The sequence below is a fragment of the Acinonyx jubatus genome, chromosome B1 (assembly GCF_027475565.1).
Source record: "Acinonyx jubatus isolate Ajub_Pintada_27869175 chromosome B1, VMU_Ajub_asm_v1.0, whole genome shotgun sequence".
NCBI lineage: Eukaryota > Metazoa > Chordata > Mammalia > Carnivora > Felidae > Acinonyx > Acinonyx jubatus.
Window position 1 is genome coordinate 128,547,600 of NC_069382.1, and position 144,179 is coordinate 128,691,778.

Here is a 144,179-nt window from a genome sequence, read left to right on the forward strand (position 1 = left end):
CTTAAAAACAAACAAAAACAGCCCTATTAAAAAATGAGCAGAATACTTGAAGAGACATTTTTCCCAAAAAGACATACAGATGGTTGACAGAAACATAAAAACATGTTTACCATCATTAATCTTTACAGAAATGCAAATCAAAACCATAAAGAGACATCACTTCATACCTGTCAGATTAGCTATGCTCTGAACTACATGAACCTCAGGAATCCACCTCATCTCACCAAACCTCAATAATCAATGGGAGCAACTATATTGCCTTGCAGGTAGAACTGAATCAAATAAACTATGTAAGCACTTAGCGCAGTTTCTAATTCAGAACTAGCACTCAATAAAGAGCAGCAAATCTTCCCTTGCTTTCTTGAATATCTTTGACAAAAAAAGGTTTTGTAATTCTGGAGCTCACAGCTTTCAAAAATATCCAATGGAGAAGTGGGACCATATTATTATGTATCTTTCATTATGGACTTAGAGCTGAAGTACCCTCTTGCCCTTTCTCGGTGGCCTTCTATTTTTTGCACCTAGCACACATCTTTCCCCTATAAGATAGGGCCTCTTTGGGTCAGTTTGTCACCATCCAATATGATGTCAACTCATCTTAGTTGCAGGTGGCTTTCTGTATAGCCAATCTTAGTGACTTAAATAGACAAACACAGTAAGTCCCAGTTTGAAGACTATATATTAGTTCTGTGGTTTACCCTGGTGTGATAACAAAAACATTGCCTTTGGGCTTAAGATTTCACATCTATAAAAATGGATTATATCCATCTCAAAGAATTTTGGAGAGAACTAAATGATATAAAATGCTATGCTCATAAAATAGTTGTTCAATGAATGACATCGGTTGCTTAGTTGTTAATGTCAATATTATCATGATTGCCATTATTTTTATAGCCACAGAACTTAAAAAGGTCCAGAACAATGTTTGCATGTGACTGAATGAATGTATGCAGTCTTACTGCTGCTCAAGTAGTGTCATCTGGATCTCTGAGGGCAAGCAATATTTTCTACTAAAAACATGAATTTCTATATTGGTAGCATTCATAGAACATATGGATGGTTTCAAATGGCATCTACTTGTAGCTTCTGATGACAATGCAACTCAGCCATGTAGCTGAGTGTAGTGGTGAGCACTTAAAAATGCAGCTGGTTTGGCCTCTTTAAATAAAAAAAGGCAAGAAAAAAGTGGAAAACAGATTTATTTATAAACCTTCCTACACAGACACAAGGTGCAGTTTTGTTTTTGTGACACACCAGCAACTCTTTAAATATTTATTGTCAACCTGGGAATTCATGTGTAGACTGAAGGCATATTTAGGCCTTTAATATGCCATCTCAGCAGAGCCCGCTTAAGGCTGCCCATCTGGAAGATGAAAGTTTAGAACCAATTTTAAAATATTTTTTTATGGACATACAAAACTGTTTCTAGCTGATTTTTACCATGACATATGAAAGCAAACCTGGGGCTTTTTTATTTGAGAGTTAACATTTAAACCAGAAAGACAATTTATTTCCAGAACACCTGTAGCAAACTCCTGTATAGTGAAGCCTAATTTAAATTCAGTTCTATAAAGCCAACTGGAGAACAATGTATGAATCAAAGTGGAGAGATATATTTTCTTATTTTGACACCAAAAGCAGTAAAAAAGTATAGTTAAAATTTTATTCTCATTTCTTCTCTTTAGCCTTAATGGATTGGTTTAATGTGTTGCATCTCTGCCAATTGAGAAAAATTGCTCAGAATTTTACCAAATACATTTCCAAATGAATGAGACAATATTACATTTCTCTTTGAATTACTGTTTTACCAATTTTTAAAAATTCTTTAAAAAAAAGTTAAATGCTTATTATAGAATCTCAAATGCCATAGGACTCATCAGAACTTGTATATTCCTTTTAGTCTTTCACAAACACATCTCCTGTAATTTGAAGGGTTAGTCTTCCTTCTCTCCCCTATCCCTTCCTTCTCTAACTCCAATCATCTCCTTCCTCACCCCCTTCCTTCTTTCCTACTTCCTTTCCTCTTCTTTCTTGGATTTTTATTAGCTAGTAATATTGATGTGAAAGTGTGAACAATGTCTAAATATTTAACCCCCTTTCCTCCCTCAAGAGTTCAAATTATATTCTTCCAGGGACGCCTGGGTGGCTCAGTCGGTTAAGCGTCCAACTTCAGCTCAGGTCACGATCTCGCGGTCCGTGAGTTCGAGCCCCGCGTCTGGCTCTGGGCTGATGGCTCAGAGCCTGGAGCCTGCTTCCCATTCTGTGTCTCCCTCTCTCTCTGTCCCTCCCCCATTCATATTCTGTCTCTCTCTGTCTCAAAAATAAATAAACGTTAAAAAAATTAAAAAAAAATTATATACTTCCAGAAGCTATGTTTAGATGATTTCTCTATAAAATTTTCCAAAAATGTTGTACAATATTTAATATGAGGTTAAGAGACATCTATGGAAGGTGGGGGAAGAGGAGAGGAAAAAAGAATGAGAGTAGAAGCAAGAACAAGAACTAGACTGAGACAGAAAGATAGAGACAGGGAAGGAGAAATAGAGAGACAGAGACTGAGAGAGAGATCATAAAAGTTCCAATAGGGACATTTAGGTCACTGACAAAATCCCAACCACATCTCAGAGCACAATCACAATGTTTAAGTGGCCACCACCACCTTTATACTAATGAACAAAATTAGTCCCACTAAAATGATTTTCAATAATCTGAATTTTTAAAAAGCAGTTTGACTTGCTTCAAAATCATCTTTTCAAGAATTGAGAAGAAACATGTGACATAGCTCTCTCTCAGTCCTTGGGATGTTACTTTCTTAAAGTTAATACTGGAATCAAGCCACCAATATTATTTAATAAAATCCACAGTGGTAATAATAGACGGCTGGAATGTTGCTCTTAATGTTATCTCTTTTTTTAAATGAGGTCTGATGTTACTAGAACAAAGAACAGGAGCTGATTTTCCTGTTTTCAATATCTAGTTGCAGATGTGTACAGCCTCCCTATGTACTTGGCAGTTAGAGTGATTACTCAGGAGAAGTGAGTAAAAATGGGTCTCTGTCCAACAATTACCCCAGCTTTCACATAGTTTAAAAACATTGGCCATCATTAGCAGAACTCCTCATAGTCCTCTGTGCCACATAGTCCTATGTGCATTTCATAGTCCTGAAATGCATTTGCAATTGGAGAACCATATAGATAGGCAATTATTACCCTTACTGGGGAAGAAATTACCGGGAAAACTATTTTCCTAGAGGTTACATGGCTAGATTCCTCCTTCACTGCATTTCTTGAAAGAAAATGTGTTTGCAGTATGTCTCAAGTCTTTTATTCCCATCATTGTTCTTATTCTTTTTTTTTCATTTTAAAATATAAAATGGTGTACTGTAGTTCAATGTTTTCTAATGATTCTTCAGGCATTACTACAAAGCTGTATAAATTAGTGTCTCTCTATCTTAAAGTTGTGAGCTGACTATTATAAACTTTGTAGACCACTTCTCATTGGACTGAGTCTCCTAGTACATAGGACAAGTCCACCCATTTACTGCAGGACAGTTTCTAGAGATTTGTGAGTTTTCCTAAGTAGATCCAATTTACATGTATAAGAAATACACTTCTATAATGTTTAAGCTACTATTTTATTGGGTTTTCTGCTTTATTCAGCTGATTCTAACTCTGGTTCATCTGGTTATCAGGAATAAACAAAAATAGTTTCTACCTTGATTCTAACACTTGGTTTGTGTCTTGAACTAGATTTTTAGCCAAGTAGAATTTGTATTAGGGGTAGGCAGGTTGTTGTAACTATGGAGATATAGAGACGCATTTTAGGCAAAATAAACGCTGTTCAAATGTACTGTAAGTACACTCAGACTCAAATCACTGAGGCTTGCCAAGAAAGCATCCTATAAGGGATTGCAGTGGTATGTCTACTCTCCCCAATTCTCCATCTTGCACTGTGTCACAGAAGGCTGACCTCCACGACCTGGATCAACAAGTTCCTTTGCCTTCAGGCTTCTGGTTGGGTTTAGTCAATGGAAGCACCAGTAGAACATCAGAGTAAAGAAAGAGAGTGAGGTCAACATATTTATTTACTCGTTTTTGTTTTTGTTTTTGTTTTCCTTTATGCAGGTTGGCTACATCTAGGAGGCCCTCTCTCTTTGGGGTCTATTGACTGCTCTGTTTCTTTTGTCCCTTTAAACCTAGGGGTGGTAACAGCATCCTGTTACTAGCCCAAAGGAAATCTTGTGATTTCCCTCCATATCGCCAATACTCCTATAAATGGTCTCTTTATTCAATGTTCCTCAAACAACTTCAATTTCAATATGTATTTTGTTTCATTTCCTGATCGGACTCTGACCAACAGAGTTCTACTTGCTTTGTTTTCCTAATGTAGAGTACTTATTAGAAACAATAGGAACAAGCTACTGGGTAAAAGTACTTATATTTCAAAATACCTGGGGAGATTTTTGTAAACACAGCAAGAATTTTTTGAAAATGACTGAAATCGCCACAAGAAAATTGTGAGAATTCTTACCCTTTGGGTTCTTTCTCTGTTGGTGTGTGCCCAGTGCCAAATGCACGCTATAAGGGAGTGTCACTTTATCGTGTTGGAGGTCTTATTGTTGAGTCTCTGCTAATCTCATTGTTTAGTTTTTTTCAAGAAATAAATCTTTTTTCCCCCCAAGAAATAAATCTTAACCAAATAATTTCTACAGAGACTTCCTTGTTCCCATCTTTTACTCTCTCTTCTAATCAACCTGTTCTGTAAATTGTTTGCTGTCTAAAACTTTCCTTGTTAACCCTGAAATGACTTTCTTCTTTTTGTTCAAAACAGTAGCCATATTTCTCTTTGTTTCCTCCACCATGTTTACCATGTTGCTGGAGAGAAGGGAAGGATTTTCTTCTTTCTCTTTTTTTTAATTTTAAGTAGGCTCCACACCCAACGTGAGGCTCACTCATGACCCTGAGATCAAGAGTCTGATGCTCTACTAACTGAGCCAGCTATGCACCCCAGCATTTTCTTCTTTTATTTTAGGAAGGATCATTAGATTCTTGCAATCAGAGTTGAAAAGAGACTTTCTATTGCACCGCACTCCACAGTTCTCATGATCACCATTTAGAGGCTCCAAAAGCTCTGACAGTAGCTCTGACGGAGGTAAGTTAGGGTTATATTATATACATATACAATGGTGCTGATGCATGAGAGCGTACATGAAATACACTGGTTACATGTAGTGTCAAAGAAATACACAGGTTACATGTAGCTAAAGATGAAAATAAGCATGAGGAGTCATAGAACATGAAGATAAAGAGATAGGAAGGTGCTTTTAGGAGTATACCTGACTTATGAGTAATTTTTTTACTAAAGTTAAGCAGTAGACATCCAAGTCAGGAAACTTGTTGATGGAAGAGGAGCTTCACACATTTACAGGAATTCATATACAGCAACATATTAAACAAAAAGGATGGACAATAATCCAAATAGTTATTGAAATATTGAGAACCTACTATGTGCCAGAAATGATGAGGAAATTTCCCAACTTGACTTGTTCTGCCATTGTACAGTTTCTTTTAATCTTTAAAACCCTTGAAAATTCCTTTTCTATATCTATTAACAGATGTTGGCTTTATTTCTCCATACTTTTATTTCAAATTATTTTGATGAAGTGTTGCAATTTCTTTTGAAAAAACAAATCAGCACTGAAAGCCTTATTTCCTTTCTTCTCTTCTCATTTTGTCAGGTAGTTCTTATTGTTGTCTCAGGATGGGTATGCCAGTACCAAACTACTGTGCATAAACAGCAATGTCCAGAGGTGGGACAAAGGAGAAAGGGGATCAAATCTTTGTGTGCCTTTTGAAGATCTAAAAAAATCTTTTTTCAGAATTGCCAGCTATCTTCTCCTCATGTCCCATTGACCTGCATTAGGTTACATGGTACTCCTTAATCAATCATTGTCAATAGGCAATGGGATTACCAAAACTGGCTTAATCAATACATAATTATCCAATAAACATAATTGTGTTATCAAGATTTCGGCATGGGCAGGGGCCAGTCTTCCCTGAAACAAGCCTTCACATGCAGGAATAGTGACAACTGGGAGCCCCGGGGTGGGGGGGGGCGTGGGGGGGGAAGAGTTCCATCAGTAAGAAGACGGAAAAATAGCTATTAAGTAGACAATCACCAATGTCTGTGTGAGTGACTGAAAATCTAAAAGACCATGAAAATGTAAAGGACTATGCTTGAGAAAATAAAACACTAGCAGAAGTAGCAAGATTTCAAGTAATAATTGGGTAGGGGGAAAAAATGTTTTTCCTGGATAGTTCCCTAGAGCTCTCTATTTAAGTAGCATGTTATCTTTTTTGGTAGAAAGAAAGAAGATGGTGGCTAGGGAATATTTATGTCCCACATCAAAGAAGAATTGAATTTATTTTTTATTTAATTATTTGTCAGGAAAGATATTCTGCAACTCATCCAAATAAGGGTCAAAGTATAATCCAATTTTCCCACTGAGCTCATTGACAAATTCTTATCTTAACAAGATTAAGACTTTAAAGCAGAAACTCCTCTGATGTTTCAAAAGGCAATAGCATTTTACTGATTTTTTTGCACATTTGACCATTTCTTGTCTTGTTAAGTTGCCATTTGTTCTTTAAAAACCTTTATCATTTGTACATTCTCCGTCTTTTTCCTTTCAGAGGCAATGGAGCTTTCTATTCGCCCTTTAGCTGAAAGGCCAGAGTGGCTGACTCCTTGGATATGTGAAACTATATTATGAAAAATCTCTAAGATACTATAAATATTATAAGGAAAATGTGTAGTGTAGGGCTTCCTAACAGCACAACCATGAATCCTAAGTCTAAATTCAGGAGTATAGTATAGTATAGTATACTGTAAGTACAAGATATAGAGGAAGATCATACATATAAGTTGAAAAGTTCATAAATAATAGAAGTGAAACAAATGAATCACCAAAGTAGTAATTAGTAAGTTATTATACATAACTTGCAGGGAAACTAAAGGGATTCCATGAAAAAACTTTTTTCTTCCTTTTCCTACTTCTTTTCTTGCTTGGAACACAACCCTGCCCTGTACACATGGCTTATAGTTAGTAAGGAGGTATGTTCCCCTTATAAAGGTCAAGGAGTTAATGATTTCTTTGGAGTCCTCCAGCACAATAGAATACACCTAAGGAGTGATCAGGCAAGTCCTTCATGTATGTTTTCCAAGACCACTGACTCCAGACACCTTGACACTAAGACCCATGGCTCCAGGGTAGCTTTTGGAGGACACCTGAGCAGTCAGTCTTGTTTCAACCAGTTGCTGGATGCCTGAGAGGACATGTACACCAGACTCCAATGAAAGATGAGACCCATTCTCCTTTCCTTTCTGAGTCTTCCAGATACTCTGTTGGTATCTCCCCTCTCTAGATCTTCAATTAACTGTTTTCACTTCCTTCCAGCTAATGTTTGATTTCCATCCTCCTCGAAGCTAATGACCCTCATGGCTGATCCTGCAGGATGCCCCTCTGCAGCTAGCCTGCATCACATACACCAAAAGACTATTTGCAAGTTGGGACCACTTAAGCCATAACATGGAATAAAGTTCAGTGGTTTATTATTATTAAGCAGTTGATACAGTGAGAAAGCAGTGACAGTTTATTCTTCACAGGGATTGGTTATAATATCAGAATTTTCTTAAATGATAGGGAATTGTTTAGTGGTTACCGCCTATCAGTTTTAGATAACCAGTTCAAGTTTTGTTTATAATGTCCAGAGGCATAAGTAAGAAATAATCCAGGTTAAGTTAGTTGTGCAAAGTAAACTAAGTTGAGTTTTATTTGTACACCTAAACTGGTTTTGTCTACTTGAGTAATTCTCAAGACTGGTCTTTGCTTTTTATTTTAACAGAGAATAGTATACTGTAAGTAGAGAAAGATCCTATATATATATAAGCATGAACTTATACTTTCATCCAAGAAAGTAAGTATCTTGTCTTCCTTCATTATCTTTTGGTGAGTGGCATGTGAGAAGATCAACCGTCTCAAAGATTTCCCAAAAGCCTTTGTGGTGTGTGTGAGTATCAGTCATTTTATAGATCCATCTCCAAATAAGGAAGCCTGGGTTCTCTGGAGACCTGGCCCAGTTCTAAAAGGAAAGCTTAAAGTAGCCTGTCTGCTTAGGATTAGAGGTTATCTAATATTAGCTTCTGTCTGATGAAAAACAAATTGCCCTATCCATTAATCACGACATAACAGACTGACCTCAGAATGCAGAAAGGATTTTAAATTAGTGATAGTTGTATTTGAGGGAAATACACAATTGCATTTCATCCATATTAATCAAGTTTTCAAATCTGATTAAATTATCCTTTTCAATTTTTCCAGAAGAATCTGGTTTTTAAATCTTTTGATTTTATTGGAAGTTTGAGAAAATGTGAATGATTGCGTGGACTGTAGTTACAGATGGTCCCCCACTTACTATGGTTTGACTTATGATTTTTCAACTTGACGATGGTGCATGAGACATATGCATGCAGTAGAAACCATACTTTGAATTTTTATCTTTCCCTGGGCTGGTGATATATGGTGGATACTCTATCATGATGCTGGGCAACAGCAGGGAACCAACCGCAGCTCCCGTTCAGCCACACAGTCATGAGAGTAAACATTGATACAGTCAGAACCATTCTGTATACACACAACCAATCTGTTTCACTTTCACTTTCACTTTTCAATTTCACTACAGTTTTAAATAAATCACATGAGATATTCAACACTTCATTATGAAATTGGCTTTGTATTGAATGCCATTGCCCAAATGTAGACTAGTATAAGTGTTCTAAGTGGTTTAAGGTAGGCTAGGCTAAGCTGTAATGTTCTGTAAGTTAGGTATATTGAATGCATTTTGACTTATGATATTTTCAACTTATGATAGGCCTAAACAGGAAGCAACCTCATCATAAGTAGAGGAAGATCTGTATTGTAATATCAGTAGGTAGCAAAAATATGAGTGCTACCCACAATATAAGGAAATGTCTCTGTTCCTAATCAGAAATAACCCTTTTGCCCCAGAGAAAGTATATTTGGGGGAAAAAATAGGGCCTGAAAAGATGTTTTGGTCTGTTAGCTGGGACCTGAAGATTGGTGAAAGATAGTAGTAATGTGGTTAAGTGTGTGCATCTAAGTAAGACTGTCTGGGTTAAAATACCAGCTCTATAATTTTTTGACTGTACGATTTTGAAAGATTTTTAAAAGTCTGTATACTTTAGTTTCTGTCTGAAAAGTTATAATGACAGAATTGGGTGACTGTGATCATTAAATTAGAAGTATAGATAAAGTACTTTGGGACCACATGACTTAGCTAGCGTTAAGTATTATATCACGTCCACCTTCAAGTCTAAGAATTTCCTTCCAACTTAGTTTTTATAATTTCTAATAGAGATATTTTGACTCAGAAAGTGCTTTACATTTCCTGCTTGGTACAGCCATGTGTTTATTGTTTTACATGAAATAGAAAGCAGTGGATTAGCCCCATTCAATCAGTAAGGTCCTGGTAAGGGACAGACCCTGTATTTGACAGTAAGTAGAAAGGAGAGAAAACACAAAAGAAACCAAATAAGCACTCTATGTGCATAGAGTTTACATTGCAGTTTGATCAATACAATCAATACACATGAAAACAATAGACAATGAACTAGAATTATAATTTATGAATACTTTATAGCTCTACTATTTCACCTCCTCATTGAAACAATGCCCCATAGAGTTAATGAGGTTGAAACTAGTAGAAAGTTTAAAGCTTGTTCCCAGAGAACTGTTTCCTTCAAATCTAATTGTGTATTTTCAAATCCATTAGCTGTCTCTACAGAAGCTTGAACTCAAAGTCAACTGATATGGTTTCAACCTATGAAGAAGCAAGGCCCTGCATTTTAAGACCTCATTGAGTTTGTACTGGCTCAGCTCTCAGAGCATGCCTATAGCTCCTTCTTCTTGTCCTCAGATAAGATCCTCCTGTCGGGGGCTGAACATCTTTTTGATGTTAAGTCTTCACTCCAAAGTGAACATGGGATGTATGTTACATATATGTTTGCTTAATATGCATGCTCCATCTGCCCTCATGAATAGTCATAAGTACCCCTGTGCTTTTCAACAATATGCATGTAATCTCAACCCCTATTATTATAAAAAACTTATTCTCTCTCCCTTGGGAGGAGGCAGATTTTAGGCTTGCCTCCCATCTCTTCATTTGGCTGCCCCTCGAATAAACTTCTCTGCTACAAACTTGATATCTTAGATTGGCTTTGCTGTGTATCAGGCAGATAGACTTGGGTTCAGTTACACTATGATCTAAAAATTATCTGTTAGCGTCTGTCTGCCCCTGAGATTAAAATTTTATTGAGGGCTGGTATGAGGTCCTGCTTCTCAGAGGTCTAGGTATAGAACCTTGTGCTCTGTAAGCAGTGAGTGTTTGAAAATAAAGGAACTTTGTAGCCAGAGAGACATTCACAGACACAGTGGAAAGAATGCTGGAGTAAAAAGGAAAGGAACTGAGATTCCTGAGTTTGTCTTTCTCACTAAGTATCTATAAAGCCGACTCTCAGTTTCTCCACCTATAAAATGAAAGAATCAGCCTAGGTTAGTGACATATTAATGTGTGTGTGTTTTCTTTTTTTTTTTTTTTAAGTAGGGTAAAAACATTCTGCATATGAAATCTTATGAGTAAACAGGTAAGAGCAGAAAACCACAGCCTTCGTGTTGCAAAACCACAAACTTCCATAGTGTTTCAAAGAAGACCACCTGCATAAATCATTGTTTTATCTGAGTCCTGAAGGACAAATGGAAGTTAACCAGGAGAAGAGTTTGAAAATGAGAGAAGATTGTTCCAAAAGCTAGATAGAGCATAGAATTGAAATCCATTAACGCTGGTTGAATTCAAGAGTGTAAAGAAGGAGTGGAAAGAAAAGGCGCCTAAGAAAGTAAGCAATGCCAGAATATCAAGATCCATAAAAATCATGTTAAGAATATTGGATTTTATCCTTAAGGCAGTGGGTATCCATTAAAGGGATTTAAATAAGACAGTGATCTCAAATTTGCTCGTCAGAAAACTTACTCTGGTTATAGTGCAGAGAAGGAATTTGAGAGAAGCAGGATTAAGGCAAGGATGTCATTTAGGAGATTATTTCGATAAGTAAGAGAAGATGGTCATTTAAACCAAATGCTCCCTTGGTTCTCTTGCCTGTTTGCTACTCATCTATAGCATTAATACTACAATACCGGCTAAATCTAATTCTTTGTCAACTCCATACCTGTACCTAAGACATTAAATGTGACTGGGGATAAATATACATCTAAGCTAACTGCTCTCCTTTTAAATTCATGAAAAAAGCTGCCAATAGGCTATTAAAATGCTGCCTAGAAATCACATTCTTTATCTTTCAGGTCCCTTCACCCTCTCATTGTCCTAAGGAAAAAACAATTGTTTTTCTTCTTTCTTCCCTTTCTTCAAACCCTCAACACCTCCTTCCCATTCTCATTCTCAGCTTATGATCTTTCTTCTTACTTCACCAAGAAACTGAAACAGAGGGAATCTTTCATAGATTTCTGCCACTACATCTACCCACCTACCTGCTAGTGTCCTTTTCTCTGTCTAGTAACTACAGTTGTTTTCCATGGTCCTATCCAAAGCCAATCCCTCTGGTAGACTCTGTCTCTTCTCATTTCCTTTAGAACATAACTTTAGCAATTCTCCCCTGTCTCATTCCTCATTAACTTTTCATTTTTACTAAATCATTTTTATCATCATTCAAATATAGTGTTATTTCTTCCATATTAGAGAAATCTTTTCATGACTCCACTTTCTTTGCCAGTTACCATTCTGATTTCTCGGCTCTTGTTTGCAGAAAATTCCTTGAAATACTTGTCTATTATTTCTATTCCCAATTTTTCATACCTGCTTTTCTTATAAACTCATTCTAATCAGGCTTTTACTCTCACCATGTCACTAAAATCACCATTATCAACGTCATTAATGACTTCTTCATTGTTTCTCAGTTATTGGTGTTGTTCTCACCTAATTTATCAGTAAAACTTGAGTCAGTTAATCATTATCTCCTTTCAGAAAAAATAAAGATTATTAACTTGGCTTTTAGAATAACACATTCTCTTGATTGGTCCATACTGGTATCCTTTTTTGATTCTTCCTTCTCACTCACTTAATATTAAAACACTTCAGTGCTCAAATTCTGGGCCTCCTCTCTCCTCTATCTATACTCCCTTGTGGTTGTACCCAATCCAATGAGTTTAAATCCTCCATAGGTAGACAACTCCAAAATGTATATCTTCAGCTCAGTTATTTCTTAAGAATTTAACGGCTGAAACAAACACAGTATCTCATCAACTGGCTACAGTAATTGATTTAGGGGTAAGGATGCAAAATAAACTATCAATAAATGAACTGTAGGACCTGTTCTGGGTATTCTGGTGCATGAATTCACATATTTTCCACTGGGTATATGAATTATGGGGCTTAAAACTAAATCAACATTTGCCAGAAGCCTACTCCATGCCTATGTTTGGAACCAAAATAAAAAGAAACCAGATCCTAAAGATGGATCTTGATGATCTTGTTTGAAATCTGGATGAAGTCGTAACTCAAGCCAGATTTGCTCTTGGAATATTCAGTTCCATGAGTATAAATTCCCTTTTGAGTTGGGATTTCTGTTGCTTGAAAACACATGCATTCTATTTGATACACATACATTTTCTGTGAGTTATATATTATTATCTCTATATAAGAGGAAAAACCATGCTAAGATGCCTACATGATTTTCCCAAAGTCATTCATAAAGTAAGTGTTGCCACCAAGACCTGATCCAGATAGTCAAACTTAGGACTTCAAGTGTATAACTCCCTGTGAATAGGAGTTTGAAGATATTGGAATTTCACATTCTATGTGATGTACCCTTTTAAAGTGTGTGTGTGTGTGTGTGTGTGTGTGTGTGTGTGTGTGTGGTGGTGGGGGGGGGGTGTGTGTATACTCTCACTGTAACCACAGCATTAGAACATTAAACAGATGGTCATATTTCTTAAGAAAATACCAAAGAGTTGATTCCCATTCATTATTTAGCTTAATTTGCATTGAAATATCCTAGTAACAAAATCAACTTTAGTCTTTGATCTATGTCCTCAATTTTAATTTTGTTCTTCACAGAAGAATGGACACTAATCACCAATATGGGTTTTGTGTTCTTATATTTTCAGATATGCAGGTAATGACCAAGAATCTGGTTTCATAATGTCCAAGTTTTTATGGATAGATTTATCTTCTTACCCTTCAACTGATGTGAGCATTAGTGAATAGGTCATTAGTGAATAGGTCATTAGTGAATAGGTCATTAGTGAATAGGTCACCTATTAGTGAATAGGTGAGCACAGAGCAAGGAATCCAGGAAACCTGGGATTATGCACTGATTCTTTATTTCTAGTGTGTGACATCATGCAAGTTCTTTAGTGCACTGGAGCCCTTTCTCCTCAGTAAAGTGTGTATCACAGACATCTATCTTACAGGAGTGTGGTGATGATTAAGTGAGATAACAAACACTTGACATATCATGCACCCTAAACAAATCAGAGTATTTTTACTATTTGCTTTTCAAAATTCTATAGGAATATGAATCTCTATATTAGCAAAGAAGATTCCCAAGCACCATTTTGTAGCACATTTATTTCAATAAATGTTTATTTTAACAAATGATATGGTTCATCACAAGAATTATCCTACCCCCAATACTTTTTAATTAAACATTAGTCCTGTTGACAGAAAATTAATTAGAGTGTGTTTTGGATGTTGAGCCATGAAGAATGGCTCAGAAAAGTCCTAGACAGAAAGAGAAGTCCGTCTGGCGTTCAAAAGTGTCCAGATATAAAACAAGAATGGATTTGCAAAATTGCCTCCATTGGCATTATGTGGATGCGCCTTGACCATTCTGTAGCTGAAAAAATCCACTCCAAACCTTGCACTACAGAGAATTCAATTTGACATTGTTTAATATCCTATGGGGTGAATGGGAAACTTATTGCATCTGCTATCTTATCTCAGAATGGGAGTGTTTTTCTTTAAGAATTCTCAGAAGGGAGTCATTCTTTGATAATTGAACTCCCTGTGGTGTTGGTCAAGTGGAAATAGTACTCAGAGGCTTCAAAGAAATGAAAGCTTGGAAAACAGAACAGAAGCTTTTCTGGCAGTGATGAGAAGAGGCATCTCTTTGACCTTTTAAATAATGAAAACCAATAGTTTAAAGAAAGCTCAGGCAGAAAACCCAGAACAGAGGATAAAGGAACAAAATTTCCCACCCCAAATTGTTTCTCTTTAGCATGTGGATTATTTTAGGTTGGTTTTTATGTTTTGTTTTTGTTTTGTTTTTGTTGTTTTTTTGTTTTGTTTTGTATTTTTTTTTTGAGAGAGAGGGAGAGCACATGCAGAGAAGAAGGGCAGAGAGTGAGACAGAAAGAATCTTAGCAGGCTCTATACACAGCACAGAGCTCTACATGGGGCTCGATCCCACAGCCCCGGGATCATGACCTGAGCCAAAATCAATAGTCAGATGTTCAACAAAATGAGCCACCCAGGCCATGCCTAGGTTGATTATTTTTAAGAAACGGAAGGCACAAGGACTTTTGACCTTCCCTCTGTCTGAAAATATTTAGCTCCAGGATGGGAGCTATTATTATAGAAAACTACATTAGAACTTAGCAAGTTCTGTTTATTAAAATTCATTTCTATGTCCCATTGTTTCTGTATGGTCCAGCAAATATTTTTTTTTATCTTCCTTTGAATTGTGAATTGATTCCCGTGAATTGATTTCCTTCCCTTTGAAGTCTCTCACCCTTACCCCCTTCTCCTTAGTTCAGGATGACATAGATATCTCATTTTGTCAGACTGTCTTTGGAATCTCTCATGTTTGTGTGAATTCCTTATATGTACATAATTACAAGTGTTTTCCTCTAGCCAGACTTTTCAAAAAGAGAGAGGGAGTATGTGTGTTCCCAAATAAATAATATCAGAAATGTAAGAGAAGTTACAACTGATACAACAGAAATATAAAGGATTCTAAGAGACTAGTATGAAAAATTATCCACCAAAAAATTGAACAACCTAAAAAAAAGGATACATTCCAGGAAACACACACTTCCAAGACTGAATCATAAAGAAGTAGATCTAAGTAGACCAATCACAAATAATGAAATTGAATCAGTAATTTAAAAACTCCTTAAAAACAAAAGCCCAGCACCAGATGGCTTCATAGCTGAATTCTACCAAACATTTAAAGGATAGTGAATACTCATTCTTCTCCAATTATTCAAAAAAAGGGAGAAGGAAAGATTCCAGATTCATTTTTACAAGACCAGCATTACTCTGATACCAAAACCAGAAAAGGATACCACAAAAAAAAAAGGAAAAAAAGAAAAAAAGAAAAAAAAGAAAGAAAAATTGCAGGCCTATATCCCTGATAAATATACATCCAATAATTCTCAACAAAATACTAGCAAACCAAATTCAACAGTATATTAAAAGTGTCATGCATCACAATCAAGTGAGAGGGATGCAAAATGGTTCAACATCTGCAAATCCACCAATGTGATACACCATGTTAACAAAACAAAGGATAAAAATCTTGTGATCATTCAATAGATGCAGGAAAAACATTTGACATAGTTCAACATCTATTTATGCAAAAACTTTCAACAAAGTGGATATAGAAGAAATGTGCATCAACATGATAAAGGCCATATATGAGAAACTTACACTTGGTCTCATAACAGTAAAAAGCTGAAACATTTTCCACTAAGATCAGGAACAAGGCAAGGATGCCTACTCTCACTACTTTTATTCAACATAGTATTGGAAGTCCTAGCCAGAGAATTTAGGCAAGAAAAGGAAATAAAGTCACCTAAATCAGAAAGGATGAAGTAAAACTGTCACTATTTGCAGATGGCATGCTAATAAATATAGAAAATCCTAAAGACCCCACCAGAAAACCATTAGAATAAATGAATTCAGTAAAGTTGCAGGATACAACATCCACAGAAATCAGTTTCACTTGTATACACTAATAATGAGCTATCAGAGAAATTAAGAAAATAATTTCATTTACAATTGCATCAAAAAGAATAAAATACCTAGAAATAAACTTAAATAGATGAAAGACTGTACTATGAAAACTATAAGTCATGGAGGAATGAAATAGAAGATGACACAAATAAATATAAATATATCCATGTTTATGAATTAAAAAAAATCAATATTGTTAAACTGTCTACAATTACCCAAAGCAGTCTATGGATTCAACATAATCCCCATCAAAACACCAATTAATTTTCAAAGAACTAGAACAAAGAATCCTAAAATTTATAGGAAACCACAAAAGACCCTGAATAGCCAAAGCAATCTTGAGAAATAAGAACAGAGCTGGAGGTTCTGTTCTTTGATTTCAAACTATATTACAAAGCTGTAGTGATAAAAACAGTATGGTACTGGCACAAAAACAGATCAGTGGAATGGAATATAGAGTCTAGAAATAAGTCCATACATATATGGTCAATTAATCTATGACAAAAGAGGCAACAATATACAATGGAGAAAAGACAGTCTCCTCAACCAATAGTGTTGCAAAAACTGAATAGCTACATACAAAAGAATTAAACTGGACCACTATCTTACAGCATATAAGCATATAGCATATAAAAATAAATTCAAAATGGATTAAAGACTTCAATGTAAGACTTGAAGCCATAAAACCCCAGAAGAAAACATCGACAGTAAACTCTTGACATTGGACCTAGCAATATCTTTTTTGGACCACACTTCTCAGACAAGAGCAACAAAAGTTAAATAAGTAGAACTATATCAAACAAAAAGCTTCTGAACAGCAAAGGAAACTATCAACAAAACAAAAAGGCAATCGACTGAATGGGAGAAGACTTTTGCAAATCATACATCCAATAAAAGGCTAATAGAAAGATAAAATATAAAAGAACTTAACACAACTTAATATCAAAAAAACAAATATTGGATTTAAAAATGGGTAGAGGACTTAAATAGACTTTTCCAAAGAAGACATACAGATGGCCAATGGGCATATGGAAAGATGCTCAACATCACTGATCATCAGGGAAATGCAATCAAAATCAATATCACTACATACCTGTCATATTAAGTACTATCAAAAAGACAAAAATAACAAGTGTTGGTGAGGATGTAGAGAAATAGGAACTCCCATGCACGGTTGGTAGAAATGTCAATTGGTGCAACCATTGTGGAAAACAGTATGGAAGTTCCTCAAAACATTAAAAATAGAACTATGTTTGCCTGATTTTTCTTACAACCAAAATTGACTTGCACAGTTCTTCAAACGAAAAATAATGTCATTTTAGTCCTTTGTACTCCTAAGAAGGATACCAGATACCTGCATTTTACTTCCTAATTTTAACATGATGGTGGAGAAAAGAGAGTTTAAGAATAAAATGCAACCCACTTCTTGGGTTCTCAGCCCCAGGTGCTAATTTAAAGAAAAGTAAGCATAAATTTTGAAGAAAAAAAATCAGGATAGCATGGCAATTATAAATAATAGTCTCTACCTAGTGCTAGAATGGAATCAGAGTCACCCAGAAGAGTTACAAATTTTTCTTCTGCTGAATAAGTGTGAGAAAATTGCATAAATCTCAATGGTTTTGTTTACCTGGGATTAAAAATATATTTCATTAGGTTGCTACTACAATTAGGTTTTTCACAACTAAACCAGTTACCCATGATGTCAAAACATTAATCTTATGTGTTTTATTATATGTGGAGACATCCTGAATCTTATTAGGAATATTCTAACAGAAACAAAGTTTTACTTTTATGGGTTTACTTCTATTTTCTCCTCTGTTTATACTCTTCTTGTTTAAGGCAGAAATAAGAGAAGCGTTCCCATTCCTGCCATATAATAACATGTTACATTTTAATATCCCTTTGGAATGCTGTGGTCCCATCAGGAGCAGTGGTTTGGCATTCGTGAAGGCCTGTAAGAGCCTGCACTATTTGAAGAACAGTAAATTGTGTTTTCGTCCAATTATCTGAAAGTAGATGAAATATTTAGCAACTGATCTGATGAAAGCTGCTGTTCCTAATAACCACAACTCCCAAGAGAAAGACCGTGCTCTGGTCTCTATTGCTAAGGAATTTCATCAGTGTCAGAGCAATATCAATCAACCAACTTCAAAATAGCTATTGAATGATAAGGCATCATCGTAAGCAACAGTCGTAATATATGTGTGTATATATATATATATATATATATATGTATATATGTGTATATATATGTATATGTGTGTGTGTGTATATATATATATTTATATATATTTAATATATATATTTATATATATTTAACTTGGCTCACTATGAACAGCATCTCCTGTTAGGCAACAGGGCTACAAAATGGCTCAATCTCATATTTAGTTATAATAACCTCATTTATACTTGTAATGGTAAAGCCCCTGCCAGAAAACTATGAAACTTTCTGAAAGGTTTTCTCTTTTCTTTATATGTTTCTAAGTTGATTTTTCAAGACAGCCACTATCAACTTTATAGGAAAATTAAATAGCAAGAAAGATATTCTTATAAGTACCTTTCCAGGAATACTATACACTGGTTCCATAAAGGGAAGCAACAAAGCTGGGACTTTAGCCATTTTGCCACCATGAGATAGAGAATAGAATGAATATCCAGCAACAAAATAATAGTTCATGGTATTTGCACTTATTGTATTTATGTCATCAAATTACATACATTTACCTGAAGATAGTTAATCACCGTTTACATATTAAGATAAATGTATGACTCACATTAGCTTGAACAGGGCGAAAAATAGCCATTAAAAATTGCACTGGGACTAAAACCAGAGATATTTAACCACCCATTTAACACATGCCAGGAATAAGAGGCAGGGTGAACAGTCATATTCTTCTTTATAATGCAAAATCCAATACAAAAGCTAATTTTACTTTTCGTCACCCAGAAAACAGTACTATATTCCCTTCACATTGGTAAGCACACACCAAGCGTTCAAATCAGCAATTGGCCCCATCTGATTGTGGAGAGCACAATTTGCTGCAGCTAATAAGAAAAACCTGCAGCCAAACCCCCAGCTACCCAAAAGGAACACATGCTTTTTTAGGTGGCATCAATCTAGTAATTATTTAACCTTTGTTAGTTAAGGTATCTCTTGAACTTGGAAAATTAGAATGAATTCTGTTCTATTCATAAATATTCCCAAGTGTTTTAAGATGATAGATAAATAGGAATAATAATAGCTAACACTCCTTGAGCATTTACCATGAGGGAAGTACTTTACATACATTATCTCATTTCATCCTCACCACAAACCTATGAGGTAGGTAACCTCATTAAGCATATTAAGCTTAGCTAACTTCATTAGGTCTTATAGCTAATAAGTGATAGAGATGTAAACTCAGTGCCCAACTTTTCAAAGCCTGCCTCTTCTGCCTCAGAAATCTGCTTCTATGAGTAGGAAATCAAGTATGTTCCAAGTAGGAAAAGTGATTTTGTTCCAGGAATTCTGCTCTAGCATTTAGATTAAGTCCACTATTTTTAGAGAATAAGTCGTTAAAACTCAAACAAGGTACCTGGAATGGATAATAGTTTAATCCATCTTAACCAATGAACCTATGCTCTGAGAAGAGGCAAATGTCTTAAGTAGGAAAGAGCGGAGACAGGAAGTGTCCTAAGAATGTCAACTCCTGAACAGGACATTCAGAAGAGGATTGGCCTGGATAGACAGAAGTCATGGACTTGAAGTAAAAGTAGAAGATAAAAAAAGATATAGGAGATGAGAATAGGAGGCAGCAGATGAAACATGGCAGGAAGGTGGAAGGTTAAAATCAACCTTAGGGTTTTCTTTGGAATACATACTTTTCATGGAACAGTTAAAGATATAACCTCACCACTTGGTATCCCATTCTTGGACAAAAAAAAAAAAAAAAAAGAAGGACTTGTAGAATTCCAATCCATTGTTTTGTTTTGGAATACAGAATTCATACTTGAAATGAATTCTGCCTTGAATATTAAAATCTTGAAGGGAGAAAGAGAAAGCATGACATTTGGTAATTACTTATTAAGTTGTTTAATTAAAAAATCATTAAAATTATTCCAAATTATGAAAAATAATATCTCATAAGTTTTCCTAAACAAAATATGAAAAAGTTCAATGAAAGCAATTTTTAAAAAATGTTTATTTATTTAAGAGAGAGAGTGCACCACACATGTGCTTGCACACATGGGGGAGGGGCAGAGAAAGAGAGGGAGAGAGAGAATCCCAAGCAGGCTCTGCACTGTCAATACAGAGCCTGATTTGGGGCTTGATCCCAGGAACTGTGAGATCATGACCTAAGCCAAAGTCAAGAGTCAGCCACTTAACTGACTGAGCCACCCAAGTACCCTGGAAGCAATCTTTTCCATTTTCAACTCCTTTTACCCACATGAAGACAATGTATTCTTTTCCTACGGGAGCAGTCCATGACCATTTTATTATACAATGAAATGAATTGACTTATATCTCATTAGCACTCTTTCATAAATTGGCTTTCTGACCAACTCAACTGTCTTTTACATTAATGTTGATATTCAGACTGTGTGAAGCAGAGTGACAAAAGCTGGATCACATCTCCACTGCAGTATTATCTTTTTTTAAATTTATTTTTGTAAAATGGCTTTTAAAGTAGTTTATATTGAAACATATTGTTAATCCAACTTCCTCACTAGTTTAATTTTCAACATGAGAAAGTCCTCTGAATTATCCAAACAGCTTCCATCATAGTGTTGTCCTATAATGAATTAAAGATTATATACAATAAAACATCTTGAATATATGGGTACAAGCTTCCTATTCTGGATAAGAAAAATTAAGCAGATAGAATTGTATTCATTCTTCAAATTAAAACTATAACTTCATTTCTGTTGAGAAATGTAAAATATGACCACATGGTATAATGGGAAGAGCTTAGACTTTGATTTTATACAAATGCAGTTTCAAAATAAGCCTGTGTCAGCTAACAGATGTATTGAGAAGTGAACTCAAGAGTATGTACTCATAAGCAACTATCCATTCTCCCACCTATGCTTCAAATCCTCTTATTGGGCTAGTTCTTTCCCTGTCTTTGGATTTTAGTCTCTTTTAGTTATATTTCACAAAAGCAGTGTCATTTTAATATGAACACGCAATCCTTGAAATAATGAAAACACTTCTGTAGTGAAGAATTAATCTTATCCAGAGAGAAGTATGGCCTTTTCTGCTGGCTCGTGGGAGGTAAATTCTAAACCTTTGGAATTTCTCAGAGGGTAGGAGTGTCTTTAACATTCATGGTGGGTCCTTGGACCACACCTTATAATTTATGTTAATGCAATGACTGTGTGGGTTGGGCAATATCAATAGTCTTAAGATGAGGTCTGGCCACACCAGAAAAACAACCATGTGATGAAAAGGTTGGAACTTTTAGCCAGATGACTTCCAAGAGGGATGAGGCTAGAGATCCAGTTCAACCATGCAGGCCATGATTCAATCAATCCTGCCTAAACAATGAACCTTCAATAAGGTCTCTGGACACCAAAGTCAAGTGAGCCTCCTGGATTTCAATACTCTATATGCTTATTACTACACATCACTAATGCCAAGGGAATAACATGCCCCGTAGACGTGACCATTTCAAGTTTGTAACTTTCAGTTCCATGTCTTCCCTTTGCATTTCTTCTTTGGCTGGTTCTAATTTGTATTCTTTTGTTATAATAAAACTATAATCTTATGTATGGTACTTTCCTGAGTTTTGTGAATTGTTCTAATAAATTATTAAACCTTGGGGAGTCCATGAGGACCTCCCCATTTGTAGCCAGCTGGTTGGAAGTGAGGGTGGCCCTGGGGACCCTTGAAATTGCAGCTGGTGTTAGAAGTGAAAACAGTCTTGTGAGGAGTTCCCTCTGATTTTGCAGGTAAATTAACTCCTTACGGTTGTTGCCAGAGTCTAGAGTAGACTTGCCCATCTAAAGAACTGTTCCTTAATCACCTTAACCTCCACTTTGGCTTCACCGCTGGTAACACCAAATTCTTATTCCATTTAGTTATCTGTTTCCTCAGCTTATTATTCCTTCAGGCTTATAAGCTGGAAGTGTAAGACTGGGGATTTCCCATAGGAAGAACTTCTCTCTTTACCCTGCCAGCTTCAGCCCCATTTATTAGCCACCATTTCCACTCAGTTGTCCTAGAAGAAGAGTGAATTCAAGTTTGTTTTGCATATTGTTATCTGGCGTTGGGATTCTCAGCAATTTTTTTGGTCTGCTTACAGATATTGATTTAGCCTCTGGAGTGCTATATTACTTTGCCCCTCTGGATGACCTTTCTGGGTAGAGTCTTCACTTGGCTTAAGGTAAAGACAAATGTCTTCCTCACTCTCCTTATTTATTATTGTTGAAAAAGCTTCTCTCTCAACAGATCCATTTCTACTCTTGTATAAGCTGATGCTGAGAGAACTCATTGTACATAATGAAATCTCGTGGCATGTCTGGCATATTGTGTTTTTATTTTTAAGCTTGTTTTCCTAGGGGGTATCCTTGTATCAGTGTAACTTAGTGGTAAACCAATGATCAATCAGAAAATTTTCTTAAATGCCTTGCTGCTATATTTCCTACCCTTTGTGAAGGGGATCTGTATGTAAAGACATGCTTTGGAACTTCAATCAAAACCTGTAATGTAAGGATTTTTTTTGTATATATATAATCCATTCAACCTATTTTTAGTGTTGCTTTATTTTTATCTCCCTACTTAAAATTCTGTTATACTGAACATAAAATCAATACCTTTAGACACATTTGAATTATTGAAGTTCGAGGAATCCTGCGTGCTCTCATCAATGGTGTCAAAGATGTTTTATCACTGTTGTGGAAGACAGATGGCCAAACTGATTTTGAAAAATTCACCTTTAGATTGCCTCGAAATATATGGATATATTAATCTATAAGAGTTTAAAGCAGATATGTAAACTTATAAAGGGTTCAGAATAAAAAATAATCCAGCCTAGCATTTGGCCTAAAACAAGTCCTAGTTATTTTACAAATGATCATGGGCAAAGTAATAGAAAAAACTACTGGCCTTGCAGCTGAGAAGTCAGATGGTTACCCAGGTCTCATGCTGTCAAGAGACATACCGAGAGATGTTGGCTGAAGTGGAATTAGAGATAACTAGGAGCAAGACCTTCAAACACGGCCTCTCACCCAGATATGCACTCTCTACATCAGAACACGTACATTCTTGCCTTAGCTTCCGTGTTATGGCTTTTCATGCCAACCAGGTCTCTAGAATGTTCAATGCATCTCTCCCTTTTTCACTTTCCCCCTCAGGATTTAGACATTTTTTTATTGATATGCTGAGTCCAACCACATTTACCTACCACCCATGTAATTGCTTCCTTTTATCTTTAAATCCTCTAGCCCAACCACTTATTAATTTAAAAATTATGTATATCCCATAGAACAGATACTATCTGAGCTTCAGCTTTCTACCAGTGAATGAATTCTCTTAAGGCTGCTCACCCATTCTCCTGGGATGTTGGTGGACTCTCTAATTGCATCAGGATTTAGTGATACCATAGAGGTTCATGGAATGCTTGCTATTACAAGGAGTATACTTAACAGTTTTATCTTCTTTCACCTCTTGTATTTATTCCTGATGATGTAAAAAATGTATTAAAATTTTATTTACACTCTAATCTCAGGCATATAATTAAAAAATGACCAAACCTGTGAACAAGCAGTTACTAGTAGTTGAGAAAATGCAGATTACAATAATAACAGCAATCACAGCTCACCCATCAGACTGCTAGAAATGAAATAAATGTAATCATCTCACTACTGGCAGGGATGTAGGGAAAAAGGTGGAAATGTGAATAGTTGTGGGCTTTTTGGAAAGCCATCTGGCAGTGTCAATTAAAAATTTACAAGGTACATGTCTGTAAACCCAGCAATCCCACTCCTGGGAAATTACCCCATAGAAATAAGAGCATCAGTGAATAAGATTATATACACAAGGATGATTATTTCACATTTATCATGGCAAAAAGCTGAGACAAAGAGAAGCCATTTATGAGCAACATAGATCATGACACATTTCTATCATAGGGTATTCTACTGCCATATTTGGGGGAGCACTAGAGAGCCACCAAATAAAGTATAAATACTTCAAGAAAAACATCAAGTTGAAGAAACAACTTATCTAATATGATCCCACTTTCGTAAAACAAACTGTGACTAAAGGAAACCCTGTATGCATGTATTATTTTGAGCATGAAGATGCCCATGGAAAGTTACACATGAAGTTTATAACATGGATCACCTAGAGGTGGCACAAAAGGCTAGAAAAGAAAAGGAAAGGAAGAGAGAAGTTTAGGGGAAAAAAAACTAACTTGAAAAGATAAGTGCTAATACAAAATAATATATTTTGTGTGTATGTTTCTGTGTGCACATGCGTGGGCATAGAAAGATGCGCTAAAGGAGAAGATCGCTAAGCAGTAAATAGGGTTTTCTCATGGTAGGGTGATTTCTGGTAATTTTTACTACATCTGTTTAGTTTTTTTTTTTTAATTTTGACTCATTAAATGTTTATATAAGTTACATAATATATAAAACATTTACCTTGTGAAAAAGGAATGTCGGTGATTATTAAAATCATTTTCCATATCTGTTCTGTACAAATTGCTCCCACACCATTTTTTTAAAAAGTAGTCAGTAAATCTAAACTGATTTACCGATGGCCTATAGGTACGCTTTGTTGCAGATTGCCTCTCTCCTCAGTCTGGTTGTCAATAGTACTTGCTCATTTCCCTGGCCCTCTCTGTGTGTTCTTGAACCTCTACCTCTGGTTGCAGATCTGCCAGATTGAATCTCCACCTCCCTAACTCTTGCTTCATCATTTATAATGTGGCTTGCTACCTATACCAGCTGTAATTTTACATGATAAAGCTACCATCTAGCTGTCACATTGAATTTCTAGACAAATTTTCTCATAATGAATATTATTATATTCTTATTTTTCTCTGTAATGTTGTCTACCACCTCAGCAGTAGACTCATGTTTTTCATTCCCCTTGACATGGATATTGCATTCAACTATGTGAATCTGAAGCACCTAGAGACAAGGAAGAGTCTATGAATGAAAATTCACTGGTATTTTGGGGAAACAGGGAGTTCACTCAATTAAAAAAAAAGTTCCAATGGAAATATGGTTTTCATTATCAAGAATGCAATAAAAGGATTTCATTAGAAGATAAAAAGAAAGTTACACCAGATTATCGCTGATTTCCTTTTCACTTTTGTGAAATTTTGTGAGTTCTGCTTACTGATTTACACATGTGGTTATTTATTTCAAAGGCTGCTTGGGTGAAGTCATATCCTTTTTACAAGTACTGGAGTTTAGATCAGATGATCCATATGAGATTACAGCATATATATCTCATTCTTCTCTCTGCTCCTCCTGTTTGTGTTCCATATCTCAAAAAAAAAAAAATGCTTAAAAATCAAGTTGGCCAGGACTTGCTTTTGTTTTTTGGTGGATCCCTCCTTGTTTTTGGCTTTCATACTGTCCCACACCATTGAAGGTCATTTCTGAATATCTGGCCACAGTGTATATTATAGGAAACACATATCTGTAATCATGAAAAGGGCTTCATATCTTAATATTTTCTTCATTTTTTATTTTCAATGCCTAAAATCTGAGCTCATATTCACAGAAGTAAAACTATGCTGTTAATCTTCCTAATTATTCTTTTGGAAACCTCCCTTTCTTACTTAGCTTTTCAGAATCAAAGTAAATTATCATTGCAAAGACAACATTGGGCAACACATACGGTCTCCCAAAATTTCCTCCAAAAATATCCTTATTAGCTTCTTGAAAATTATCTTTGTTCCTTTCAACATTAGCCCCCTTCATCCCCAAATTTGTAATGTCTTTCTCTGAGGAAGGTGTAGGCCAAAAAGAAAAATGTGACCTCCAATACCCTTGTCCAATCTTTCCCTTTGAATGTTGCCTAAGTTGTTCTGAGTTTTATAATGGATTATCATTCTCCATATGTGCGTGTCTGTCTCTGTCTCTCTCAATCTCTTCCTTATAATACCCCTTTTTTATCTTTTCACTTTCTCTCATTTCTGTACCTACTTTGGTTTCTTATGACTGAATCCTCCAAGAAGGGTTTTTGAGAGGTTGGACCTAAGTGCAGGAACCACACTGTATTACATTTGACCTGTTGCTTCCTGGGAGTTTTCTTCTTCATTTCTTTTTAAAGTATCACCTTAACTGTATGGTTAGCAATTTCCAAATTGTTGTTCTTCTACAATCCCAGTACTATACTCTCTAGCAACCCTTTCATAGTCTCTATCTACTAAGTAAATAGTGACTCTACTTGACCAATTATGCACATGACATACTTCTTTGGAACCAATCTGTACCAACTCCTTTATTCCAGTATAGTCATGCTTTTAATTTCCTAACACTTGGATTAATATTATTACTAATATTGTTAGTAATGGCCCATTAAATTCACTTAATTCATTAAGGGATAATGAAAAATACAATTTTATGCCTTATGTTGCTCTATAAGCTGTGATTTAATGGAATACATTCCACGTGTTAGAAAACTGGTGAATTAGAAGAAGAGAAGAATTTTATGTAGAAATTTCCCATCAGGAGGGAAGATTGTATCCAAAGAGATAATATCCTAAAGATATAAGGTGTGAATAAAAAGGGAAAAAAAGTTGAGGAAGTTCTGGATTTAATAAAAATTAAAATGCTTCATATATTGAAAAAAATAAAAATAAAATAAAATAAAATTTAATTATCAAAAGAAAAAAAATTAAAATGCTTCTATTAGACTCTAGGGTTGAAGCTTGAATAAAGGGAGGGATTCATAGGAGCACCTGGGTGGCTCAGTTGGTTGAGAGTCTGACTTTGACTCAGGTCATGATCTCATGACCATGAGTTTGAGCCCGTGGCAGGCTCTGTGCTGAAAGCTCAGAGCCTGGAGCCTGCTTTGGATTCTGTGTCTCCTCTCTCTGCCCCTCCCCACTTGCACTCTGTCTCTCTCAAGAATAAATAAACATTAAAAAATTTAAAAAAAGAGGGAGTTACAAAATAGTTTATGTCAAAGATAGTCTATGAGGTTATGAAATCATAGTAAATGTGTCTAAGTAAGATTCTTTTAAAAAGGGGAGGGATCCTATCCCAAATCCATTAATTAAATGAAATGTGAAGAACTTAAAACTTTGAGGTACTTATTGAGCATCACTTGCCCATGAGCAGCCAGCTCTTAGTACAATTTATCATCATTTGCTCTTATGAAATACTTAGACATACTTTTATTTGAACTTACAGCAGTATCCAATTATTTCTATATCTGGAAAAGCACATAGCATGAAAGACAATTTTCAAAGCCAAGAACATGAAATAGACACAGTTCAGTTTAAATGGAGGTGGCCTTTTTTTTTCCTTCATCTCTATAGATGAAGAAATATATAAATATGGGGAGGAAAGAGACTCACTATAAGGAGGAGAAGGAAAAAGTAATTTGGGGAAATTGCTGGGAAAACTATTGTAGCTAAAAAAAGTTTAAATAAGTCAAAAAAACTTCTTTGCCGAGTTCGAAAATCTCTCACGGACTCCACATACCTGTTCAGTTAATTCAGACTAGCTCACAGTGTTTAACTGTGTCTTTATCAGCCTTTTCCAATGGCTATTATAAAAAATCATTAAGATATATGTGCTTATAAAATTTTACAGAACAAAAGGACAGAAATCAAGCAAAAAATTATTATAGACAAGAATAGCCAACAGAGGACATCTAGTGGTGGTCAAGAGTAGTGCTATGTTCTTCTCCAGTATGTTTTGTGTTTCACAATTACACAAGAGAGGTCAACTGTAAGAAATTGTCAGATGCCTGCTTTCTATGTCACTTTCAACTGAGAAAGAGGTGCCACAAACAGTGAATCCAATTAATAAAATAAAATTTAAAAACTACTGTTTGATTTCTATTTGAGAATTTGTCTTAAACCATTTAAAAATGTAGTCTGATAGACAACAAAATTGTATTATAAACATAAAATTACTTAGAGATTAGAACTTAGTTGTTTCCACCCTAGAAGAAATGATAATCATGTGACATGAAAGAAGTGTTAGATAATGCTACAGTGGCAGTCATGTGTAAGTCAACTTACACAATGCTGTATGTCAATTGTATCTCAAATAAATTTTTAAAAGTATAGTCTGGCTGGGAAGTTGTAAAGCAGAGCCTGTAATCACACAATAGATAGTTCTATGAAAAACAAACTTGCCTGTTCTTTAAGTGCCAGATTAATGTCAAGTAATTTTTTTAAACGGCAAATGCACTCAATAATTCCATAAAACAATGATGTCATTGTTATTATATATCATTGTGCCTATCATGAAGCTAGACACCATGCTGGGTACTGGGAGCACAGAATGAGTCTAATTCTAAGCATTAAATTACATACACACTCATGAACTCATCTGTGGACATCCAATATGTCCACAAATCCTTTTATAGTTCATCTCCCAAATGCTGGAGCCTAATTCCCCTCCCCTTGAATAAGACTTAGTGACTGACTTCTAATGAATAGAAACTGGTGATAGTGAATGGCTGACCTCCCAGATTATGTCATAAAAGGCATTATAGCCTTCAACCGGCACTCTCTCTCAGATCATCCATTCTGGGGCAAGCCTGCTGCCATGTCATAAAAAAACTTATGCAGACCTATGAAAAAGCCCTTATGGTAAGGAACTGAGCCCTCCAGCCAACAGCCATGTGAGTGAGCCATGTTGGAAGATCTTCTCTCCCCAGTCAAGCCTTGCGATGACTTCAGCTCCACTCAACATCCTGACTACAACCTCATTAGAGATCCTGAACCAGATCATTCAGCTAAGCTGCACCAGGATTCTTGCCCCACACAAGCTTTGAAATAATAAGCATTATAATTTTAAGCCTCTAAATCTAGAAATAGATTACTAAAATACCATCCTTCAAGCCATCTCCTTCTTGGCTCATGACCTAATCCAGAACTTGTGGACAATAATGCAGATGCAGAATTATTATTTTCTCTTTAGAGGTATGAGTATTTTTCTACCTCCATCCCTGCCATAAGATGGAAATCTCAATACTCACCCTCTCTCTAGACCTTCTGCCTGATGGTGTTATTGTTAAAAGGCCTAGTTGCCATTTGAAGTCTACACAGCTCTTTTAACTAGTGTGTCCAGTCTTTATAGTTTAAGAAAGCAAACTTGGACAATCGCTGAATAACTTCCTCACAATTCTTTCTGCTCTTTTCTATAGCTTTGGTCAAAGTACACACCTTCCCCCAAGCCAGGATAAACTATTGTAGATGACTGTACTCACTACAACTCCTGATTAGCAGGCATAACTCAAAAATCCAGAACGCAAAGAAAGTTGCTCAGGGTTTTACTTTTTTCACATAAACATAGGGACTCTTTGCAATGCAACCACAAGAAGCTTTAGTCTCCCAAAGTAATTATAAACACCAGAATTATTAATGGCTCTGGATTAAAAAGACAAAAACAGTGCAGTGGAAAGATCATCAGTTCTAAGAATTCAGGAATATATTGAATGTGAAAAGTCCTCTATAAAGTACTTTACACATTGTAGTTGTTGTTGTGGTTGTTGTTTTATTATATCGAGCCACCCATGAACACATACAAATCACTTAAGAAATGGTCAGATTGCTAGGTCTAAGAGACTTGTGACATTGCCAAATCTGTCTGTTCTCTCAGCACAGTGGAAGTGTAACACGATATGTGAAAACTGCAGAAAGCTGCATTTTCCGGAAGCTACCACCTAGCTAACAAAACCAGGGGCAAGATGCTTGTCTTCAAAGGCCAGTTTCCTCATCTAGAAAATGGGTAAATGAGTTAGAGAACTTTAAAATAGCTCCTTGGGTGCTAGTAACTGTAAAATAACACTTGTGGTTAAATGGCAAAGGAAGAATTTTAAAAGTCAGAAAAATAGTCAGCATATATTTTTACTTACTCTATTAAGGAAATAATTTTTACTCTGCATTCATTTCATTTGAAACGGTAAGTGTGAAAATGTTCTTACATATCTGTTTTGATAAGTAGCCAGATGGTGTCTAAAGATACATTTTCTTTGTAGTTTAATGCAATTGAAATGAGTTCTCTAGTCACCTCTTGAAGCCTATGGAGCTTTAAAATCAATCATTTAGAATATGAAGATCCTAGTGAGGCTATTAAACTCTATGACTTTTAAATGTTAAAATCACCAAAGCACCTTTAATTTTACTGGTAATGACATATACAACCTTTTATACTGGATATTAAGTATTCATATTAAATCATAATAAATATTCATGCTGAACCATAAGCCACCTGATATTGCAAATGGTCATTTATGTTGTCATTTATGTACCAGTGTCAGTTCTGATAGGATAATGTTTATAATTTATTAAGCAGTATGTCACAAGAAAATGTCCATTTCCACACTATTTCGATATTAGTAGCAATGAATGTTGCCAGGGCATGGTGGAATATAAATTATTTCTCAGTTTGAACATGATGCTACTACAATAAAATGCCCATGGCTAAAAAAGTCATTAACATGCACTATAGAACAAGCTTGTCACACATAATACACACAGACACACACGCGTGCACACACACACACAATTAGGATATTTGGTAGTGCAGACAAAAAGAAATAAAAAAAATAAAAAGCAGTAAACATCAAAGCTGAAGGTCCTCTGATTTATAGCAAGCACAGCAGGGATGCATGGAAGTCTCACAATGAGATGCATGGAGAAAGGTTGGCTCCTTCATAGTAAGCCAAAGATTTTCCCTTTATCTACAAGGGAGCAAGGTTCAAAGCCAGGTCAGCCAGGGAAACTTGGAACTTAAGGGAACTAGAAAACAGAGATCTTTTGGAAATAGCTATTGCTTCCAATGGATGACTATGTGCCTAATAAAAATGGAAGGCCTTGTTAATTTTATTTAACTGTTAATCACCAGGTGTTCTGAGCCATATGGAAAAAAATTTAATTTAATGTTTTCAGAGCAGTGATGTGTGTGTGGGGTGTGGTAGGATTTGTATTTGTGATTGTGTGTGTGTGTGTGTGTGTGTGCATGTGTGTAAGTGCAATACAATCAGATATTTAGATCCTCAGAAAAGGAATTTGTTTTATCAGGTGTTTTAGCTCAACAGGAGAGAAGGCAGCATTGTGATATTTGTGATAATATCACCCTAGCACTATACAATATTTTTTAGTTTATAATATATTTTTACAGGTACTATTTTATCTAGTTTTTAACAACAATGCTATTATAACTAGTTTATTACAGAAGAAACTCAGATCCAGAGAGCACTGAGTCACAAAGTTCATAAGTACAAGATCAATGCTTAAAACCAGGAGATCCATACTCTCCACCAAAGTCCATAAGAAAATGTGGAGAAAAGGCATATAATTGAAATAATTTTCTTGGTGCTTGAGAAAACTGTATTAGGTTATTTCTTATCAATGTTCATTTAAATTATTCATCTTCATAATTAATTAATTGATTTTAATTCATCTTCTTAATCTTGTCCCCCCTCATTGTCACTCTCTAAAGGCTGAAAATATGGCCCATATATTCACTCAACAAAATTCTTGGTATCTATTATATGTCTGGAATAGACACTGATAATATGTCTATGAAAAACAAAACAAAACAAAACAAAACAAAACAAAACACCTGACTTCAGGTCACATTTGTTTAAAGTCTGCTAAAGGAAAGAGTCAAATACTTTTGGTATTTGGGCACTCAGAATACCTCTAACTCTCCCCAAAGATGGCAAGAACAAAGGCAAATATGTTAAGAAATCCTGGGTACCATGGGTATAAAACAGTCTGTGATGTCCTGTGTTTAAAACTAAAGTTTAATGTGGGTTCTTATGTTCTTATTCATATTCTCATTTTATTTCTCCACCTCCACCTCTTTATTTTTTCTTTCTTTTACCTTTCCCAACCAATCAACACCACTGTTCTATCTCATCTGTCCGAAGTAAGTATATGTTCAGTGATCCAGGCTTTAGGAGACCAAATCTCCCTGAGTGAAGCTTCTTCTTTGGAGGGCCTCTAGAGGTGACACCTGCATCTGCAAGGGATTTGATGGTGTTTCTTATGGAGGAAGTCAGTGTCTCATACTGATAAGGATTGAGATTCCTTTCTAAGTCTGAATCTCTATTGTTGAATCTCTAAGTCTATTGTTTAGGAATGCCAAACTGTAGGGACAGTTGCATGTATGGGTACCTTTCCATAGAGTGCACAGAAATCTTAGTTTAAAATCTGAATGAGTCCAATATGTTGATTTCAAACTCGAATCCTCACCTGGCCAGACTGGTTTAAAATTTAACTTCAACCACTTTACTATAATGACCCTGATGGTTTTATCTGTTAGCAAGGCATTCCAAAGACTCCAACCATAAAGCATCTGTGCTAGTTACCTCAGAAACTCCCATTGTGCCATTGTTGTCCACCCTCTGCAGGTCTGCGGCTCTCATCCTTGTGAAGAACAAATGAATCTTTGGGAAACCATACAGCCATTCCTTACTCAGGATCTACCCCACACTTACAGGTACTGAAAAGGAGATTTTGCCATCTCCAGTCTCAGAGGCTCACTCTTTTCCTGAAGGAGATTCTCCTTCTTTCGAGTTTTGCTTTAATATGCCCTTCTCTTCTCACCTTCAGAAGCCTACCACAATCTCCTCAGAGGGCTTAGACTCCAAAAATTAAAAGCCACGATATGATGTGTGCTCCATTCTTGCATGTACATTCTGTTTTCTTCCATGCCACAGACCTCCCCTCACACAAGGGAGCCATGGTGTCTGCTAGTTGTTTGAAGGCAGGTTATGGAAATAAGGAAATACAGAAAGAAAAATGTAAATCATCGTTTTGGAAACTACCTTACTTCATTAGTCTTGGCAGAGGTAGAGACGGACAGAGTTTGCACCTCAGAATGCTAGTGTGTCATGATCTTCACGGGCTACAATCTGCATGGAGTGAGTTAGATCTGGTTTTGATGGGGAAAGGGAGTTCTAAGGTCACAGGCAGATTTTAGGCTGGTGGTTGTGTTGGTTGTTGGAGGGCAGAACAGTTTCCTTGATGCAGACCCAATGGTTTTCCCTTCATATTTTAGTTTTATCCAGAGCTGAGAACCAAGGTCAGAGGGTCACTTGGGTCATATCATGGCAAAGGATAGGTAGCCACAGTGAGGTGTAGGCTGACATCATGGGAGACTAAGAGAGAAAGAGCAAGGTTTTTGATAAAAGCCCATGGCATAAGTCAATGCACCTCCTTTGCTATATGAAGGTTCAGGCTTCAGACATGTCAATAGACACAGGATAAAAGGCTTTAGTTAGTTAGTTAGTTAGTTAGTTAGTTAGTTTTTTTGTGATTTCAATACCCTAAAATGATTTTATTGGAGGAAGAATGAAAATATCTGTAAAATAATATTCATTTTAAATATCAGAGACCCTTAATTTTCAAATAATAAGTTTAAACAACATATTAGATTTAAACTACTTGTAAATCATCGTCTTTAGAAGTAGCAACACCTCTTCACCCTTGTTTCCTCCTCTAGAGGAAATTTTTAGCATTAGGCTGCCTAGCTCAACCATAACTTTTGCATCTTTAATCTTTCTCTGCTTTTTGCTTGGTTTAATACATATCCTTGCAAAAGAGGAAAATGGGAGAGGGAAGTTATAATTTATTTATGTTAAATGTTTCCCCCCCACACTTAGGATTTTCTTCTTCTTTCTTTCTTTCTTTTTCTTTCTTTTTCTTTCTTTTTCTTTCTTTCCTTCCTTCCTTCTTAAATTTAAATACAAGTTAGGTAACATATAGTGTAATAATAATTTCAGGAATAGAATTTAATGATTCATCACTTACATATAACACCTAGTGTTCATCCCAACAAAGTGTCCTCCTAATGCCCTTGACCATTTAGCCCATCCCCCCACCCAAAACCCCTCCAGCCACCCTCAGTTTGTTCTCTGTATTTAAGAGTCTCTTATGGTTTATCTCCCTCCCTGTTTTTATATTATTTTTTCTTCCCTTCCCTTATGGTCATCTGTTTTGTATCTTAAATTCCACATATCAGTGAAGTCATATGATATTTGTCTTTCTCTAACTGATTTGTTTCACTTAGCATAATACACTCTAGTTCCATCCATGTTGTTGCAAATGGCAAGATTTCATTCTTTTTGACTGTCAAGTAATATTCCATTGTGTGTGTGAATATATGTGTGTGTGTGTGTGTGTGTGTGTGTGTGTGTGTGTGTGTGTATACCACATCTTCTTTATCCATTCATTAATTGATTGACATTTGGGCTCTTTCCATACTTTGGCTATTGTCAATAGTGCTACTATAAACATTGTGTGTGTCCCTTCAAAACGGTACTCCTGTATCCTTTGGGTAAATACCTAGTAGTGCAATTAGTGGGCTTTAGGGTAGCTCTATTTTTAATTTTTTGAGGAACCTCCATACTGTTTTCTAGAGTGGCTTTAAAATTCATTTGGAGTTAGAAAAATAATAAGAGAAGAACACGACATGGCAATTTCAAAATAAAAGAAAAGCCAAAAACTTGGCTTTTTTTTATTTGTTTCCCACAAAAGACATGTAGTTGAGTGCATAAGCTATGCCCTAAGTAGAGCCTCCATATGTAGATGGCTAAAGAGAAAATTTAACCTTCAGGAAAACTTAGATATTGGAGTATATACTGCCATAAATACTTCAATTTTTTCCACAAGGTGGTAATGCTTGGATGCTGCTTTCCAAAGAAGCCCAGTTATATGAGAATTGACTTTCAAATCTCTTCTCTAAATACATGTACGACTCAATGAGTGGTTTGACCAAATAAGGTTTAAGTTTATAGGTAGTAGACTCCAAATAAATGGCAAAAATTGAATGTCCTGATGAAGCTAAAATAACAAAGCTTTGACTTTTCTTTCAGTTCTCTTTCTATTTACTGATTTCTTCAACTAATATGGGCAGCAAGCATTGGTGGTCTAGTGATGAGTATAGCTCCTTTCTAAATAATATGGGTTAAGCTTAATGTATTAGTTAGCTATAGCTGCCATAACAAAAATGCTACAGACTGGGTGGCTTAAACAACAAGAATCTATTTTCTTCCAGTTCTAGACTCTGGAAGTCCAAGATCAAGATGTCGTCAAGGTTTGTTTTGGTGAGGACACTTCACTTTTCCTGACTTGGAGAAACCCACCTTCTGTCCGTGTCCTCACATGGTCTCTTCTCTGTATGTGGCATGGGGAGAAAGAGCAATCTCTTATGTCTCTTCCTTTTCTTATAAAGACATCAGTCCTGAGGTGCCTGGTGGGCTCAGTTTCTAGAGCACCCAATTCCTAATGTTGAGGTCATGAGTTTGAGCCCCACGCAAGATGTACAGATTACTTAAAAAATAAAATCTTACTGAAAAAATGCATCAGTCTTATTGGACTTGGGGCCCATCCTTATGACCTTAATTAACCTTCATTACCTCCCTAAAGTCCCAATCTTCAATATATAGTCAAATATGGGATTAGGGCTCAACATATGAATTTTGAGGGAATGAACACAATCTAGTCCATAACACTCAATATGAGTTTTATTAAAATGTTTTTAGACTTTGGGAATATCACTTCAGCTTTGACAATGCTATTTTCTTAAGGAAGTGGTAGTTAAGTAAGCTACATAGAAAAATCTGGTTCTGAGTTGTATGGTAACCTCTTGACCCTGTAGAATTTTAAGTTTATTTATTTTTGAGATACGGAGAGGGAGGGGAAGAGAGGGGAACAGATGAACTGAAGCAGGCTCTGTGATGACAGCAGAGAGCCCAATGTGAGTCTCAAACTCACAAACCATGAGATCATGACCTGAGCTGGAGCAGGATACTTAACCGACTGAGCCACCAGGTGCCCCTAGAATTTTAAACTTAAGATTCATTAAACATTTAGAATTAGTTTTATCTACCATTAGAAGTGACTCAAGCTTCACCAACAAGTGGAAGGTGGTCTAGGTATAGATGCTAAAGAAGGAACCAAAATTGACCCTTTGACTTAGAAAGAAGAAAGACTTTTTGTACATATTTTAAAATTCTAATTTCTGAGTAAAAGTAGTTTGAAGGACTTTTATTATGTGGGAGCAAATATTTAATTATAATATGAAGGGGGGTTGGTGTGATTATGTGTAGGTGTCAGCAAATTGGAGGCTTTGAATTATTTGACAAATGGTGAAAATAGCAAAATGTTTGAGTGCATGAACTCAGGGACCAGACTGCTCGGATTCAAAATCTGCTCTCCACTAACAGCTTGTGTTAAACTACTTAAATTTTGTGTCCCTCAGTTTCTTTATCTATAAAATGGGAGCCATAATATTAGCTACTTCATAAATTTGAGGTGAAAATTCAATGAGTTAAAACATGTAAAATTCCGAAGCTTCTCTCTGGCAATACTAACTGTTCAACAAATTTTAACTTCTATTACTATTTGAGTATCATATGAAATATGAAAATGATGATATGAATTCTATGGAAACTCTTCATTGCAAATACAACCATAACTGCTGAAAATAAAATGTTTAAATACAATTTGAAGTCTCTAAATTATCCTAAGGGCATATAGAAAATGAAAACATTCAGTTAAAAAAAATCTATTAGATTTCTGTAAGAACAGTCAGAACGTGTACATTTCAGCCATGACGTCAACTTCAAAATGGAAGTTCCACTTACGTGGCTATGGCCAAGAAATGGAAATTCCTTCCCCCCAACTCCCAGTCCAGGTTGTGGTGTCTCCCAGAGGGGGTCAGGCTGCCAGCATTTATCCCCTCCAGCTCTCTGTATTATTTCATTTTATTTTTTAATGTTTGTTCATTTTTGAGACAGAGGCAGACAGACAGAGCACAAGCAGGAGAGAGGCGGGGTGTTGGGGGGGGGGGCACAGAATCTGAAGCAAGCTCCAGGCTCTGAGCTGCCAAGCCCAACACAGGATTTGAACCCACAGACCTAGAGATTATGACCTGAGCCAAAGCCAGATGCTTAACCGACTGAACCACCCAGGTGCCCCCAGCTTTGTGTTTTAAAGGCTGAATCCAGGCAAGTGCAGAAAAGAGGTCAAGGATCGCTTTCTGCTACTCAGCCCTCACTTGTAGGTCAGAGGCCATACCCCAGATGCAGAAGGCTGAGAATACTGGGACCCCATTGATCTTGCTCCAGCAAACATGTAGGGCAGAGATTTCACTGTAAGAAAATCCCCACTTAATACCCTGCTCATAAAGCAGGCACACCACTCTAAGAGAAGTGGCCACTGACCCTGCTTCCACATCCAGAATAATGGTGTAGGGATTTTGCTGAGGGGCAAGGCAGAATATAAAAGCAGAGAGTTCTGAAGCTGTCCCCATGGGAACTCAGTTTATTTGGAACAGAGTATGAAGAAGTTCAAATCTAAATATATCATCAAGATTAATGAAGATTTTGATGATAAACAATTAAGAGGAGGCTGGTAGCTCCATGAGAGCAATGAATTAAACTGTAGACCAATGGAAGTTTTCCAGAGATAACTAGGATAAAAATTGTTAAGGAGAGCCCCACCCCACCCCAGGGTTAGAATAAACCACATAGACTGGCCTCAAAGACTATCCTGTAAAGGGGACTGAGTTTAAATAGATCAGAGTGTAGAGTAATTCATGCCAGGAACATTGTCAAGAACAATGGAGCAAATAGCATGAAATTGGTAGAGGCTAACAGCTGGTTGTGATACCAACAGGGACAAAGACTTTAACAACAATATCAAGGGAAGAGACAGTAAAAAAGAGGCCAAATCATGGTCATCCCTGGATGATTGGGAGCGTACCCAAGACTGCATTCTCCAAGCTGAATACTTGAGGGGAAACAGACTTCACTACAATGGTTCAGCCAAATCAGTAAAATATTAAGCAAGCAAATAACAAAAGGCCTCAGAAAAAAGGTATCAGTTTCCAGAATTGTTATATTATCTAAAAATTTCACTTTTCAACAACAAAAAAAAAATAAAAGACATGCGAAGGAACAGGAAAGAATGATCTATAAGTAGGGGGAAAAGCAGTCAACATCTGCCTTTGACAGGGTCCAGATGTCCAACTTAGCAACCAAAGACTTTTGAGTAGCTATTACTCATATGTTCAAAGAACTAGGGGCGCCTGGGTGGCTCAGTCGGTTGAGGGTCCAACTTTGGCTCAGGTCATGATCTCACCGTCCGTGAGTTCGAGCCCCGTGTCGGGCTCTGTGCTGACAGCTCAGAGCCTGGAGCCTGCTTCAGATTCTGTGTCTCCCTCTCTCTCTGACCCTCCCCCATTCATGTTCTGTCTCTCTCTGTCTCAAAAATAAATAAAAAAACATTAAAAAAATTAAAAAAAGAGCTAAAGGAAACAATGCTTAAATAAGTAAAGGAAGGTATAATGACAAGTACGTAACTAAAATGAAAATTTTATTAGAACTTGAAAGGGCTGACAGAAAAGAATCAGCAAAGTTGAAGAACCAAACTTGAAGAATAGAGGAAAAAATAATAAAAAAAAAATTTAACAGTCTGAGAAAATTAGAGGACAGTCTCAAGTGTACCACCGTTTGTGCAATAAGAGTATTGGGAGAGAGAAGAGAATGACAGAAGCAGAAAATATTTAAAGAAATAATGGCTGAAAATTTCACAAGTTTAAGGAAAAACATTAACCTACACATCCAAACACTCAATGACCTAATGCAAAAGATCTACATCCAGACATATCGTAGTGATAATGTTCAGAAGCAGAGAGAAAGAAAAAATCCTGAAAGCAATAAGAGAAAAAGACTCATCCCATACAAGGGAGCCCCTGTAAATTAAAAGCTGAGACTTCACATCAGAAACAATGGAGGTCAGAAAGCAATGGGATAACACATTCAAAGAGCTGAAATAAAAATAAATAAATAAATCTATCATCCAAGTATCTTGTATCTAGCAAAACTATCATTCAGAAATAAAGGCAAAATAAAGTCGTTTCTCTATAAACAAAAACTGAGAAAATTTGTTTCTAATAGACTCAATCTACCATCTAAATTCTTAGAAAGTCATGAAGTATCAAAAATGATTTAAGAAATTATAAAAATCTGATAAGATCTATAATAAGTAAAAAGTGAATTAGTAATAAGACTTTCCATGAAAAGAAATTCAAATCTAGATGACACGGCTGATAAATTTTACCAAATATTTAAAGAAGAATTCTTTTCAAACTGTTCCAAACAATAGAAAAGGGAACACTTCTCAACTCATTCTATGATGCCAGTATTACCCTGATGCCAATGCCAATACCAATACCAATACCAAAAGCATCACAAGAAAACTATAGACCAAAACAGGTATCCCCAACTTTTTTCAAGTTCTCATTATGTAATTTTGCTTTTGCAAAAGACCTAAATTTGTGCCTATTTTTGCTAAAGAAAGAAATCCAAAGAAGAATTTTGCTTTTATGAAAAAAAAAAGGTGAAAAGCAAAAATAGCATTCAGCTTTTGTTTTGCAGCAAGCCATTCCTTATGGAGGCAGCATGCACACAGACCAGTAAGTGTTCCATAACCAAGCTCCCACCCTAGAACTACACTCAGCATCTTAGAGTAAAGCTGTTATAGTTCTTGACTGTGTCTGTGAGCATCTATCTGTGCTTTATCTCAATTTATTGTGTGTATCAGTTACCAAAATGTTTCCTAAGGTATCAGAAAAGCCTAACAAAGGTTACTTTTCAGGTCCACGAATGCTCAAAATTTTTTCTACATAAATTAATTGCATATCTGCTTTATGCCATTTCAGCTTCTGAAAGATTTCTTAGGAATGCTCTACTTTCAGAAAGTGGGAGAAATCTGCACTTCTTACGAATATAGGTGTAAAAATCCTCCACAAAATACTAGCAAACTAAACCCAACAATTTATCCAAGCTTGGTTTAACAATCAAAAATCAATTAATAAACCATAGCAATAGAATGAAGGACAAAAACCACATGGTCTTCTCAATAGACATGGAAAAAGCATTTGACAAAATTCAACACCCTCTCATGATAAAAGCAATCAACAAACTAGGAATAAAAGGGAACTTCCTCAACATGAAAAAGCCTCCAGTGCCTGGGATGAGCCAGGGCCCACAGTGGCCTCAGGATGGAATGCTTAATTTAGCCCAGGATTCCTGTAGGTCCATTGCTCTTCAGGCTATTGTCAGGGTATTGTCCAACTCTACCACCACCACCATAATGTATGAGGTTGACCATATAGTCATCCAAGGACCCTGGGGCCTAATTTTGGAAGGGTGACCTGGTGATAACTCTCACTAGTCAGCATTGGATTTCTTTCATGCTGTCACACAAGATTAGGCTGTTGGAATAGCACTAAATTGCCTATATTGAGTGAATCTCACTCACAGCACACATTGAACAACTAGGGCTCACAGCTACTAAAGGACCACTATGATCTTTGCACTTGAGCCATATATGTAGGCCCAAGGGTTAGCTCTCACTATTCTACTTCAACTGTTGTTGACCGCAGCCTCCTTCTCCAGTTTACAGCACCCAAGGACAGTGGTGGTAGCAGTAGATTTCCTTTACCAAGAGCTCCCTAATTCTGGTACCCAGGGCAGATGTCTCATCCTCTTTGCAGGCTTCTTGCCACATATCAGGCTATCCTTCAAGTTTGCCTGCCCCCATCTTTCAAGACAATTACCCTACAAGGCCAATCAACCTTCAGATTGATATCGTTTCTTGCTTATAATCAATGTGGTGATATGTGCTCTCCCCAGTCAGCTTTAAGCTATACCAGAGAAAGGAAAGACATTTCTCGAGTGACAGTTCTTGTTCAATCCATGGGCCCTTTTCCTGTGTTCCCCCATTGGTGGCATAATGTGTAAGGCAGGACTGCAATCAATATTTGGAGATATCACACTCTAGGATTGTTGTGATTATTGTTCTAGAGAAGACCTGGTTCTGCATTTATGCTATAAAATTATAAACAGTAATTTTAATATGACAAGGAAACAAGTTTTTATTTACATTTTCCTTGACACCTGGGTAAGATTTGCATGTGTGCAATGAATCAATGAAGTGCAGTAACAACCTTTGAGTTGTTGAAAGCCAGTATTCACTATCAGTTCCACAGTGAGAGAAAACTTCCCTGAATTTCTCAATATTCTCGTAAAGAAACCTAGTCTCTTGATAGTTTTCGTAGGATATGAGAATTATATCTCTAGCCATCTGTCTGGTTAAATGCTCTGATACAGCCTAGAGGAGGTCCCTATATTAAGCCCCAGGGTACAAGGAAAACTGAAGGCTATCTCTCTAAGTATTTAGATCTCAAGGAGGAATGAGGCCCTGAAATATGAAAATATCCTTACATTGGAAAAGCAGAGACATAAGGACTGACTCTTGGAGAGATTTTTATTTATACACCAAAGGTTGGAGTTAGGATTCAATCCCATTTATTTTTGGAGGAATAGGAGGAGGGGGAGAGGGAGGGGAGAAGGGGGGAGGAAATTTTCTTACCTCATAAGCAGAGAAATATTTTTTCCTGATTTCTCACCTATGGAGTATCCAACTCCTCGTGCAGGACAGGGTGATCTAGCTCTCATGTCACCCCAGGGGTCAGCCCTGGGACAGAGGACCAAGAGGCTTGCTAAGTGAATGGTTAAGAGAAAAGTATGCAGTAACCATAAACAGAATAAGCAATGTAGTGGGTAGATTAGAATTTTAGGTGAAATATGCAGGAAAGGACTCGCTGAGGTTGCATTTGAGTGAAGACCTGAAGGGAGTGAGAGAGCCATGCATTCTGATATCCGGAGGGAAAACATTCTCAACATAGGGAAAAATGAAAGCAAATCCTCTGAAGCTTGAGTGTATCTGGCATTTTTTGAGGAAAAACAAGACCAATGTTGTTGGAAAGGAAAAGAAAAGAAGGAGCAGGAAGTAGTAGGAGAAGGGACCAGAAAGGTATCTGGGGCTAGAACTTCCAGGGCCTGTAGGCCATGCTGTTAAGATACAGAAGAACTGGGGCGCCTGGGTGGCGCAGTCGGTTAAGCGTCCGACTTCAGCCAGGTCATGATCTCGTGGTCCGGGAGTTCGAGCCCCGCGTCGGGCTCTGTGCTGACAGCTCAGAGCCTGGAGCCTGTTTCCGATTCTGTGTCTCCCTCTCTCTCTGCCCCTCCCCCGTTCATGCTCTGTCTCTCTCTGTCCCAAAAATAAATAAACGTTGAAAAAAAATATTAAAAAAAAAAAAGATACAGAAGAACTAGTATTCGCCATTTATGGAAGCCATGAATAATACTGACAATGACCTTGGTAAAATTATTGCAACCAAACACAGTAATTATTATTATTACGGTGGTAATGGATTATTACAAATTAATTCATAATAAAAGTAACAGCTTAGGAAGAAATATTGAAGAGCTATTGTAGCTTTTTTAAAATCTCTTAGTTATGGATATTAAATGATTCTGCTATTGATGATCATATGATATGGGGACATGCCACACACAGCCATAAAAATGACTTGCACTTTGTGAACAGAAAAAAGTACTTTCTAAAATTATCTAAAAATCATACAAAAATCATGCCAAAAATAGGGGTAAAGATCATTATGCATAAGCTATGTGCTCTATTTTCTCATGATATGAAAGAGAGAGAGGGAGAGAGATTCTAAGAATTATCTTTCCCAGAATAGTAACTACGTATGGGGGGAAAAGACGTGTTGAGAGGGGAATAGCTGTCATAGTGTGTTTTGTATCTCTCTGTACAACTTAAAAATTCTACTTCTATACTTTTGTAGCTTTTTAACAACAGCAAGCGTTATCTAATGGGAAAATGATACTTTCCTATTTCGTTTTATTCTTTGTACCTACTGTATTTTTAAGTGAATAAGTGTTAACATTATAAAAAAAATTCTGCAGTCTTAGTATGAGTATTTTATGAGCAATAACACTATAAAACTTTTCAGAACGTTTTAAATAAAGGCAAACATTTCAACAAACTAGTCTTAGGCAACCCTTCCTGATTCCCAAGAAATGGCAGAACTGACAGAGCAAATGAGGATGGATGTAGAATTAGAGTGCTATGTATGGGGCACTTGGGTGGCTTAGTGGGTTAAGTATCCAACTCTTGATTTTGGCTCAAGGCATGATTTCAGGGCTGGTGAGATCAAGCCCTGTGTTGGGTTCTGCACTACCAGCATAGAGCTTGCTTGGGAGTCTGTCTCTCCCTCTCTCTCTCTCTCTCTCTGTCTGCCCCCTCCCTCTCCAAATAAATAAAAAGTGCTATGTACATTTTAAAAACGAATATCTTTCCTAAAACAAATCTTCTAATAGCTCAAATTGCTGGAACATAGCATGGGCGTTTTAATTTGTTCTAACAATATAATAGTATTTCAAGTTCCATAGTGGTTCGTATTGCTTGTACTCATTATTGCATCAGGAAAGAAATCACTTAATGTCTGTTAGCTTCAGTTTCTCATCTGAAAAATGGGCATAATCATGCCTACCTTTCAGAACTGTACAGAGTCTCCAAAACATGTCTGTGAAGTAGCTGACATACCACCTAGCACAAGGTGCTCAACAGATTGTAAGCAAATTAATGTCAGAGTGTAGGTGATCACCTGAGTTCACAGCTTTTTAGTGACCATGCCAGAAGTGGAATTGCTAACTGAGTGTTTTCTGTTATGCCATGAGTATGAGTCTAGGCACTGAGTTCTGGACCTCTTACCTGCTCAAAATGTCTCATGCTGGTTCATGAGGGCCAACTGTGAGCAATACTTCTCAACTCTTCATTTGGTGACATTATATTGAAAATTTAAAATTGACCATGATGGGTATATTTATGCCACAAAAACCAACAAATGCTACAGATCAAGGATTTTGTTTATAAGAGAGCCAGTTATTAAATATTCACCAGCATACCACTAGTCTAGGCTTGTAGATCTGGCACTAAGGGCACAGATAGCATCTATTGTTTGGCTCACTATGATAAATGTGATGTAGACATCTCTTTGAGAGGCTACTAAGATTTTCAAGATTTTCAGTGTGTATTTAATTACCTTGGGGCAACTTCTAAACTAGGTGATTCTTACTCTATAAGTCATTAGACATCTTTTTTAAGAATCTTAGAGTATTTGTTTTCTGAATGTTGCCTTTCCCCACATTTCCTGAAGACAGAATAAAAGGCTTAAATCAGGGCACTCATTTTTTTTCTTCCATCTCTTTTCTGTTGCCAGTTCAGTGAAGCTTCCTCCCCAGGCAGAATTAATCGTTCAGGCTTCTGTGCTCCCTAGCATTTTGCTCAAACCGTTAATATTGCACTTATCACATTGTATTACTGTCAGATTTTTCCTGCTTCTTTTCTTGGCACGATCGTGAGCTGCTCAAAGATCTCTCATTCATGTCATTACCACTAGCACCTAAAATGCTACCTGGCTCACAGTAGGGCACTCAGTAACAGCATATTGAGTTCAGTTGAGCTGGCTTACAAGAAAATAGAAGGAGCCACCTTATTTTGATAGGAATCCGTCAATTAAAAGAGGGCTACAATTTTGAAAGCTAATGACAAATTATTTTTCTAGGTCACAAAATATTTAAATAGTTCCTTCTACAATGAAATTAAAATGACACAACAGATGTAATAGAGAAGGAAACGATAGAACAGTGAGATTTTTATCAAAAAGGTACAGAGGCAGTGCGCCCGAGCTCTTTATGTGTTACCAAGAGCCTTAGTGTTTTAAAACTACTGGCCTGAAGAGACTCTAGCTTTTTTGTAAAATGAGGATAATCATACCAACCATACCTAAAACCCAAGGCTTTTGTGAGAATTAAATCAGAAAAATGTTTCTGAAAGTTCCTTAAAAACCATAACACCCCAAACAAATACAAGGTATTATTCTATCTGCAGAGACTTACTTTGTAGAAAATCTGGAAATTTCTATAACTCTGGGCTCTTCTCACAGTTTCAGTATTGCCTTTAGAAGCTTGTCTCCCCATGCCAAGATAAACACTCACCCAGAGTTACCACTGAATGAACCTAGTTTCCTAACTTCCTTTTGGGTTTTGCTATTTAAAAAGCATCTGAATCTGATCTGTAGTATCATACTAACTAGTTGGGACTGCCATCTAGTGACTTCCATAAACCAATCAGCTAACTCCAAAGAAATTTAGCTATCCAGATATTTAAACAAATCAATGCATAAATATCCCATTTTTCCAAAAGTGACATTTGTCTCTCATTTACATGAATTTTGTGTGTGAGAGAGAAAGCTACTATTGAAAATAGTTTTAAAAATAACATACTACTAATACCTTGTTGCCTAGCTGCTTTGCAGCATTATAGCATTATTTTATTATTAATATTAATATTAATTTTGCACTGTCTTAACTATTTCTGGCAGGTACTTAAATCTTGATATCCATATTAGTAGCATTTCTTTTTCTGCCTCAAGAGAGAAATTATTGTGGATCACGGGTAGAATTATTCTGGATTTATTCACACATTGCCAGTATGTCTTGACCCCCGATGACAGTGATCAAGCAGCTGGAATCTGAACAAACAGCGCTGCATCCTGATTTCTCTGACATGTCCTCCTCTTGCCTGAGGAGCCCTGACCTAAGAAATGGAGTGGGGCTTTGTACCATGTCATGTGAAGTGCCATCTAAGGTCAATGTGTCATCAATGGCTTACATAATTATACCAGGATTCAGCCTGTGATGTGGGGCTTGCAGCCTACATGTTACTTAAGGCATGTGGCTTAGGAAAAGATTCCTGAGAGAGCTACTAATGAGAAAAGCAAACATCTGTTTGCCTCATCTGGAGTCTACTTTTTTTTTTTCAATATATCAAGTTTATTGTCAAATTGGTTTCCATACAACACCCAGTGCTCATCCCAAAAGGTGCCCTCCTCAATACCCATCATCCAACCCCCCCTCCCTCCCACCCCCTATCAACCCTCAGTTTATTCTCAGTTTTTAAGAGTCTCTTATGCTTTGGCTCTCTTCCACTCTAACCTCTTTTTTTATTTTCCTTCCCCTCCCCCATGGGTTTCTGTTAAGTTTCTCAGGATCCACATAAGAGTGAAACCATATGGTATCTGTCTTTCTCTATATGGCTTACTTCACTTAACATTACACTCTCCAGTTCCATCCATGTTGCTACAAAGGGCCATATTTCATTCTTTCTCATTGCCATGTAGTATATTCATTGTGTATATAAACCACAATTTCTTTATCCATTCATCAGTTGATGGACATTTCGGCTCTTTCCATAATTTGGCTATTGTTGAGAGTGCTGCTATAAACAATGGGGTACAAGTGCCCCTATGCATCAGTACTCCTGTATCCCTTGGGTAAATTCCTAGCAGTGCTATTGCTGGGTCATAGGGTAGGTCTATTTTTAATTTTTTGAGGAACCTCCACACTGTTTTCCAGAGTGGCTGCACCAATTTGCATTCCCACCAACAGTGCCAAGAGGGTTCCCGTTTCTCCACATCCTCTCCAGCATCTATAGTCTCCTGATTTGTTCATTTTGGCCACTCTGACTGGCGTGAGGTGATATCTGAGTGTGGTTTTGATTTGTATTTCCCTGATGAGGAGCGACGCTGAGCATCTTTTCATGTGCCTGTTGGCCATCCAGATGTCTTCTTTAGAGAAGTGTCTATTCATGTTTTCTGCCCATTTCTTCACTGGGTTATTTGTTTTTCGGGTGTGGAGTTTGGTGAGGAGTCTACTTTTTTTTCAAATGTTTATTTATTTTTGAGAGAAAGAGAGAGAGAGAGAGAGAGGCAGAGAGAGAGAGAGAGAGAGAGAGAGAGAGAGACAGAGCATGAATGGGGGTTCGGGGACAGGGAGAGTTGGAGACACAGAATACCCAAACAGGCTTCAGGCTCTGAGCTGTCAGCACAGAGTCTGACATGGGGCTCAAACTAATGAGCCATAAGATCATGCCCTGAGCTGAAGTTGGATACTTAAACAACTGAGCCACCCAGGTGCCCCAATCTGGACTTTTAATCTCACTTTTCTTATATCATGTTTTTACCCAGTGATCACTTTATTGCATGATTTTTTCATTACCACCAATGTTTCTAAATGTAGCATTGTATCATTTCCTATGTTTTAAAAGAATAAGTTAAAAAAATTAAAAAGAAAACCTGGATTACCAAAATGCTTAAGGGATTGTGCTTTGGTTTTTTTTTGTTTTTTGTTTTTTGTTTTTTCTACTCTGATTTGCCCAAGAAAATCAGATCCCTCTCTCTTGTGGGCTAGTAGCATTGTGTCTTACTGTCTGGAAGTATTTATTACAATAGTAATTAATTTTGGCCAAACATTTGAAACATCTGCAACCCTGCTAGAATGAAGGCAATTTACGAACAGGGATGCATGGCATCTGCCTTGGCGGTGTTTTCCTCCCCAGAGCCTAGCACAGTGTCTCCCTGTGTAAGTAGGCACTCTCAGAGAAATTTATTGAATGTAAAATAAATGACCCCATGTCTAAAGATTAGTCTTAAAATTATGTCTTCTGCACCTTATCTCTGTAGATTATAAACCATGCACAAAAAGTCTATCTCTACCACTTTTCTAAACCTTAGCTCTATTATCTTAGCTTTTTCATTAATGAGCTATTAAACCTTGGTCTTGTCAATTGATCCCTTTGTGCTCAATTCCCTCATTTGTGAAATCAGAACGTTTCAGAAAACAGTGATAATTTTTTTAATTTCTTTCTTCATTTAATTATGTTTTATTTCTTTTTTAGAGCATATTTCCTTGGCCAGAACTAAAAGAACAATGTTAAACAACAGTGAGGGTGGAAGAAGGAGACCCTGGGTTTTTAAAGGCCTATGTGAACGGCCATTTGAAGTACACCAGTGTTTCCCAAGATGTGTTGTTCGAGTTCTTTTTGAGGAGTGTCTTCCAGAATACTCCAAACTCTTAAAGTCTAAGATCAAAATGAACAAAACTGGATAGAGAAAAAGCATAGCTCCTTTTAAACAAGTTGCTATTTTAATACTTTAAAATTGAATCTTGAATTATAATGCAGCAATAAAATCATCTGAGTGCAGGCAATTAGTTGGAAAGGAGAGATGATCACATAGCCTTCTGAGGTAATAATTTGCAGGAAAGCCCATAGATTCAATGTTTTAAGTACTCTTTTCATATTTGATCAATGTAATCTTCTTGTTCATTTTAATGATGATGTTAACATTAGGCTGTCTGAATCCTTTGATTTACTGCTAATTGTCAATTTCCAAGCCGTGCTCAGCAGATGCTCATGCCTGCATTCATAGATATAATTATGTGAACCATCTTTTTAGCAGTCAAGGCCATAGATTTAAAATGTAGGTAAAATAGTACCTTTGGGAAATAATTATTTTCAAATTCCAGGGTTTCTTTTTATGATTAACAAAAATCTATCTAACAATGTATCTTCCAAATGTTCTACAAAGGGCTCATAAACTTTAAAGAATGTTCTCTTTGTAAACTGCTTCACAAGGGAGGCCATTTCTCCTCAGCAACCCCTCCAATCACTCACCACTTCCAGGAAATTAATGAGACTCAAATTCCTTCATAGAACAACCACCCTGGTCATTGCTTAATGGGCACATATACAAAGTGGCTATGGCTCAAAGGGAGAGGCCAAACTGCCAACAGCAAAGATTAAAATTGAGCCTCTGATGTAGAACCTTTACCAAGGTTACCAGAAGGGTGAGATTGGCTCTTTCAATCAGGGAGGAAGCAACCATTTTTATCACAGGAAAGGAAATATATTCCTCATACAAATTTATTTTCTGTGCTCAAAATGTCTCTGCTACAACTGGAATTTGTGGCATTCCTTATTCATCATTACAGCTTCTCATATAATAGAACTTCTGACCAAGGAAATAATTTTATGGTGAAGGATGTACAGCAATGTGTCTTGCCCGTAGGATTACCGGCTATAGACAAAAAAGAGGCAGAGCAAGATAGCCAACTAGGAGGTCCCAGACCTTGTTCTCCACTAAAAACTATGACCTAACCACTTCTAGAATAAAAAGAACTCTGGAAAAGTTTCACAGTCCAGGTTAGAAATTGCAACAAACCAGTGGGGCAAAAGAACTAAGGATAACTGTATACAAGAGAGTGGGAAAAAATAGTTTCACGTTATCCCCTCCCCCAGGCACAGCTCAGTAGTAAGAAGAATGCTTTCAGCTTTGATTTCCCCCTTGGGGAAAAGCAGTATAGGAAGACACCAGCAGTCCTCCCACTACCAGGGACCAGATTCTTTGCTGCTAAGGAACCCCACAGTCTTCACCAGTAAGAGCCCCAGCTTCTGGAGCCACTAGGAGCTCAAACTGCCACATCTCTCCAGAGCTGCAGATATTGCATGCCCTCCCTAACTGCCACCACCGGGCACCACCTCTCAGCTGACACTGCTAAGTACCCTTAGTACCACCACATACCCCTGGACTTGGAAGCCCCAAATCCAATTGCCCACGTGCCCACATATGCTTCTGGAACCAGGTGTTACCATGCCCCACCTCCCAGAACTGGTACCCATACATTCTCCTAAATCCAGCACTCACTGGGCCTGGGTGCCTCCTGGATGGGTGCCACTGCACACTCCATCCTAGACGGCAGCCTCATGCCCACCCACAGATAAAACTCCTTCCCTACTGAATCCGGTATGTAAAGGCTATGAGGAAGTCACTGCTTCTTCTAGTGAGCAGATACCAATCAAGGCTACAAAGAACACAAAAAGTTGGGAAGAAAGACAACCCAGAAGGAAGACAATAAAATTTCACTAGCAAATTCCTGAATGTGGAAATCTATGAATTGCCTGACAAATAATTCAAAAATAATTATTTTAAAGAAGTTTAGTGAGCTTCCAAAGAATACAGACAACTCACTGAAACCTGAAAAATAATACACAAAGTTCAACATAAAGATAGAAATCATAAAAAAAAATATTTTCTGATAAGCGCTCTCTTTCTGACTTGAAGATAGTCACCTTCTTGTTATGTCTTAACATGGCCCTTCTTCTGTGTATGTGCTGAGAGAAAAAGAAACTCTCCCATGCCTCTTCCTCCTCTTATAAAAACATCAATCCTATAGATTAGGGCCCTACCCTTATGACCTCCTTAACATTAATGACCTCCTTAAAGGCCCTCTTTCCAAATAGAGTCAGACAGGAGGTTAAAACTTTAACGTATAAATTTTAGGGGAACATAATTTCATGCCATAACATTTTCCCCCAACCCTCCCACCACCAACAAATTCATGTACTTCTCACATGCAGAATACATTCACCATGAACCAATAGCTCCAAAAAGTCTTCATAAAACCCGGCATCAATACTAACTCAAAACATCATCTACATCTCCTCTAAATCATGTATGGGTAAGACTTAAATTGTGCTTTATCCTGAGACACAATACCTCTCCAACTGTGAACTCATGAAACCAAACATATTAGGTACTTCCAAAACACAGTGCTGGGACAAGCACAGGATAGACATCCTCATTGCAAATAAGAAAAATAGGAAATTAAAAAGGGGGGATGTGTCTCAAGAAAGCCCATAACCCAGCAAGACAAATTCCAGTAGATTTTTTTTTTTCCGCAATAGATCTTAAGACTCGAGAATAATCATCTTTGGCTCAGTGGTTTGTCTTCCAGGCCCATTGGGGCGGCAGTCTCACCCGCATGGCTTTGAGACAGTGGCCCCACCTCACCTCATCTCTGCAGCACAGCCTGGCTACTGACACCAAGGAAGTGGGCCCACCCTATGAAATTAAGAAGAAAGAAGCCTTGTACACATGGACTTGTGGATGTGAGTGGCAGCCTTGATTATCTCTGAAATGTCTTTATATACGTCATTTTCTCCCTTTCCTACAGGATATGGCATGCTCACAGCTGGATAACTCTATTGTTCCATGTGTGAAACCCCTGAAGTCTAAAAGCCTTCCTTTATTTCAACTGATCTCTGTCCCTTTCAATGCAAACCAGTAGCGTCTGTATTGGTGTAATCGCATCTTTATTTCTGGCTTCTGCTGAGATTGTTGATTAAAATTATGTGGCTCAGTCAGTTAGGCATCAGACTGGCTCAGGTCATGATCTCACATTTTGTGGGTTCAAGCCCCGCGTCAGGCTCTTTGCTGACAGCTCAGAGCCTGGAGCCTGCTTTGGATTCTGTGTCTCCCTCTCTCTCTGCTTTTACCACACTCATGCTCTGTCTCTCTCTGTCCCTCAAAAATAAAGAAACGTTAAAAAAAATTTTTTTAATTATGCATAATCTCTTTATGAGGTGATTGCCCAGGCACACTGGACAGTGATGTTCTCTCCAGAACATACTTTCTCATTTTTTGCCATATGCATAGACTGAGAATTTTCCAAATCTTCAATTCTGGTTACTTTTTACTTAGCAGTTCTTTCCATTTCTTGCTCTCTTCTCACACTTTACTATAAGCATTAAAGAGAAACCAGGCGATAAGTTCAGCAATTTGCTTGCAAACCTTTTCAACTAAATATTTATCACTCATAGGGCTAAAGACAAAGGAATTGTACCCAAGCACTGTACTTGAGTTCAAATTATGTTAATAATTCTGAAATCACAGTACACATATAATGGAAATGAACACTTAAGAAAATGAATGGCAATAGTGGGAGCCAGGTTTCTCATGGCTGGAGTAGGAGGAGGCAATGGGAGAAGACTATATTGATTCACATGGTAATGAATTAAAGTTCTCAACATCAATATGAATTCATGGTTAGCTCGCTATAGATACACATTCTTACATATAACAATATTTATGAACATGTCTCCTTAAAAAGAAACAACAGGTCTAAAATGGAGTCACTTTTGCTAAGCCCCACCAAGACTTAATACCTAACCTAACTTCACTTTCAGCCTTTCTCAATAATAGAATTTTAAAACAATTAGTCTGGAATTTCTTGACCAGTACTAGTGAGGAAATCTACATGATAAAACCCCCTGCCTTTCCTTAAAGGAAGGTAACTTTCCATGAAATAATCTACTCTTTTAACTTCCTTGTCCTATCCTCCTGCCTATAAACCTTTCCTTTTGTGCAACTCATCTGAGCTCCTTCTATTTGCTAGATAGGATGCTGCTCAATTCATCAATTGCTGAATAAAACCAATTAGATCCTCAAAATTACTTAGTTGATTTTTTTTTAATAGTATACACACAGGTTAGTATATGCACACATATTCTGCCCTGTCAGCTAAGAGGACCTAAAAGAAATGACATCTCACTAGCAATAAGCAAATTTAGTATCCACATCTTGGTTTCTGATACTATTTTCAAATAAAGAAAATTCAAAGAAAAATTCTCCTTGGAGAAATGGCTGATTTTAAGACTGGGGCAGAAAATACACTGGGTGAGCCTTTAAGCAACTGGTAAGTAAAATTGTATTGGATTATAACCCAAAGTATAAAATAAATATCCATAAGTCCATATAGGTATAAATGATTGGCTACGTAAATGGGTGGAAACAGACAAATCACCGTGCAGAGTAATTAAAAATAATTTATATAGGTACTTTACCAGATGCTTCACTCTCAAGAAGGGGAGGAAAATTATCCACTCTTGACATTTGTGCTGTATACTTCCTTCCAAAGGCTGCAGTCTGAAAAGAGTAGAAAAGAATAACTTTACATTGGAGAAGCCTAACAAGCACTACTTCAGCCAGATGATCAAAGTTGACATCAATCGTGATAAGTCACGTGAGTATGAGTTATCCTTGATAAGATATGATGAGAATCGTACTTGATCTGTTGTCTTCCTCACAAAAGCCTCAATACCAGTCTAGTAGTAAAAGACAAATTCCATCTGAAGAACATTCTGCAAAATATCAGACCAGTACTCCTGACAACTGTCAAGGTCATCAAAAACAAGGCAAGTCACTAAAACTGTCATAGCCAAGAGGAGTCTAAGGGGACATGATGATGAAATGTAATGTGGTATCCTGGATGGGATTCTGGAATAGACAAAAAGTCAGTAAGTAAAAACTAATGAAATCTGAATAAAGTATGGACTTTAGTTAATGATAATGTATCAGTAGTGCTTTTTAATTATGACTAATGATCCAGACTAATATAAAATATTAATAATATAATTATTATGTTCTTATATTTATATTCAAATATAATATTTAAATAATATAAAATAATAATAATAGAGGAAACAGAGTATGAGGTATGCGGGAACTCTGTAGTATCTTTGAAATGTTTTTGTAACTCTAAAACAATTCCAAAATTTAAAAAGTTCATTTAAAATAATCAATTAAATCCCTTCTCTCAAAATGAAAATATGTCTACCACAGACAGTTCAGTCAAAAAAAAGCAGACTTAAAAAGATATTACAATAAACAATAATGATAGTAATAATTAAAATTTTCCATCAAATCCTTTTCAGATATTTATGAATAACCAGAAATTCCCAGAAATACCTTTGTCAGAGGCTTCCAATTCTGCAGCTGCCTTGCTGCATAAACTCAAACCTCTGTCAAGCTGGATAAGTTTTTACTCTAGATTAACATTTTACTCTAGATTAATTCACTAATGTATCCATCTTTGAGTGACTTTGTGTATCTCATTATCTATACTAATTGTAAGATTTAGGACATTTTAAAAATTTATGCTCTAAGATCATCCATAATGTGCTATAATTCACTACTTATCATTATAAATGGTGAAAATAAAAACCTGTGTGGCTTGAATTGGTGCCCATCCTCCTTTGTCATAGGAGTCATGTCTGTCTTGTTAACACATCTGTACACACATCTGTGCACCTCTTGTAAATTTTGGTTAGTACTTTGAATGTTAGCCACATGGAATGTTAACTCCACAATGAATAAGAGATCCCTAACTCCATCAGGTCAAAATTCAATGTCCCTCCAAATGCTAAATTTTTGCTAGGTGGAGGTAGACCTCCCAGTAGGGCATAAAGCACTAAGTCATTTATAAAGCCATACGGTCACTTAAATCTTTTGGGAGACAGAGTAGGAAGATGAATAAATAAATTAAACATAAAAATTTCAATACTAGGCCTCCCCGAGACTGGAATAACTTGAAGACATAAAAATTTTTCTTACTCAAATTTTTACTTTTCGAATTCCAGTTTTCTCAGAAAACTATAATTTGATGAAAATGTGTTATTTGGTGACATAGCTATACATAGCATTTCATCAAATAGCAAAAGTAATCATAAATAGAAGTATAAAATTATGAAGAGATAACAATTTTATTTTTGTGATTACCAAGAAGGAAGCAAAGATTATGCACAATAAAAGAAATAAGACATGTGTACAGTATAACAAACAGAATGGAGCTTACTCAACTGTAGTAATAACTTAGAAATGATATAAAAATGAACATGAACTTAATAATTACATACATTAAGATGACAATTTAAAAAACAGGCTTACATATACTTATGAGGGGCTTTTCTCATAATGCTTAGAGATGATTGATCAGCCTGCTCATTTGGGAAGGGGAAGAAGATAATTCAAAAGTGAGATAACCTATCCTCCATAGAGTCAAAGATCACAATTATGAACAAACCAGAGGGTTTTTTTCATAGGGAACAATTAGCACAGCTCTCTGAGACTTAGTCTTCACATTCAGGAATTTTAAGAATTGTTTCAATATTCAACAATTAAACAAGAAGCTTATCTTGCGCTCAAACAATTGTTTGATTTGACAGTTTTTATTTTATTTCTGTTACTCTAAACTGGTTGTATATAAATTCATGAAAGCTAAATTTCTCAATTATGTCAAAACCATTTGGCATTATATTAGGCAATTCCTTGAGTGTTAATTTCTGCCTTTCTCAGACATTCCTTCTCCAGGTGCTGCCCTGACTGTTTTTCAACTAAGGCCAGTTAGATGAGCCATGCATAGAAGGCTTAGCTCCACTGGCTGGTGGGGTCTTGGTTAATTTTTGTTGCACTTAAACCAGTTTAAACTACCAAGGGTTAGTGCCTCATTTTTCACTAAACCTCAGGGTTTCTGTTAAACCCTTTCTTCTTATGCTCAGGATTCAACTTTTGTTGTTGTTTTCTGATCTGTACTCCGGTCTCCACCATTGGGATTTGCTTGGTATCTCTGTCACAAGTTAATTAGAAAGCTTTATCCTGCACGTAAGAGATGCTTCCTCAGACTTGTACTACACATAATAACCTGTAAGAACTTGGTTATGCAGTACGTTAAAACTGCTGTGACCAGTAGAGAAGAAAACTATGGTACTAACTTAGTTTGTCTCCTAAAATAGCAGTCTGCAATCCAAGTCTTAAATGGCGTGGATGGATGGGTCAGGTTTGGAGTATATCAGTGTCAACATCTGAAACTCTGTCAAGGTGGGAAGAAAACTGGGAGTGGCCTGATTTAAAAGAGAAGAGCAAAAGAAGCAATGCTATTTGAGTCATGGCAGTGTAGCTCTACCTTATTTGAAGCAAAACGCTAGAGAGTAATAGGGATTAGAGCTACTTCGCACTTTGTTCAGAAGTGTTCCTTTGACTTCAATACCATTCTGAGACTGGACTGCATGGTTCATGACTTTAGAAGTATTGTAGTTGTTTATTTGACAGTCAAACTTTATTATCCCAAAGAAATTATCCTTATTTGATTCTTCAGCAATGCTACTTTAGTTCACATGGCAGACAGTAAATGGTAAAGATACTTTCTGTGCACCAAAAGTTATGTTCTTTGCATAATATAGAGTTCTTGCCAGGATGCAGTGGCTAGGATAGGGACTACAGTCTCCAACCAATCTTGTGTCCAGATATGTCCATGTGACCTATTCTTAACTAGGATAATGTCATTTTACACCTGAGAATTGATTTAAAATTCATTATATATAGCAGCCTGTGGGAACCAGACTAGGTTCACAACAGAAGAATAGAGAGGCATTTAAGCTGAACTCTCCACAACATACTCTAGGTTACCAATGAAAACAGGCCACAATAAAAATCTCTTCCAGGCAATTATTCAAGATACTCTCTCACATTTGATTCCCAAATCAGTAACTGAAATCATTTTCATAGCATCAGCCTCCTAGTTCCATCTTGCTATATCTAGTTACTCTGTGGCTATTCACTCCTACTGGCTTCTTTGGTACCCCAAGATAGCATTCTCCTTTTAGGACTCAGATATTTCCCTGTTCTGAATTCTCTGTCCTATGAAAGAATGAAACCAGTATCTGTATCTTTTTCTAAGAACAGAGTAAATGTGGAGGACAGAGAATTTAAAAGCTTTGATACAAGAAAATGATATTCTAGAATATACTGGCATTACTCCCAGAGAAAAAGATCAGCATAATTTTACAAGTTAACAATTGGAATCTAGGCTTTTGAAGAAATTAGTAATTAACATCAGAAAGCCACTTCCTTTCCTAGATTGGAGAAACAAAGGGATGAGTTTGTTTATCAGATACCAAAGTGTAGAGTCAAATGACAGTAGCTGTAACCACAGCAGGCCCAAACAGAGGGAGCAGGAAACAATGAGGAGATACAGCCACTGCTAGAGAAGCTCCTCTAGGTAGGGAGGGAAGAAAAAAATAGCCTAGTTGGTTCTTCCTTAGTTGCCCTCCAATCTCCATCAGTACTTCCCATTGGCCAAATCCAGCAGGAAGGCATCTGCTAGCATGGAGATCACTTAGTTTCCCTTCAAGTCTTTCTTCTTAATAAGCTGGAATCATTTAACACAAGAGATTGCAGTTCTCTTTAAACCATCAAAATAATAAAATTAGTCTGTTCATATAAAGGACTAGCTGCCTGTATTGGAAAGGTATCAAATTATTTTTAGTTTGAATATCAGAAATTATTGGGTAAACAGATATACAGTGAGAGTAATTGAGGAGTAGCCTTCAAGGTGTCTAGAAGTTCTTTTGTTTTATTCTAAAAATTTCATGAAGGAAAAAATTATATTTTTCTTTCCTAAAGTACAGTAAGAAATAGTACTTATGCAGCACTTATAAATGCATTCTTTAAAATTTTTCTTAAGTTATTGTACCTCATCTAAAACTAGCTATGTGACATTTAAATTGTATTTATTCTGATGAAAAGATTTGCAATAATTTAGTTAAAGAGGATCATTATTATGTAGAAAAAACAATAATCTTACTGAATTTCATTTAAAGTGATCTTTCAATAATCCCCTTAATTCTGAGAGGCAAGGACACAACTCTGTAGGAAGACGCTAATGAGTAGAGCCCTTAGGCAATTGGTAGAAAGAGGAAACCACTGCCCTCTAAAATTCCTCCTCAAATGCCAGTCTTAAGGAATAGAGATAGAGTTGCAACATACAAGAGGTCAGAGTTGAAAAAAAGAAAATCACAGAACATAAAGGAAACAAGCCACCATGTATAAGAGTCAGCAGAAAATTATAAACAACAAACCTAAAACCACAAAGACATCTGATATTGTTATGTTTCGATACTGAATACAAAATAAGTGTGTTTACTATGTGAGAAGCAAGTTTAAAAAAACTGAAATCATTAGAAGGAAGAAAATTAGATGTTGAATCTACACTCCATCTTAACCTAGAAGCTTTGACATTATCGGTTGAAAGCTTAGAAATAATTCCATCTGCACTGCAGAAAACTCAAAAAGTTCAGAACTAATAATATCAGGAAATAAAGTCACAGAGAAACAAAGAGATGGAAAATAATAAGAGATTATGAGACACAGAGAATTATAGTAGAAGGTCCAATCAACCTTTAAGTGGAATTTTAAAAGAACATATTGGAAACAATGTAAAAGGATAAATATGGAAGAAATAATGCTAAAAAATTATTATTAAAAAATCATCATATAGAGGTATAAAATCCCAAGCAGGATAAGAAAAATCTAAATCTTGATACACTGTTCTGCAGCCATATAAAATGTAAAAAATAAAATATTAAAACCATTGAGAGGAAAAGTTACATTACCTACAGGGAAACAGCAGTTAATCAAAACTGATTCCTCAACATCAGCAAAACAGAGAACAAATAAAACCAATATATCAACAATCATAACAGACATAGGTACGATGACTTTCCAGTTAAAAGACTGGATATAAGTTAAATAAATAAACAAACAAATTCAGCTATGTGTTTATAAAAAATATGTACAACATAAGAACACAGGTAGTTTGAAATTAAAACTACAATTGAAAATAGTTGATATACCTATATTACTGTATTAGGGTTCTCCATAGAAACAGAACCAATAGGATATATAGAGAAGTAGATAGATATATGAAATCCATTATAGGAATGATTTGTGCAGTTATGGAGGTCAAGAAGTCCTACAATCTGCTGTCTGCAAGCCAGAGAACCAGGAAAACTCGTAGCATAATTCAGTCTGAGTACAAAGGCCTGAGATGCAGGAGTAGATGGGTTTCCCAGCTCAAGAAGAAAGAATAAGAATTTATCTTTCCTTTGCCATTTGGTTCCATTCTAGCTTCCCATGGATTGAATGATGCCCATTTACATTGGTGAGGGTAGAACTTGTTACTGGTCTATTGAATCAAATGCTAATCTCTTCCAGAAACACCCATACAGACATAGCCAGAAATAGAGAAACACTCATACAGACATAGCCAGAAATAATGTTTTAGCAGCTATCTGAACCTCCTTTATCCTAGTCTAGTTGATATATAAAGTTAACCATCATAATTACTATTAAAACACTCACAAAGATATAAGAGAAAATAGACATTAATATTGAAAGCAGTGCCAAAGAATGAATCACTGTAACAGAATTTTCAGTTCATCAGGCAAAAATAAAAAAAAAGAAAGAAAGAAAAATTAAAGTCATTATGTACCTAATAACCTAGATTCAAAAACTGAAAAATCAACCAATCCATTGTCATATTTGCACATTTTACCATCCTCATTCTTGACATATACAGATATAGAACTCTGTACACAATAACTATGGATTCCCACAGTATCTTCAAATTTACTTTTGAAACATTTATAAAAACCAAGCAGATATGAGAATAACAACAGCAACAAAAAAGGCTTAAAATTTTTCAAATAACATATATAATATAAAACATGGGGGGAGAGGATTCTTATAATCTGTATGTTATAATCTATACAATACAAATCATATGAGAGAGTGGTAGAAATATAACCTTGTAAAAGTACTTTGAAAGTAATTTGATCAATTTGAAGATAAACATGTTTCATGACCCAAGAATTCCCCTCCTAGGTATACTTTTATTTATATGTAGCAGAAAACTTGTATAGAAATGTTTATAGTATTATCTGTAATATCAAGAAAACTAGAAAGAACCCAAATATCAATTGGCAAATGAATGGAGTGCAGTATAGTTACACAATGGGATACTATATAGCAGTGAAATAAATAACTCATAATCATAAAAATCCAAATGTATGAATATCAGAAACATGTTGAGTGAATAAAGAAATATCAGAAAAATACATAGAGTATGACAAAGTTCATAAGAAGCAAAATAAAGCATTAAATTCTTTTAGGAGATACATATATGGAATAGAGATAGAAAAAGTTAGAATAATAAATATAAATTCCAGGTAAGAAATTTCTGGACTGGGGTTCACGGGGGTTGTGATCTAGGAAGTAAGTACAAGGACCTAGATCAGTATGGTGAATGCTCTATTTCTTAAGTTGAGTGTTGGCTTTTCTAGGGTTTAATTATTAATCTTTAAATTTCATACTTGTCAAACATAAACTTTTATATACAAAATATTTCATAATTTTGACCAGAATGCAATATATGCAACTGCCACTTAGCACATAAAAAGATGTTCAATATCCTTAGTCCTCAAGGAAATGCCAGCCCAAACCACAATGGGATACCACTTCATAACTATTTAGATGACTATGATTAAAAAAAGAAAGAAAGAAAAGAGAAAAAAAAGGAAAGAAAGGAAGGGGAAAGAGCTAGTGTTGGTGAGGATGTGGAGACATTGGTACTTTCATGTATAGCTGGTGGGAATGTAAAATGTTGCAGTCCCTATGGAAAATAGTTTGGCAGTTCTTTAAAAAGTTAAACATAGAATTACCATATAATTTAGCAATTTTACTCCTAGGTATAGGTATACCTAAAAGAATTGAAAGCAGAGACTCAAACATAAAGTTGTATACCAATGTTCATAGCAGCTTTATTTACAATAGCCCAAAGGTGGAAACAACCTAAGTGTTCATGAACAGAAGTATGAATAAACAAAATGTGATATATACAATGGGATACTTTTCAGTCCTAAAAAGGAATAAACTTCAATATATGTTATAACATAGATGAACTTGGAAACATGGTAAGTGAAACAAGCCAGACAAAGAAGGACAAATATTACATGGATTCAATTTATATGAGTACCTAGAATAGGCAAATTCACAGAGACAGAAAGTAAATAAGTAAACAGGAACTAAGGGAAGGAGGAAATGGGGCATTATTGTTTAATGGGTACAGAGTTTCTGGGTTAATGAAAAAGTTGTCAACATGGATGGCACTTATGGTTGCACAACATAGTATATGTACTAAACACCACTGAATTGTACACTTAAAATTAGTTTAAATGGTAAATTTTAGGGGTGCCTGGGTGGCTCAGTTGGTTGAGTGTCCGACTTCAGCTCAGGTCATGATCTCGCAGTCTGTGAGTTCGAGCCCCGCGTCGGGCTCTGTGCTGACAGCTCAGAGCCTGGAGCCTGTTTCAGATTCTGTGTCTCCCTCTCTCTCTGACCCTCCCCCATTCATGCTCTGTCTCTCTCTGTCTCAAAAATAAATAAACGTTAAAAAAAATTTTTAAAAATGGTAAATTTTATGTTATATATATTTAAACACAATGAAAGATTCTTCATTAAAAAAAAGAATTATTCAGATCCAAAATACTGACAAGGAACAATCTCTCAGACATATTAAGTTAAAAAAAAAGCAACATGTGGAATGGTGTATATAGACAATTGTACCACTCTTAGAGAAAAAATTGGGAGCTTCCTACACACATCTGCACATACATGCACACAAAGATATGTATACAGAGAGATTTTCTGGAAAGACACCCAAGAAACTGATAACTATGGTTTTCTATGAAGTGAGAGATAGGGTGGAAGAGTGATTTACATTAGAGTTTTAATTTACTTACCACATATGCATCATCCTATTAAAAATAAAATAGATTTGAAAATAGAGACTTTTAGTCAATAGAATAGTAGGTATTTTGGAAAAATTAAACTTTTAGAAATGCACATGATTGATTGGATAGGTAAAAACCAGAGTTACAATACTATTTGATTATTTTACTATTGTAAACATGTGACAGTTGGCATCTAAACAAAAACTCTGTCATTGGAAAGGAAATTGAGAAATGTTGTAAATATTGATTCAATAGGTATAAAGGATAAAGAATAAATGAAAATACAGAGATAAATTTCGGGGTCTGGTTGACTAAGAAATTGATTGACAATCCCTTAATTATGATGAATAAATAATAAAGAAAATTCTCTGCATGTATAGATACATTCCTCAAACATTTATCAAGCACCTATGTTGTGCTTCCAGACATTGGGCCAGCACTGGAACACAGAGTTGAGCAAACACATCTCCTACTATGGAGACACAGTTTTGTAGGGAAGACAAATGTAACTAGAAAATTACAGTGTAATAAAATAAATGCTGTGATGTCTTGCCAATCAATGCAAAGAGAACACAGAGTAAGGGGGAATGATAAGAGCTTTCAAAGAGGGGTTACAATCTGAACACCAATCTGAGGGAGGATCTAGAACCACCCTAGACAAAGACAGAACTATCAAGTATACGAAATGGGTTTGGCATTTTTCAGAAGTGATGAGAACTTCACGGGTCTGGAGAGCAGAGTGTCATGTGGATAAGAGTGTAGGGAAGTGTTAAGTCTCCAAGATCCCCAAAACCAACACATGCAAAATGATAGTCCATGAATTATCCACAAAAACCTGCTGCTCTTGCTGACTCAATAATTTGGTTTTAGGCATCACAGTCCTAAGCATATTCACTTGTGATTTATAGTTTTGATTATTTTGTGTTCTATGCCTTGCCAGCTTCCTCCCTAAGTTATATATATATATATATATCTATTTTCTTCCCTGAGGCCTTAAAGTCCTAATTGTTAAGTTTGGGGAAAGGAGGAGGTGATGAGTAAGAATAATCATGATTCTGTCTTTATGCTTCCAAGCAGGCTGAGGAAGAGGGAGGTTTTAGAGAAGATGGTGGGGACTTTTCAAAAATACATCCTTGAAGACCTCAGTCTTTCATAAGTTCTTATTAAGAGCTGTTGGGGGTGCTTGTCCAGGCACCCAACTACAGTGGTGAGAATGTCTGTGGAGTTCTCAGTCTGCTACCTCAGTGACAAGGCTGCAAAATGACATTACTCAAGTAATGAAATCAATACTCAGGTGAGGCATCAGTACGTGATTGAGAGAATTAACAGAGACATAGGAAAATACACTCGGTAGATGATCGCTTTGTGCAGCAAAAGTATTTTATTGTATCTGACATGAAAATGTTAATTTCCACAATTCTCAGCCTTCTTTTTTCCCCCTCTCACCCTCTTCTTTTCTTTCTCTGTAGGGCAAACAGCATGCACTGACACACAATAGAAATCAGCAAACATATTTATGACAAAGACCTAGTTGTTATGAGTACTGTCTTATGGGTGACAACAATAAAAATAATATTGATAATGGATAATATTTGAGAATGTACGGTGTTCTAAGTGTTTATTATAGTTTGTTTGGTTTTGCTTCACTACAAACCTTCAAGGTAGGTATCATTGTTACACCTATTTTTAGAGATGAGAAAACTGAGACATGAAAAGGTTGAATAAATTGCTCACGGTCACACAGTTAATAATGACAGAGCTGGGATTTGAACTAGAACAGTCTGGCTCCTGAACTGTTAAATGTGACACTATGAAACTCTTGAGTGACATCTGTTACTCTGAGCTAGCAAAGGAAACATGGGTATAGCCTCAAGAACCTTATTACAGAGAATTGTAACTGGTAAACAAATTTGTAGCGATGGGATCATACAGAGTCTATTACAATGGCCAAGATATTTATCTCCTAGATTGACCATTGAGATACTAGCTTTCAATATTCTTTCATAACTTTATAAATTAATTGCCTATACACATAAAATCTCTGAAGTTAAGACTTTTTTATGAGGATCTTGGATATGCTACATTTTTATAATTAGAATTGAAATATACTATTTTTATAAAGAAACAGAAAATAAAATTTGGAAACAAATAATTCCCATGTTTTTGCTTATAAGACTCTATAAGTTATATTATGTCTTATCAAACCATAATACCATAAAACCATAGAAACCAAAATTGAAAAATCTTAGCTCTCCTTTTGCTTATCCTTTCTGCAATTGCTGTCATTATTTTTGGTTAGTGGTCGAAAAGCAGCAGTAATCTCAGACTTTTAAATTTGTGGAAATCTGGGAAATAACTGCATACATTTACAAATGATACATTTTAATCTTTTTACACTTTTCTTCTCAGTATTTTTTTCTTTTCAAAAGGCCTTTATCCCTTTATGTTCGCTTGTTAGACACGAAGGTCTTTCAGTGTTTCAAAAATGCCACATGTCATGACGACATTTTATAAATGGCACATTTGCTCCCGTGACTGCATTTAGCAAAATACCCTCTTAGTGCAGTTCATGATTCTCACCAACGCTGACTGAGAAAGGGATGCTGTCATCAAAAGGTATTCATTATATTTCAAGAAGGCAATATTAAGTCAAAGGAAGGAGACCCATTTCATGACAATTTACACAAAGGAGAATGTCCTTGGAGATGGATGGCAGAGATTTGTAAAATGTATGCTATAATTAAAATTGTAACCACGGGTTCATGATTTTCTACAGATACCACAAGCTACATTAATTGACTAGGTGGAATTTCAAATTAGCAAAGTACTATAATCAAGATGAGGAGGATTATAATTAAATGTGCTTGCTGGTAAGGGTCACCAAGTGAGACAAAAGTAGATTCTATTGGCTGCTGCTGTCCTTCAAATGATTTAGAGCAAAATTATGATGTAGCAACTTAAGCTAAAATATTGTCTTTAGTGATTTATTAGTTCAGAATCATAAAGGCATAAGGTGTGATGAACATAGGTAAGTGTGTAACATACGAAATTTAAACCACTCTTAAAAGGAGAAACACAGTGGAGAATTTTTTATATATGTAAACACATAAAATCTAACACATAATTCCCTATATATGATATATATTTTATAAAATATGTTTGTGATTAGTATACATATTTATATTAAAATATATATAATATTAAAAGAAAATTTTTGTTCTATATATACTTAAATCCTAACCCACTGCTCCATTGGGAATATCGATGAATGAAAAATGTCAGTGTTCATGAGGATAAGTACTCTTCCTTCTGTCACTTCATTTGTTTTTTTTTTTTTCTTCCCTTTTAGTAAGAGGAGAGTATGTTGGAGAAAAGCCAAAATGTTCAGAGCTATTCTCACTATTTAATAGCTTTAAAGCTCCAAGTTTCAAGCAAGTCTTTTCAAGAGCCCTCGGCTGAACTCATAATAGATGTTGATTCAAAGGAAGTGACAAAAGCTTGCCTAGTTGCCAAAAGTGTTTTTGTGGAAAACACGAGGAAGGCAAAGGAGGTGGAGAGTAAAATAGTATTCTCTATTCCAAGGCTAAATACAGGTAACCTTTGAACAGCATGGGGGTTAGAGGCACCACGCCCCTTCCCCAGTAAAAAACCCACGTATAATTTTTGACTCTCCAAAAACTTAAAAACTAATACCCTACTGTTAACTTGAAGTCTCACCAATAGCATAAACAGTCAATTAACATATTTTGTGTGTTAGATGTATCATACACTGTGTTCTTACAATAAAGTAAGCTAGAGAAAAGAAAATGTTATTAAGAAAAGTGTAAGGAAGAGAAAATACATTTAGAGTACTGGACTATATTTATCAAAAATATCTGCATATAAGTGGACCTTCATGATTCAAACCCACATTGTTGGGTGACTGTAGTCACAATTTTAAGTCCAAGAGAAAAGACTTATGAAATGTTTTTCTTTTTTATAGCTTCCTCCTTTCCTCAAAACAACTTAAATGCATTTTAAGTGTTGTCTTCGTCTTAATTCAGCACTTTTTGCAATTCCTTTATATTTTCTGCCTCTCTCATCTACTAGAAAGTAAACTACATGAAGGTTTGGATGATCTTACCTTGCTCACTGTGGAACTGGATGTAGATAGCAAGTGCTTGTATTAGAATACTGTTCCCCTTCATGTCTGTTCAGCCTCAACCTGTATTCCAGCCACAGGGGTCAATCAGCTTTCCCATCTGCAATTTGACAAGGCCTCACATTGGCCAGTACCACACACCCTCCTGACTCAGGACTTCCCTGCACCAAGAATGCAGCTGGAGGCGCTGGCCTCCATCTTGGAGGAAACTCTTGGATGAATTAGAAGAACTCTCACAAGAGGGAGGACTTGAGGTCTGCAAGGAGTGGACCTTACCCAAAACTTTTCTGTACAACTTTTTATCCATTTATCTACCTCTTGTTCCAGCCCCTGTTCCATTCAAGAACCAAAATGATGAAGGTTTAACTTGCCAGTACTCACCTAGATCAGTACTACATATTTTGCCATTCCTACATGAAGGCCCTTCTAATGCTACAGTATGACTTCCCCAGGTGAACCCATTCAACCTAGCAGAAGCTACTGATGCACAAGCCAGAAGTGTGAGTTATTTAAATTTTTTTTAATTTATAAATCTTTATTTATTTTTGAGAGAGAGACAGAATGAGTGGGGGAGGGGGCAGAGAGAGAGAGGGAGACACAGAAGTAGGCTCCAAAGTAGGCTCCAGGCTGTGAGCGGTCAGCACAGAGCCCAGTGTGGGGCTCGAACTCATGAGCTGTGAGATCATGACCTGAGCTGAAATCGGATGCTTAACTGATTGAGCCACCCAGGCACCCCAGAAGTGTGACTTATTTAAACCTGTGGGGTAACCGCTGGCCAATGGAAGGCAGAATTCCATAGATAAATGTGTCTTCCTTTCATCCCTGGAGTGTAGAGTCCTGAGAAATATACATAAGTTTCCTCAAATTATCCCAGAGGGTTAAGCATTGGTTACCAGCAATGAGAGCCACCTTGATAATGCTCTCTTATTTTACTCCACTAATTCCTCATTTCTGCCTTCTAGCTGGGCTCACTTCTAAATAAATTACTGAATGCATACTTTCATCTCAGATTCTGACTTGGGGCCAACCCAGGTTAGGAAAGAGATCAACATATATTCTTTGAATGAACAAACAAACAAGTAAATATTGGTAATTCGGCACCTTCCCCATTCAGTTCTTTTTCTTTTTTTTTTTTTTTTTTACTTTCTCTTCTCAACCTTAAATGTTGGTACTATCCAGACTTTGAACTTTCATTCTCTTTCCTTTTATGCAAATAAAATTCCCCTGAGCAGTCCCAATACACATCAAGGCTATGGCTAATCTCCATTCTGACAATTAGCTCTTGCCAGGTTCAGAAACTCCAGAACTGTGCATGTGTCAGTGTGCACATCAGCATATAGTGAATGCTGTAACTCTGTAGAGTATTCCCTACTGTTTTTCCACTTGAATACCCCATAACCATTTTAAACTCAATATATCCAAAGAAGAAATCATTGTCTTTCTCGTAAAATCTACCCCTTTTCTGGGTTTCCATACACTCAAACCCACAAGTCAGAAGTTGGAATCTTTTTTTGATTCTGATCCATCACTACAATAATCAATTAGATACAAAATCCTATATACTAAGATATTTAAGAAGTCCATTCTATCTCTTAAATATAATGTAAATTTCTCCCCAATTAACATTTCACTACTTCCTTAAATTGAATGCTTATACTGCTACAACAACATCATAACCAGTTTCTCCAATTTCATTCTCACACCTGTATTTTGAAGATGTAGTGATTTTCCTAAAATTCTTATAATTTCCTTGTTTTAACTTCTTAGCAGTATCTCATGGCCTTTAGCTTAAAGGTGAAATTTCTTAACAAAGGTCCTTTATCATATAGGTCTTCCCTATTTCTCTCATTCTTTATCTTGTCCCTACACATACATTTTGTATCAATCATACAGAGCTCCCGAACAAGCCATGTTCTTTTCTACCTCTGTGTCTTTATACATCAGGGGTGCTTTTTCTAGAACAGCTTTTTTTCTCTTGTCCACCCATCTGATTATCTGTCATCATTCAAAAAGCAACTCCAGTCTTACTTCCTCTTAAAAATAAAATAAAATCTTTAAAAATAAAATCTTTCACCAATTTACCTCACATCTTCTCAATACCAAGGCTTAATTAAATATTATTCCTTTAAAAAAATTTTTAAGTTTATTTATTTATTTTGAGAGAGAGAGAGAAACAGTGCAAGTGGGCAAGGGGCAGAGAGATTGGGAGAGAAAAAGACTCCCAAGCAGGCTCCTCACTGCCAGCGCAGAGCCCAATGCAGGGCTCAAATTCACGAAGCTGCGAGGTCATGACCTGAGTGGAAACCAAGAGTTGGATGCTTAACCAACTGAGCCACCCAGGCACCCCTGGATATTATTCCTTATCACACTCTTTTTTTAGTTCTTTACCATTCAATGCCTTCTTCTCTGATAGCATTATTTTAAGTATATTAGCTATTGGTTTTCTTAATTTTCTTTTACACAATATGCATCTTTAGGTTAGGAACTTAACAACTTTATATTTTTGAGATACATTGGAGTGTCTGAATATAACTCCTCAATTAATGCTGCCAAATAATATAATCAATATCAATAGAGACTATTCATTGTGTAATAACATTTTCAAAAGTATACTCTAAGAAAGGCATTATTTCCCACCATTTTTTGGAAAAGAAAAATGAAATTTAGAGAAAGTGAGAGATTCCTTCAAGTACACAGCTAGGCAATAGAAAATAGAAAAATTTTGCAAACCTTTGTCCCTATCATTATAAGGCCCATATCCTTACTCTATGCCACATCATCCTCCAAGGCCCAAATCAATTGTGTATGGAGAAGAGTCAGTATTATGAGAGGTAACTGAAGAAAAAACAAAATCCAAGTCAAGCTACCACAAACATCTTTTTATTTCTACTCATATTTTTGTTGTTACTTTCCTGCTAGTTTATATTATTTAGACGAGAAAATAGATTCCTACTTCTTTTAACAAGCCACCTTAAGAGCAGAATCTTCTACTGACAAAACCAAAAATTCATCAAGTCCTACTTTGCCTTAGTTATTTTCTTCCAAACTTTGGATGATCAATAAATGACTTGACTTGAAAAGCAACTATTTCCTTTTCATATCCACTAGTCTTCATATTTGACAAATCAAAAAGAAATGAATCAAACAATTTGTTAAACATCAAAGAAAACAGGATCTTATACAAATAAAAACAAAGACACATTTTTAACATTAGAATAGATCTTCTTTGTCAAACTGGTTAATGTAAGAAGAATAGCTACGTTTTTCCTATTATTTTATTTTAGAGCAAGAGTTTTGTTTTAGGCCAAAAGTGCTATTTGTTTTTGACACTCTTTTGTCTCCTCTTGTTTTCCAGATATATAGACATTTAAAGCCCTTTGTCAGGCAATGCAAACAGTGGAGACATTCACCAAAATAAAATGAAAAGAAATAATGTGACATTTATTTCCCTACTCTATAGATTTGCTTAGAATTATACTGTGGGAAAAAATTCTTCACATATATATTATATTCTAGATGAAGATATGAATTCTGAAAGGTTTAAGGATGAAGTGTACTGATAAAGTGAATTGCCTTGAAAGCATAAAAAATTATTTGATATATTTATGGAAGATGAATAAGATGACTGGATATTTGATAAATAATTATAGCAAACTGAATAATCCTTTCAGTTTTTTTCTGTATTTTGGATAAAATTTATTTAAAAATGTGAAAAAAATCAATGGAAAAATATAATTGATCCTATGCACAATCTCTGGACTTAAAGTCAGTTTTCAGAGCCAGAACTCATTGGCTGAAAGAAAATTCTGGGATTATGTGAGAAAATATCATATTTAAAAACAACTTTTTTTTAATGTTTATTTTTGAGAGAGAGTGAAAGCAGGGGAAAGGAAGGCAGGGAGGGAGACACAGAATCCAAAGCAGGCTCCAGGCTCTGAGCTGTCAGCACAGAGCCTGATGTGGAGCTAGAACCCACAAACTGTGAGATCATGACCTGAGCCCAAGTCAGACGCCCAACCCACTGAGCCACCCAGGCACCCCAGGAAACATCATATTAAACTACGACAAGTATGTTCACTAGTAATTTCCCCATCCTTCTCTAAATGGAACTACAGCCATTTTCTTCATTAACCACCTATTGGTAGAAGAGAATTTCTCCAAATGTTGAAAGTTAGGTATATATCGATATATTGTCATTAAAATTTGGAGGTCTAGGGTGCCATCTTCATCTCTCTAATAGAATATGTAAAGATGCTATCTAGGTAATAAATGTTCTCTTAGAGTAGGTTCAACTCACAGTTGTGGTCATACCCAATAGTTATTTCTCATTCTCTAAATGTGTAATTGTATTAGACATAGTTAGTAATTGGTAGAAGCCCCATATTAGTTCCTTGAACTGTGGTATAAGAGAAATAATAAGGAAAAGACCAAGTGGAAGCTACCGAAACTGCCCCTTTACCTCTGGCCAAGATAGTAAATATAATAAATCACGAGCAATAACATATTATCAAATGCATCAAAGAGATTAGTGCCACACTAAAGGCATAAATTATGATGGGGTATTGGTATTCATCATATTCAACTCAATTCAAAAGTCTGGCCCCTACAAAAATTAAATAAATACAGAAAACTAGCTGACTAGGAGCCCACATTACAGCTTCTGTGTCAGATATGGCATCTATGCTAGAGCAAATTAACACAGCTCCAGTATGTATTATGTAGCCACTGATCTGCTGAATGCCTTCTTGTCCATCCTTACCAGTAAGGAGGATCAGAAACAGTTTATACTTATATAAGATAGACAACAGTATGCATGTATTATCTTACCCTTAAATTTTCCTGTTCTTCTCCGAAGTATAGTCCAGAGTGACTTGAGCCATATCAACATTCCACAGCTACTATATCTATGACATTATGTTAATTTGGTTAAAATGTAAATTGGCAGCTTAGGTAAGATAAATGTGCTCCAAAGGTTGAATAGCACAACCTACAAAGACTCAAGGTCATGCCTCATCAGTGAAGTTTTCAATCATCCAGTAGTCTGTGACATGCTGTGTTATTCCTCCAAGGTAAAGGAGGAATTTTTGTAAGTATTTTTTAAATGTTTATTTATTTATTTTTTGGGGGGGGAGGGGAAAGGTGGAGAGAGAGAGAGAGAGAGAGAGAGAGAGAGAGAGAGAATCCAAAGTAGGCCCCACACTGTCAGAGCACAACACAGCACTGGGCTTGAACTAACAAACCATGAGATCATGACCTGAACAGAAATCAAGAGTCAGATGCTTAACTGACTGAGTCACCCAGGTGCCCCGGGAGGAATTTTTTTGTATCTCAGATTTTCCAGCACAAAGAGAGACATATAATATCTGGTTTACATTTTCAGACTTTGAAAATAGCAGCTTCTGAAAACAGAGGAACAGTACTCTGACCAATTTATTGAATGACAAAGAAGCCTAGCTTCGACTGGAGCCCAGAAGAAGTAAGATCCCTCAGTAGTTTCAGGGTGTGATTCAAGTAGGTCTGTCCCTTGAAATAACCAGGATAAGAAAAGAATACATGTGGTGTTTATAGTAAGACCAAGTATCAGAAGATTCTGAGGGTTCTGAAGAAGTGTTATGTTATCTAGTGCACAGAAAGGATAGAGTCTTCAAAAAAACATGGTATTGGAAAAACTGGATAGTTGTAAAATAATGAAATTGGGCCTCTGACCCACACCATAGATAAAAACCAATTCAAAATAAACTAAAGACTTAAAATGTACAACATGAAATCATGAAACTACTATAAGAAACATGAGCAAAAAGCTTCATGACATAGGTCCCAGTCATGGTTTCATGGATGTGACATGAAAAGCACTGGCAAAAAGAGCAAAAGTAGATGAGCTGGACCAACTCAAACTAAAAATATTCTGCTCAGTAAAGGAAACAATTGACAAAATGAAAAAGCAACCTGTAGATTGGGAGAAAATATCTTCAAACTACATATCTGATAAAAGAGTAGTATCTATAATATATAAAGAATTTCTACAACCCAACAGCAAAAAGCAACCCAATTTAAAAATGGGCAAAGGATTTTAATAGACATTTCTTCAAAGAAGACATACAAATGGCCAACAGGTATATGAAAGGATGCTCAACATCACTAATTATCACAGAAATACAAATCAAAACCACAATGAACTATTACTTCACACCTGTGAGGATGACTATTATAAACACACACACACACACACACACACACACACACACACACACAATCAATTTTTGAGAGGATGTGGAGAAATTGGAACCATTGTACACTGTTGGTAGTCATTCAGGCATTATGGAAAAAACTAGCGATGTTTCTCAAAAAATTAAAAATAGAACTACCAGATGATCCTGCAATCCCACTTTGGAGTATTTGTCCAAAAGAATTGAAATCAGGACCTCAAAGCTATATTAGCATTCATATGTTCGTTGCTGCAACATAATAGCCAAGATATGAAAACTTAAATGTCGTTCAACAGATGAATGGATAAAAAAAAATTGTGGTATATATGTACAATGGCATACTATACTACTCAGGCTTTAAAAAAGAAGGAAATTCTGCAACATCTGACAATATGGATGAACCTTAAGGACATTATGCTAAGTGATATAAGTCACAGAAAGACAAATACTGCATAATATCACTTAATATCAAGTATGTAAAATAGTCAAATTCATAGAATCACAAGTAGAATGGTGGCTGTGAGGGGCTGGGAGGGAAGCGGAGGAGAAATTAGTAGTTCTAATCAATGAGCATTACTTTCAGTTAAGCAAGATGAACAAGATCTAGAGATCTACTTTACAACAGTATACTTAGTCAACAATAATGTATACTGAAAAATTTGTAAAGAGGTTAGATTCATGTTGTGTTTTTATTATAGTAAAATAAAATTTTAAAAAAATTATCCGATAGGGGTGCCTGGGTGGCTCAGTCGGTTAAGCATCTGACTTCAGCTCAGGCCATGATCTCACTGCTTGTGAGTTCGAGCCCTGTGTCAGGCTCCGGGCTGACAGCTCAGAGCCTGGAGCCTGTTTCCAATTCTGTGTCTCCTCTCTCTCTGCCCCTCTCCTGTTCATGCTCTATCTCTTTCTCTCAAAAATAAACTTTAAAAAAATTTTTTAAAAAATTATCAGATAAATGACTGTTAAATGGGTTTAATCCCACATTTGCCTAATTTTAAATTCTATGCCCTTTCCATTAAAAATACTGCTCCCCTGAAAATTATTTTGATTGCAGAAGAGTCTTACCAAAATCTGATCTGCATGGGGATATGTGAATTGTAGAAAATGTTGAAAGAGATAACATGAGTTTGGCCATGTATTTATCTCACTATCTTCAACATATGGAAATATATCCAGTGTACAAGAGCTTCACATTCCCTAGGGAAGATTTATTGTTGTTACTGTTTTGCTTTGTGTTTTAATTTTATGATATAGAAGTATTTTGTCAAGTCTTAACAATTCCTGGACATTTTTTCCTTTAAAACTACCAAATTTCATAATTTTTTATTTGCTATGAAATCATTAAGGCCTATAATTTTGTTTACTCAGCAGGAAGGGGTACCCTAGACAAAGGAAATGCATGCTTTAGTCATTAATCATTACATATTTTATTATAAATGAAGAATTAGGATTCTATGTTAGTCATTGTTGTCTCATAAATTTATTTTATGAATGAGATTTTGAAGGCCTTTTTAATAATTTCTCAACCTATAACACAGAGGACCAGCAACTGAGTGACAGAGGTACCATATAAACCAAACCTCCCTGCAGGTGTTTGCTATGAATTCTTAAACTTTCACTAATTCAAGTTGAATCTTATTTCATTGATGATCCACTTAATTACCTCAATTGATAGGCATATAATTCTTCCCCCCAAAAATCAGTGTTTGGTAACTGGAGGTAATCAAATATAATTCATGACTCTATTAAAGTGGGAGTGACTAAAGTGAGACAAATCAGAAACATTAATCAATAAGGCTAATGTATTTCAGACCACCAACTAAGACTTTCAATATGTATCCAAATCAATGGAAAAGTAGTATAAAGAGTTTTGTTATAAAATTCTTTACTATTGAAATACTGTGATTAGTAAAATCAAAGAAGATAGAGTGAATGGGACTGAAAAGTCACAGTCTGTTAGCAAACCCACTAAAAAAAATTCAAGTTTAAGGCTTATATTTACTCTTAATTGATGTGAAAGCACAGATAAAAATCATGGGCAGGGTCAGACTCATCAAAATGACTGGTGTTCTGAAATTTCCAGTACCCCAAATGACAGGGAAAATCACAGGACATCTGGAGTGCCACATAATCATTAGCTTTATGATCTTGGTTGTAGCTCTACCTCTCTGAGGGTCAGTTTTTAAATCTCTAAATGGGGATAGAGTACTTATCTCTAGGGGATTTTTAAGGATTAAAGAAGATCATCCGTATGTCTATTGTGACAGTTACATTTCGCCCTAGCACACAGCTAAATTCTATTTTCCAGCCTCCCCTACAGTTAGGTAGGGCCAAAGGATTAAATTCGGAGCAATGGGGTGTTGGTGGAAATGATGTGTGCCATTTCCAATAGCAGCTCCTAAAATGTCCTCTACAATCCAAATTCTGTCTCCCATGTGCTGGCTAGATGACCTCAGGACATTAAAGAGAATGGAGTATTTATCAGACTTGACCCCTAAATTAATGGACTTCCAGAAGACCCTCATTAGACAATGAAGTGAACATAAATTAAATATGATTATGGCTATGGTTGTACAGAAGTTAGTTAAGACTGACAAATACTACAGAGATGCTGCATTGTTGTTTTTTCTTTTTCCATTATTAACTAGTCACATAAAGTTAAAGGGAAATCTATCTGACAACACAAATGCCATTTGATCTGGTTTAATTAATTTATCTATTTAACAAGATTAATTGAATCCATATGTGCCCAAAACGGCTCTAGAAATTAGGAAAAGAATGGTAAATTCAACATAGTCCACACTCTTATATAGCAAATATTCTACTGAGTGAAACAATAAACAGGCAAATTTACACACACACACACACACACACACACACACACACACACACACATTATATACATAATATGTATTATTTAGAAGTTATATGAAGAAAAATATAATTTATAAGAGAATATAGTATGATAGGGGACTATTTTAACAAGGCATTCTGGAGTTTCTTTGGGATATGAACTGAGGTATGAATGTAGAGAATAAACCACTCCAAAAAGAAGAAATTGCAGACGCAAAGGCCTGGATGGAAATATGCTTGGCAAGTTTGAAAATCTCAGGGAAGTAAAACTAGAGGCCAGAGGGTAAGAGCTAGAGTGGTAGGAAGTGAAGCCACAGACTTATCATTTATATGTATCATAACATGTATATTGATAATATATATAATGTATATATTTATACCATATAATATATATATAGTTATAATATATACAGATAATAATATATACAGATAGATCCATTTGTAATATAGATGTCCAATATCCTATATATGTACGTATGTATGTGTGTGTGTATCCAGATCACGTAACAACAAGGTCATAACAGGGATTTGGGTTTTTTTATTTTTAAGTGTATTTGTTTTGAGAGAGAGAGCACAAGCACGGGAGAGACAGAGAGAGAGGGAGAAAGAGAGAATCCCAAGCAGACTCCACATTGTCAGCCCAGAGCCTAATGCGGGGCTCGAACTCACAAACTGTGAGGTCATGACCTGAGCCAAAACCAAGAATCAGACGCTTAACCAACTGAGCCACTCAGGTACCCCGGGTTTTTGTGTGAAACCTGATGGAACTATGTAAGAGTTAAGACAGGAGATAATATGGCTTACCATTTTAAAAAGTAACTAGCAACTTTGACTACTGTGCAGAGAACAGACTGTAGAGTGCAAGAGTGGAACCATGAAGAACTGGCAGGAGGCCACTGAGATAATGCACATGAGAAGGGATGCTGCCCGTGAATAGTGTGTTGGTGGTATAGGTGGTGTGAAGTGAAGGGCTTGTAATTCATTGCAAAGGTGCAGATTGCTGGGGTGTTGAAAAGATGTCAAGTGTGGCTCCAAGGTGCGATGCGTGAAACGGAGTCAAAACTGGTGCCATTTGTTGAGAAGGAATATACCATGAAAAAGATGATTTTGGAGTGGTCACAGGGAAGAATCAAGGGTTTGGTACATATTAAGTTTTACCAGTAAAATGTCTATTGTTTACTCTTATACCCCAATTGTCTTAAGAAAATAAAGGAAGTTTGAAAAAATTAGGCTGCTCCAAAGATCTTTCCCCAGTGGCACTATGGGCATCCAGGAGAAGGCCTACTTTTATCACTATAGCAGCTTTGAAGGAGGCCAGGACGTGAGTTCCTGTATTGGATACCTCCTATACCTTACCTCACCTCCTCTCAGCCCAATTTATATTCCAACCTTTGCTTCTGCAACTAGCTTTGTGTACTGTGACCTGATGATTATCAGCACCTCTCTCATGCCCAGCTGTATTGCTCTGGGTTTCCCTGAGGTTTCAGTGAGGGACTGATAAGAATGGATCTGGATGTATAAAGAAGCTAACACTCCATGGGACAACGCAAAAACAAAAAAGGATGAGAACTGGTAGATAAATGTTTCCTCCTTCATCCAGGTGGGAAATTCTGAGGCTCTTTCCAGCAGTTCCCTAGAACTTTGTGGCAGGACCAAACTCCAAGAACCAGTATCAGTAACCTATTTATACACCTGGCCTTTTTTCTTTCTCTATTGTACTATCTCCAGTCCCTTAGTCGATCTCCCTGGGATCATTTTCCAAATAAACCATCTCATGTGAAAAAAAAAAAAAAAAAGCATATCTTCTGTATGGGATGCTGGAATGGGATCACTCACTCATCACATAAAAGAGCAAGATTTCAGGATGTAATAATTTGTTTCATTAACTGCCTGCTATTGTGTCTTTTTTAGGAATTGTTGTTAGATACCACCCTAAAAGCTTTGTGATGGACTGAACTCAAGTGTAACCTCGTGGTGCTAACTATGAACAGAATCAAGAGACTCTTACACCTTCTCTCACATCTTCCTGGCTGCCCTGCTTTCATTCCAGCCATTCTGGGGCAACCAGCACAGAGCAGATACAACCTGACAGTGTCTTGACCCAGCTACACCTCCTGCCTCTTGCTTTCTCACTCAGACCTCTCTAAGTAAACCTTGAAGGACTCCATGCAGTAGTGGTCTGAGACTTCAGATGATCAGATCTGCCAGATTCTGTGTAAAATAGAATCAGGAAGAGCTAAATGGTGTCCTGAGGCTCGTTCCTGGTTAATTGAGTAATTGATTTTGAAATGCAATTTGATGTTGGTACACAATAATTTCAGCACCCAGGTGCTTTTTCAGCAACAATTTCAGCTAATCAGAAACTATTTTAGTTAAAACTAATGTTTTCCATATTTTGAGCCAACGATGGAGTGGGAAGTGTTAAAGGAATATAGCTTAACTAAAGACCATTATGCTTTGCATATATAGATACTACTAGTTTAAAAATTTTTTTTAAATGTTTATTTATTTTTGAGAGACACAGAGCACAAGTGGGGGAGGGGGAGAGAGAGAGGGAGACACAGAATCCAAAGCAGGCTCAAGCTTCCAAGCTTTCAGCACAGAGCCTGACGCGGGGTTCAACCCCACAAACTGCGAGATCATGACCTGCACCATAGTTGGATGCTTAATCAACCAACCCCCAAAAGCCCCAATACTACGAGTTTTAAATAGATATAGATGTCTAGAGTAATGAAATGCAAACTGATCTAAAAGAGTATCTGAATTCATAGTAGTGTTTGATTAGTATATATTTTCTCAATAAATGGGTACTAAATATACAACTACTATCACGGAGAAATGGTGCATAATGTTTTCTTAATGTTAAGAATGACTCATAATGCTCAGAAATATCAAGAGCTATTGTGCCAGAGGATGGAGTTTGCCACAAATGTTACTCATGAATAATGTAAGGAGAAGTACAAATTGAAGATAACAGGCTAATTCTCCCTGTTAAAAATAATGTAACAGACTTATCTTCACTTCTTAGAGCATTTACTTTAGATAACTTGTAATTCTATTTACTTCCCCCTCTCTTAAATTGTGTAAGTCTCTTTGAAAAATAGGACTTTTGACTGCTTTAGGACACAAGGCTGTGTTACTCAAGGATCTGAGAACAGTCTCTTTGAAATATAAACATCAAAGGAGATAATACTCCCATCTCCCAGTTTCTGTGGGAGGGTAGGAGTGTAATTTCAGTGCCCTTGCTTCGAGTTGCAAAACTAACTCCTACCATACAGACATGAGAAGTTTATTTTTCTTCTGGATAAAGTCAATTTGTTACCAGAAGATGGTCACCCCAATTATGAGATGAATCTAGAATTAACTGTGTGACAAATGGTGCTGTCATGTCCTCTTACCTGAGCATTAGGTGTCATTTATCTTGAGAATGTAATGGGTCCTATCTGCTTAACTCTATAAAAGGGAGAGATTTCTGTCTTTGTAATATCTCAGTGAGTTGTTGCCTGTGATGTGCATCATATTCTCATGTTTATTCAATCATAAAACTGTTTTCTTGGCTGCCTTTGTGGAAAGGTTTTACAGGTTGGGAGATCTTGTTTTTAATTATATTTTCCCAATAGTAAAGAAGAAAATTACTCTTTCAATGGACCCAACATTTATCAGGCCAACACGGAAATGAGCAATACAGCAGATTCCATTACAGAATATCTACCCTTTCTCCCTCATCCCTGAGGTATCTTAAACAAACCTGAACCCTATAATCACTGCTCACATGTGTAATGGTAGCTCTGTGTTACCCATGGACCTTCCACCTCCTTTTCTGAATATAATGAGGCTGCTAAAAACATTTCCTCACATGATTACTCTTTAATTTTTCCTTCTTCAGACCTTTTTTGGTCATTGTCAGTTCTTCAGATTTCCCCCACTGAAAGCTGGCTTCAATCTGAGCATTCATCCTAAGCAGCTATGCTCAGCACCTGCTTGTCCCTTCTCATTATCTTTTACTGCAGTCCCAAATTACAGCCACTGTTCAGAAATTCTCACCCTCATGCTTCAGAAATAACGTCATTTCAGAGTTTTTCCTTTACTCCATTTTCAGATTAAGAATAATTTATACATTGAAAGAGATGCTATATGCTTGTAGTAGCATTTTTCTTTCAAGGATGGTGGAAGGTCCAAGGTAATTCCCCTATGCCTGGGGCAATCTTTTTGTATCAACAAGCCAGGACTACATTTCAGTTGGCAATTATCAGTGTGCCTACTGACTTAGTCTATTGAGTTCTAGCCATCCTGTTTCCAAACTGTCACCAGTACTGTGGTATCCCAGGCGCAAAATGTCAGTAACACTGATAGAAGGATCTTACACAGCACACAGTATGGTAGGTGACGTTCATTAGCGATGACCCTGTACTTATTTCCCAAATGTGATTCTCAGACTAAAGTAACACCCAGAACATCAGCTTGTTTAATTGGACTGTTCTGTTAGGCAGTGACTCAATCACAAAAGGAAGAAATAACATGTGCTCTTTCAGAATTCACTGACATCTCAGTCACATCATTCCACAGTGATTTAAATGGAGCTTACAGCTGTTTTGTGCTCAAAAAATATCTCTTAATTTTGATGGAAGTCCCTGTTGACAGTCTCAGCAGGAACACTGCATACCCTTTCCTGCTATTAGCAACAATTTTAACAGACTTACCCATCACATATGTCTTTTCACTTTAAGACAATACATCTAAAGTTATGGTTCCTCTTTTGCCTTTCCATGATACAGGAAAAAAATCCATACACAGACTACTACAACATTTTGAACTTTTTTATCAGTGATTCTTTGACTAGTGATAACAACTCCATGGCTCCTTATAATATACTCTGGTACAGAGCAAAGGAAAGCCATCATTTTCTTTTACCTGGAGATTTTTAGGGCAGCCATACACCAGGATGGATGATCAGGCTCTTAGCAATGATGCTACCCAATAAATATCTGGATTCACTGAACCGATTTGAAGTCAACACAACAAAACAAAACTGTTGTAAGAAATCATCCCTTGTGGAGAAATTAGAACTCTTGTGCAGTGTTGGTGGGAATGTAAAATGGTACAGCTGCCATGGAAAACATTATAGAAGTTGCTCAAAATATTAAAAACAGAACCACCACATGATCCAACAATTCCACTTCTTGTCATTTATACAGAAAAACTGAAGAAAAAATATTGAGATCTGCACTGCCATGTTTATTGCAGTGTTGTTCACAATAGCCAAGTTGTGGAAGTAACCTAAGTGTCCAGCTATAAATGAATGCATAAACAACATGTGGTGTATACATACAATGGGATATTGTTCAGCCATAAAGTAGGGAAATCCTGTCATATGCTATAAGATGAATGAATCTTGAGGATGTTTTGTTAAGTGAAATAAGCCAGTTATAGCGGGACAAGTACTCTGTGATTGTACTTATATGAAGTGTCTAAAGGGGTCAAATTCATTGAAGCAGAAGGTAGAATGGTGTTGCCAAGAGCTGAGATGGAGGAGAAATGGGGGGTTGCTATTCAATGTGTATAAAGTTTCAGTTATGGAAGATGAAAAAGTTCTAGAGATCTGTTTTGCAACATTGTTATTATAATTAACAATATGGTGATGTACACTTTAAATTTTTGGTAAGAGCGTAGAGCTCAAGTCATGTGTTTTTTACCACAATAGAAAGAGAGGGAGGGATGAAAAAGGAAGGGAGGGAGGAAGGAAAGAGAGGGATAGAGAGAGAAAGGAAGGAACAAATGAATGAACAAAGGGAGGGAGAAAAACAGACTGGCTCATCTTTGTGGCCACTATAGTCAAAGCATAATTGTCAAAATGATGAGGTCTGAGTTATGACCCCTAATCTCACACACAACACTGTAGCTACCAATGATAGCACATTTGTCACCACTGTTCATGTTCTAGGACCATCAGAGTGGTCATAAATGGCAACTCTCACACTAAATAAATATATTTAATGGTATACTTTAGTTGGTAAGTTTGCATGATCAACCCTGATATGTCTACATTTAATTGGACTTTGGTGTAACGTGATGACTCAATCATAAAGGGAAAAATAACATGGGGATTTTCATAGTGAACATAGACAGCAGTTTCTATTAGCTGTTCCCAAGTCAGTTAAAATACATTCCTGTTAACTGGTACTAAGTTGGGGGTTTTTGTTTGTTTGTTTTTAATTTATAGGTTGATTTTTTGGGAAAAAAAAATCACTGATCTTTTCAAATGCTGTTGTGCATAGGTTGTACCAAAGTTTGGATTCTGGAATGGGTACTAGCCAAATATGGTGTTACTGTGGCTTCAGCTGCATATGAACTCATGTATGATCAACGGATATGTGATTATGTAGGAAACCTTCATTCACAGTCATTTTAACGTCATTAATGATATGAATAAGATGCAATGGACACTGTGGTACATCACTGAGGCATTCATTCTTCCTGAAGCTAGGAGAATGGACTGATGAGGTTCATCGCTGAGTCCTTCCCCATGAGTTGGCCTCCCACTGAAGGAAACTGCCTTATCCAAGCTTTTACCCCCTCCCTGATCCTTCCCCAGAGATCCTGGTCTATGATGTATGTTATGTTGTTTTAGAATTATTATTTTTCCTATTTATGAACATTTTTAAACATATAGAAAGATTTAAAAAAACATTACAGTAACACTGTATGTAACACTATGTACCTATCACCTAGCTTCTACCATTTACATTTTACTCTACTTCTTTATTGGATATGCATCTATCCATCTTGGATTTATTATGAAAATCTGAATATTTAATTTAAAATATTGGTAATCAACGTGAAGTGTAAGGTTGCAATGAAAACCTACCTCACCAAAACCAGGCTACATGTTATTAAGATATTTTAAACTACCTTATCTTGCACTTATTTAAGATGTTCAACTTAGATAGAATTAAAACCATCACATGTTCAAAGGCTACTTGAGCAAAGAAAGCAAGTTCATTACATACTTTGCAGATATAGCAAAAACTAATGGTTGCTTGCAAAGTTCTCTTCTGCTGAAACCTGGGGAAGAAATCAAACCAATACATCATGAGATGTATTTCTTACATGCTACCTGATGGACAGACCCTCCTATCACTCCAGCGTTCCTCTCCAGGAGTACTTGTCAGTGAGAGACAGAAACTTGAGTGGCAGATAGAAATTCAAGAACAATTTCACTATCCTGAAAGCCAGTCATATTTTTCTATTGCCAAAATTTTCATCCCGGTTTAAGGACACATTTTTCTCAAGAGGTTTTGTGAAGCAGACAATGACTGTAAAAATATTAGATATAAAAATATAAGTGAGATTCACAATTGCAAGACTTCCTGAAAATATTCAGGAAGTATCTTGTTCAGTGTTGATACAGAGCTTCAGTTTGTGGGGTCACATCATCAACATCGCTTTATCATCACCCTCCAGTCCAGAAGCCAAAGAGGTGGGAAACTTAGTTACAGTTTGGCAGGGGTATTGGGGGGTGGGTATTAATAACTTGGTCACATTGTTACATCAGCTGTACCCTAGATTGTAGGAGTTAAACAAAGGAAGTTGCTCCTCCGCTAATCTCAGCTGAAAATGAAAGTCTATTTAGTCTAACATGCAATATAATTACCGTAGGAGAAAATATACCAGCCACCAATGCTGAAAAATACTTCTGCTCTATAATGTCAAGCTTCCAAATGCGATTACTAAAATTATAAAGAAAATCTCAAGAGCTAAACTTTATTTAGTAACATTTCAGATTTGTTTTGCATTTGACATGTTTTTCTATATTATGATACCCATCTTGGCCAACTGTTGATTTTAACATTTGAACATTCAACATTCAGTCAAAATGTGTATTCACTACATCTCCAGTGAACTTGATAGACTGTTTTTCCTTTGTTAAGGTGCCAGATTTTTATGTTGTTGAAAAAAAAATATGTCCTATACTTTTATATTTTAAAATTATATAATGCTCCTAGAGAATTCTTTCCATTTCAGAATCTTCAAGTACCTTTAAAAAGCAGTATTAAATTCATTCTCACAATTATCTCTTTTGGAATTAGTGTAAGCTCCCATAAAATTAGAAAGAAAAAACCCAGATTTTGTTTTATTATTTAGAATATATACATGGATTTCAGAGCTTGTATAGAGTGATTTTTGGTTTCAAAATTTTTACTAAAATAATGTGGTTCTACTTTTTGTGGACTGCATTATCTTATATAAAGTTCCATTTTTGTATTTTCTTAGTACGACAAAAAGTCAAAAGTTAAATTTTGAATGTATGGCTTTACTAATTAAATATCTGATACTCATTAAGGGTGGTCAGAAGACAAGGCGTGAAATGCAGAGCCTGTGTGAAAGAAATGGAGCATCTATGCAGTGGGAAGGATGATGTGAGAACTGGGTGCACAATGAGCCCAGACTCACTCCCATATTAGGAGCAGGTGCACATTTGAGCAGTAGCTTATGTCCATTTTTAAGGCTGTTATTAGAAACAGCTGGACAAATATTTCACGAATCTCAGGAAATAAATTGCAAGAGAATGGTTGATAGGAATAAATAATACAGAGGGCAAAGGGTATTTGACTCAAGTATGGACATAAGGAAATTTGCCAGTTTAAACAGGAAACAGAAAGGAAAGGTCAAGCTTCCTGACATGAAGCAAGACTCTGTTTAACAAAATGAGGCTCATCTTCCAAGCGAAAATGGGATTAGTAGGTAAAGAGCTAGCAGATCTTAAGTGTAACTATTTTATTGACCCAGGGGGAGGTCACAACTTTTAACTACATTTGATAGCTGACTTTCAAAGGAGTTGTTCATACTGAAGTTTGTAAAAATGGCTTAAAGAAAGTGTTTGCAGGGTGCCTGGGTGGCTCAGTCGGTTGAGCGTTCGACTTTGGCTCAAGTCATGATCTCGCGGTTGACAAGTTGGAGCGCTGCGTTGGGCTCTGTGATGACCAGCTCAGAGCCTGGAGCCTGCTTCAGATCCTCTGTCTCCCTCTCTCTCTGCCCTTCCCCCATTCATGCTCTGTCTCTCACTGTCTCAAAAATAAATATAAAACATTAAAAAAATTAAAAAAATAAAGTGTTTCATTTCATTATAATGTGGGTGCCCACACAGAGGATTCAGTATACAAAATGTTCTTTAGTTTTTAGTAGTTAATGAAAGGGAGACTACTCTTACCCTTGTGATAATGTAGATGTAACCTCTTCTCTAAGTATATTGGCTCTTTAAAAATAATAATAATATGGACTTCTTTCTACTCTGTATAAAAGAAAACTGAACTTTTAATTCTTTTTTTTAAATTTTTTTAACATGTATTCATTTTTGAAAGACAGAGAGAGACAGAGTGAGAATGGGGGAGGAGCAGTGAGGGGGGAGACACGGAATTCCAAGCAGGCTCCAGGCTCCAAGCTGTCAGCACAGAGCCCGATGCGGGGCTTGAATGCACAGACCACAAGATCATGACTTGAGCTGACATCTGCCGCTTAACTGACTGAGCCACCCAGGTGCCCCACTTTTAATTTCTTATTAGGAACCAAACAAGCAAGTGGAATTCTTTGAGTTCTGTATTGTGGTACAATTACACTTTCTCTTAGTAGCTTTCTTGTAGTGAATCTTGGCTCACAATTTGTTTTAGGAGAGGTAATGATTTCAGCTGAAGTTTCACCAATAACCTTGCTTAGCTACATGACTGGAGTGTGAAAAGGCAGGAGCGTTTCTAAGAGCCCAGATATCAAATGTGGGTGTCACCTTGGTAGCACAAATCTCAAGGCATCGCTAAGACCCCAAGAGGAAAATCCTTCTCTGTGGGGAGTATTCACCATTGTCAGAGCAGATGTAATTAGGAATGCTAAGAGTATTTAGTCCCAGAGATTTTGGCTTGCCTGAACAAAACACGTGTTAGCTTTTGTTGGTTCCACATTTTGCCAATTTTCTCACTTTGTTACAGCTATTTTAATCTGTTCACTTTTCAAATGCTATGCCTGCCTCTGCCACCACAAGTGAAGAAAAAAAATAAATACAATTCTCTTAAACGCTGATAGATCCAAGAACTGATGCACAGTTTAGACATTGCCTGCCCAAGAGGTATAATTTTGAAGATAGTGGCAAAACCTCTCCCAAAGCCCAACTTAGATCACTGCCGTATTGTTTGAAATTATACCCATTTAAGGCTTCATTGGATGGAAGAATTCAAACAGATCTTGTCGTATATGTCTGTCTTTCAGAAAGGAAATTGTGTGAACCTTTAATGTTCAATGACAAAACCTGTTCCAAGAAAGGTCAACATTTTTGTTTCAGATAAGCTGTTTATTTCCATGTTTGGAAAGAACTGAGCCAAAAAACAGAATGGAAAATGGAATGAATCCCTAGTCCTTCTTGTGATTTGGGTTTATTCCAAGTATTTTCTTATATTGCAAAATATCGGACATAGTAATATTCAAGTATGATCACATAAACACAGCATTCAGCAAAAATATTAGAAAATTATATGCCATTACAAAGAACCTTAATCTACTTCTTCAGTTCATTAATGAAGACCTGTGAAAGCTTTTAAATTCCTTTTATATGAATGCGACATAGAAATATAGGAATAGCAGTATTTATTACCCAGTGCCTACCTCTCCTCGGATATATGTAGGCAAACACAGAACTTACAATTAGATTTACTTGCCAGTAAATTTATTCTATATATACCGGCCCAAAGACTGTGTGCCCTCAGTGCGTCTATACGTGTGTATGTTCACATGTTCCTATGTGTACATTTGCATGCCTGTGGAAAATTCTGCATCGAGAGTGGTATATATATCTACATTTCGTTATTTACTGAGTTACGCTGATAACTCTAGATGATCTATCAGAAGTAACTTTTGCTACTTCACAATCACACTTCACATCTTCTCTGTCATCCATCTGTGAAAAACCCAAAATGACTTAACATCAACCTTGAGAAAAATTAAGAAATCATGTCATGATTAAACCAAGGATTTAAAATCTAGTTGGCATGCTCTGTTCAAACCTTTTTTTTTTCTTTTTTCCTATTTAATTCACATGGGATTCTTCCCCTTAATGTGAAGTACTGTCTATGTATCTGCTGCTCAGCATAAAATAATTTGTTCTCTTACTCTGGGAATATGAGACTATGAGCAGTAAAGGAAGCCTGGATGAATGCTAGTTTGAATGTAAGCTCTGCCTCTATCAGCCATGGGAGCTTGGCCAATAACTTCTCTGTGTTTCAGTTTCCCTATCTCCAAAATGTGGAAAATAATATCTACCTCATAGTGTCGTATAAAGATGAAACGACAGAATATATGCATGTTGCTTAGCATAGTACCTGGGACACACTGGGAGGCAATATTAGCGTGGAGTGGCTAAGGGTACTCCCTTGGGAGCCAGACTCTGCCACTCCTAGCTCAGTGATTCAGGGCAAGTTACCTGATACTCTGTGCCACACTTTCTTCATCTGTAGTAGTGAGGGTATGATAATAACACCCAATATGCTGCTTGGATTAAACAAGACACTTAAAATACTTTTATAATAGTAGCTGCTAATACCATATCAGTGGTTAATATTAATATATGTTATAAAAAGTGCAATTTTATTTTTATGAGGAAAAAGTATTTTATTTTATTTATTTTTATTTTTTTATTTTTTTTTAACATTTATTTAGTATTGAGAAACAGACAGACAGAGCATGAACATGGCAGGGGCTGAGAGAGGGGGAGACACAGAATCTGAAGCAAGCTCCAGGCTCTGAGCTGTCAGCTGACAGAGCCGGACATGGGGCTCGAACTCACGAACTGAGAGATCATGACCTGAGCTGAAGTCAGTTGATTAACCGACTGAGCTACCCAGGCCCCCCGGAAAAAGTATTTTATTTTTTTATTATTTTTTAAACTTTTTTAATGCTTATTTTTGAGAGACAGAGTGCAAGCAGGGGAGGGGCAGAGAGAGACACACACACACAGACTCCGAAGCAGTCTCCAGGCTCCAAGCTGTCAGCACAGAGCCTGACGCGGGGCTCGAACTCACAAACTGCGAGATCATAACCTGAGCCGAAGTCAGACGCCCAACTGACTGAGCCACCCAGACGCCCTACCAGAAAAAGTATTTTAAAAAAATAGAAGCAAAAAAGCAAAATATCCGTTGGAAATGGCATACGCTCCACGACTTTCACCTCACCGCCAGCCCTGCCTTCACAGATGGGGGACTGACCAAAGTTTAACCACCGTGGGAGAAAACAAGAGCTGCTGTGTGGCAGGCCCTGCTTCTCTCCCTGGTAGCTGCCTCCTAGAGATGCCTCTTTCAGAGCTTCTTCGAAGAAACAATAATGCAGACAAAAGGACTAGATTAGTTCTGCCCTGTGGGAAGGAGGGTCTTTCCTGCGTCTCAGTTTTCATCTTCGTTGTGGACCCATGTCAGCCTTTGCAGATCATTTTTAATCCAGTTCCAGGCTCGTCCTTTCTCCTGGTCTATGCCCCAAATTCCCCCAACCCAAGGCTGGCAGCCAGAATGCCTCACCTTATAGTTGTTGCTCAGCCAAAGGTTTTCTGCCAAAATGAGAAACAACTAACTGCTACAGCCAGTGAGAATGTTGCTGACAACGTAACACCCTGCAGTCGGACAACGGAGGTCAGGCAATTCAGGTTTGGAAACTAAAGTTGCAACATGAGTACAAGTGAGTAATTTACACACAAAGGCAGGAATCCCATTTGTAGACAAAAATAAAAAATTATATAATGAAACAATTGTCTGTAATGGAAGAATTAATTTGAGATTTTTAATTCAGAAAAACCAGTTTTCTATGTACCATGTGATCAACATATGCACAGAAAATCTCCAGAAGGACATGCATATATCAACATGGTAACAGTAACTGTCTCTGGGTAGTAAAGTCATAAACTTTTTCCTCTAAATCTCTGTTTCTATATTTGCGAAAATGTGTGATTCTTTTATAACATAACATTAAAATTAAATTAGTATTAGAGATAGCCAGCCTCAAAGATGGTCCCCAATGATTCCTACCTCCTGGTATTGACACCCTTGTGCTATTCCTTCCTACATTGTGCCATTGTTGGTCTGTGTGACCAATAGGATATGACAGAGGTGACGGTACATCACTCTCAAGATGAGGTTATAACAGATGCTGGCTTCTGTCTTGGGTTTTCTCTGCTCCCCTCCCCCCACCATCACTTACTCTGAGGAAAGCCATTGGCATGTCATAAATACATGACCTACTTGGCAAGGAATGCCAACCTCCAGCTAACAGCCAGTAAGGAACTGAGGCCTGTTAACAACCCATGAATAAGCTTAGAAGTGGATCTTCCAGCCTCAGCAGAGCCAAGAGACATCTGCTGCTCCTATGGAAAGTTCCATACAACTATGGAAAGCTGTAATCTCACAAGAGACCCTGAACCAGAACCAGCCAGGTTCTTCACGCTCTCAGATTCTTGAGCCTCAGAAACTAGGTGATAATGAATATTTGTTATTTTAAGCAGTTATATTTAGGGGTAATTTATTACTCAGAAACAGTTAACTAATTTTTTCTATAATATTGAAGATAAAGACAAACTGATGTAAAAAAATGTATTTTTTCTTTAAGGTGGCTTGCACACTTTTCCAAGGAGGGGACAGGGGGTTTAAGCATTATTAACCTTTATCCATAAAGACTTCCAAAGCGAAATATCTGATTGATATGAGGACTTCAGAACTCCTTCTTCAATTTTGTTCAGATCTGTGAAGAGGGAATATTTCCTAGCACACATTATATCTGGACTGATAGATTCACTTTACCTCAGGTTTTCTAAGTGTGGGAAAGAACCCTTAAGGCTAAAGTAATTTTGTACCAACTTGGGAATTTTATAAAAATAGCCTATGGCTATAATTTTATTAAAAACTAGACTAAAGGAGCAAATCCAAATGGAAAGCATTGAGTTATTACTTTCCTGCTCTGACAGCACAATCATTCTAGATCTGGAAGGGCCCTGGGGCTCTCTGCTCACTAAATTGTACCTATGAAGAGGCTGACTGAACATGGCGCTTTATGCAATACTGACACTTTACCAAAACTTGTCTGGAAGGTGAAGGCTTTGTGTTTTTGTTTTTGTTTTTTAAATGATTCTTATTCCTTGAGGAAATATTAGAAATAATCTGCCAGGTCTTTTTATGTCTCTATCCTGGATACCTTTCCAAATAGGCCCCAGCTTCCTTTTAAAGCATACAACAGATGAGATGATTTGTGTCTTTTAATTTGTTCTTACTCATTTGGCTATTTCTAGCTCCTCATCTCTTGGGAAATGTAAAAAAATAAATAAATAAATAAATAAATAAAAAAGAACAGAAATTGAGAATGACCAAATCTTTTCATTCTATATGATTGACCATGCACAGATGTAACAAGGATGCCTGGAAGCTATTCTTGTCAGATGGTTGTATAAGCACATAAACACCCTCACAGTCACTCAGGTAGCAGCATCAGAGCCACAGTGGGTGCCCTGTCAAAATTTCACCTGTCAAGGCATTGCCTTCTTGAATTTTCCTCTTGAATGCTTAATCAAAAATTCTTTTTATTCTTTTTCCCCAATTGCTTCATCAGTATATATATTTTTTAATTTTTTAAATGTTTAATTTATTTTTGAGGGCGGGGAGGGGCAGAGAGAGACACACACAGAATCCCAAGTAGGCTCCAGGTTCTGAGCTGTCAGCACAGAGCCCTAAGGGGGGCTCAAACTCGTCAACCGCGAGATCATGACCTGAGATGAAGTCAGACGCTCAACTGACTGAGCCACCCAGGCACCCCATCCATCATCAGTACATTTCTTACACCCTTCTTTTATTCTGCCTTTTACTAATGTTGTTTGTATATTTGTCTTTATTACACACAGATGGACTAGCAGTAATTGTTCTAGACACTGGCAATACAATGATAAGGGATGCATGGTTCCTCAGCCAGAGCTAAGAGGACTCAACAGGGATCATCACAATCCTCAAGAAAAACCCCTCTTTCCCTATCCCATTTTAAAATACTGCCTGTGTCACCCCATAACAGCCAAAGAGATCAGTATCTAGAAGGAGACTATAAGTAGAACCTATTATTCTTCAACATTATCTTTCCTTGCAAAAAAAAAAAAAAAATCACACAGACTACCCTCATATTTACAACCTTCCTCCTTAGACACGGGAACTCCTAGTCTTCCAGCCTTTCCTTCCGCATTTTCCCTTAGCCATCCAACCTCTCAGCAGGCTGCCCTTCACCTGCACTGTGTCTTCTAGGATGACATCCACAAAAGAGCTTGCATCGTCAAGTTCTTTGAATGTCCCTGTAGCCTTCTGCGTCTTTGAAATCAGGCTACGCCTCAAGGACACTACCTTCCCTGCAGGCCTTGGATGTGGAGCATTTTGGTTCTCCCTCTTCCCACATCACACTAGGCCTAAGTGGGGCTGGCAGCATCTTTGCTTCCCATCATGGCTTCCAGATCAATGTTCTTGCCATAAAAAGAAAAAAAAAAAAACACCACATACTTGAAGTACATGTCACCATTATACCAACTTTCATTTCCACAGGTGTCTACTACTCTCTGCCTGCTCACTCCCTATTCATTGACGATTTTAGCACTTGGCTTCAAGTGCTTATTCCTACAGAATTCCTGTCATGGCTCCTGGTAGTTTAACATCTATGTAGATGTTTCGTCTGCACTTCTAGCTCTTCAAATCCTCAATTCTTTTCATCTCTTATACCCAACGTCTTATGCTTCACTCTCAGCCACTTATGTCCATGGTTTATATCCTTAACCAGAGGGCTGGCCTATGGCCTACAGCCATGTCTAGCCCACTAGCTGTTTTTGTCCAGCCTGCAAACTAAGGATGGATTTTATATTTGTAAGTGGAACACACCCATGTTCACTTTTTTTAATTGTCTGTGACTGTTTTCCTATTACAATGGCAGAGTGAGTTGTTGAGACAAAGACCCCACAGCCTGCAAAGCTGAAAATGTTTAGCATCCGGCCCTTTGCTTAAGGTTTGCTGACCCTTGCCCTACACTTTTGTATTACTAATAACTGCAACACCTTCAAAATCTCATTTTCAAAAGTCCCCCTCTTTGACAGCTCCCTCAGCTCTTTCTGGTTTGCTTGAACAATCTTTAACCACCCAACCTACTGATGCTGTCATCACTTTTTCTCCACCTCACTTCTCTCATTTCTCGGATTGGATTCCAAATCATCAGCACACTTTCTCCCCTGCACATAGCCTCAGCTTCCATGTCCCTTTTTCTATCATTCCAGCTTCTTATGACTGTAACCAAATCGTTGGTTAAGTTCAACTATCTGCCTATTCTGTGCCTGCCCCCGAACAGGTGAATGTGGCTGCAGCCATAGCAGCAGCAATGGGGCCTTGATAAACATACATCGGATATCCCCAGTGGCCATCCAGTCCCCTCTGTACTCCAGAGGAGTATCTATGAAAATAGGCGTCCTTGACACTCCAGTCAAATACCCATGAGGGATTATTCAGAGCTCTCATATATTAATGGGCGATGCATCACCATGTTAGTCTTGCTTTCCCTTCAACTCTGTTTTATCATGGATTTACCTTGACCTCATCTTTTACAGCGCCAAAGACTTTTTGGTTCCAGCTTGCCTGCAGCTATGTTTTCACATATGTTTTTTGTGCATATTTACTCCATATCCTTTCGACAGCATCTTCAGTTTACTTCCAAGTGGATAGTGACCAAAATAATGATTCAAATGTATATCTGGAAATTTCCAGGATATTTGAAAAGGATATTGAAAAAGGTGCCGCCTATTTAAATTGTGAAGGAAACAGGATTATAGAAATTGTGGCATATTTAAATTTGGAGGATGAATATATTTCAATGGTATCACTGTAGCTTGGTGTGTGTTTATGTAAACTGATTTGGAGGTAATATCAAAAGCCCAAATTTGAGTCCTACATTAAATGCACTTCCTGGACCTTTATGGTAAAACTGGCTGTGTACCTGGAAGACATTTAACATTTCAGTTTTCTCCTATGTGCAGTGAGAGCATTTGCTTAGCTACTTCTAAGGGCCCTTACTATGTTAAAATTCTATTATTCTGAGATCTACTCCTATTCTTCTCATATTCCATTGAAGTAAAAGCCTTTGGTCTGTTAGCCAACTTCATCTCTTATTGAACAAGAGTGGTCCTGTGTTCTCAAGTCTGATCTAAATAGCTCTTAAAGAGAAATCAAAAAAATTTTTGAGACTCTTGAGTCCTGATTGACTGAGACCTTTACATCCTAACAATAGCTATTTGATATAGTCACTGGATAAAGCAATGGCTCTTCCATTGATGTGTCCAAGTGTCTGCGAGTTCAGCCAACCAAAAAATCCATTTGGTTGAGTAGTCTTAGTACTGAACAAGGTTTCATCCCAAAGGAATACATCTTATTGTAAGATAAGAGAAAATGTTGGGTAATCTTTAAAAAAAAATCTTTGTGGATCCAAATGCTTCAGCTGATAACTTGGCAGGGGGCGGGGAAGTAGTTTAAATAGATCTATGTTTTTTAAAAGTGAATTCTATAAGATCTCAAACAAAAGCAGCAGTTTGAGGGAATAAGCTACACGTCAATGGGGCAGTAAAAATAAATGCTGATATTAGTTCTGTATTTCACAAGAATCCTCATAGTCAAAGAAATGGAAATATACATTTTAAGTGAACTTACCTGTACTTAGGCAAAACTTTTTATCTTAATAGCTATGAAAGCATAAGATAAAATCAAGTCATTATTCTGAACTATTAGTCAAATGCCTTAGGAAAAGTTGAAACTTTATGGCAAAGGGAGTTCTATGTTTCAGGCAGGAAATGTATAAATGAGGCCAAAAAAATCCCAAACAGAATTTTTAAATATCTATATGATGAAGAGTTATATTTATAAGGCTTTTGACGTTTTCAAAGTGTCTGAATATCACTTTTTAATGGTTAGTTGATATTATTAGCATCTAGCCCCATGTCTTGCTCCAAAAATCCAAAAGGTATATTGAGAAGATCATGAAAATTTAAACTATCCTTAATGAGCTATATAAGATGAGTTTCTACCTTTTTTTTTTTTTTTTTTTTTTTTTTTGGTCACACTAACTCTTTTTTATTCTTAAACATCTCTCCTCTGAAATTTTTCTAACCCTATTTCCCCTGGCAGGTTAATCACTAGCATTCTGTTTTTATTTTAAACAGAAAACTGGTATACTTTAACATTCATGTTTTAATTATTTGCATATCTGTTTCCTTCACAATGCTCTTTTGTTCATTTCTGTGTCCCTAATACCAAGCATGGAGCCTGGCATACATAAGAACCTAATAAATCATCTTGAACTAGTGAGAAAACTGAGGCCCAGAAAGAGGCTGTTTCCACAGATCATACACCTAGTTAATGACAGTGCTTTTGCTAGAATTCCATGACCTTCACATGATAATCTTTACATGATTCATAAATATTTAAGAATTTGATGAACCAACAGGTTAATAAGGCAATGATTCCTAGGAACTTCCCATTGCACTGTTCTGATAAAAAAATCAATAGAGCATGTCTCATTTTTTTTTCTAACCAGTCTTCTGACTACTTGGTTTTAATGAGGAAATAAGATTAAGATACACAACAACAGGGGTGCCTGGGTGACTCAGTCATTTAAGCATCCAACTTCTGATTTCAGACCATCATGATCCAATTATCATGATCATCCAATGATGGGACATGATCATGATCAGGTCATGATTTCATGGTCGTGAGATCGAGCCCCACATCAGGCTCTGTCGTGGGCATGGACCCTATTTGGGACCCTTCCTCTCTCTCTGCACCCCCTCTCAAAGTAAATAAACTTTAAAATATATATATATATATATATATATATATATATATATATATACACAACATCAAAGGGACCAGATATTTCACATACATTTATTATTTTGGTTTCATAGATACAAAATCTATATCAATCATATAAACTAATTTTAATCTGTTAATAAATATCTGTTAGAGGGGCACCTGGATGACTCAGTCTGTTAAGCATCCGACCTTGGCTCAGGTCATGATCTTGTGGTTTGTGAGTTTGAGCCCCACATCGGGCTCTGTTCTGACAGCTCAGGGCCTAGAGTCTGCTTCAGATTCTGTGTCTTCTTCTCTCTCTGCCCTTCCCCTGCTAAGGCTCTGTCTCTCCCTCTCTCTGTCTCTCAAAAATAAACATTAAAATTTTTTTAATCTGTTGGATCACTAATAGTTTAAGCCAATGATCTGAGAGACAGCTTTCTTACCAAGTTGAATATGTATCCTAGCAACACAGTTATCTAAGAGTGTTTGTTTGAAAATTAATCTTGGACATGGGTCAGTCAATGTGTCACAGATGTTTAGGGAAAATTGAATGGTTTTTTCTCTTGTTTTGAAAGCACAGGGGTAAACTTTTTACCCCTGGACAATGCAGAACTTCCCATTTTACCTCAAGAATCATAGTATGCTTTGGATATATCATTTCTCCAAAGCAAAATAAGAAACCTCTGCCCTTAGATAAACACAAGTCTTATTTTCTCATGTCAACCAGATATCTGTACTTATATCACCTTACCAAAGAGGCCTTTTCTGATATGTTTGAAAACAAGACCCCATACAATTTATTTCTGGGCTGCAGGGGTGGTACAATATTTGCAAATCAGTCAATGTGATACATCACATCAATAAGAGATTATTTCAATAGATGCAGAAAAAGCATTTGACAAAGTACAACATTCATTCTTGATAAAAATCTTCAACAAAGTAGGCTTTAGAGGAACATTACTCAACATCATAAAGGCCATATATGAAAAACCCATAGCTAACTTCATAGTCAATGGGAAAAAAAAACTGAGAACTTTTCCCCTAAGGTCAGGAAAAAGACAGGGATATCCACTCTCACTCACCCCTTTTATGCAACATAGTACTAGAATTCCTAGCTACAGCAATCAGACAACAACAACAACAACAGGCATCCAAGTTGGTACGGAAAAAGTAAGACTTTCACTATTTGCAGATGACATGATACTGTACTACATAGAGAAAACCTAAAAGTCTCAACCAAAAAACTGCTAGAACTGATAAACTAATTCAGCAAATTTTCAGGATACATAATCAGTGTACAGAAATTTGTTGCATTTCTATAGACCAATAATGAAGCAACAGAAAGAAAAATGAAGAAAACAATCCTATTTATAATTGTACCAAAAATGATAAGATACCTAGGAATAAGCCTAACCAAAGAGGTGAAAGACCTGTACTCTGAAAACTATAAGACACTGATGAAATAAACTGAAGACGACACAAAAAAATGGAAAGATATCCCATGCTCATGCACTAGAAGAACCAATATTGTTCAAATGTCTATATTACCACAAGCAATCTATACATTTAATGCAATCCCTATCAAAATACCAACAGCATTTTTCAAAAAATTAGAATAATCCTAAAAATTGTATGGAAACCACAGAAGACCCCAAATGGCCAAGGCAATCTTGGGAAAAGAAAAAAAAAAGTCAAGCTGGAGGCATCACAATTCCTGACTTCAAATTATGTTACAGAGCTGTAGTAATCAAAACAATATCATACTGGCACAAAAATAGGCACATAGATCAATAGAACAGAGTAGAAAACCCAGAAAGAAACTCACAATTATTTGGTCAATTAATCTTCGACAGAGGTAAGCATATCCAGTGGCATAAAGACAGTCTTTTCAACAAATGGTGGAGAAAAATGGACAGCAACATGTAAAAGAATGAAACTGGACCATTTTCTTACACCAAACACAAAAATAAATTCAAAATGGATCAAAGACCTAAATGCGAGATCAGAAACCATAAAAATCCTAGAAGAGAATGTAGGCAGTAACTTCTCTGACATTGGCTGTAACAATTTTTTTCTAAGCAGGTCTCCTGAGGCAAAGGAAAGAAAAACAAAAATGAACTATTGGGATTACATCAAAATAAAAAGCTTCTGCACAGCAAAGGAAACAATCAACAAAACTCAAAGGCAACCTACTCAATGCAAGAAGATATTTGCAAATGACATATCTGATAAAGGGTTAAGATCCAAAATATGTAAAGAATTTATACAACTCAACATCCAAAAATCAAATAATCCAATTTAAAAATGGGCAGAGGACATGAACAGACATTTCTCCAAAGACCTCCAGATGGCCCACAGGCACATGAAAAGATGCTCATCATGACTCACCATCAGGGAAATGCAAATCAAAACTACAATGAGATGTCACCTCATACTTGTCAGAATGGCTAAAATCAACAACACAAACCAAAACAGATGTTAGAGGGGATGTGGAGAAAAAGGAACACTTGTGCACTGTTCATGGGAAGGCAAACTGGTGTAGTCACTATAGAAAACAGTATAGAGCTTCCTCAAAAAGTTAAAAATAAAACTACCCTATGACCTAACAATCACACTACTGGTTATTTAACCAAAGAACACTAATTCAAAGGGATACAACATGCATTTTTATAGCACTATTATTTAACCATAGCCAAGATATGGAAGCAGCCCAAGTGTCCACTTATGGATAAATGGATAAAAAAGCAGTGGTTGTGTATACACACACACACACACACACACACACACACACACCAAAAAATATTATTTAGCCATAAAAAAGGAATGAAATCTTGCCATTTGCAATACATGGATGAAGCTAGAGAGCATAATGCTAAGTGAAATAAGTCAGTCAGAGAAAGACAAATATCATATGATTTCACTCATATGTGGAATTTAAGAAACAAAACAAATGAGCAAAGGGAAAAAAGAGAAAAACCAAGAAACACACTGTTAACTATATAGAGAACAATCTGATAATTACCAGAAGGGAGCTTGGTGGAGAGATGGGTGAAATAGGTGATGGGGATGAAGGAGTACACTTGTGGAGATGAGCACTGAATGATGTACGAAGTGTTGAATCACTAAATTGTACACCTAAAATATAACACTGTGTATTCACTAGCTGTAATTAAAATAAAAACTTACATGATTTGTTTTGTTTTTTGTTTTTTTGAGAAAGAGAGTGAGTGAGTGGCAGAGGGGCAGAGAGAGAAGGGGATAGAAAATCCTAAGCGGACTCTTCTTTGACAGCAGTAAGCCCGATGCAGGGTTTGAACTCACACTGTGAGATCATGACCTGCACTGAAGTCGGACACTCAACCAACTGAGCCACTCAAGTGGCTCTTAAATAAAAACTTAAAAAAGAAGAATAAATGGAACGATTTAGAATAAAATAACTAAATTAAATAGGACCCCATTCTGGTTTTCTTCCTTTGTCCCCAACCCTGCTTTTCCTGCACCTATTATCACCTGATATAGTGTATGCTTACTTTTTCCATTTCTTGTTACTGCATGTGTACTATGTATATATAATGTGTATGTGCCATCCACATTTCACACATTTAATACTTTTTTAGTAACAAGTGATCAATATCATAGATACATCAGAGATCCTACTTTGAGTAAAATTTAAGATTTTAAGATTTAAGATTTAATAAGGCTAAAGATTTAAGATTTAATAAGGATATTGTAGGCCATATGGTATGATTTATTTCATGAGATCAATGACAATAGGTAATTAATTACACACTTCATTCTCAAGGCACTGAGTGAAATAAATACAAGCATAAACTCATGATACTTATAGCAATTCTAGAAAGTGGATCTTACTATATTTTATTGATTTAAAGATATACTTTTTTCACATTTCTGCTTTTATTATCTATATGCTATCAAAATTGAAATCAGAATAACTATCACTTCAAACATTTTAGAAGTTATGTGAGTTTGGAAAATATAAGAAGGAAAGGAATTGAAGAGAATATCTTTGTTTAAATAAAATAAAAAATTACCGTGTTTACCACTGTGTAACTTTTAACAAAAATCTCAAAAATGAAAAAATAAATTTGCCAATAACATAGTTTGTAGCACAGAGGCTGATGTGGGGCTTGACCCCACAAACTGCGGGATCATGACCTGAGCTTAAATCAAGAGTCAAATGCTCAACCAACTGAGCCACACAGGCGTCCCTTCATAGTTTGTAGTTTTTTCTCTGTCTTTTCAGGAAAAAAAAGTGTTCATGATTCTCCAAAAAGAAAAACCACATTCCACACCACCTGTATCCTGTATAATATGTGAAACATTATTTGTCCAGTGCTCATGTGAGACTCAGCTGTGCAGGAGAGTGACTCGAACAACTAGATCATGGATCCTGAGTGTATCATCCAAGGTGAGAAGGTCAAAACTATGGACATAGACATGGATAATTTCTAAGCAGGAGTCAAAAGTTAAATCTCTGAAATCCAAAGCGAGAAAGGGTAAAAGACAGGGAGTTGCTGTCCAAATAGCTACACAAGGCAGAGAACATGGTTAGAATCAAAGATGGAGTTCAGTGTGGGGAGGACCAGAATGGGCAAGGGGTCAAAGCAGAATCTGCCAATATACACGGTGGCCTGAATTCAGGGTTTAAATCAAACGAAAACCAGAAGAAATTAGTTGTAACTGGAGAGGAGTTTAAATTTGGGCAATAGAGCAAAAGCACTAAGCATGAGTAATTTTTAATTGTAGGACACAGCTGTGTGCCCCACAACTTCTGTTCTTTGGAACAGATATGCCTTTGAGATACAGTCCACTGTATGGGGAGGCGATATTGGTGATTTCACTTGGGTGGGTCCTCCTGGAGCACTAATAATTCTAAGAGCCAATATCTGCCTAATTAAACAGATAAAATTCAAGATCCACTGAGACACTCTTATGGATATGGAGCATAATCTTTGGTGCGTATCTTTTTATAAAGAAATAGTCATGTTAACACATATTAGCACAATGCACCCAAATGACAGACTACCATGTGCCCCATAATCCAAGGGGATGACATTCTGTCAAGGCTTTTCTCATAACAGCCCTGCTTTTATGACACAGCACTAAAGGAAGGCCATTTGCAGCTACAACCCCCATTGCTTTGTAGGCTAGTCATTCAATTTCCAAATAGAGCTGCCTCAAAAAAAAAAAAAAAAGCCAATTTGTAAGGTTTAAGTGATAAGATTAAAATGATACACCTAGACTTATTAATTCTTGAATATGAGCACTGTCTTCTAACACAAAAATATCTTAATGGACCTAATCTACACTGGGCAACCCCTATCAGACACTTTTATTGAGCATGTATAAATGTTTATGAAAAACTGCTCAAAGTTTTTATGTGTTTTGTATTTTTTAAAAAAGAGAATTTAATGATCAATTCCTATATCTACACAACAATGATGATTGATGCAGAAAATTCAGCCTCCAACATGAATATTTTAGCCTGACATATCTCTATTCACTAGATAGATATGGCTTATCTGCACTACTTTAAGAGGACAACACTGAGCCAGAATGAAGATTGTTGCTGCAGCATTTGCAATGTTCACTATAGTTTTAAACTGTTGTTTGGGATATCACTAGTTACTGACTGTAGCTAATCTTTATTAAATGCTTAATATTCATCAGTGTTTTCTTTTTAAGTTTATTTGTATGTTTTGAGAGAGAGAGAGAGAGAGAGAGAGAGAGAGCGAGCACCGTAATTGAGGGAGGGGCAGACAGAGGGGGAAAGAGAGAATCCCAAGCAGTTTCCATGCTATTAACATGGAGCCTGATGCCGGGATTGAACCCATGAACCATGAGATTATGACCTCAGCCGAAACCGAAAGTGGGATGCTTAACCCACTGAGCCACCCAGGTGCCCCCACCAGTGTTTTTTTTTTTTTTTTTAAGAGATTGATGTATTTTGTCTTGTTTAACCCATACAACCACCTTCTGAAGTGGTATTACTTTTAATCATTTTACAGGTAAGGAAAAAAGGACTTATGGATGTTACATAAGTTATCCAAGGGGACACAATTACACAGGAACAACAGAAAAGTGCCTCTTTTAGGGAAAGGAGTATGGAGGGCTTGGGTAGTGGGTGGGAAGTGGAAGTTTGTTTACCATAGCATTTCTTACTGTAAATGAATAAATCAGAATTAATGGCGGTGTATCCATTTCCTCAAACTTGAATAACATAAGCCCACTTGGGAAAGATGGATCAGTCCCTAGTGCACATATCAAACTCCAAATATGATAAATTCATCAAATAAATGTATTTGTATCTATGTAACAGGGCTCTTCAACCCAGTGACCTCTGCTCCATTTAACAGTAATTGTACAACTATGCTGGGAGAAGAATCAATCCAGAGATGAGTTCTTTTAAAAACCAGTTGTTGGGGGAGGGGAAGGGGGCTCCTGGGTGGTTCAGTTGGTGAAGCATGTGACTTCAGCTCCACTCATGATCTTATGGTTCATGGGTTCGAGCTCCACATCTGGCTCTGTGCTGACAGCTTAGAGCCTGGAGCCTGCTTTGAATTTTGTGTCTCCCTCTCTCTCTGCCTCTCAAATAAATAAAAGCATTTAAAAAATAATTTTAAAAAAGTTGTCTCTTGCTGCCAAGGCATACCTGCCATAATGTAATATTCCATATATCTTTTAAGAATTCAAAAGGAAATAACTGTAAACAGAACTTAAATAATACAAAACAGAAAAAGCTGTTAAATATATCTAATGTATGAAATAAAACTCTTCCTTTAGCTAATACTAGGCATACATTGATATATTGGTATATCAGTAGCTACTGAAACTTCAATAATTGTGCTCTTAAGAAAAGAACTATTACCTGGTGCCATGATCTTGGGTTCTGATACCATTCTCCAATAGAAAGAACCAGGGCTCTTCAGAGAAATGGCTGACTCTAGAGCTGGGGCCAGAAGCACCTTCGGGTGCCAGAAAGTAAGGCAGTGCTCAGAGAACAGAAGGATGGGGTCTGTCAAGGGAACCAAGGTGAAAGAGCTCCTAATGGCCAAAGCTGGAACAATTTAAGCAACAAAATAAATACCTGGTATTAGATGATAATCTAAAACATAAATAGAGATCCCAAGTCTATACTGATATAAATAAATGATGTAATAAAGTAAGCAAATGAGGAAGAAGAGACAATTCTTTATTTTTTCTAAAGTTTATTTATTTATTTTGAAGGAGAGAGAGAAAATGGGGGAGGGCCAGAGAGACAGGGAGAGAGAAAATTGCAAGCAGGCTCCATGCTGTCAACAGAGAGCCTGATGCAGGGCTTGATCCCATGAACCATGAGCCGAAATCAAGAGCTGGACGCTTAATCCACTGAGCCACCCAGGTGCCCCAAGACCACCCTTTCTTACAGAAGAATCTCTTGTAATTTACATGGATTCTCACTTTTCCAGCAAGTAGAGCTCACATTGCCCCCCTGCCCCGCCCCACATTTGAGTGTGGGCTACAAGAGTGACTTGCTTCCAAAGAAGAGAGCAACTACAGCAGAGACAAGGAGGAACTTCAAAGTAGGGAAAGCTGGCAAGCATTGCCTTGGCCAGGTAATTAAGATTAACACCATATTAATAAATAATGGTGAAGGCATGTAGCCTTGCTCTGATGTGATGAGAATTCAGCTCCCCGGTCTTTTTCCCAAAACCTATAACCCCAGGCTAATCATGACAAAGACATTAGACAAACCCACATCGAGGCAACACTCTACAAAATATTCTCTCCAAACTGCCACATTCGTAAAGAACTAGGAAAGATGGAGAACCTGAGGAGACTGACACGTGATGACTAAAGGTAATGCGGTGTCCTGCAGGGACATCCTGGAATAGATAGTGGATATTAGGGAAAAAAATTAGTGAAATCCATATAAGTCTGGAGTTCAGATAATAGTAATATACCAATGTTGTTTCCTTAGTGTGACAAAGGTACCATAGTAATATAAAACATTAACAATCAGAGAAATTGGTGGAAGGGTATATACTAGAACTCTCTGTACTATCTTTGCAACTTCTCTGTAATCAAAAGGTATTCTAACATTAGAAGTTTATTTTTTTAATTATTTTATTACGTTTCTTTATTTTTGAGAGGCAGAGAAAGAGCACGAGTGGGGGACGGGCATAGGGAAAGGGAGACACCGAATCCAAAGCAGGCTCCAGGCTCTGAGCTGCCAGCACAGAGCCTGACGTGGGGCTCAAACCCATGAACGGCGAGATCATGACCTGAGCCGAAGCTGGACACTCAACTGACTGAGCCACCCAGGTGCCCCCAGAAGTTTATTTTTAAAAAGAGAACAATTGCTTTCTTCACGCTGTGCCATTCTTAAAAGGTATACAATGAAAAATCTTGTATCGGATGCATTCTGACATTTCTAATTGTTCTGCCGTGGTAAGTCACCTTGAAAAGACTGCATTCAGACTGAGCAACCTAACAATTCAATTATATGCCACAAACCATCTGCACTTGGGATGTTGTGAGACACAAGCTCTCTGGCCTCAATTATAATAGCAGGATCCTCTTTTGATCTGACTCCTTTGTTTGTAGTAAAGGCTAAAGCCTGGTAGTAAAAATAAATAAACAGTAAATGAAGAAAAACAAGATCAATAAAACAATCATGTCATTACAGGTACTCAGCTGAGTCTGGAAGAAAACGAACAAGGAATGTTTTGAGAAGTTGCCTCATAAGAAGAAGGATTGGGATGGGAAGTTATTTATTCATTAAATAACCTATTCAGTAAAAGTGTATTGCTCGCCTTTCGTGAGCTAGCTAATCTAGAAACAGGGAGAAAGGACAGAGCTCCTATGCTTCTCATGGAAGTCACAATCTGGGGAAAAGACTGACAAGGAAAGGGAAAATTTAAATGCACTGAGAAGTGCTAAAGCCTTTTCCCTCCAATGTTTGTACTTTATAAAATATGCTGGATGCTGTCTCAACATACCACCTCACTCTGCACCATCAGTGGTTACAAATTCAGGGGCCATTCCAGATTGGGAGCAAAAATAATTTTCAGATTAAAAGCTACCTCAAAAAACTGTATCTTTTTTTTTTTTTTGAAAGCCATTACTTAATGGTAATTTCTCTGTCTCTTCCAAATATTCCCCTTGCTACCACCATCCAGTCTTTTGTTATTTAACCATTTCATGCCCACTTATGAATAAGTCACCATCATGAACTACTAGTATAGGCTTATCCTTGAAAGGAGACTTCTGATTCCCAAAGATCTATAAATGCAACCTCTAAGTGTAGAATATGTTTTTACAAGTGCCATGCGGATTTCTTATCTCCTTTGCCTAGCAATCTGTGCAAAACATGTTACCTGATGACTCCTGACCTGACCACCGACCAGTAAACCACAGCACCATTTGGGATTTCTTTTGTAATCAATTTTATTGAGGAATAAAATATGCTCACCTTAAGTGCACATTTCAACAAGTTTTGACAAATGAATATAACCACCAATGATAAAGATATCATTGAGAAAGATATTAAATTTTCTCATCACTCCAAAATTTCCTTCATCCCCCACCCTCAGCTCAACCCAGCCCAATCATTGTCTTAATTCACATAGTCCCGGACACAGGTGCCAAGATAGGATTAGCCATGAAGGAGATTTAGGGGAAATAATGTGAAGGATATAGGAGAGAGGACTCAGGGTGTGGAGAGCCTGCAGAGCAATGCAGCTCTGACACCTGTAAAAGAAAAGTGGAATGCCGGAAGAGGGGGTAAAAAGAGATTCTTAGACTGTAAAGTGCAATTCCAAGAAAGCTTTGGCCAGCCAGAGGTGTCCTCAGGCAATCTCCCATTGGAGAAGGCCTGTGTCTCTTAGGAATGGACTGAATCCAGATCTCCTCTGTGCTCAGCCATTGACTGGGGATAGTATTTCATGTACGATGTGACACAGTTTGTTTATCTACTCACCTACTCCTATATCCTGTCACTTGATGCATTATTTCTAGTTTGGGGCTATCATAAATAAAGCTGCTATGAAAATTTCTGTATAATTATTTGTGTAAACACATGCTTTCATTTTTTTCTAAATATTTATTTTATTTATTTTGAGAGAAAGAGGGAGAGAGAGAGAGAGCAGGGGAGGGGCAAGAGGGGGATAGAGAGAATCCCAAGGAGGTTCCATGCTGTTAGCACAGAGCACATTGCGGGGCTCGAACTCACGACCATGAGATCATGACCTGAGCCAAAATCGAGTCAGACCCTTAACCAACCAAGTCACCCAGGTGCCCCATATACTTTCATTTCTGTTAGGTAAACACACAAGAATAGGATTGCTGGGTCATATGGTATGTGTAGTTTAACTTTAGAAAAACTGGCCAAACTTTTTTCCCAACTATCTGAGTCATATATTTCACAAGATTTCCAGTTTCCAGTTGCCCACACCCTCTCCAACACATGGTATTGTCAGTCTTTTCCAGTGTAGCCCTTCTAGTGGGTGTATAAAGATGTCTCATTGTGGTTTTCATTTGCCTTTCCCTGATGACCAGTGATGAGAAGCATCTGTTCATGGGTTTATTGGCCACCCCTAAGTTTCCCCAGAGTTTCATCCCATTAGAGCATCTGCTCAAAAATCATTTCAATCAGGTGCAGGTGTAAATGAGGTTACTGGGCGTAATCTATTAAGTATAGCTCCTGATGTGTCAGCATTCCCTACTGAGGGAAGAATAGTAAAATAATCTAAAAAATATAATAACCTCAAGAAGGTTGGAAACCATGTAAGCCATTGTTTCAAAATATATATATATACAAAATACTTTTATATGTATTTACATATGTCTATATAAATATACATATATATTTTTCCTTCATTTAACTTCATGTCACCAAGCTAACACACGTTGTCAGTTTATAATTGCATTCAGTGCTAAAAACAATTCCAATAACAGGGACTTAAAATACATATTCTTCTTACAAAACAGAAGTAAACATTTAACGACATTGGTTCAAGAATATTAGTGCTGAAGTACCTGAGATTTTTCTCACCTTTTTTTCAAGGTCCCAAGACGGATGCTCTGGCCTCAGCCATTCCATCCCATTTCCGGAAGGCAGAAAGAGGAAGTGAAGAGGAACAACAGTATGGCTCCCAGCTGGGGCAGCCCTTTAAGAGTTGTCCTGGAAGCCCCACCCACTGACTTGTGATTGTATCTTATTAGCCATCTAATTGTAGAGAGGCTTGGAAATGTGAATTTAAATTGGGCTTGTTATTGTGACCAAAAATAAACAAAGGTTCTGTTACTCAGTAAGGACAGAGTGGAGACTAAGGAAGCAGCTGGGAACCTGCAGTCTTCTTCCCCTCACACTTGAGGGTCCTAAAAAAATTACCTCCGGGGTGCCTGGGTAGCTCAGTCGGTTGAGCATTGGATTTCAGCTCAGGTCATGATCTCACGGTTCGTGCGTTTGAATCCCACGGGCTCTGTGCTGACAGCTCAGAGCCTGGAGCCTGCTTCGGATTCTGTGTCTCCCTCTCTCTCTATCCCTCCCCCGCTCATACTCTGTCTCACTTTGTCCCTCAAAAATAAATAAATATAAAAAAATACCTTAAATTACTGTTCTCTATTTAATCACTTTTAATTCATGCTTAATACATCTAGCTTCTGTCATGTAACTTCTCTTTTTCTATATTTAATTTTTTCAGTCTATTGTATCCTTTATGGAGTATTTATCTATAATTAAATCCCTTCTTTTAAAAATGTCTTCCTTGCTTTATAGAAAATTATGCTGATGACCCACCCATTGTCAGGCTACTCCTCAGCCTCCTATCTTAACTCTTTGCCCCTCTTCTCTTCTTATTTCTATACATTCTCACTGGCAATTATCATTCACACCTGTGGCATCAATTTTAACATAATCTGTCTCCCCCCACCGCCATTGGTTCTTCTTAGCCTCAGATTTGAATTACAAATCACCTACGAGATACCTCCTTGAACTGCCGACAATCTGCTAGATTCTTCTATCTGGATATCTTACAAGAAAATCAAATTCTAGATTTTCAAATTGAACTTGTCCCCTTTCCTTTCTTTCACCCCAAATCTCCCATAGCTTCTATGCCAGCCGATGTTACAGAATGAATAAAGATAAGGAGCAAAAGACACATCCAAAAAATTATAAATCCCCTATTATGACTCAGAATCAACACTAAAATATTTTTATGCCCCATCTCATTTAATTTTCACCATAACCCTGTAAGAAAGGTACTTTAGTATATGCATTTTATAGTTGCAGAAACTGAGACTTAGAAAAGAATGATTAAAACCAGAGAGCTAATAAATGATATTCTTTCTTAGTCTTGAGTCCAAAATCATTACACTAGGCTGTTTCTCTCTCTTCCCACCCCCCATTAAGATATTTAATATAACTTTCCTATGTATCTAACTGCCTAGGGAAAGTGACTCCTACCTCAACCTTCACAAAATTCAGCAAAGTGTACCTTATAAATAAGTTTAAATACTCATATCCCACAGCCATTGATTTTAATGCAGGATCTTAGCATTTCTTGTCCACACTAATACAGATACTTCTAAAAGTCTTCTTACCAGTGTTACCAGATTTTCCTTTCTTCATTCTCACGAAAAAAAAAATACTTGCAAAACTGAATTCTGACCATGTCAGTACTTTGATCATATTCCTCCAGTGACATTTTATTATACATAAAATAAAGGCCAGGTCCTCAATGTGATAAATAGCCTGTCATGGCTGAGCCAATGTCTCCTTCTCCCCGTCACCTCACATTTGTCCTATGCTTCAGCCATGAGGTAATACTTGATGATTCACTATCTTTGCATATCCCTTCCCTTCAGTCTGTCTTGACAACTCCTTTTCCTTCTTTGGCATTTGGATCTCACATCATACTCTCTTGGAGACTTCTGGCTCTTCCACACAAATGTACTTCTCTCTCTGTATCTCTGTCTCTCTCTCTCTCTCTCTCTCATAAACCATGGTACTCTACTATATACCCCAATACCTAAACAAGAATGAGACAATCAACTCTGATCTCTCTGAGGTCAACAACTGTGTCTCTCTAAATGTCTATGAATTTAGTGCCTGAAATAGTACCTGTTGCTAGAAGCTCACAGTCAAGTATGAGACATGTTAAAAAATATGTAACAGAGTAAACTATGTCCTACCACAGGATGGACTCAAGATATCATATTAACATAGATATTTTTTATCTGTACCTTGTGTTATGCTATTTCTTCTCCTTCCTCACAATAAGCAAGAAGAATGAAATAGGTTAACTTAGGTTTTGTAAGATGTTAGTGACATGAGAAAGAGACTAACTAGTATTACATCCTGTAAACAGCCAGTGAAAAGCAATGGATGTGTTTTACATGTACAGGACTTCCCTCTTTCCTCATTCTACAACACATGGTATACCTGCTCCTGACTCTCATAGTATTAGTTCACTTTGCCAAAGTAACAACAGCTCCAAGTTTCAATAAGTTATTACCACAAATGTTTCTTGCTCATGGATGTTAAATTTAACTACATCTCAACTCCAAGCAAGGCACTGCTCAGTTGGTCTTCTCATTCCAGGACCCAGGATAAAACAGTCACCATCTGAGACTTGTTAAAATAGCCCAAGAGCAAGCTGCTCCACATAATTGCGTCCCATGACTCTGCCACCTCTACTCACATGCACCTCAGCAAATCACATGGCCAAGGCTGCTGATGAGGCACTAAGAGTCAAATGGCAATGGCAATGAGATATAAGCCTCTTACAAGACAGGAAATGATTGCTAACAATAAGGCAACCTACCCCACTAAGTTATTTGTTTTTTAATTTTGTTTGTTTGTTTTTTGTAAACAGCACACAGCAGTGGAAAGAGGACTCATCAGAAGTCATGAGGCAAAAACATTTGTCTCTGCTCTTGTCCATCTCATTCAACTTCACTAAGATTCAGTTTCCTCATTGATAAAATGAAAAGATTGGGCTAGATCATCTGAAAGGTACCTTCTAGTCTGAATTATGTAACCAAATTATTTTATTTTATTTATCTTAATTTATTTATTGTAGGGAGAGAGCACACATATGAGTGGCAGACAGGAGCCGAGGCAGAGGAGGAGAGAGAAAGAGACAGAGAGAGGAGAGCGAGGGAGAGAGAATCTTAACCATGTTCTACGTTCAGCACAGAGCCCAACACGGGTTTGATTCCACGACCCTGAGATCATGACCTGAGTTGAAATCAAGAATTGAATGCTCAACCGACTGAGTCACCCAGGTGTTTTATGTGACTAAATATTTTAGATGGAGTGTAAAGCAAACATAAGAAGATTATGAAGAAACATTGCTTCCCAGTAGGCCACTCAAGTTTTGTGTCACATTATCTCATTCTATCAAGTCACAATTTTTAAGGCCTGGTTCAAACACATTATATCACAGATGTAAATCATTTTATACTTTATTGTGGGATTATTTTTTTTCTGTCACACGTTAGAAGAACCACTTTGCTTATCTCCCATCTGACAAATATGTAAGCCACACGTGCTCATATCTCTTAAGAGTTTTTTCAGTTGCAAATAACAGGTATTATAACTACATTTTTGTACACAACAAAGATGATTTATTAGTTAACATACCTACAAAGTCTAGAGGAGGGCCGGCTTCAGGTATGCCTGATTTGATGACTAAATGATTTTACCAAGAATCTTTATCTCAAGACTGACTCCTCTTGTGGTTACAAGACAGTTGCCAGTTGCAACTGAAATAACGGATGCTTTTCCTTCTAGTGTAAGAGGAGAGCGCTTACCATCCCAATGATCCACTAAAATTTCTGGGCTATCCTCTGAGTGGATCAACTTTTGTCCAATTCCCTGAACCAATAACCAGTCAGAAAAAGAATATAACTTGCTCTTTAGTTTCTGCCCACGCAGATCCCCATGCCTTTACTCAATGGAGAAGGGGTAGAGGGAATACTGGAGGCGTAACTGATCGAGCCTATAACAAAAGTCAAAAATTTATACGGATATTTTAATTATTGCTTTGTAATTAAAATATTTAGTGAGGATATTTGCTTTGTAAACTTTACCAATATTGAGTAATATATCACTATCTTACAGAGAAGAATAAAAAATCCACCACATTTACATATTTTTATGCTCTAATAGGAGATATGATGACTAATTCTAATCTGGATTTTGTAAACTTCCAGTGGTTTTTTTTTTTTTGTTTTTTGGGTTTTTTTTTTACTAAAAGTACCTATTTGAGTAAATTTAAATTATCTAATTTGTAGAAGCACCTAAAAGTCTTTCTGGAAAAAAAAAAAAGTTTCTCTATAAATGATTAAATATTTGTGAGGGAAAAATATAAATCCACTGTATTACCCCCAGAAATTTCTGTTAAGATCTTAACAATATCATAAACTATTTTGCTAGATTAACTCTTTTGTTGACATAAACAGAAGATTCTTGTTTTTGTGGAAATAGGAGACCACTACATTTGAGGAGGAGGAGTCCAAGATTAAAACTACACAGCACACCACAAATGCCAATTCCTTTCTGGTTTATTTTTATCTCATTAAATAACTTCCTCTTACTTCTCAGGAAAGTAGACCATATGGGTGGTGTGTGGAAGAACTAAACAGGAGGGATGTTTTTGGCTTCTGGAGAATCAGGTCTTACAGATGTGGCTTGAGTCTTTTGTATGAAATATCGGAAATTCCTAGAGCATTGGCCACACTTATTCCAAAGGAAATGCCAAAATGTATTTCACACACAAATGTAAGCGATTTTTGGATTATCTGCTTTTGTTCCTCTCCAATAGCTTGGAAAATTGAGTCAACTGCATGTGAACTTCTTATTCACAGCTAGACAGAATATAGCCTCCTCTGAATTATTCATGCTAATTATGGAGAAGGAAAAAAAATCATGAATAAATTAAATCCACAGATGAACAAAAATATCTGTATTTCCATGGCATATTGCATTTATCACTGAAATAGGATATTTAACAGTATATTGTGTTTATAATGTTTTGTCTATTAAGACTTGGAATTTGGGGGGCACCCAGTGATTAGCAATGGAAGCGCACACTAGAACCACAGAAATCAAAAATCACAGTTGGTCATCTGAAAGAATTTAGTGTTTTATGGAAGACAGATAAGAATATTAAGGTTTACAAAACAGTAAGACAATTGCATAGGGACACAAGGGCCAAGAAAGAAGGAGCTTGCAGGAACCAAGATATTTAAGAATAGATAACATATAAGTTGAATGTTAAAGAATGAGTTATCTAGCTGATAAGGAAGGCATACTGAAATAAGGAAACCTCAGAGCTCGCAAAAAAACAAACATTTCCGTTGAGTTTTGTACAGCTCTGAGTAGCATGGAAGTCTAGGGGCTTGGCTGTTGCCACAGCCTTAACTGGTATCACAAGAAGTTATGGCAGTTAGAGGACGCCTGGATGTCTCAGTCAGTTAAGTGGCCAACTCTTGATTTCGGCTCAGGTCATGACCTCAGGGTTCATGTTGGATTCTGTGCTGACAGTGTGGAGGCTGCTTGGGATTCTCTCCATTACTCTCTGCACCTCCCCAACTCACTAAATAAATAAATAGATAAATATTTTTAAAAAGTTATGGCAGTTAAGATTAAAGTATTATGCAAAGAACCAAAGCTTCTGAGGACTTACTTTTTAAAGTGTAGATTACTGGATGCCACACCTGATTGATATATAGGAATACTAGCATTGGTCCCAAGAATCTGCACTGTTAACAAATTAACCAGATATTTCAAATGTTCACTAAAATTTGACAATTTGTTCTATGACATTTTAATAACGTAGGAAGTCTTAAGAGATGCAAATTCCTGGGCCCATCAAGACATTGACCTCAGTCATCATTATTTTTTTCGTGGTTTCCCAGGTGATTCTAATGTACCAACAAGTTTGAACATCACTTGTCTGAAGGAATGATCAGTCCATTGTTTTTCTTACCTTTTTGTTGACACATCTCTGCAATGACATTTAAGACCAAAAAGTCATAGTTCTTTCTGTAGGTACTAAAACCCATTTCTACTAGTGCCATTGTAATGACAATCTGGTTTTTGTGTTTGTGTTTGCCAAAACTCTGAAACCAACCTTGCAATCTAGTACAACCACCTAATTACGTCTTTATCTAAAACACAATCAGGATAACTGAAAGAATATTAGGGAAAAAAAATCTTTAGGAAGAAAGTATCTGGAAATCTCAAGTGCTGTGTATTGAGATTAAGAAATGATCAAAGAGCTAGCTCTGTTTCAGGCGGCTCCAGAACGTTAGTTTCATTAATATATTTTGACAGTCTTTCTATACATGTGAATACGCCAACTAATTTGTGGGTTTTCAAGTATAAATCAAGTGAATTTTCAAGCCCACTTTGAGACCACTTTTTATTTGTTATAATTTAGGAAAAACACAGTGGTTTTTTCCAGTTTTATTGAGATATAATTGAAATAACATTGTATGAGTTTAAGGTGTACAACATAATGATTGGACATACGGATATATTCTGAAATGGTTACCAAAATATGTTTAGTCAAAATTCATCACCTCACATAGTTACAATTTGTTTTTCTTGTGACGAGAAATGTTAAGGTCTACTCTCTTAGCAACTTTCAAATACACAATACAGTATTGTTCACTGTAGTTGTCATGCTGGACATTATATCCCCAGGATTTCTTTATTTTATAAGTAGGAATTTGTACTTTTGATTACCTCCACCCCTGGCAACCACCAATCTGTTCTCTTTTTCTATGAATTCATATTTTTAGATTCCACATATACAGTATTCATCTTTCTCTCTCTGACTTATTTCACTTAGCATAATGCTCTCAAGATCACTCCATGTTGTCATAAATAGCAGAATTCCTTTCATTTTTATGACTGAATAATATTTTCTTATTATAAACATACATATTATAAAAATAAATATAATATTTAATAATATTTTTGTGTTTTCCCACACACATTTTATATATATATATATATATATAGTTGTTTCCATGCCTTGGCTACTGTAAATAACACTGCAATAAACACAGGGATGTAGCTATCTCTTCAAGGTAGTAATTTCATTTCCCTCAGATATATATCCAGAAGTAGAATTGCTGGATCATATGGTATATCTATTTTTAATTTTTTGAGGAAACTCCATACTGTTTTTCATAGTGGCTGCACCAATTTACGTTCCCACCAACAGCATACAAGTGTTCCCTTTACTCCATATTCTCATCAACATTTGTTATCCCTTGTTTTTTTGATGATAGTCATTCTAACAGGTGTGAGGTGATATCTCATTTTGGTTTTGATTTATGTCTCCTTGATGCTTAGTGATGTTGAGCACCTTTTCATATACCTCTTGGTCATTTGCATGTGTTCTTTGGAAAAATGTCCATTCAGTTCCTCTGAACATTTTTTATTGGATTGTTTTTTGCTTTTGAGTTGTACAAGTGCTTTATAAATTTTGCATACTGACCCCTTATTAGGTATATGATTTGCAATATATTCTACCATTCTTGCCTTTCATTCTGTTGATGGTTTTCTTTGTTGTGCAGAGGTATTTTTTATCTCATTTGTTCATTTGCTTGTTTTTCCTAATACCTGTTGGAGGCAATAACTCTTTATTTTCCTCAGATAAAACCATTATAGGAAGGTACTATTTATTTGTTTGTTTGTTTGTTATTTTGCATGGCTCTTTTCAGTTTATTGCTCAAAGGAGTTACACTAGCCCAAGTTAAAAGCAGACCCCAAATGGTTATATTGGGTTATATATATTAATGGTTATATAATGGTTATATAATATAATGGTTACATTATACTTACATTATACAAGCTGTGAGGTTTTTAAACTTGTGGGAGAAAAAACAAAAACAAAAACAAAAAAACTTGTGACAAGGAACAGAAGGGAAATTCTATTCATTGCAAGGAAATCTCCTTTAAGCTTCAGTGAGCCAAAAGCACTCAAAACCTATGAACCTTCAGCTGATCGTCATTAGCTAGTCCAATCTCTACGAGGAACTGATATATGTTCTTGCACTGGTCACCCTGTAAGGGAATTACTTCTCCATATTCTGAATGCTCAATTACAGTACCATTGCAGACAAATTTCTTAAATGCCTTCACCAGTTTCTTTTTATCATAATCATCAGCGATTCCTTGGAGAGTAATAAGGATCTTCCTGCCATTTCTCTGTTGAATTCTTACATGGATATTATCCTCAGTGCCAACAGAAGCAGATCATCACCCTTATTTGCATAAGCAAAAGAGTCCAAAGAGTGGAGGTTCAGGATGGCAGACATATGATATGATTCCTTTTCCTTGGTGGAAAGGGCCTGTGGAAGGCAGCAGCTAGAGAAGGCTGGTGGGGGCATGGTGATTTGGGAAGCTAGGGGACTGGGGGGGGGTAGGTAAAGGGGGTGCTGAGTTCTCAGCAGTGGCTCCATGACTGGGGCCAGGAAGGTACTTTTTAAATAGATGCTGACCCCTCAAACCTGTACTGCACAGTCACTACCTGTTCGGCAGTACATCTTCCCAGTGTTAAAGGACAAAGGAGGCAGTCAGTTACTGACTTAATTTCCAGCTGTACCAGAAGGTAGAAAGAAGCTAAAACTAGTCTCTACTTGTTTTGGATAGACAATGGTGAGAAAGATAAGGACATCGAGAAGATGGGTGTAAGAGGATGATTCCACTTATTTGTTGGCTGAAATAATGGAAGTACCAGAGCTTTTAATACTAATGGGAGATGAGGGGAAGAGAAAGAAAAAAGCAATAAATTACACTTTTTTTTTTTTTTTTTTTGCTGAAGATAGTTCCCAGCTGTTTGGAGTCTGGGGCCAGTGTTGTTTACCATGGAAACTTAGTTTGCTGAATAACACAAACACTAAGGTCATGCTTGATTTTGTGTGTGGTAAGTAGTGAAACCACCGCCCTTCCCCACAGTGTTCTCTCCAAACTATTTCTACATAATGGCAGGAAGTGAAAAGGAAAGTGTGCAATCCAACCTAAAGTGTCTCTTTTATCACTTTCCTAACAAGGTCTTCAGGCCAGATACGAGCATTCAATACATTTTGTCCAGTGTAATGCATCTAGTAAAATGCTGTTTTGTTGTTGGCCTGTAGCATCAGTATCACCAAAAGCATTAATGATATTGCACAAGGTATTATATACAGGAAGTCAAATACATTTACTCATTGTTTTTATAAGGTTAAAAATCAAAGTCAATTGATTGCATGGATGGGGCAGGTAAACACAAGGTGAACCCGTGACATTTTGCGGCACCAAGAAGTAAGGAAGTACTAAAAGGGGGAGGGGAGGGATGGTAGATGTTAAAGGAACAAAGAAGCCAACCTGAAAGATCACAATGATCAAAGCTAGAACAATTTGAATAATGAAAATAATTAACGTAGTATTGGATTGTAATCTAAAGTATAAAATAAATATCTATGAGCTATATGGATGTAAATAAATGGAGGAAAAGAGACAAATCTCCCTTAAAGAAGAATTTCTCATTATTTATATAGATACCCTCCCTCCCCTCTAGAAAGTAGAGTTTAATTCCCCTATCCTTTGAATGTGGGGTGGACTTAGTCACTTGCTTCCAAAGACTAGAATAGGGAAAAGGAAAAATAACTTTACCGTGGAAAAACGTGACAAACATTACCTTGACCAGATGATCAGTGTTAAAATCATTGGTGATAAATCATGTTAATAGCATGTGTGCCTGATATGATATGATGAGAATAACATTTCTTCATGTGGTATTCTTCCCCAAAATTCATGACCTCACTTCAGTCATGAGAAAGACATCAGACAAACCCAAATTCAGGATATTCTATAAAATACCTAACCGATACACCTTAAAATCATCAAAGTCATGAAAAACAAGAAAAGACTGAGAAACTGTCACAAGACCAGAGAAGACTAAAAGAAATATGATGACAAAGTACTATATGGTATTTTATCTGAGTTGAGTCCTAGAGAAAAAGACATTGGTGGAAAAACCAGTGAAATCCCGCAATTCAAATTAATAGTAATTCACCAGCATTGGCTTCTTAGTTTTGACAAATATGCCCTGGTTATGTAAGATGTTAATGATAGGAGAAACTAGGTGAACGGTTTATGGGACTCTCCACGCTATCTTTGCAATTTTTCTGAAAATCTAAAACTATTCCAAAATAAAAAAAAAACTTTATTGAAAGACAAGTCAACATTTAAAAGCATATGGGATGAAACTATCCCAATGCATGTATTTGACACATAATGTGCAGGTAATTTAAAAAATTGTTGTGGGGTGGCTGGATAGTTTGGTCAGTTAAGTGTCCAACTCTTGATTTTGGCTCAGGTCATGATCTCATGGTTCATGGGATGGAACCCTGAGTGGGACTGTGTGCTGACAATGGGGAGCCTGCTTGGGATTCTCTCTTTTTCTCTCTCTCTGCCCCTTCCCATCCACCATTCTCTCTCTCTCTCTCAAAATAATATATATTTTTTTAATTTGTGTGAATTAGGTGTACTTTAGAAGGAAAATGCCAAGGACATATTATGATAGTTGTATGCATGTAATTTAAAGTGGTTCCGCTTTTTTGTGACAATTCAGGAAGCCTTCTTATATCAGCTTTCTTCTTTTTCCTAATGCAAACAAATAAAAGATTAGTATCACTTAAGTGCTTTCAAGGGTAAATTTCTTCCAAGCAATACTGAACCTGACACCATTACACAACAGGATAAAAACTTCAAAGATTTATTCACCTAATATCTATTATTAGATCCCAAATTCACCTGCGGTGGATTACTTTTTCTGTTAATTCATAGTGTTTGACATTCTTTCTCTTCAGCTGGTATGTGCTTCAGTTCCAGATGAGATCCTGCAGCCTCATTAACTGCCTCTGTTTCCCTTTCTTGGCCATCACTGCCTTTTTTTTTTATCCTGTTGCTTAGAGAGGGAGCAGAAGAATTTGGAGGAGAGCTTTACTTCCATCACAAATTGTATAAAACTTGATCATTGTTGGATAGTGTTCAAGTTACTCTGACCTCTTTAGTCTTGCTTCTAAGTCAGTGTTTTTTTTGTTTTTTTTTTTTTAATAATTTTATTTATTTTTGAGACAGGGAGAGACAGAGCATGAGCAGGGGAGGGGCAGAGAGAGAGGGAGACACAGAATCCGAAGCAGGCTCCAGGCTCTGAGCTGTCAGCACAGAGCCTGATGTGGAGCTCAAATTCACGGACTATGTGATCATGACCTGAGCCGAAGTCGGACGTTCAACCAACTGAGCCACATAGGTGCCCCTAAGTCAGTGTTTCTTAAGGAGTAGTGTGAAGATCACCTGCCTCAGAGTCACCTGGGATGTTGACTCCTGGGCCAGACGTACTGACTGGGGTGGGGCCCAGAATCCAATTCGAACACTGGTCCCAGGTGACTTTTTTTGTCCACCATTCTGAAAGGTTACACCTCTCAGGACATCCCAAAGGAACTTTCACTTTTAGTTTTAGCTTCCTTATATGGAAGACCTTGAGACATTTTTAAAGTCTCCTAACTCCAAGTGAAAACTGAGGTGCTCCACAATTCAGAGGCTGAGAAAGCTTCGCTCTCAACTCTTTTTGTAGGAAGAATCTATTAGCCCCATAATAAAGGACTCATAAAAATAAAAGGTCTCGTGACTGTGTCCCAATCAGCATTTCTAAGGGCGTGTTAAGCCCTCTTCTAAGACGCAGATATAAAAGGCTACATTGACGAGTGTTCTTACACATCTAAACACTATTTCCATATATGTGCTTCCTTATTTTTAATGAATTTCTTGCCAGTTTTCTAGACTAATGATATAGTATCGAGCGTCACATATATAATATAAATAGAGAACTAAGCTAAACTTTGGTGAAGAATATATCACTTAGCTGACATAACTTGGTTTAAAAATTCCCTGAAAAGACATTTATTTTCTCAAAGTTAGCATAATTTGAAGTGTTTGTGCTTTATATTTGTTCTACTTTTCTTTGATAGCTAAATTTGCATTGTCTGCCTCATTGTGACATAACATTCTCATTTTCTTCTCATTTCATTTAAAACAGTCAAGTTGTCTTTCATGTTAATTAGCTTTAAACAAGAAAAAATATCTCTGCGCATGTAATAACCAACTCCAAATAGGCATTATTTCATTAACTTCACGCTTTAGAGACATGGTGGCTGCTTATTAAAGTATAGCAGAGCTGGTATAAATTAAATCTCAATGGGTCATTCATTAACAAGGCAGTATAAAGTGCCCTGGAAAGCCAGATCCTTTGGCTAAATTTAGTGGTATTTTTCCCATAAAATTTACCCAATGGTGCTCTTGTAGTTCAAACACAAAACCATTTTAATTGATTTCTAAAATCCTTTTCTCAAAAATAATAACTTAAAAGGAAGAGATTAATGCTGATTAAACCATATGACAAAACAAATCTAAAACATCAGCCCTGATGTTTCTAACCAAAGGCTATTAAGGCCTGTACATATGTTTTTCTGCACAGACTCATTATTTCCTAAGAAAATAATATGCAAAAAGCCAATGATGGCCATTGAAATATTATATTTAATTATTTCATAGACATTATTTTAAAGCAAGTAATTCATTCCCTTAATATTTTGAACCCTACAGTAACACAATCTTAACCAGATTACAATGCTTAATAAAGCATTGTAGACAGAACTCTTTGTATTCAAAAAAACTTTGTAGTATTTTTTTTTCCTGCTAGAAGATATGTGTGTTTGCATGGTATTTGGCTCTGTTTCAGTAAACATATGGGGGAAGCCTTCCAGTTATAAAACATATAGAAATCTAGTAATGACATTTTGAGTAAAAATCCTTCCCATCCATTCATTCAGCAAAAATTTTCTCAACCCTTTCCATATGCCAGGCACTATACCAAAATCTCTTTGAGAGCAAATGTAAATAAATGCTCCCTGCCCTTATGAAGCTTGGAAACTAGTGTCATTATTTTATTCTTAAAACAAATGACTAAAATATGATTTTTTTGGTCATTTTTATGCTAGTTGGGTTTACCTTATATTAATCAATAAGATTTTATAGTACCTAATAATTACTGTTTCAACAACACACACACAGACACAGACACACACACACACACACACACATATACACAAAACTCACAGAATTTTAAATATGGTAGAAACCTAAGGCATACATTATACATGAAATAATTTGTGATCAAGGCATTAAGAGTTTTACAGAATTTGTGATCACTGCATTTATGACATAATTCAGTCAACTATGTAACAAAATTAGAAAACATAAAAGTACCTGACAAGATTCAAATTCTGTGATACAAACTGCACTCTTCCTAAAATTAGAGGAAAGGTTTTTTGTTTTTTTTTTGGAAAAGTCTTTATAGACTAATAAATCCTAGCTTAGAAAGTTCATGATATTTTTCTTCCCAAATAAATAAGTACATAATAAATAGGCAGAGGAGAGAAGGCTATCTCTTTTACTCTCCTATAAAAGTGTTCTATGACTGTTACCATTCAGAAAATTATAAATGTAAATTAATTAAAAAGGGAGTTTTGAGTAATTTATAACAATCCCAGAAAGCAGTTTTTCATTGTGAGATTAAAATGTATACAAACATATTAACATTTAGAGTTTAGCCATTTTACTACCTAGTGAATAAATTCAGGAATAACCTAGAAACTGCTTGGTTTCTCCCAACTTTTAGTTCAGTTCAACCTTTCCATTCACCATTACTAAGTTAGTAATGGATTTCTATTGGTCTCCTAGGAAACTACAATATAGAGAGGATTGAAAATGGTGATAATCTTGTTTCCCATAAACCTGTAAACAGGAGATAAGTTGAATAGAGAAAGCACCAATGCGGTCACTGTCCCATTGGAAACAACAGGTTTAAAATTACCTTCAAAAAGTCTCTTCAAAAACAGAGCATATTGTTTTACAGTAGAAAAAAAAGGAAACGCAAAAATCTGAAGAATTCTCTGGAGGTACCTGGATAAAAGAGGAAGGAAATAGAACATGAAGTATAATGATATACATTTATTACAAATTCAGGAAGTATTTTTTTCCTTGTCTGTCTTAAAAATTAGAATTACAAGCTTGCAATTTTGCCCATATTACCTTGTCTTTATTACACAGTGAGACAATTTTATTCGGCAGTACAATATAAGCAACTTTCCAAAAGGTTTAATGAAAACAAAATCTCAGCAGTAGCATTTTTGTATTTCACTGAATGGTTTTGGAAATATCCAGAACTATCACTTTATTAAAATCTGTGAGTTAACTTAAGTGTGTAAAAGTTTCAGTTTCCAATTTTCCAAATTTGAAGTTATAAAATGGAAAAAACAAAAACAAAAACAAAAAACCCTTTGACCAAAAAGGAGGAGCATCAGAAGGAGGAGGAGACAAGAGCGAAGTGTTGACAACCATGTTGGAATTTTAGCATGGTTCATTCTGATCATTAGAAGATCTAAGTAAAAGTTAGGAGTAGGGAAGGAGCAGGAAAAGCAAATATGCAAATATTAGCAGATTGGAAAGATAGCAAAAATAAGTTTTAATTAGTTTACAATTTAGGTCAAAATGAATTCCTATACAGATAGCTTTTGTAACACTAATTGCCTGTAAGATATAAATTCCCACTTGGTTATATTCAGTTAAATACATTATTACATACCTTCTATAGTCCTCTGTCTTACACTGCTAATATCCATTTCTACATATACTAAAACTAAGGCCCTTCAGGCCCACAGCATGCTGTGTATTTCCCTCATGCTTCCCATACCCTCCCACCTCTAGTAGAGAATCAATAAATGCTCCAAAGAGAGAAGTAAAATAGGGTAGGAATGGGATTGACTTTCTTAAAGACTGAGTTGGGAGGTACATTTTCAGCCTTCAATTCTTTACTTCTACTAATAGAGTCATGAGGCTTAGCACAAGCTACCCCAAAATAGGCACCTTGGAATACCGAACATTTTAAGCTGAAGAAATGTAAGAAAATAATAGAAGCAAGAAGGTCATTCTGCCCTTCCCTCTGCCCTTCTCCTCAGAAACAGGTCATAAAACCCTCATGTGAGAGGGCCCCCCATACCCGGAGGAAAGGATCATTCTTATCTCGGAAGACCAAGGAACACCAAGGCCAATCTGAAAAAAAAGGCCCTACTAAGTTTCCTCTAATTTACTACACTTACCTCATATTCTGATCTGTCATATTTCCTACGGGACTGTCCACTTATCATCAAACCTAGCATAAATATACTCAAGTTTAACTGTTTCTTGGGGTCTGCACTTCCCTATGGAGGCTTCCATGAAACTTACATGAAGTCAGTGTGTATGCTTTCCTCCTGTAAACCTACCTTTGTCAGTTTAACTTCCAGATCCAGGTCAGAGACCCTAAGAGGATCAAGGGAAAATTTCCCCCCTACACAGAAGATATATGTTCATATCTTCCAAAGTTGGGTTTTTTACATGGCTTTCTCATTAAATAGCTTTAAAACTAGAAAAGTCTTAAAAGTAGTTCTTAAGAGAGCTATGAAGAAGGTTTAAGAGTTTAAAAGGAAATTTTAAAATCTATTTAGGTTTGTTAAAATTCCTTTGACAGAATTTCTTTAAAATGAAGAAAGTAAAGGGAAATGGGATAATGTAGTGTGCATAGGCTTTCCCAAGAATAAAAATGACTCTTCAAAGAGAAAGTTTTATGTCCCACATATTTTCTTAGCGACCAGTTCAAATTGCTATGTGAAAGATGAAGCACGAATGAGCTACCTCTCAGTTGCCCTGTTATTCCAAAAACTGTATGCCCTACATCAGCACCTACCATATCTCATTCTTACCATGAGATGGCCATCCTGGCTGGATGATGAGCCAGAAACGGAAGGACTGTGGGGAATTTATGACTAATTTAATTCACAGATACCAAATCATTAGTTTTGTACAATGTCAATCTTTTTTACAGAAAAAAAGGGGACTTTAAGAAATGATAAAGCTAAGTAATATTAATAACAATCATGCACATACATATAATGCTTCACAATTTATAAATTAATTTTATAAGCATCTCTCATATGATCATCAGTACAAATCACCAAAGCAGACACACAGTTATTATCGCCTTTACTTGATAGCAAAAGGAACTCTGACTTAGAAAAGGTTTAACTTAATATACTTAAATGTTTAACTATAGGTACATCAAATCATACATAGAGGAACTACTCATTCACCTCTTAGAGATTCCATTTATAAACTACATGGTATGGGGTGCCTGGGTAGCTCAGTCGGTTGAGCGTCTGACTTCAGCTCAGGTCATGATCTCACAGTGCGTGAGTTCGAGCCCCGCGTCGGGCCCTGTGCTGACAGCTCGGAGCCCGGAGCCTGTTTCAGATTTTGTGTCTCCCTCTCTCTCTGACCCTCCCCTGCTCATGTTCTGTCTCTCTCTGTCTCAAAAATAAATAAACATTAAAAAAAATTTTTTTTAAATAAAATAAACTACATGGTGATCTTTTGATGGATTAGAACCCATGTTTTATGCTATATAAGGTACCTCATACTTTTGATACATTTAGTGATGTGAAGGAAAAGAATTCAGTGATCAAACTGGAACTCCAATAATAGCAATGTCTGTGTTTGTGGGTTCTACTTTGTTTAAGGTGTAACTTAACTTTTTTTAGTATAACTAAAAAAATAAAGAAGTCAAAATACTTCAGTAGGAACATTTGGTATGCATTTTAAGGTCAAACCTTAAACTCACTATTAAGTAGCCATGGAATTTGTTGTTAACACTGTTATCAGGAATTGCCAGTAAACCTGTAAACTTCATCCAGAACTAGTACAATAGGTGATACATTTCCTTTTAACAAAAGGAAACGAGAAACATATTTTACTATTGCTATGACCAAATATTCTACTAGTAAATGTCAAAGAATGGGAACACTTGTTTGGAAAGATGGAAGGTCATCCCTTTGAAAGAAGAGATTGGATAACTACACTGGAAAGTCTGCTCCTTAAATTTCTTCTTATAAACCCCAGTTAAGCACCCCTTCCCCTTAGAAGACAGATAAAATGGTAATATTCTTACCCTTTTCTGTATTGGTCTTTATACATTTTGTAAACACATGTAGAAGTTTATGTTTCACATGTGTATTTCAAAAGTAATTATCTGCTTTGAAAGGTGAATCCAATGTTATTTCAACATGCGTACAAATTTTGTAGTTTAGTCATGATGGTCCCATTGGGAACATTTTTTCCCCAAAAGTCATAGGCCTTTGGGTCACGGATAGCTTTCCTTTCTTTTCCTTCCTGCCCTTGTCAAGATCCAAATACCAGCGGGGAATAAAATCAGCAGGACGCTTGGTAGCCAACTTCAAAAAGGCCACCTCTTCACTAATGAGGCATTGAGAAGAGAGAGCCACAGACTCTAATAAAATTCTGCTCTGAAATCTGTGATGCTTCCAGGTACATTTTCCACTAGCATCAGATGAAAGTAAGGAAATATATAAAATCATGAAAAATAATATAATAGAAATGTCATAGCCAAGTGTAACCACAACATAGAGACACAGCTTTGAAATGTATTTAGCTTGATACAATTAGTACTCGAATGTTTTAAGACACTTGAAATTTTATAACATGCTGAGCATTATTTTCATTTTCCAAGAAGTTGTTTTGAAAATCAAAAGAAAATCATTTTCTGGCCTAAACATTTATTACTAGCAAGATAAAAACATTTCCTTAATTGAAATAGAAATCTGAATGATCTGAAGTCCCACCAAAAGATGCAGACAAAGGCCCTGGTGAGACTCCACTGTGAGCATAGAGACCAGAGTGGAAAGAGGATCAAAATTCCGTACTGTCACGTGAGCACCTTCCTGTGGGTAGAACACAGATCAATTCAGATCAAAACTAAAATTAAATCATGCATAAGCCTGTGGCAACCCTGGGGTAGGGAAGCGAAGGTAATAAAGAACATTCTTTTATAGTCTTTCCTCTAGCATAAAATATCATGATTGTATATTTATTCTACAACTCTAGCTCAATAGGAATTATTAGCCAGGTGGCTTAAAATTTCAAACCTTGGGTCCAGATGGTTTAAATGTGGAGCAGAGGATTTTGTGTGTTGTCCTCATGAAGATTTAGACACGTGGACTCATCTGGAGGACTAGCGGAGCTGACCAAGAACCCACCTGCACAGCCTCCATGGAAAGGTTTCATCATCTGGCTTTGGAGCAGAGATAGCACTCAGAATTTTCCTCACTTGGTTGTCTAGTCAAAACCACATGGTCTCCTAGAAAAGACATTAAGAGAGAATTCCTACAAGAAAAAGAAATGAATTTTATAGAGAAAATGTTGCGACACACTAGGAGCACAATGCTGGAGTGGTTTGAGACCAAAGTAAGGTGCTCAGGGCTAAACTAAATACATCTTTCCTGGAGCACTGCACACAGACTCCCAAAGGGACTATGTGAGTATTTGAAATACTCAGAAAAAAAACCCAAAACACATTATTTTAAACAGGGTCCTTGCACTTTATAGGATATTACTGAAAAAAAAAAAACCCTGGAGGAAACTGAATGAGGTATAAGGATGAGATAGTTTTATTCATTTTCATATTTGGACGGTTGTTTCACATTTGGATATTGGATGGTTGTGTAGGAGACACACATCTTTGTTTATATGAAATACACACTAACGTACACAGCTTAATGAAACATTAGATGAACAAGTTAGTCTCAAATGGTAGAGGAAAATAAGAGTTCTTTGTCTTAAACTTGCCACTTTTTTATAAATTTGTAAGTTTGAGATTGCTTTTCAAATTATATATATATATATGCATACCTGCGTGTGTGTGTGTGTGTGTGTGTGTGTGTGTGTGTATCTCCATGACCTAGCCTAGACCTACTATCCCAGCTATTTTACTCATTATTCCCTTCATAAATCCTGTACCCTAGTTTGTTTGGCTTCTTGATTATTCTAATATATCATGTTGTAGACTTTGTCACTGATGTGACTTTGCTCAGTTACCTCCACCCTAAAAGCTGTTCAGAAAAAAATCTGCCTGTCACATTCTACTCATCCTTGAAAGCATCTCCTGAATGACATCTCCTCCATGAAACATTCTATCAGAGCCTAGTCTAATGCCTCAAATAGATAGTATGTGTTCAAAATACATCTAGTGAAAAGAATTAATCACCTATGACTGGAATAGTTAAAGATAAGACCATAGAAATTGGGCCTTTCAAGATCAGCATAAATCCACAGTGCAAAGGTAGATAAAGACTTAACTTTTATTCCACAAACAGGAATAAAGAAGAAGATTTTAAAAGGAGGTATAAAGTGGTTATTTGAAGGTAGATTTGAGAACATACTTTAATGATGTATGAGAAGGAGCATAGAAAAGATTCAGATCATGGTAATTGGCAGAATAGAAACCTAGCCCTGCTGTATTTAGGGACTGGGTATTAATTTTGAAAGCTAATGAAGCCAAGGAGAAATGAAGAGATTTTCATATGAAAGCTGTTAAACAAAGCAGGACAAGATCCTTTTTCAATAAGAAGAATGTGTCCATATTTTATTGTGTTCAATTGCCTGAAGTGACACAGTGTTGGGTCACAGGAAAAGATTAGTGATAATCCTAAAACACTGCAATGGGAAGAACAGCCAAAAAAGAATCACATATTCTGGCTATATATTTCCTAAACCATTTTTCTGGAAAATGATGCTCTAAATTAAGGATATATTGTTAGTCATAGTCACGGGAGACCAAACACATAACTGCTAAAGAGAAAAAGTGCTCCAGCTTCTCCTTGAATTTCCTAATAAAACTTAAAAGGCAATAACACATAATTCCAATGTATCCAGAATATTTAATCCTAGGACTACCAAGAATAGTGCAGACATTACTGATTGCTACTTTAATATGAATTCCAGCTTTTAAGAGATGACTTCCTCATGGAAAAAAAAAAGTGATTTCAGTTTTTGAAGGAAAATATTGGAATACTGCCATTTTGTAAGACTCAGCAGTTTGGCAGATGAAGGTCTCACTCACAAAACAAAAAGAAGCTACTTCATCATCAAACAAAATTACCAGCATGAAACATCTGTCATGTCACCCTTAACCCTGCACTCTTTCTATGATGTTTTAGGAGGTTTGGCATTTCTATTAAGCTGTGGATCACCTTGTTTTTTAATACTCTCACTTCACTAACAATTTCACTGCAACACCAAAGAAACAAATCTCACAAGAGCCTTACAAAGGAATGCATTTTTATAAGGATTTCCTGAGTACAATATGTTGAAATTGCTGCCCAAAAGCTTGGCATTTCTCCATTCATTTATGCCATCCTATTTTCCTGTTTCTAGACTTTCCCACAGACTGATACCCTGTTTTCCTTGCTAGAGCTTTCTTTTTTCTTACAGCAGTCTCCTGAGACTAGCGTGACTTGAGTAGAAGACTCTCAACATATCTTTTGACCCTGAAATTTTGTTATCTAAGAGTATTGCATTGTAAGGCTCCAGTCCCTTTAGCCTTTCCCTTACAACACCCCATATTAAACTCATTAAGCCAAAAAAAAATCATGTGACCATTTTCTGCAAATTATCATTCCCTTGGGGTGCTTTTCCAGAGACGAATTAAAAGGAAAAAGGCTCATTTGCACTCTAGGAACAAATAATAATGGCTTATAATGACCATGACAATAAACACCAGCCCATAGGGTATAGGGCTTAGAATAAATCAGGGGGGCGCCTAATGTGAAACAGGCAGTGGTCCTAATAGGTAGTGGGCAGGGGTAATAATGAGAAATGCAATGATTCTGTCATGCTTTCCCATGAATTTGTGGTGTGCTTTCTGTTGTACTGATTTTTAGTGAGCTTTAAGAAATGTCTCTTCCATGCACATGCTCGTGTTCTCTTAGCTTTCAATTTGGAGATCACTAGATGTTATGGAGGAAGATCAAGAGGAAGAAAATTACATCTGAAATGTGTGAAGAAGGCAAATATCAGTCTACTTTAGTCTATTTGAGTGAGTATACTAAGCCTGAGAGATTAATATTGTCATCGGGAGGGTTGTTGTGAGCACTCAACCAATTGTAGTACATCTCTTTCTGCATAAAATATTTCCTGGATTCTGAGTGGTATAGTAGATAATGTTTCATATTTATGAAGCTAATGATAGCATTTCATCCTGTCAAATTCTTACATAAGGAAAGAATAGCATTCTTTGATCTATACATTGGAATATCTAAGGCCAGATGTGTCTATACAAAGAAAGAAGTCACAAATCATGTTGCTGAAACGGTCTTTTGGAAAAAGAGCAAACTGACTTGAAAGCAAATTTTAACATTTTAAATAACCAATTAGAAACTAGTATTGGAAATTAGCTGTTTGGTTAAGGCAAGTTATGTGTTCTTTAAAGCAATGATAGTTTTGTTTTGTTGGGAGAAAAAAATCTTCAGTAAATTGATTCCTTGATATTTAGAGTTGGATATGAAAAGAAGTTGAATAAAAAAATATTGTCTGCAATTCACAGAGCTGAGTACACTGTATTGAATTTGCTGTACTTCTAATTATTAGCAAGTTTTTATTTTTAGTTACTCCCAACAAAATTAGCTAAGACAGTAAATAATAATTTATTTGTAGCAAGTGTTTCAAAGCTAATGAGAATTATTAAAGATAATTTTTATCACATGCCTTCCCTGCAAAGCCAGTAGATTAATAACTAAATAGGGATGTTACCCACAGCTTGGCTGCCAGGAAGAATTATATAAACTAATTAACAAAGACCTTGGAGGAAAGTGGTCTCATTTACAATCTTGATAAAAAGGCGGTGAGAAAAGACACCACAAAGGAAAAGATAGATTCTTCTATGTATTAAGTATCCTTTCTTTATAATAAAATATATCATAAGTGAAATAAAGAGGAAAAAGCTAATGAAATATTTTCAGGAAAAGACATAATACCAAAAAGAAAAAAAAATTGAGCACATGTAAGGAAAAATTAGCAAACAAATAAGTTTTACTATGTGTTCCAAAAATTATATAAATCTTAGTATCATTTGATGGAATACTCTCACTCCGAGGGAATATTCTTAAGGATTATCTAAAGAAAATATATCTATACTCATTGCAGAATTATTTATTGAAGACCCCCTCTCCAAAAAAACCTAGATATTTAGCAATAGGAAATGATTAATTAAATTGTGGCCTATCAACTTGATAGAAGAGTATTAGACAATAATAAAAATACATGTGAGAATTCTATAGAATCATATAATGAATATTAAGTGAAAATGGCTTTCAAAAAAACTGCATAGCTGTCAAAAATAAAAAGGAATGTGGAAAAAGAAAAAATCATTAAAAGCAGAAATATTGCTAATTCTGTATCTAATTTTTATCTATAGTGTGTTCTCACTTATGTGGGGAGAGGTGAAAGATTGCTCAAGTTTCTGTTGGAATTCAGTAATTTCAAGATAGTAAAATATAAGCTCTTCTAACTAAACTTGCACTGCAATTTATTTCCAAAACAACATTCTTCCATTATGTATATATTCAATAAAATGTTTGATCAGTGCTGTTGATTCAGGCAGATGACTTTTGACAGGATGTTTTCCTGAAATAATTGACAATGTTTTGGATACAAGAGCAAGGGTTTGGGTCTGGTGCAGGTCAAGGACAGCAAAAAAGGCAATACAGACAGGACCAAGAGCCGTTCTAATCAGAAATCATCTCAAATGCTTAGTGAGGAGAAATTGATATTGATCTCAAAGTGCTTAGTGAGGAGAAATTGATACTGATACCAGAACTTTCCTCCATATCCTTTGTAATTTTACCCTAATAATTTTATCCTATATAATATCCTTTATAATTTTACATTTATGATTAGGTATAAAAATTGCTGCATGAATTCATTAGAATGCAAGCTCAGTCTCCCTGCATAGATCCTTTGATTGTTTTCATAAAGTCCCAAGTTAATGATTTGTCTAAATAGTATACATAAACATCCAAACCAACTATTAGAGCAAAAGTCAAATGCTAAAAGCCTGGAGGCTTAACCTAGTTTATAGATTTGTGTTTGGGTGGGCACAGGCTGACAAAAATTCGAATTGGAATGTTTTACAATGGAGCAACCAGTCTGGACCAAGCTGTACATTTTTGTTATCTTCCCGGTTCCCAAAGGCATTGGAGCTGACACACTTGACACCTATTTTAGAGTTTTAGGACTCAGAACTAGTGGGAAAATGAACTAGTGATCTAAAAAGTCTTGCGAATAGGTCCTTTATAGGAATGCTCCGGGGCCCTCTAATTCATGGATAGCTCAATTTTTCCTGGGGCTGTGGCTGCTGAGTAGGACTTCCTCAAAGCAATGTGGTTGCCAAGGCTGGGGAGGTGGGATTGCCTCACCCCTGTCTTTTCTTTCCTCAGCCCAGGAGGCTGAGATATTTTGGGATCAAACCATTAGTGCAAGGTTGGAATTGGTCAGCCTTTGCTAAATTGAGAAAGCAGCTGTGGGGCTCTCATCCTGTTTCTCTGCCTCCTAGTGACAGAGGCCGCTCTGGCAACCCTCAATTGACTATTAGGTAGTAATATTCAGACAAGATGATGTTGGCATTATTGATAGTATATGGAGAGTCCTCTACCCCTGTTTTAAAGAAAAATACAGTTATTTGGCATATATTGCAATTAGGCATGCATTTCATTTAACACCTTTCACCTGAGAATCTCAGAAGTTTATGGAAATTCCTAGTTAACTTTTTATCCTTAGAGTCTGCAGACCACATATAAAAATTATAAATGGAATTTCAAGATGTGACAGGAAAGGATAGAATAATAAAAAGAAATAAAATACATTGTCCTCTCAGAGGCTTTAAATCTGTCCAATAGTAGGAAACATTGCACTTAGTAGATAAAGGCATCAGGGGGGGAAAGATTTATGATAAAGAAAATTTTCTCACTCTAACATATTTTCACAAATAAATTCAAATAATACTTGATCACATCTGTGTACTAAGCGTGGCTGTTACTCAGGCATCTTTAACTTTTTGGTGACATCTACTGTCCAAAATAGGAAATGCTATGGACTCATTCCATCCTCAGTATTTAGAATTTATTTCATTGTTTTTTAATTTTTGTATTTACAAGGCTACAACTTCTTTGATACTTCCATTTAATATAAGTAGACCTCATTAAAAGATTTAAAAGGTATTTAAATAATTTATATATGCGTTGCTTCATGGAGCCATAAAAATATTGGTCTGTGCTGTCAAATCCTAATTTTTAGTATATAATTTAAAGATGTCATTTCAGTTTAAAGACTTTATTAAGCCTCTGTTCAAATATTAGAAAAATATTGAAGTGAATATTTAAATGCATTTTGTTATATTTAAAGAAAACCACTTCTGAGGGCTGTTTACAATATTATTGATATTATAATAGTAGTATATACAGTAGAATCCCAATTTAAAATTGTTTTTAATATTCTATTTATTTTTGAGACAGAGAGAGACAGAATGAGCGGGGAAGGGGCAGGGAGAGAGGGAGACACAGAATCCAAAGCAGGCTCCAGGCTCTGAGCTGACAGCACAGAGCCCGACGCAGGGCTTGAACCCACAAACCAGGAGATCATGACCTGAACTGAAGTCAGACGCTTAACCAACTGAGCCACACAGGTGCCCCAGTAGAATCACAATTTTAAAGGAAATCAAAGTTCCTAATCACTTGTCACCCTGACTTTCTATTTCTCATTCTAGCTATAAAAAATAAATTATCTGTTATTTACCAGGAAATAAGTATCATTTATACTCCTAATTATGCTCCACCTATTTCCCAGTTGATGGTTTGCAAAGACTTAAACACTTCATTTCATAAGTAATGATCATAACTGGAAAATTTTTTCAGAGGCATCTGGTAATGCAACAGCAAAGTAAACAATTTTTTTTTTATTGGGTATCTCTTATATACAGGCATTGTGCTAGAAGCTTTCAACAGTGTAACAAGTGATCAGATGGGATAGTTCCCAAAGAATACCTCAAAATAGGAGGGTCTCAGGTTCTATGACACAACCTACTTCCATCCACTCCGGTAAGAAGGGAGAAGATATTTCCCTAATTGACCATGGTTCTCCCATTCTTAGAAGAAAAAAAAAAATACCTTGCTCTTTTTAATCTATCCATTGTGATCCAGTGGACAGACAGTCATTTCAAGTTTACTACATGGTAAAAACCAGATATGGTAGAAGTAAACAAACCTAGAGTCTCCTGTAACATTACATGAACAGCTTTAAAGTATCAAGTAATTCCTTCTCCATTGTGATTTGTTTTCCAGGCCTCAGTATACTTTTTTAAATTAGTTACCCCAAGGTCCAATGATCTGCTTGAGAAAAATAACCCATGTCAATTAATCGATTAATTTGTCATTATTTTTATAATTATAATAATTTAATAATTACATATATAATAATTAACTATTGTGTATTTATTGTCAAGGTTGGCTTTCCCTGTACCCAATAAAATATATGCTATTTTTTCAAGGGTTTACAGCCTATGAAAGGTAGGCATCAACGTTTCAAATCAAAATAGAATACCCTAAGAGATGAATGAGACACACAGCAATGAGATGAGGATTAAGTAAAAAGGCAAGAGTACTTCCAGCTGAGGGAATCAGGAAAGAGTTATGGCAAAAGTGATGCATTTGATCAAATATGAGGAGTATGTGCATCTTCAAAGTGGCAGTGTGGGTAGTCTAGGAAAGGAGGAATATGAGAGCAGGGTCTTCAAGGAGGCAGGAAGGCCTGGACACATGTGACACTGAGCGGCTCAGGATGTCTGCTAACTGGAAGCAAGTAGGAAACAAACAGAAGCTGAGATGTCTCACAAAGGGCCCTGCCTTGCAAACTAGGGTTTGAATATTTTTACCAGGACAGTGGAGTTCCTTACTCCAGATCCTTAGATCATAGAAGGGGAATATCTTCAAATCTGTTTCAAGTCAACTTCCTTTTAGCTTCATCTCAAAGCTGTTGCTCTGGGTTGGGTTTTCCCCACCTTTATTCTTTATTTACTTTTGATTTCTTCCTGACATTAGACCAAGGTCACTGACAAGTTATTATCTCTAGATCTATCACATCTGATCAGTTTATGCTCTTTCTTTTTAAGTTTATTTATTTATTTTGAGATTGAGAGAGAGAGAGAGAGAGAGAGAGAGAGAGAGAGAGAGAGAGAATCCCAAGCAGGCTACACACTGTCAGCATAGAGCCCGACATGGACCTCGAAACCATAAACCATGGGATCATGACCTGAGCCAAAATCAAGATTCAGAAACTTAACCGACTGAGCCACCCAGGTGCCCCTATGCTTTTGATTTAAAAAAAAAAAAAATCTTTATTTCCCCTATTTCCTCTAAAAGTTACAAATAACAACCAACCACTATTTTGCCCTGGAAATTGTTATTATGCTTCATTAAAAATTGTTAAATACTTTTTTTTAAGTTTATTTATTTATTTTGAGAGAGACAGGAGAGCGACAAGGGAGGGAGGGGGAGAGAGAATCCCAAGCAGGCTCCATGCTGCCAGCACAGACCCGGGCACAGGGGTTGAACTCACAAACCGACTTAACCAACTGAGCCACCCAGGAGCCCCCCAAAATTGTTAAATACTTTTGATTTTCCTCTCTAAGTATATTTTATCATATTTGGCCCTAGACTTTCGCTTAGCACCTCTAGTAAGTAAAGGAGTATTCTGGGAACACATCCATTATCTTCCCCGACCACAGAAGGTAGGAAAGTGACAGTAAAGAAAAGGCAGGTATGGGAGATAGTTTCACTCAACTTACTTGCTCTCACCTGCCTTCCAAAACACCCTCAGTTTAGTTTCTGTTAAAGTTCAAAATAACCCTTTCTGTGACTTGTCAATAAGATATGTAAACAGCATATTTGAAATGCCTAATATATAAGTACAAAATATTCAGAGCTAATTAAATTCAGTTGGCGTGACTGCAAATCATAAATATATGCATATTATTTGAAATTCTGCCTAGAATTTAATTTTCACCCTAATTCTAGAAATAACTAAACATTTTTCTACTAGGTTAAGTTGGGGGTTCTCAATTCTACCGTAAGAAAGTACAATTTTGAGTTCCAGTCTGTGAGTTTATAATTTTTTTTAATCATGTATCATTACTCTTCCACAACCTTAGCATATTGGTAAAATTAAATCATCATCTTTTCTTTTAGTTCATAGTCGCAGTCTAACTTCATACAACATATAGAAGAAAAATAGGACAAATTCAACCGACAGAAAATTTCTATACTAATTTTTATATGCATTTCTATACTAATTTTCTGTACTAATTTTTAGTATAATTTTTATACTAACTTTTTTAGTATAAAATATAAAAATATACTAATTTTTTTTATTTCAGCTCAAACTTACAGTTCTCTCTATAATGCACTTATAACCACCCCATCTCTCTCTCTCCCTCTCTCTCTCTCTCTCTCTCTCTGTCTAAACTGCACGAAACTGGTTTTCCTCATGTGCTTGGCTCTCCCTTAGACAACATGGTCAGCACTTCCACGTATCGACAGCTCAGTTTACACCTGAATGAAATGACTTAACAATGACCGTGTTATTTTTTGTCCAAATCCAGACACTTTTGAGAATGACGTAAAAACTTTTTTCATCATTTTTTCATATACTTTTTCATGTAAATAGTATATAATTTTTTTTCCTAAAATTAAAAATTAAATATCTGTGTTAACTAAAGATTTTAAAACTTCTTTATATTCACTATCTGAATATTAGAAGGTAACAAGCAGAATAAATATTCTTGGTACATATTCATAATTTGAAATGTTTTTTAATGTTTATTTATTTATTTTTGAGAGAAAAAGAGAGAGAGCACACAAATGGTGAAGGGGCAGAGAGAGAGGAGCCACAGCTCCAAGCTGTGAGCGCAGAGCCCGATATGGCGCTCAAACCCACAAACCATGATATGACCCGAGCTGAAGTCAGATGCTCAACTGACTAAGTCACCCAGGTGCCCCATATTTTTTAAATGTGTTTCATAGTGATATCTGTCTCTAATACAATATGCTGTAAATTTCTCTGAAAAATATACTTTAATACAATTTTATTGTTTTTACAATTTAAAATTATAAATGTTTTGCCAAAATCTTTTTAAATGATATATAATGGTTAATAAAGTTGAAGTTGATATATTCACTCAACTCTTCTTTGTAGGTATAATTAAGAAAATGCCTTCTATGCAGATGCTAAGCTACTTGAGAATTTTCAGAGTAAATTCTGCTAAACGGCAACATTGTCATATAGTCTTATATTGTTCCCAATAGATTTTTCCTCAAGATAATAATAACTGCAACAGGAGCCAATAACGGCAAAGCTTTAAGTCTTATTTGGAACACTGATAAACTAAAATCACAATTTGTGAAGTAGACAACTAGGATAACATTTTAGATTGTATGTCTCACAAATGAATGGTATTATAAGATGAAGACAGTGGGAGAGCAGAGGCCATCCTGATAGGACTTTGCTCAGTGTTTTTAAGAAAAATATAGTGTTTCCAGTCAGAGATGGAACCTAAAAGCTGGAATCAGTATTCCAGGTAATAAAACCAAGAAAACTGAGCCTTCTGATGTTGTTTGGAAGCATGGTTCCACAATCACAAGTCCCGATTTTTATTTCAAGGACACCAAAGCTGTCCCTATTATTGCTTTAATTTAAAAATGTTCAGGGGCACCTGGGTGGCTCAGTCAGTTAAGCTAAGGACTTCAGCTTAGGTCGTGATCTCACGTTTTGTGAGTTCAAGCCCCGCATCAGACTCTCCGCTGACAGCTTGGAGCCTGCAGAGTGCTTTGGAGTCTATGTTTTCCTCTGTCTCTGCTCCTCCCCTTCTCATGCTCTGTCTCTCTCTGTCTCAAAAATAAATAAACATTTAAAAAATGTTTAAAATAATAAATAAATAAATAAATTAATTAATTAATTAAAATGTTCGAAGACATCCTACCCTACAACCACTCTAAGTGCCCTACAACAGTATCACATTACAGTGGAATTCACAGTTTGTTAAAAATAAGTTAAAAAGCTTTAATTGAAATATTTAACAAATAGAGATTTAAAAAAAAACCTTCAACTTTTGAAACTTTTGGAGAATTATAATGAATGTACCAGAGCTTACAAACAGGAAGACACTGATATTAATCCTTACAAACGCAAGGGACAAATCAAACACATAAGTGATGGGAATTCCACTGGCATAAAAATTCAATTTTGAAATTTTATACTTGCACTTCAAAATGCCTCAGCTTGTGAGGAAAATTTATGACAAAACTAAAGAGGGAGAAATATTCAAAAACAACCCAAAACAGGGACAATATATTACATCGGTTTTGTCTAGTTAGAGTATTTGGTGAAGAAAGGTACCATGAAGGGGGTCCTAAAGCCTACCTGTGAATGGCTTTAGGTAGAAACATCTGCACATTTCAAGATGAACAAAATTAGAATTCAGAAAACCCTTTGTGTGTTAGAATTTGTTCTAAACTTACCAAGTACACAATTCTGTGTATTGGGGTCTGCTGTGCAGCAACCGTGTGACTTTGAATATTACCCTCTAAAATCCACTTTTCCCCTTCTGTAGAATAGGCATAGTAATAGTACATACTGCACAGGTCTTTGTGAGGCTTAAAGAATGTTATGGATGTAATGGGCTTATCAGAGTGCCTAGCATACAGTAGGTGCTCAGTAAATGTCAGCTGCTATTGTCTCGCTACTATCATCATCACCCTCAGCATCATCTCTTTTCCTTTAACTCTAAAGAGGAAGACAGTTTGGGTCAAGCTGTAGACTTATATTTAAACAGCATATATATCTTGATGCCACAATGAGAATAAATGTGGGTAAGAACCACTTACTGATCAGATTATAATTTAGAGGTATGGAAAGCACAGATAAGTTTTGACCCTCCTTTTTAAATTAAAATCTTAATTATTTCAAACTCTTTTTGAAACGCCAGATGTGTGTCCCCTTACTATAGGGGATAGAAAGATAATTGGTGTCTACTTTTATGATGAGATTTAGCTTCAATAGATACTAGTTCCACCATGTATTTCACAAATAGTAGCTAAAGATGAATTGTTCTAGAACTCAATGCAGAAACTTTGGAAGACATCCTCCAGAATGTGTTTGATTTACTTTATTTTATTTTTTATTTTTTTAATTTTTTTTTAATGTTTATTTATTTTTGAGACAGAGAGAGACAGAGCATGAACGGGGGAGGGGCAGAGAGAGAGGGAGACACAGAATCGGAAGCAGGCTCCAGGCTCTGAGCCATCAGCCCAGAGCCCGAGGCGGGGCTCGAACTCACGGACCGTGAGATTGTGACCTGAGCTGAAGTCGGATGCTTAACGGACTGAACCACCCAGGCACCCCTAGAATGTTGTTTGATTTATAATCAACAACCATGCATAACAAAAATACCCACTTCTTTCCATGTATGTGCATTTTGCTACTACTTTATCCTATAAGGTCCATCAGGAAGCTATATTGCTTGAAATCAAATATTCCAGACTAAAATTATTGAGATTTCATTATCAAATGGGTCATTAAGGATATCTGCTTTAGGAACCATTCTTTACAGTGCAAAAAGAAATCTTTGTAACAAAATTAATTTTGTATCCTTATTTGCATTGATCACCAGGAAGCTTAGATCTCAACCTGAGGCCTATCATTAATCATTTAAAAAACCAGGGGTGCCTGGGTGGCTCAGTTGGTTAAGCATCCAACTTCAGCTCAGGTCATGATCTCGTGGTTCGTGAGTTCAAGCTCCAAATTGGGCTATGTGCTGACAGCTTATTGCCTGGAATCTGCTTTGAATTCTGTGCCTCCCTCTCTCCACCCCTCCCCTCCCCTTCCCTCTCTCTCTCTCTCTGTCTCTCTCAAAAATAAACATTAAAAATATTTTAAATAATTAAAAAAAACACAAAAGATGAGTTGTGATAAGGATATGGAGAAAAGGGAATCCTTGTACACTGTTGGTGGAAATGTTAACTGGTACAGCCATTATGGAAAACAGTATGAAGGTTCTTCAAAAATTTAAAAACGTTACCACCATATGCAATCTCACTTCTTGGTACATATCCAAAGCAATTGAAACCAGAATCTTGAAGAAATACCTATATTCATATACTCATTGACTCACTATTCACAATAGTCAAGATGTGTAAACAACCTAAATGTCCATTAACAAATGAATAGATAAAGAAAATACGGTATACACATACAATGGAATATTAATCAGCCTTCAAAAAGAAAGAAATCCTACCATTTGCAACAACATGGAATAGACCTGGACATTATGCTGAGTGAATTAAGCCAAACAAAAAAAGACAAATATTGCATGATCTCATTTATATGTGGAATCTAAAATAGTCAAACTTATAGAATGATGGTTGTCAGGGTCTGGAGGCAGGGAGAAATGAAGAGGTATTGGTCAAAGGATACAAAGTTTCAGTTATATAAGATAATTAAGTTCTGGAGAGTTACTATTCAGCACATAATCCCTACAGCTAACAATACTATATTGTATACTTCAAATATTCTAAGAGGGTAGATCTATGTTAAGTGTCCTTTCTGCCACCATCACTATCACCACCACCAGAATGTTAATAATAATAATAATAATAATAATAATAAATAATGGAGGAGGGAGGATACTTTTTGAGGTGATGGATATGTCTATGGTTCTGATGGTAGTGATGGTTTCCTGGGTATACACATATCTCCAAACTCATTGAGTTGTATATATTAAATATATATGGCTTTTTACATGTCAAGAAAGTATCTGGACGGTCTAGTGATTATGTGGTGTTATTAATGCATGACAGTAAAGAAATAGCTTCTGGGGGCGCCTGGGTGGCGCAGTCGGTTAAGCGTCCGACTTCAGCCAGGTCACGATCTCGCAGTCCGTGAGTTCGAGCCCCGCATCAGGCTCTGGGCTGATGGCTCAAGGCCTGGAGCCTGTTTCCGATTCTGTGTCTCCCTCTCTCTCTGCCCCTCCCCCGTTCATGCTCTGTCTCTCTCTGTCCCAAAAATAAATAAAAAACGTTGAAAAAAAAATTTTAAAAAGAAATAGCTTCTGTAGAAAGGAATAATTTGATAAGTGAGCCATGGAATACAATTATATTAAAGTAAATTGAAAATGGAATCATATTTTTTACTCTATATTTAGGCATTTAATTATTTTTCTAGCAGATAAATAACAACTGGGGTTGTTTTTCTGAAGATACAAATACAAATAATATCACCATTTGTTAATAAAGACTCTGCAGCTATCCTTAATCTAAAGAAAAATATATCCATATGTCCTTCCACTAAAAAATAACTGTACAAAATCATAACTGAACATATTGCCATTATTGTTGGTTGAGTTTGCCTTTAATTTTATTTATTTGAATATGTAATACAAATACAAATATAGTATGAATTTTGAAAGTTCCAAAATTTAAAAGAGGTAAAAATGTATACATGAAAAGTTGTTCTTACTCCTCTACCTTTCATCTACTCGAAACCCCCTACCCCTGCCAAATCATGAAAAACTACTCTTATCATTTTTTTATTCTTCCAGAGGTCTTCAGAGAATGTAAAATCATGTGCATATGCTTTTTTCTTTATTTCTTCCTTTCTTCCTTTCTTTCTTTCTTTCTCTCTCTCTCTTTTTTTTTTTTTTTGCAGAAAAGAAGTAAGCCATACCCATGATTTTACCCTTTGCTATTTTCTTTTAAATATATATAGAGACTTAGTATCATATAACTACATACAGATCCCCTACGTTCTTATTATAGCTACTTAGTATTACATTCTTGTAATACTTGTAAGCATATCATTTTTCACAATATAAATATTTGAAATTTTTAAAGATTTTTCCAAAAATTTTATATAAATATTATCAATTTGTATTCCCACTAGCCTGCTATTTTTTTACATGTGTCAATATGATTTGTGAAGAACAATATCATAGTGCTAGTACTGTCTTATTGTGAGTGAAACTGGGCATCTTTTTATGATTAAGATCCATTTGCATTTTCTGCTAATTGTCTTTTTATATCATTTTCCCTTTTTCTATTGGATAGATTATCCTTTCCTTACTGATTTTTTAAAATCTCTTTTTATATTAGAAAAACTATGGACACTTGCGTGGCTCAGTTGGTTAAGCATCCAACTTTGGCTCAGGTCATGATCTCACAGCTGTGAGTTCAAGCCCCATGTCAGGCTCTGTGCTGACAGTTCGGAGCCTGGAGACTGCTTCGGATTCTGTGTCTCCCTCTCGCTCTGCCCCTCCCCCACTTACAGTCTGTCTCTCTCAAAAATGAATAAACTTTAAAAAAAAAAAAGAAAAGGAGAAAGAAAAACTAGATCATTAAATGTAATGGGTTGCAGATATTTCTTCCAGCTGGTCATTTCTCTTCAAGAGGTTTACTTGAAGAAATTTTATTATTGCTTTTGTTTTATGTGCTTGAGTTTATCAATCTTTTATTTTATATATTCTAAGTTTTATATCATACATAGGCAGACTTCCTCTCTGAGATTACATAAAAATTCATAATTTCTTGCAGTGGCGATTGATTACAGCCCTGTTGTTGAGTCTTCACTGGTTCTGGAACACTTTCCAACTATTTTTGAGACGGGGATTTTGCCTGTCAACTGGTTTCATTAAAGAAGAAATTTGTGTTAGATTTTCTTTTCATTGTTGCCTTCTTGTGATTTCTAAGAAGTGAAGGGGGAAATTACTGACAATATGTTTCCATTTTTAAACTGAAAGTCATTGTTTTTTTTTTATTTTACCCAATTTATTTCTATAAGTCAAGTCAAATTCTTTGTAGAATGACATTACAAATGCATAAACACAATTATTGTGATATATAAGCAATGAAGTTTTGTTGTTGCTTATCACTCAGTTTCCTTTGAAATACATGTTTTTTTTTTTAATTGTTTTCATTTCAGATGACTGTCCTTGTAAGATTAGGTTATCGGACAATAATGTGTAAATTTATGCACAAACTTTTGCATATAATTAATTTCAGGAGCTTCAGAGAGCTCTTCAGAACTCCTAATGCCTATCATGACCTATTTTGAAATTCAGAGATAAGCTGAATATAAGAGTCTCAGACTCAAAATGCACAATAATTTATGTTGAAGGAGAAAAACTTTCTTTTGTTGTTACCACTAAGGTGTGGAGATTAGGGGCACCTGAGTGGCTCAGTCAGTTAAGTTCTGGTCATGATCTCAGAGTTCATGGGTTCGAGCCCCATGTCAGCCTCTGTGTTGACAGCTCAGAGCCTGGAGCCTACTTTGGATTCTGTGTCTCCTTCTCTTTCGGCCCCTTCCCCACTTGCACTCTGTCCCTCTCTGTCTCTCAAAAATGAATAAACATTTAAAAAAATTTTTTTAATGTGGAGATTAATATGCCAAACAAGATGGGACTTACTTTAATAATCCATAACAAATACTATTAAAATTGTTACTTATTTTAAAATGATCATGGAATATATGATTCAACATAAGATCTTACTGTTTCAAAGTATGAATGTGAATGGACTTACTAAGTATATACTCAACACAGTTTTGAATAAATTATCGAGTTATTTCAAAATCTTTCATTCAAGTAGCAAATCTATTGACAACTAAATTCCTTTATAGAAAAAGTCTAGTTAGACTGTTGAGAATATAAATTAATGTTGTAGAAGGTAAACTTTAGATACAAAAGATAACAGCATGTTGAAATGGAGCTTCATCTGCTCCAGTTTCAAGTCAGGCCCAAAGGCAAAACAGAACCATTAATGCTACCTACCCTCCAGTTTAGGGTAGCTTGCTAAATCATCTATGTAAGAATTACAAAGTAAGCAGTCAAAAAATATTTTTGCACTTGTTGACTTACTACCTAATTTATTGTTATATAATAAGCTAAATAAATCTAATAAAAGAAAGAGAATTACTTTAGGTTAAATTATCCAAAAATAGTAGAGCCCCCCTCCCACCTTGGGTAAGGAAAAAAGTGCTTCTTCCTCACGCTAAGGCTAGTGGATGGAACAACCAAGCTACTGCTGAGAGAATCGAATGTTTGCCTACTAAAGTTTGGAAAACCTTAATATCCAGTGTTTGCCTCCCACTTGAAAATTCCAAAGTAAAAGTCTGAATCTGGGTCTGTAGAATGAAAAGGAAAGACTATATTTGCCAGTAGTGGTAGGTCAGAAAGACGTGATTCCTTCCTATGTTTGGCTGTTGGTCTTAGAGGAAAGAGGCACACAAGGATCATTTTAGAGGAAAACTCCTCTTCAAGAGGGTTTGCTCCCAGGAACAAGGAGCTTTAGCAAGAAGAGGTTGAGAGTGTGCTGTCCAATGAAGAAGCAGTTGGAGATAGGGCATGTAGGGAAAAACTACTGGAGAAACTTTCCTCACAGCATAAGAGGTGAATTTTTGTGTTTTTTGCAAAGGGAGAATATCAAAGAAACACACAAAAATATTTAAGGAGAAAAAGAATGAACACTGAAAATCTGCCATACTCAGAGGGCACCAAAGACCAAGTTACAGCTACTTCTCATAAGTAAGATTTTGTTCATGCCTCCTTTGCTCTCTCCAGAACCAACTCAGGAACTTGCAGTGGCAGCCTATGGGCAAAGTGATGATGAGAAGGGTTGGAATATATGGAGAGATGGAGAAGAGGCCATATTCACTTCCCCTGCTGTGATGGTTAATTTTATGTGCCCACTCGACTGGGCTAAGGAATCCCCAGATAGCTGATAAGCATTATTTCTGGGTGTGTCCATGAGGTTGTTTCCAGAACAGATTAGCATTTGAAACAGACTAAGTAAATTTCACTCTCACCAATTCAGGTGGGCATCATCCCATCCACTGAGGGCCTGAATAGAACAAAAAGCCAGAGAAAGGGTGAATTTGTTCTTTGCTCTATCTGGGACATCTATCTTCTCCTGCTTTTGGACATCAGAGCTCCTGGTTCTCAGACCTTTAGACTCGGACCTGGACTTACACTATTGGGCTCCTCAATCTTTAGACCTTTGCACTCAGACTGATTTGCGTCACTGGTTTTCCTCATTCTTCAGCTTGCAGGTGGCAGATGGCAGGATTTCTAGGCCTCCATGATTACATGTGCCAATTCCTATAATAAATCTTCTCATCTATATCCATATCTGCATCTACATCTCTGTTCTGTTTTTTTAGAGAATTCTGACTAATACACCTGCCAAAGGATTCCTAAGTTGAAGGCTTAAATCTAAACGAAGCACAGAAATTGGATCACTACTGATGGAATGGGAAAAGATATTTTCAAATGACATATCAGATGAAGGGCTAGTATCCAAAATCTATAAAGAAATCACCAAACTCCACACCCAAAAAACAAATAATCCAGTGAAGAAATGGGCAGAAGAGATGAATAGACACTTTTCCAAAGAAGACATCCATATGGCAAACAGATCCATGAAAAGATACTCAACGTCACTCATCATCAGGAAAACACAAATCAAAGCCACACTGAGATACTACCTCACACCGGTCAGAGTGGCTAAAATGAATAAATCAGGAGACTATAGATTCTGGCAATGATATGGAGAAATGGGAACCCTCTTGCACTGTTGGTGGGAATGCAAACTGGTGCAGCCGCTCTGGAAAACAGTGTGGAGGGTTCTCAAAAAATTAAAAATAGAATTACCCTATAACCCAGCAATAGCACTGCTACATGTACCCCAATGTTCATAGCAGCACTTTCAACAATAACCAAATTATGGAAAGAGCCTAAATGCCCACCAACTGATGAATGGATAAAGAGGATGTGGTTTATATATACAATGGAATACTACTTGGCAATGAGAAAGAAGGAAATCTGGCCATTTGCAGCAATGCAGATGGAACTGGAGGGTATTATACTAAGTGAAATAAGTCAGTCAGAGAAAGACAGATACCATATGTTATCATTCATATGTAGATCTTGAGAAACTTAACAGAAGAACATGGTGGAGGAGAAGGTTTAAAAAAATTTTACAAACAGAGAAGGAGGGAGGCAAACCATAAGAGACTTAAATACAAAGAACAAACTGAAGGTTGATGGAGGGGTAGGGGAGAGGGGAAAGTGGGTGATGGGTTTTGATGAGGGCACTTGTTGGGATGTGTACTGGGTGTTGTATGGAAGCCAATTTGACAATAAATTATATTTTAAAAAAAGAAATTAGATCACTAAAAGAGACAGAACATCTCATTTGCAATACTGAGTTCTTATGGATGACTACAATTTAGTGAAATCAACAGAATCTTTTTTTCCAAAACATAGGATATAGTATATATGTGTTTTATTTAATTCCTCTTTACCCAGTTGGTAAGGGAGAGATTCCTACTCTATGGTTATGAAGATGGCTGAACACACAACACCTGACACTGGACAGATAAGATTGATGACAGTTTGAGGACATCACATGCCATGCAGGGCCACATGGGGGTTGCACTTGGGACAAATGAGCAAGCATTGTACAGGAGGATGTAATTGGTTTGTTTGAATAATTCTTTGGGCTGACAGGGAACTGAAGCCTGCTGCTCAGGGATAAGCAACCACTGTGCCTGGTTCCTGTGATAGGAGGGTTGCTTGACTAGGGGTCCCTATCTGTCAGAGGGGGAGGGGAACTTGTGGCTAGCCTATTCAAAGCTCTCCCAGTTTTAAGGTTTCTCTAGCGGTAATAAATTGAATGGTTGGGAGTAGGGCATGGTCAGAGACAGGTAGACAATTAAGAGGCTATCAGTGTGTCTAGAAGAGTGAAATGCAGCAAAAGAAATTCTGGAAATAGAGAGATATGGGTGGATCTCAGAAACATTAAGTAGAAAACAACAATAACAACAACAATATCGACAACAACAATTAAGTTTTCTGGATTTAGCAACCAGATAAATGATCATGTCTTTCATTATAGCAGGGAAAGTCATATAAGCACAATTCAAAACTGGAATGCTCGATTCATAAAATTATAAGTTAATCATATGGTACAAGGATGAGAGTCATTTATATGTATTAATTCCACTTCCCATGTTTATAGATTATTAAAAGCTAAAGCACAGTGGAACCAATATCTAGGTAACACGAATCGATGAACAAACATTTTCAATACACCTAATAGAAAAGATAGCACTCTCAAAGAATTTTTACTAGTTGGGTATATTGAGACCAAACTCATAAAAGAACTAATAGTACATTGTGGTATTTGCTAAGCACCAAATGGTCAAAACAGAAAATAAGTCTTGTAAAGTATCCAAAAATGTCTATGAATACTAGTGGAAACTTTCAAAATCCAAAATTTAATTTTTTAAAAAACTTGTTGTCAAGTTAGCTAACATACAGTATATACAGTGTGCTCTTGTCTTCAGGAGAGGTTCCCATGATTCATCACTTACATATAATATCCAGTGCTCATCCCAACAAGAGCCCTCCTCAATGCCCATCACCCATTTTCCCCACCCCTGACCCCCCACCCCTATCAACCTTCAATTTGTTCTCTGTATTTAAGAGTCTCTTATGGTTTTCCTCCCTCTCTATTTGTATCTTATTTTTCCTTCCCTTCCCTTATGGTCTTCTGTTAAGTTTGTCAAATCTTACATATGGGTGAAGTCATATATCTGTCTTTCTCTGACTGACTTATTTCACTTAGCATAATACCCTCCAATTCCATCCACATTTTTGTAAAAGGCAAAATTTCATTCTTTTTCATCACTGAGTAGTATTCCATGGTATGTATATATGTGTGTGTGTGTGTATATATATATATATATACCACATCTTCTTTATCAAGTCATCAATCAATATATATTTGGGCTCTTTCCATACTTTGGCTATTGTTGGTAGTGTTGCTATAAACATTGGGGTACGTGTGCCCCTATGAATCAACACTCCTGTATCCTTTGGATAAATTTCTAGTAATGCTATTGCTGGGTCATAGGGTAATTCTATTTTTAACTTTTTGAGAACCTTCCACACTATTTTCCAGAGCGACTGCACCAGTTTGCATTCCCACCAACAGTGCAAGAGGTTTCCCCTTTCTCCACATCCTCACCAACATCTGTTGTTTCCTGAGTTGTTAATTTTAGCTACTCTGACCAGTGTGGTTTTGATTTCTATTTTCCTAATGATGAACAATTTTGAACATCTTTTCATGTCAAAACACAAAATTTAAAATGTCATCTTTTAATCTAGAAGTTCTGCTTCTAGGAATTTATGCTAGGGAAATAGTGAAGAAATTATGAATATGTATGCATACAATGGTACTCTTTGCATTTTAACAGTGAAAACTTAGCTATCATCACTATTAACATCAAAACCAGATTAGTTATATAATAACAGCACAGCTATACAATAGAATGTTATACCATCATTAAAAAATAATAAAGTAGAACTGAGGTATTACTAAATAAAAGACATAGACAATATATTATTATCTCAAAAAACAGTTCATGGGAGAGTGTAATGACATGGTAATATCTCTAACTATCTGTATAAGGAATTCTTAAAAGAATTACCCAACAGATTAACAACAGTTAACCTTTGAGAATGTGAAATTGCAGAGGTACTTTCACTTCTTCTCTACCATTTGAAATTTTAGAATGATAATATGTGTAAAAGATAAAACATATTATGAAATGACTTCCGTCGTTGTCCTATGAGGAGCTTGCTGGACCACTCTTTTTCAGAGAGAGAAGGCCAAATGGCATGGAAACTCTTCTATGGTTGCATCCTGACTCCTACCACTGAATGCCTTCC

General features: G+C 36.4%; 1 long non-coding RNA gene and 1 pseudogene across 1 annotated transcript; both read right to left on the reverse strand.

Annotated features, from left to right (window-relative positions):
- Nucleotides 1–51,471: 51,471 nt before the first annotated feature.
- Nucleotides 51,472–108,100, reverse strand: LOC128314511 (uncharacterized). Its single transcript, XR_008296242.1, has 3 exons — nucleotides 107,987–108,100; nucleotides 52,703–52,784; nucleotides 51,472–51,597 (listed from the first exon to the last, which is right to left on the reverse strand). It is a non-coding gene; the product is annotated as an uncharacterized LOC128314511 (long non-coding RNA).
- A 4,242-nt stretch (nucleotides 108,101–112,342) lies between these two features.
- LOC106978123 (eukaryotic translation initiation factor 1-like) lies at nucleotides 112,343–112,680 on the reverse strand (annotated as a pseudogene).
- Nucleotides 112,681–144,179: the final 31,499 nt, after the last annotated feature.